Raw genomic sequence first — 121,896 nt, forward strand, 5'->3', positions numbered from 1 at the left:
TTTGTTTGGAGCGGAGGTCGATAGGCAACCACTGGAGTTGTTTAAGAAGGGGAGTGACATGCCCAGATCGTTTCTGCAGGAAGATGAGCCGGGCAGCGGAGTGAAGAATAGACCGGAGCGGGGCGAGAGAGGAGGAAGGGAGGTCAGAGAGAAGGCTGACACAGTAGTCTAGCCGGGATATAACAAGGGCCCGCAATAGTAAGGTAGCCGTTTGGGTGGAGAGGAAAGGGCGGATCTTGGCGATATTGTAGAGGTGAAACCAGCAGGTCTTGGTAACGGATAGGATGTGTGGGGTGAACGAGAGGGACGAGTCAAGGAAGACACCGAGATTGCGGGCCTGCGGGACGGGAAGGATGGTCGTGCCATCCATGGTGATGGAGAAGTCTGGGAGCGGACCGGGCTTGGGAGGGAAGATGAGGAGCTCAGTCTTGCTCATGTTGAGTTTTAGGTGGCGGGCCGACATCCAGGTGGAGACGTCCCGGAGGCAGGAGGAGATGCGAGCCTGAAGGGAGGGGGAGAGGACAGGGGCGGAGATGTAGATCTGCGTGTCATCTGCGTAGAGATGGTAGTCAAAGCCGTGAGAGCGGATGAGTTCACCAAGGGAGTGAGTGTAAAACATTGAACTCCCTCTTCAAGCCCCCTGCCCCACCATCTCCCCCATCTCTTTCTGCTAATGATCTGGCCACCAACTTTATTGAGAAAATTGAAATTAGGCATCATCATCATCATAATAATAATAATGTTGGTTATTGTTAAGCGCTTACTATGTGCAGAGCACTGTTCTAAGCACTGGGGCAGATACAGGATAATCAGGTTGTCCCATGTGAGGCTCACAGTCTTAATCCCCATTTTACAGATGAGGTAACTGAGGCTCAGAGAAGTTAAGTGACTTGCCCAGAGTCACACAGCTACCAAGTAGCAGAGCCGGGATTCAAACCCATAATCTCTGACTCCCAAGCCTGTGCTCTTTCCACTGAGCCAAGCTGCTTCTCAGCATGGCTAATATCATCTCCCTAAAACCTCCCCTGCTTCTCTCCAGTCCTCACCTCCTCCTGCCCCTTATTCAACTCTCTCATTCTTCCAAGCAGTAACTAAATAGATCCCCTGCTTTCTCTCACAATCCACCACCTCCATCTGCAAAACTGACTCCATCCCTTTGCACCTTATCAAAACACTTGTCCCCTTCCTTCTTTCCTCCCTTACACCATCTTCAACTGTTTACTCTCCAGTGACTTCTTCCGCAGTGCTTTCAAAAGTGTTCTCACCCTTCTCCTAAAAAAATCCCTCCCTTGACCCCATGGTTCCATCCAGGAATTGCCCTATTTTCCCCCTTTCATTCTTTTCCAGTCACCTTCAGCAAGTTGTCTACTACAGTTGCCTCCACTTCCTCCCTTCCAATTCTCTCTTTGGCCTCCTCAGTCTGGTTTTCATTCCCTTCACTCCACAGAAACTTGCCTCTCAGCGGTCACAAAAGGCCAGTAAACAGCATGGCTTAGTGGAAAGTGCATGGGCTTGTGAGTCAGAGGTCGTGAGTTCTAATCCCCACTCTGCCACTTGTCTGTTGCGTGAACTTGGACAATTAACTTATTTCCTTGGGCCCCAGTTACCTCATCTGTAAAATGGGGATTAAGACTGTGAGCCCCTCGTGGGACAGCCTGATTATTTTGAATCTACATAATGATAATATTGGTATTTGTAAGTGCTTACTATGTGCCAGGTACTGTTCTAAGCACTGGGGTAGATACAAGGTAATCAGGTGGTCCCACATGAGGCTCACAGTCTTTATCCCCATTTTACAGATGAGGTAACTGAGGCACAGAGAAGTTAAGGGACTTGCCCACAGTCACACAGCTGACAAGTGGTAGAGCCAGCATTCGAACCCATGATCTCTGACTCCCAAGCTCGGGCTCTTTCCACTGAGCCACGCTGCTTCCCAGCCATGCTGAAATCCACACCCTCCACCTATGCTTCAGACCCAATCCCTTCTTATCTTATTAAAACATTTGCCCTTTCCCTTCTTCCCTCCTTGACCAACATCTTCACTCATTGGCGTGTCAATGGCTTCTTCCCCACTGCTTTTAAACATGCTTATGTAACGTACCCTAAAAAAAACCCCTCCCTTGATCCTAAGAAGCTCTTATATATTTGCCCCAACTCCCTTCTACCAATTCCCTTCTAATGCTAACTTTCTCCCTGTACCTTGATCTCATCTATCTCATCACTGACCTCTTGCACACATCCTACTCTGGCCTCAAAAATCCTCACTCCTCATATCAGATAGATAATAGCTCTTCCCCACTTCAAAGCCTTGAGGGCATATCTCCAAGAAGACTTCCCTGACTAAGCCCTCCTCTCCTCTTCTCCCACTCCCTTCTGTGTCATTTGGACTGGCCCCTTTATTAATTCTCCCTCCCATCCCCAGAGGACATATGTATATATTGGCTATTTATTAATTTATTGATTTTAATGTCTGTCTCCCCCTCTAGTCTGTGACCTCAATGTGAGAAGGGACTGTATCTGTTTGTTGTTGTACTGTAGTCTCCCACATACTTAGTACAGTGCTTTGTTCACAGTTAGTACTCAATACATATGATTGAATAATGAATGGATGAATTTCCCTCCAAACTTTTTTAGTTGTCTACACCCATTGTTTCCATTTACTTTTTCAATTTTTTCTTTGAACCCCTCTAATCTGTTTACCACTCACTTTGCTCTGTGAAAACAGCCCCCTCTAACGTAACCACTGACCTTCTTTTCACTAAGTCTGATAGCCTCTGCTCTATCCTAATCCTTTGTGACCACTCAGCTGCTTATAAGAACTTCCTCCTACATCATCCTCATTTCCTTGAAACTTTATCCCACCTTGACTTCAGTGACACTGTCCTTTCTTGGTTTTCTTCATGTCTCTCTGACTGCTCCTTCTCAGCCTTTTATTCAGGCTCTTGCTCTGCCTCCCACCATCTGGAAGTGGGGGTTCCTCAAAGCTCAGGTCTAGGTTCCCTTTAACTCTTCATCTACACCTACTCCCTTGGAGAACTTGTTCACTCCCATGGCTTCAACTATCATCTCTATGTGGATGATTCCCTAATCTATATCTCCAGCTCTTATCTTCTCTACAGCCTCGCATTTTCTTCTGCCTTCAGGTTATTTCTACTTGGATGTCCCACTGTCACCTCAAATTAAACATGCCCAAAACTGTACTCCTTATTTTCTCACCCAAACCCTGTCCTCTCTCTGTTTCCTAGCACTGTAAGCAGTACCACTGTTCATCTGTCTCACAAGAAGCAACATGGCCTAATGAAAAGACTGTGGGCCTGCAAGTCAGAACACCTGGGTTCCAATCCTGGCCCTGTCAAACTGCTTCCTCTGTGATCTTGGGCAGTTTACTTAACATTTGTGTGCTTCACTTCTCCTGTTCTCCCTCCTTTTAAGACCAACGCAAGACAGAGACTATGTCCAATCTAATTAACTTGCATCTACTCCAGCATAGAGAACAGTTTTTGAAACATAATAAGTACTTCCAAGTACCTTTAAAAATAGCCTATAACCTTGGCATTGTCCTTAGCTCATCTCTCATTCAAACCCCATATTCAATGTGTCAGAAAGTCCTGTTGGTCTACCTTCACAAATGGCTAAAATCACCTTTTCTGTCCATTCAAACTGCTACTATACTGATTCCAAATGCTTATCATATCCCACCTTGTCCACTGCATCTACTTTCTCACTGATCTCCCTGCTTCCTGTTTCTCCCCACTGCAGTCCATATTTCACTCTGGTGCCCAACCCTTTTTCTAAAGAACCATTCAATCAATCAATTATATTTGTTGAGTGCTACTGTGTGCAAAGCACTATACTAAGCATTTGGGAGAGTATAATATAACAGAAGTTGATAGGTACCATTCCCTGCCCACAGCAAGGTTACAGTCTCCTTTCCATTCCTCAAGAATCTCCAGTGGTTGTCGATCCAACTCCACATGAAACAGAAACTCCTTATGATGGGCTTTAGAGCATTCAGTTAGCCTGGTCGACCCTAACCTCACCTCACTGATTTCCTACTACAACACAGCTGATGCACTTAGCTTCTGTAGCACCAGTGTGCTTACTGCCCTGATCTTGTCTATCTCTCGATCCATGTCCTCCCTTTGTCTGGGACTTTCATCCCTTGCATATGCTCCAGACCACCACTCTCCTCATTTTCAAAGCCTTTTTAAGATCACATTTTCTCTGAGAGGTCTTCCCTAATTAAGCCTCCTTTACCCAATTCCATCTCTCTTTTGCATTTGGAGCCAAATCTTTTGGACATTTGGTATTCACTCCACCCTCAGCCCCACCACATTTAGGAACATATGCAGAAATGATTTATTTATATTAATTTTTGCCTTCTCCTCCTCTAGACTATAAACTTTCTGTGGGAAATGTGTGTATCTACCAACTCTGTTGTACTGTACTCTTCTAAATATTTACAGTAGTGTTTTGCACACTATAAGTTCTCAATAAATATCATGGTTGATTAAGGGACTCAGGAAGTGTAGGTGGAGGATAATGATAATGATGGTATTTGTTAAGCACTTATTATGTGCCAAATACTGTTCTAAATGCTGGGGTAGATACAAGCTTACCAGTTGTCCATGTGGGGCTCACAGTCTTAATCCTCATTTTACAGATGAGGTAACTGAGGCACAAAGAAGTTAAGTGACTTGCCCAAAGTCATACAGAGCTGAGATAGAACCCATGATCTCTTACTCCCAAGTCTGTGCTCTTTCCACTAAGCCATGCTGCTTCTCAGGATCAGGTGGAGGGTGTAGATTGTAAGATATGGCAGTAGACTTCTTTAGATACTGCAAGAAATGATATGAAAGTCCAAGAAAGGGAAGGAGAGAGGGCCTGGAGAGGAATAGGGGAGATTTTAGAGAGATCCAAGTCCGATGGTTTCAATTTTATCTGTAAATAACATGGCATGGCATTTGGGCAGGAGATAGGGCAAGTTGGGAGTCAGAGGACCTTGAGGAAGGAGTTAAATGTCTGAAACAGCTGGTGTGGACAGTGGATAAGGGAGTCCTTCATTCATTCCTTCATTGATTTGTATTAATTGAATGCTTACTTTGTGTAGGGTGCTATACTACGTGCTTGGGAGAGTCCCTAAAGATGGGGAAGAATTGTTGTCTGGAAGAGGAGAGGACAGAATTAAAGCAAAGGAGGAAAATTTTGCAATGGATGAGGTCAGACAGATGTCTGGATTTCTGCCACCAACTCTCTGCTGCTTGAACACAGGAGCGGAGGAAGTGTACTGAGATGATCCAGACTTGAAGGATAAGAGATAATGGAAAGAGGGATTTAGAGAGTTGAATTCAGTGGAGAGGATGGTATTAAGGATGTATATGTGTTCATTCTTGACACTGTTGAAACCTGGTTCTTCCCCATACTATTCATTCATTCATTCATTCATTCATTCATTCATATTTATTGAGTGCTTACTATGTGCAGAGCACTGTACTAAGTGCTTGGAATGTACAAATTGGTAACAGACAGAGACAGTCCCTGCCCTTTGACGGCTTGCAGTCTAATTGGGGGAGACGGACAGACAAGAACAATAGCAATAAATAGGATCAAGGGGATGAACATCTCATTAAAACAATAGCAAATAAATAGAATCAAGGCAATGTATATTTTATTAACAAAATAAATAGGGTAATGAAAATATATACAGTTGAGCGGCAAGTACAGTGCTGAGGGGATGGGAAGGGAGAGGGGGAGGAGCAGAGGGAAATGGGGGGAAAAGAGGGTTTAGCTATGGAGAGGTGAAGGGGGGCGGTAGAGGGAATAGAGGGAGAAGGGGAACTCAGTCTGGGAAGGCCACTTGGAGGAGGTGAGCTCTAAGTAGGGTTTTGAAGAGGGGAAGAGAATTAGTTTGGTGGAGGTGAGGAGGGAGGGCATTCCAGGACCACGGGAGGACGAGACCCAGGGGTCAATGGCGGGATAGGCGAGAATGGGGGGCGGTGAGGAGGTGGGTGGTAGAGGAGCAGAGTGTGCAGGGTGGGCAGTGGAAAGAGATAAGGGAGGAGAGGTAGGAGGGAGCAAGGTGATGGAGAGCCTCGAAGCCTAAAATGAGAATTTTTTGTTTTGTGTGGAGGTTGATAGGCAACCACTGGAGGTTTTTAAGAAGGGGAGTGACATGCCCAGAGCGTTTCTGCAGGAAGATGAGCCAGGCAGCGGAGTGAAGAATAGACTGGAGTGGGAAGAGAGAGGAGGAAGGGAGATCAGAGAGCAGGCTGACACAGTAATCTAGCCGGATATTACGAGAGCCCGTAACAGTAAGATAGCCGTTTGGGTGGAGAGGAAAGGGCGGATTTTGGCGATATTATAAAGGTGAGACCAGAAGATTTTGGTGACAGATCGGATGTGTGGGGTGAACGAGAGCCCTCCCCTCTCTCCCACAATGGCGGCCTCATCCCCACTCTTCAATATTCCCTGAGAAAAGAGGAAGAGTTGACTTTTTCTTGTGACCCAGTGCTGCTTTTGCATAGAAAGATATCATTTGGGCAAATCCAGCCCGACATGGAGGCCTCATTGCTGGATTATGCAGGATGTGTATTTCTAAAGGGCAAGGTATTGCAGTTTGTGGTCATTGCTGTCTCCATGGGCTGCTGTATGTGGTCAGTCTTTTGGCTTCAGACCACTCCAAATCAGAAACAGGGACTGCTTGAATCCTTCACTTAATACTGCCGGATCACCACCACAGTGACTAATGGATTTTGGTGTGTAGTTGGTCTACAACTGTAGAATCCTTATATCTGCGATACTATGCATTCACAGAGGCATCACAAATGACCAGGGTCACCTTTTGCAATTCATTCAAATTTCTTCAGGACAGAGTCTTTCTCTCTCAGTCACTAACCAATCCAGTCAAAATAAGTGGAAGGAAAGCTCTGAAGATGGCAAGTAAGGAGATTTTTCTATGCTTTATGTTCAGTACAGTGTCATTCTTTCTAAAACCCATTTTAAATAGTTTTTGTATGGTTTTAGGATAATTTTTACTTTAAAAAATGTTTTTCACTGTTTTTCCTTTAGCTTGTGAATTGATTGCTCCAGCTTATGCGTTGAAGCAAGATGATTGCAATTTAATAAAAAGTTGGCAAGATCCTATAGCTTTTCATTTAATAAGAGCGAACTTAATTTGGCAAAAGAGTCATACTTTTTGTCAGGACCATCAGTGTTGCAATAACACAGTGTTTATTTTATTTTATATTTTAAAGGTATTTGTTACAAGTGGCAGAGTCCGGATTAGAACCCAAATCTTTCTGAATCCCAGGCCTATGCTCTTTTCACTTGGTCATGCTGCTTCTCGCAGAGGTTCTTAAAGAATCCCATGTAATAGTACCCGGTCCTTAAGACACATTATGCTCATGTGATAATAATAATAATTAGGTTGGTATTTGTTAAGCGCTTACTACGTGCAGAGCTCTGTTCTAAGTGCTGGGGTAGATACAGGGGAATGAGGTTTTCCCATGTGAGGCTCACAGTCTTCATCCCCATTTTACAGATGAGGGAACTGAGGCACAGAGAAGTTAAGTGACTTGCCCACAGTCACACAACTGACAACGGGCAAAGTCGGCATTCGAACCCATGACCTCTGGCTCCCAAGCCCAGGTTCTTTCCACCGAGCCACGCTGCTTCTCTGAACTAAACTGTACTAAACTGTTTACTCAGAAATTGCATTGCCTTATTCAGTTGTTGGAAGAAAGTCCCTGCATTCTGCTATTTGTTCTATCCATATATTGTTCTGAAAACCCACCTTATGGCAGAACTGACTATATTATTGTACTCTCCCAAGCATGTAGTACAGTGCTGCATATTAAATAAGCCCTCAATTCATTCATTCATTCATTCAATTATATTTATTAAGCATTTATTTTATGCAGAGCACTCTACTAAGCGCTTTGGAAAGAATAATACAACAACAAAGAGTGACAATCCCTGTCCACAGTGAGCTCATAGTCTAGTGCAAGTGAGCCAGACATAAATACTTTGGGACTGGGAAGTGCAGGGGAAGAGCAAAGAGAGAAAATTAGGGTAATGCAAAAGGGAGTGGGCAATGAGGAAAAGTGGGACTTTTCTGGGAAGGCCACTTGGAGGAGCTGTGGCTTCAGTAAGACTTTGAAGTGAGGGAGACTTAATTCCAGAGTCTGCTGCATTTGAGGAGGGGGATGTTCCAGGCAGAACACGGGCCAGAGGTTGGTGAGACAGGCGAGATTGAGGCACAGTGATAAGGTTAGCACTGGAGGAGCAAAGTGTGCAGGCTGGATTGTAGGAGAGAAGTGAGTGAGGTAGGAAGGGGCATGGTGATGGAGTGCTTTAAGTCAGATGTGAGGAGTTTTTGTTTGAAATGGAAGTGGATAGGCAACCACTTGAGATTTTTGAGGACCGGGGAATGTCATGTCCTGATCAGTTTTGTAGAAAGATGATCTAGACAGCTGAATGAAGTATGGACTTGGTCAATTGATTGTTTACACAATCCAACCTCTCCTATCCCTTTTTCTCCTCTTTTTAAGTACAGGTCATTTGCCTCTATCACTCACTCCCATTAGTAGTTACCATCACCTCTATTAACCCTGAGCCATACTTCCAATTTTTAAAACCATTTTGAGGTCTTTTGGATGTCCGGATCTTCAGTCACCACTTCGTACCCAACTTCATACTATTTCTCAGATTTATTCTGGATTTGAATCCAAAGAGGATTTTTCTTTCCATATACAACTAGATCCACCCATAGTTCTTCCATTTCCTTCCATCAGGTGAATACACATGGAACATTCTGCTAGATTTAAGTTGAAAAGACATGAGGCAGAGGAATCAAACTTCCCCAGAATCCCCCTTCTTTCTTGGGCTAAATCAGTACCGGGACATGAAAGTTAAAAGGATAACAGAGAGGGGATTTACAGCATCCTCAACAATGGTATTTATTGAGCACCTACTGTCGGAACACTGTCTCAAGCACTTGTCTGCTCTGAGATTTTGGGCAAGTAAAGTTAACTTCTCTGTGCCTCAGTCTCAACTATGAAATACCAATTAAGACTTTGAACCTCATGTGGGATAGGGACTTTGTCCAACCTGATTACCTTGTATCTACCACAGCACTTAGTTTCTGGACCATGTTCACAAATTCCTTAAATAAAAAAAAAACTTGGGTGAATACAATGCAACAGAATTAGCATTGCCCACAGCAAGCTTAAAGTCCAGAGCAGAAGACAGACATTTATACAAAAAATTGATTTATAATATATAATTTATAGATAGGCATATGAGTGCCATTAGCCTGAGGGTAGGGTCAATACCAAATCCCCAAAGGTCATAGATCCAATTGCATAGACAAGTCAGAAGGAAGAGGGAGTTAAGGAAATGAGGGCTTAATCAGGGAAGGCTTCTTAGAAGGGATGTGTCCTTAATTTTGCTTTGAAGGTGAGGAAGGTGATGGTCTGGAGAGGGAAAGAGTTACAGGCTAGGGAAGGTTGTGGAAAAGGAGTCAGCAACTAGACAGATGAGCTCAGGGCACAGTGAGTAAACTGATCCTACAGGACTGGAGTGAATGGGTTGGGCAATAGTAGATCAGTGAAGTAATGTAGGAGGGGGAGAGCTAATTGAAGATTAAAGCCAATGGTAAGGAGTTTCTGTTTGATCCAGAGGTGGATGGGCAACCACTGGATGTTCTTGAGGAGTGGAGATATAGACTGAATATTTTTGTAAAAAAAATAATCTGGGCAGGAGAATGAACTGGAGTGGGGAGAACAAGGAAGCAGGGAGGTCAGCAAGGAGGCTGATGAGACTAGACAAGGCGGGATAGGATAACTGCTTGGATCAGAATCATAGGAGGTTGGATTGAGAGGAAAAGTTGGATTTTAGCAATGTTGTGAAAGTAGACCCAACAATTGCGTGGTAGATTGAATATGTGGGCTGAATGAGAGAGATAAGGAGAGGAAAACATCAAGGTTGCTGGCTTTTGAGATATGGAGGACAGTAGTATTGTCTGCAGAGATGGGAAAGATTAAGAGGACAGGGTTTTGGGAAAGAAAATAAGGAGTTGCTTTGAAAATGCTAAATTTAAGGTGCTGGTAGAACATCCAGATAGAGATGTCCTGAAGGCTGGAAGATATGTGAGATTACAAAGAAGGAGAGAAATTAGGGCTGGAGATGTAGATTAGGGAATCATTTGCCTAGAGATGGAAGTCGAAGCCAGTGGGATCAAATGAGTTCTCCAAGGGAGTGGGTGTAGATGGAGAACAGACGGGGACCCAGAGTTAGTTCAACCTTCACATGTCTAAAATCAGTCTTTCCCTCTCCCTCTAAACTGTGACCACATTGATCCAAGCACATCGTTTCCTGACTTGTTGACATCCATGCTTGAGTCTCCAGCCTCCCTGATGACCTCCCAAACTAGCTGTCAGTTTAGAGGTGGATTGCTTACTACAATACAGCCTACACAATTTGCTCCTCTAATGCCAACCTCCTCAATGTAACTCAATCTCTATCTCACCACCAACTCCTTTCTCACATTCTGCCTCTGATTCTGCAAGGTCACCCTTCTTCATAGCCAACAGATTACTATTCTCCCCTCAAAGTCTTATTAAAATAATACCTCCTACAAAGGACCTACCCTGACTAAGCCCTCAATTCCCCTACTCTCTCTCCCTTCCCTTCTGAGTTACCCTTAACCTAAGATTTGAATCTTTTATTTACCCCATCCTCAGCTCCACATCACTTTCTTTTAATGGTATTTGTTAAGTGTTTACCATATCCCAGGCATTGCACTAAGTGCTGGGAAAGATACAAGATAATCTGGTTGGAAAAGGTCCCTCCTTCTTGCAGCTCACAGTCCTAACTGAGGTTTCTGAATCACAGAGAAGTGTACTGGCTTCCCCAAGATCACCAAGCAGACGTGGTAGAGCTGGGGTTAGAACTTAGGTCCTCTGACTCCCAGGTCCATGTTCTTTCCAATAGGCCACGTTTCTGTGTGTATATGTACATTTTCTTTTTATAGTTTTTGTTAAGTGCTTACTATGTGCCAGTCATTGTACTAAGTAATAGGATAAAAAAAAGTTAATCAGGTTGGACATGGTCCCTGACTCACATAGGGCTCACAGTCTTAATCCCCATTCTATAGATAAGGTAACTGAGGTCACACAGCAGACATCTGGCAGATGCAGGATTAGCACCCAGGTTCCTTCTGATTCCCAGGCCCATGAACTATCCACTAGGCCATGCTGTTTCTTTCTTGTACAAGTCCACAATTTATTTTAAAGTCATTCTCTAGACTGAAAGTCTGCTGTCTTCTGGGAACCTTTCCACCAACTATGATTTCTTGTCCCAAGAGCTCAGTAAAGTACTGAATAAACAAGATTTACAACATGACAACACTTACAACTTTATTTTTTCATCCATTCATTCATTCAATTATATTTATTGAGCAATTACTGTGTGCAGAACACTGTACTAAGTGCTTAGGAGATTACAGTACAACAATAAACAGACACATTCCTGCCCACAAAGAGCTCACAGTCTGGCTGGGGAGAGGCAGATATTAATATAAATTTAAAAAAAGTATAGACATGTACATAAGTGCTGTGGTGCTGAGAAGGGGGATGAACAAAGGAAGTAAGTCAGGGCATTACAGAAGGGAGTGGGAGGAGAGGAAAGGGGGGCTTATTCTAATGGAAGTCCTCTTGGATGAGATGTGCTTTCAATAACACTTTGAAGGCAGGGAGAGTAACTGTCTTTCGGATTTGAGGCAAGAGGCAGTACTTAGATGAGCAGTCAGTGCTGAGAAAGATGAGATAGAAGCCTGTGATAAGATTAGCATTAGAGGAGCAAAGTGTGCTGGCTCAATTGTAATATGAGAGTAGTGAGGTGAGAGATGAGGGGGCAAGGAGATTGAGTACTTTAAAATTAATGATGAGTTATTGCTTGAAGAGGAGGTGGATGAGCAGTCACGCTTGAGGAGTGTGAAAACATGTCCTGAATATTTATCTATAAAACTGAGGTAGGCAGCAAAGTGAAGTATGGAATGGAGTGAGGACAGAAGATTGGGAGGTCAGCAAAGAGGATGATGCAGTAATCCATGCGGAATAGGATGAGTGACTGTATTAACATGGTAGCAGTTTGGTTGGAGAGGAAATGGGGGATTTTGAGCAATGTTGTGAAGGTGGAACTGAGAGCATTTTGTGATGGAATGAATATATGGCTTGACTGAGAGAGACAAGTCAAGGATAACGCCAAGATTATGGTCTTGTTAGACTTTATTCTTATATAATTATGAAATTAACAATGTGATTATAGAGAAATTGACAAATGAAAATGAGGGATTTCATTTTCCATTACGAGTGATTCAGGATGATAAAGAACTTTAAGAGAATTCAAGGAGCCAAGCTTCCCTGCTCCTTGCCTATTTGTGGATTGAAAAAGGAAATAACTCCAAGTCCCTCCTGTATCCCCTCCAGTCTGGCTTCCATCCCCTTCACTTCACCGAAACTGCTCTCTCAAAGGGCAATTGAACTGCCAAATCCAATGGCTCCTATTCTATCCTAATCCTCCTCGACCTCTCAGCTGCCTTTGACACTGTTGCCCATCCCCTCCTACTCAACACTTTATCTAACCTTGGCATCACAGACTCCATCCTCTCCTGGTTCTCCTCTTATCTCTCTGGCTGTTATTCTCAGTCTCCTTTGCAGACTCCTCTTCCCCCTCCCATCCCCTAACTGTTGGGGTTCCTCAAGCGTCAGTTCTTGGTCCCCTTCTGTTCTCCATCTCTACTCACTCCCTTGGTGAACTCATTCGCTCCCACGGCTTCAACTATCATCTCGACACAGATGACACCCAAATCTTCATCTCCTCCCCTGTTCTTTCTCCTTCCAGGCTCGTATCTCCTCCTGCCTTCAGGACATCTCCATCTGAATGCCCTCTCACCACCTAAAACGCAACATGTCTAAAACTGAGCTCTTATCTTCCCTCCCAAACCCTATCCTCTCCCTGACTTTTCCGTCACTGTGGGCCGCACTACCATCCTTCCCGTCTCACAAGCTCGCAACCTCGGTGTCATCCTTGACTCTATCCTCTCATTCACTCCACACATCCAATCCATCACCAAAACCTGCTGGTCTCACCTTTACAACATCACCATGATCTCTCCTTTCCTCTTCACCCAAACTACTACCTTCCTTACTGGTACAATCTCTCATAATATTCCAACTGGACTACGACATCAGCCTCCTTTCTGATCTCCCATCCTCCTGTCTCTCCCCGCTTCAGTCTATACTTCACCAGATTATCTTTCTGCAGAAAGGCTTTGGGCATGACACTCCCCTCCTCAAAAATCAACCTTTGCATGAAGCAAAAACTCCTATTGGTTTCAAAGCTCTCCATCACCTTGCCTCACCTTACCTCACCTCCCTTCTCTCCTCCTACAGCTCAGCTCAGTCCATACACTTTGCTCCTGTGCCGCTAACCTGTTCACTGTGCCTCATTCCTCCATCCCGCTGTCGACCCCTGGCCCACATCCTACCACTGACCTGGAATGCCCTCCCTCCTCACATCCCCACCACATTAATTCTCTTCCCCTCTTCAAAGCCCTATTGAGAGCTCACCTCTTCCAGGAGGCCTTCCCAGATTGAGCCCTCCCTTTCCCTCTGCTCCTCCTCCTTTCCCCACTGTCCCTACTCTCTCCCTCTGCTCTACTCCCTCTCCCTCCCCACAGCACTTGTATATATTTGTACATATTTACTGCTCTATTTATTAATGATCTGCATTTATCTATAGTTCTATTTATTTTGATGGTAGTGATGCCTGTCTACTTGTTTTGTTTTGTTGTCTGTCTCCCCCTTCTAGACTGTGAGCTCATTGGAGGGTAGGGATTGTCTTTATCTGTTGCTGAATTGTACTTTCCAAGTGTTTAGTACAGCAATCTGCACACAGTTAGCGTTCATTAAATAAGACTGAATGAATGAATGAATGAATAAAATAAAGCTGAAGAATAGAAATGAAATGAATTTTTTTGCAAGGTGAGTCTGATCTGTTTTTTCAAGTCACATATTTTGCAAGTTATTGCTTATTTGGCAAAAGCTTATATTTCAGTTTAAATTCCAATAAAACAGGGAAAAGTTCAAACCATGAAACAATTAGCCTTAAAATGCTTTGAAGAAGGAGGTAGAAGAACTGCATTTTGGCTTCCAAATATAATTAGTATGCAATACTCAGGACTCAAAAGTTTTTTAATATTCTGTAGATGTCTTTTATATATGGTATGTTTTTGTATTTAGACTCAACTCTAAGTTTGTGATGGGTAGGGAACGTGTCTGTAACATTGTTAAATGGCACTCTCCCAAGTGCTTAGTACAATGTTCTGTATACAGAAAGTGCTCAATAAATACATTTGATTAATTGATTGATTTTTGTTTACACCCACCAAACACTAAACGTATGGAGTCATTTTTGCCATTTCTCCTCCAATCTTTGGCAGAATAAATTTGTTCAATCATTCAATAGTATTTATTGAGCGCTTACTATGTGCAGAGCACTGTACTAAGCACTTGGAATAAACAAGTCGGCAACAGATAGAGACAGTCCCTGCCGTTTGACGGGCTTACAGTCTAATCGGGGGAGACAGACAGACAACAACAATGGCAATAGAGTTGTTCTGAGAAAACCATTACTATCCAAAGGCTTTCATGCTAAGCAACAAAATTCATAATCACATATGCCAGTTTCACTACTTTAGCAGTCTGCTTGCCAACCTACCTCTCTCCCTGCAGTTTCCTCCCCTCTCTAATCCATAATTCACTTTGCTACCTGGAACATCTTTCTAACATTAGAAAAACATTAACAAACTGCATGCATTTCCCCTCTCCTCAAAAGTTTTCACTGGTTACCCATCCCTGCCTGTATCAAGCAGAAACTCTTGTCCACTGGATACAATGAATTAAATCATCTCTCTCCCTTCTACTTATCTACTTTATCCATTTTTTCTTTTCTATTTTTTCTTTAGATACAAGTAAATTGGGTTGGACAAAGTCCCATCCAGGGCTCACATTTTAATCCCCACGTTACAGATGAGGGAACTGAGGCAAAGAGAAGTGAAGAGACTTGCCCAAGGCGACCCAGAAGACAAGTGGTGGAATCTGTGCTCTTCACAGAACTGATTGAAAGCGTCTTGAGAGATGAGATCATCTACTAACTACTGTATTTTCTAAAGTGCTTGGTACACATTTCTCCCACAGTAGATAATAGACCCCTATATATTCCAGAGCAACCAACCTAGGATCTTGACGAACCTCAGCCAGAAGGTTGACAAAATCAAATTTGCTGCAAAAATAATTTTCTGGATGGCAGTAAAGTTAGTTTCCAAAGACACACTAATCTCAGGATCAGTTAATAGATTACTTGCAAATTCTACATTTTCTGGAATAACCTTATTACCTGAAAATGTAATTTTTACAATGATTAGTTCTAAAAGTAAGAACAAATATTTAATTTTGTGCACTACGGAGTACATTTTCATTTTGATCAGTATCTATGTCCAAATACCCTTGAATATTCAGTAGGAAGTACAGGCTCAAAATATTGGTATTTGTAACTGGCTGTGTATTTTCAAGTATTGAGATGCCTTTTGTGGCAGTGCTGGGTTCCAGAAAAAGCAAACTTAAAAGGAACTTCTGGAATCTGGTTCAGTATTTTGGGAAATTTTATTTTCAATTTTAGAGACAACCCACTTTTACATTGAAGTGTCATATTGCTACTGTATCCAGATAGCCCTGCAGCTTTCGGATGGTTGTCTCATCCAGAGAAAAAAGATCAAAGTCAAAAGTTGTGTTGGTCACATTAAAATGGCCAGTTTCTTCAATGAGATTAACAATCTGAAAAGACAAAGGAGGAGACATAAATAAAAGGATGAAAATCCATTAAGACAGCAAGTTAATGAGGAAATATTTTCTTTTGGGAATTTCCATAAAACTGGGAGTTTTAGGATATGTGAGAGATTGTTTGTTGGCAAGGGCTGTCTCTCCTTATTTGAAGGACACTGAGGGAATGAGGCTGAAGCTTACCCAAGACTGTTTTTGGAAGTGGTGAGAATTCTGAAATTGATCCTTTGAAAGAGCTTTCCTATTAATTAATTTAAATTTAATTAACTATTGAATTTCTAAATTTCACTTTGTTTCTGGCACTTTATTCCCATTTCCTATATGCATGTCTTCCTTCATTTATATGGTGAACACTTGGTGGGACAGGAATGTATTTTTATTATTAAGCTTCTGTCTATCCTGTGCTTAGAATAGTGGCAGCACCAGGTAAATGCTTAATAGTACAACAAAAATAATATACCCAAACAGTCATGAATTCAGACAAATACTGAATAGAACAAATGAAAAAAGACATAAATTATTGTCAGGTTTAACACTAAATTTGGAACAGTCAAAATGTGAACAGTGTTGGAAGTAAATTGGAATTGAGCTGGCACTTAGCAACAGTAAAAGAAAAAGTCCTGGAATGGCCATTGAGCTGTGATAATTTCTGCAGTCACACTTGATCTTTCAGCCTTTAGAACACCAATCTCAGCACCAATCTTTTTTCTAATGGTATTAAGTGCTCACTTTGTGTCAGACATTGTACTAAGTGCAGGGGTAAATAAAAGATACTTAGGTTGAACAGTCTATTACAGTAGCAGCAAGGCTTAGTGGATTGAGCATGGGCTTGGGAATCAGAAGGACTTGGGTTCTAATACTGGCTCAGCCATGTGTCTCCTGTGTGATCTTGGTCAAATCACTTAACTTCTCTAGGTTTCACTGACTTCATCTGTACAATGGGGACTAAGACCGTGAGTCCCAGGTGGGTCAGGGTTACTGTCCAACCCAATTTTCTTCTATCCACCCAGTGCTTAGAATAGTGTCTGGCACATAGTAAACGCTTAACAAATTCCACAGTTATCACTACTATTACTACATGGGGCTCAAGGCTTTATAGAGAAAAGTAGAATTTTTCTCCTTTAAAGGAAAATAAAAGAATTTCCAACATATCACACTCATCTCTAATCCTCCATTTAATGAGCCTTAAATACATTATTGAATTTAAAAAGATCATTCACCTGCTGAAGTATGTTGCGCTCCCGAAGGGCCATCAATCTCTTATGAAGTTCCACCAGTTCATCAGTGTAAGCCTGAGTAAATGATTAATGATAAGATGGGAAAAAGATCTATTACAGTTTGCCTAATCTTTTTTTATGTGATTAAATATAGTTAGGAACAATTTTCAAACTCTTGCCACATTTGTAGATAAGGCAATTCTCTTTGTAATCTTGGGAGTCTTGGAAGATTGGTAGTATTCCACTCTTATTCATTTACTTCCTTTAACTGCCCGAGGTGCTTACTATTTGGGGAACCATATAGCCCCATCCCATTATTGCCCAAAGTGAGATTTCAGAGACAGACTGAGGATTTCTTTTCTAAATGGTAGGAATAATGAGAAATAATCAGTTGGATAGAACTGAAATAAATTAATCATTCAATCAAGGGTATTTATTGAGTGCTTACTGTGTGCACAGCACTATAATAAGAAGATATTTGGGAGAGATCGATACAAGCGACTTGGTGGCATAAATCCTACCCACAAGAAGTTTACAATCTAGTCAGGGAGACAAGCATTAAAATAAACAACAATAATAATAATAATAATTATTGTTAAGCATTTAGAATGCCAAGCATTGTTCTAAGTGCTGGGGATCATACAAAGATAATCACTTTGGACACAGTCCCTGTCCCACATGGAGTTTACACTCTTAATCCCCATTTTACAGACGAGGTAACTGAGATCCAGAGAAGTTAAATGACTTGCCTAAAGTGAAAAAGCAGAGGTGGGATTAGAACCCAGATCTTTCTGACTCCCAAGTTCTATCCACTGAGCTAGGTGCTTCTCACTAAGCCACGAATTACAGACATCGGAAGCAAGCAGAGTATAGGATATGTACATAACTGCTGTGGGGCTGGAGGTGGGGTGAGTAACTGGTTCTTAAGGTTGCAGACCCAGGATGCAGAGGGGAGGATGAATAAGGTGGGGCAATGTGGGGTCAATCAGAGAAGTCCTCTTGGAGATGTAATTTTATTCTGTCAGATAATAAAGTGTAGGGAGCCCCAGGTGAGGGAAACAAAATGGGGAAGTGATCAGAGGCGAGATTGATGAGACTGACAGTCAAAGGTATCATACAATGTATAAAGGACAACATAATCAGCAATAGTATAAAATGTACTGATAGAATTCTTTTAGAATCAAATTCCAAACATAAACAAAACTATCTTCAGAACAGTGTCTAATCCAAAATGGTCAAGTTGAGGAAAGTTAAGAAAGGACTGAAGTGGGGAGACACAAGAGGCAAGGAGTCAGAAAGGAAAATAATGTAGTTAGTCAATCAGGGACATTACAAGTGCTTGGATTAGGGCAGTGAGTTCTGTTAAGAGGTGAGGGTGGATTTGGAAATGTAGTGGAGGAACATCAGGCAGGGTTACCACCCTCCCTTCTCCCTCAAACAACTCCCTTCACAATTTTTTATATTTTAGTAAGTCTTGTTAAGTGCTTACTATGTGCCAGATACAGTGCAAAGTATTGTGGTAGACACAAGATAATCAGAATGGATCCTATCCCTGTGCCATATTGGGCTCTCAGTTGAAGGAAGAAGAAGAGGAATGTTCACCTCACATTTTAGATTTTAAGGGCTGGAGAGGTAGATTTGGGAATCATCAATATAGTTGTACTTGTATGGTAGTTGAAGTGAATGAGTTCTCCAGGGGACAGGGAAGGGGCCCCAGAACTTGGCCTTAAGGGATCCCCACAGTTAGATGGTGGGAGGTAGGAAAGGAGCCTGAGAAAGAGACTAAGAAGGAACTGTCAGAGAGACAGGAGAACCAGCAGAGAAGAGTGTCCGAAAAGACAAGATTGGATAATGTTTCCAGAAGAAGGAGGTGGTCAAGTGTTGAAGGCAGCTGACAGGTTGAGGAGGATTAAGACCTAGGACAAAAAGGAAGTCATTTGTGACCACTGAGAGAGTGGTTTTAGTGGAATGAAGGGGGCAGAAGCCAGACTAAAGGGGGTCAAGGAGAGAACTGGAGGAGTGAAAGTGGAGACAGCTGTTGTAGACAACTTGCTCAAGATATTTGGAGAGGATGGTAGGAAGGAAAGCATTGAGGAAGGAGCCACTGGATAGTGAACAGGTGAAGATAAATTATTATTATTAATTATTATGATATTTGTTAAGCCTTTACTCTGTGCCAAGCACTGTTCTAAGCACTGGGGTAGATACAGGGTAATCAGGTTGTCCCATGTGGGGCTCACATTTTTAATCCCCATTTTACAGATGAGGTCACTAAGGCACAGAGAAGTTAAGGGACTTGCCAAAGGTCACAGAGCAGACCTTGGGAGCTGGGATTAGAACCAATGACACTGACTCCCAAGCCTGTGCTCTTTCCATTAAGCCATGCTGCTTCTGAAGTTGGCAGTCAGGGAGGAAAGAAGGGAGGGGAAAGCATTTTGATAAGGTGCAAAGGGTTGGGGTTGATGGCAAGGGGGATGAGGTGGATTTTGAGAGAAGGCAGGAAATCTCCTCTTGAGATACTGCTGATAAAGCTGGATGAAGTTCAAGGATGAGTGTGTTGGAAGGCGAGGGAGAAATTGGAGATTAGCAAGGAAGAGAAGCAGCATGGCCATCTGATTAGCTTGTATCTATCCCAGTGTTTAGAACAGTGTCTGGCATATAGTAAGAGTTTAACAAAGACCACCACCTCCCATGCCCCGACCCCACCCCCAACACACACTTCCCCACCACAAAAAAGACTTTAGGAAGATCTCATCTGGTCTTCTGGTGATTTCAATTTCTCAGTAAAATTTGTGCCCAGGTTACTGGGGACAAGAGATGGGTGAGACAGGAGGGCAGAGGGTTTGAGGAAAAAGTTAAACATCTGAAACACCTGGTGAAGGGAATGGGCCTGTGAGTCAATTAAGATGGAGCAATAATGTCGGGATAAGGAGAGGGCAGAGATAAATCAGGCAAGACTGACCTAATATTTGGATTTCTACCATAAGTGCTTTGTGGCTCGTGCACAGTAGTGAAGAAAGCAGACGAGGTGATCCAGGGCTATGGGTTAGTGGTGTGAGAGGGGTAAAGGGATAGGGGAGTGACTGAATTGAGTTCAATAGAGAGGGTGATAGTGAGGGAATCAATTTGATTGTAGAGGGAAGGTTACATTATTTCCCCAAGCAGTCTCTTTTGCGGGTTCCATCTCTGCCTCCCACCCCCTTACTGTCAGAGTCCTTCAAGACTCAGTTCTGGGTCGCCTTCTCTTCCCCAGCCTCACCTACTCCCTTGGAGAACTCATACATTTTAATGTCTTCAACTACCACTTCTATACAAATGATTCCCAAATTTACATCTCCAGCCCTGTTCTCTCTCTCTTTCTTTCTCTCACTCTATCTCATTCATTCACTCATAATTATTAACAGCTTACTATGTGCAGAGCACTGTACCTTGGGAAGTTCAATACAGCAGTAAAGAGAGACAATCCCTGCCCACAACGGACTTAAATCTAGCGGGGCGGAGACAGATATCAAAACAAGTATACATTCATCAATATAAATAAAATATAAATATATATATATATATATATGTGCTGTGGGGTTGGAGAAAGAGCAAAGGGAACGCGAGGTGATGCGGAATGGAGGGAGAGCTGAGAAGGCCTCTTGGAGGGGGTGCACCTTTAGTAGGGTTTTAAAGGGGAGAAGTGAGATTGTTTGGTGGATTTGAGGAGGGAGAACATTCATTCCAGGCCAGAGGTAGGACGAGGGCCATGGGATGGTGGCGAGACAGGCAAGATCGAGGCACAATGAGAAAGGCAGCAGCACAGGAGTGAAGTGTGTGTGCTGGGATGTATAAAGGAAGTGAGGTAAGAAGGGGCAAGGTGACGGAGAGCTCTCTCTCTCCTTTCTGCAGTCTCTCATTTCTTCCTGCCTTCAAGATATCTCTACTTGGATGTTCTCCAGTCACCTCAAACTTAACATGTCAAAAACAGAAATCCTATCTTCCCATACAAACTCTGTCTTCTCCTTGACTTTCCCATCACTGTAAATAGTACCATCATCCTTCCTTTCACACACCTGAAACCTTGGTTGCACCCTTGGCTTCTCTCTCTTATTCAACCCACATATTCAGTCTATCACTAAATCTTGTTGGTTCAACATTCAAAACATTCATAAATGCCCCTCCTCAGTCCTTCCCCCTTCTTGCCCCCCGCTTCAACTTTACCATTCTGCCCAGCAGTATCTCCAGAGGAGATCTCTGCCTTCTCTCAATACCACCCCCTTCGCATGCATGTTGAACCCCATTCCTTCACACCTATACTTAGGCCCCCTCCTTCCCTTCTTCCCTAACAGCCATCTTTAACTCTTCACTCTCCAGTGGCTTTTTCCCCACTGCCTTCAAACATGCCCATGTCTCCCTTATCCTAAAACTCTTTCCTTTGACCTCAGTTATTGCCCTATATCCCTCCTACCATACCTTTCCAAACTCCTTGAGTGAGGTCGTTTATACTCGCTGTTTCAAATTCCGCTCCTCCAATTATCTCCAGGACCTCCTCCAATCTGGCTTGTATTCCCTTCACTCCATAGAAACCGTCCTCTCAGAGGTTACCAGTGATCTCCTTCTTGCCAAATCCAACAGATTCTACTCCATCCTAATCCTCCTCAACTTCTCAGCTGCCTTCAACACTATGATCATCCCCTTCTCCTGGAAAGCCAAGGCTAACCAACCTTGGCTTCACTGATTCTGTCCTCTCCTCGTTCTCCTCCTATCTCTCTGGCTGTTCATTCTCAGTTTCCTTCATGGGCTTCTCCTCTGCCTCCCACCCCATAATTGTGGGGGTTGCTTGACATTCAGTTCTCTGTCTCTTTCTATTCTCCATCTACACTCTTTCCCTTGGAGAACTCAATCGCTCCCATGGCTTCAACTACCATCTCTTTGCAGATGTTACCCAAATCTACATCTCCCCTGATCTCTCTCACTCTTTCCAGGCTTGTATCTCCTCCTTCCTTCAAGACATCTCTACTTGGATGTCCTCCTGTCACCTCAAACTTAACATGTCCAAAATAGAGTTCCTTCTCTTCCCACCCAAATCCTGTCCTTTCCTTGATTTTACTATCACTTTAGACAGCACCACTATCCTTCCTGTATCACAAGCCCGTAACCTTGGTATTACCCTTGACTTCTCTCTCTCATTCAACCCTCACATTCAATCCGTCACCAAATCCTCTAGGTCCCACATTCACAACATTGCTAAAATCTGCCTTTTCCTCTCCATCCAAACTGCAACCATGTTACTATGATTACTCAACCTATGCCCCCTGGATTACTGCATCAGCCTCCTTGCTTTCCTCCCAACTTTCTGCCTCTCCCCACTTCAGTGCACACTTCATTCTGCTGCCTGGATCATCTTTCTACAGAAAGAGTAGGAACATGTCACCCCACTCCTCATAAATATCCAGTGGTTCCCCTTCCACTTCCATATCAAACAAAAACTCCTTATTGTTGGCTATAAAGAACTCATTACTTTACCCCCTCCTACCTCTCCTCCCTTCTACAACCCAGCCTGCATTCTTTGCTCCTTTGATGCTAACCTTCTACAGTGCCTCAATCTCATCTGTCTCACAGCTGACCCCTGGCCTACATCCTGCCTGGAAAGCCTGCCCTTCTCAATCCAATAGACAATTACTTTCCCCAACTTCAAAGCCTTATTGAAGGTACATCTCCAGGAGGCCTCCTCTCACTAAGTCCCATTTCTCATCTCCCACTCCCATCTACATCCTACTGATTTATTCTCTTTGCTCTTCTCCCTAAATTCCAGCCCCACAGCACTTACCTATATATCTTTAATTTTATTTATTTGTATTAATGTCTGTTTATTTGAATTGACATCTGCCTCCCTTGCTCTAATTGTGAACTAGTTGTGGCGGGGACTGTCACTGTTTATTGTTGTATTGTACCTTCCCAAGCACTTAGTACAATGCTCTGCACACAATAAGTACTTAATAAATACAGTAGAGTGAATGAGTGAATGAATTAATAAACATGGCTAAATCTGCCCTTTACTTTCCATCCATACTACTACACATTAATACAAGCACTTATCCCTTGATAATTGTTTCAGTCTCCTTGCTGACCTCCCTTCCTCCCCTCGCTCCACACTTTAGTCCATTCTTCACTCTGCATTTTCCACAAAAATGTTCAATCCAGGTCCTCTGGAGCCTCCAATGTTTGCCGATCCAACTCTGCCTTGAAGGAAAACTCCTTATCATTGGCTTTAAAGCACTCAATTGCCTTGCCCCCTCCTATCTCACCTTGCTGCTCTCCTATTACTACAGCCCAGCCCTCACACTTTACTACTCTAATGCTAATTTACTCCCTATACCTCAATCTCATCTAACTCATTGCCGATCATTTGTCCATGTTCTGCTTCTGGCTGGAACACTTTTCCTCCTCAAATCCAACAAACTAATGACTCTCCCTGCTTTAAAGCCTTATTGAAGGCACATCTCCTCCAAGAGGCCTTTGCTAGTTAAGCCCTCATTTCCTCTTCTCCCGCTCCCTTCCATGTCACCCTGATTTATTCCTTTTATTCACTGCCACTGACAAGTCTCACAGCACTTATGTATTTATCTGTAATTTTCTTATTTATATTAATGTCTGTCTCCTCCTCTAGACTGTAAGCTTGTTAGGAGCATGGACTGTTTCTACCAACTCTGTGATTTTGTACTCTTCCAAGTGCTTAGTACAGTGTTCTGCATAGAGTAAGCACTGAATAAATACGATTAACTGATTGATTGTGCTAAATATTCTTTGCGTTAAGGTTAGACAAAACGGCTGCAAAGATGAGAAGGTAAAAGGTGTATGCGGTGAAGGCAGAATATTTGAAAACAGCACTGTAGCTAACCTCTTTACCCTCTGCTGATGAGAGGGTGGGGGGAAGGTTGGAAAGGTGAGAGAATGGCAGGGGTGACTGTAATCTGGGATCAGCCGGTCTCATAAATTGCCAATGATACAGTAGCTTTCTTTTCAACAGCACAAATCTAAAGCCAACCCTCCTCACCTTGTCATATGTTCCTTTCTTGAGGACTTTTTCAGGTATATTACATGGTTCTGGACTCTTCCTCTTAAATTCCTGGAAGAATTACAGAACGCTTTGTTTAGGACAAGAATAAAAGTGATATAGAGGCTTTTTGGGGAAGACGTCTAAATTTTCTGTTGCCGGGAAGTAGCATAGCTTAATAGAAAGAGTATGGGCCTAGGAATAAGAGGTCCTGGATTCCAATACCCGTTCTGTCACTTGCCTGTTGTGTGATCTTTGGCACTTCTCTGTCCCTAAGTTTCCTCATCTGTAAAACAGGGAATAGCTGCCTATTAAACCTCTCCCTTAAATTATAAGCCATAAAAAGCCAGTTGCTGTGTCACATGGGTGACAGTGGAACTGTGTTTGACCTGATTATGTTGTATCTACAGTCAGTCAGTCAACTGTATTTACTGTTTACTGTTTGCATAGCACTGGACTAAGCACTTGGGAGAGTATAATATAACAGACACATTCCCTACCCACAATGAGCTTACATTCTAGATGGGGATCCAGACATTAAATTAATAAAATTACACATATGTACATAAATGCTGTGGGACTGGGATGAGGGGATGAATAAAAGGAGGAAGTCAAGGCAATGTGGAAGGGAGTAGGAGAAAGAACGTTGGGCTTAATGAGGGAAGGCCTCCTGAAGGAGATATGCCTTCAATAAGACTTAGGAGAAGGGAAGAATAATTGTCTACAAGAAAACTTAGTATAATAATGTTGGTATTTGTTAAGCGCTTACTATGTGCAAGGCACTGTTGTAAGCGCTGGGGTAGATACAGGGTAATCAGATTGTCCCACATGAGGCTCACAGTCTTCATCCCCATTTTACAAATGAGGTAACTGAGGCACAGAGAAGTTAAGTGACTTGCCCACAGTCACACAGCTGACAAGTGGCAGAGTTGGGATTCGAACCCATGACCTCTGACTCCCAAGCTCAGGGTCTTTCCACTGAGCCATGTTGCTTCCCCAAGAATAGGGCTTGACACCTAGGAAGTGCTTAATAAATACCACAAATACCACAAGTGATTAGTACAGTGCTTTGCACACATAAATGCTCAATAAATACCACTGAATGAATGAACCACAATTATTATTATTAGTAATTATTAGTACACTTTTGCACTTTTTTGATGCCTTAAACTACAAAACCATTTATGAAAGTTTTTCTATGCAAAGAAAAAGTGATCTTATTGTTAACCCAGTCAGCAAATACCTGGCTAGCAGGAAGCAGTTTATAAGTGGGAGCGTGTTCTTGATTTGGCAGACAAGAGCCCAAACTGTCACTGTCACTGATACTTAACCTGAAAGGCAAAGATACAGAATTAGTGCTCTGATAAGTACAGTCATGACTTTTTCTGGTATGGGGTGCTTTTTTCATTTCAAATTTGAGGTAGCCAATTGTGGGTAACCACTGAGAAACCATTTTGCAAACTTACAGCTTTTTTATGTAAATACATTACTGCAGATTTTCTACTCCTTGCTATCTTCTGACTACAGAATCAAGAATAAGGAGTGCAAGAGTGTGAAGGGCTCAGTGAAAACTCCATCACTGTTACATAATCAATCAATCAATTAATGGGATTTACTGAGAACAAACTGTGTGTACAGTCCCACACTAACCACTTGGGAGAATACAGCAGAATTGATAAACCAGATCACTAATCTCAAGGAGCTCACTGTCTACAGGGGCGAATATATTTAAATACAAATAGGGTAGTAGAGTACATAGGCCTGTGGGGCTGGGGGAGGGGTGGATATAGAAGTACCTAAGAGGTACAGACCCAAGTAGATAAGTAATGCCAAAGGGAGGGCAAATAGAGTGAGGAAGTAAGTATCATATGGTCCCAAGTGCTTAGTACTGTGCTCTGCATATAGTAGCTCACAATAATGCCACTGATGATGATGATGATGATGTGATGAAGACCTCTTTGAAGAGATACATTTTCAATAGATTTGAAGAAGGGGAGAGTGGTGGACTGTCAGATGTGAAGGAGGTGTGAGCTCCAGGTCCAAAGAGGGATATGGGCAAGGGGCTGGAGGCAGCGTAAACAAAATCAAGGTACAGAGAGTAAGCTGTGTTAGAGGAGTAAAGGGTGCAGGCTGGGAGGTAATGGAACAGAAGAAAGGTAAAATAGAGGGGGCAAGCTGATTGACTGTCTTAAAGCCAATGGTAAGTTTCCACCTGATGGAGAAATAGTTCAGCAACCAATGGAGGTTTTTAGGGAGTGATCCTTTAAGTATTACCACACTGACCCCAGCATTTGTCATATTCTGCTTCTATCTCCCTCTTCACTGACTTCCCTACCTCTAGCCTTTTTCCTCTCTAGTTCTTAATTTAATAATGTTAAATTAATTAATTAATTTAAATATTAATAATATTAATTAGTTAATATTAATTAATATAATTAATTAAAAATTAATAATAAAATATAATTAGTTAATATTAATTAATTTAAAAAATAATAATAGAATATAATTAGTTAATATTAATTAATTAAAATAATAATAATGTTTAATAATGTGCCGAGCACTGTTCTAAGCGCTGGGGTAGATACAGGGTAATCAGGTTGTCCCACGTGAGGCTTACAGTTAATCCCCATTTTACAGATGAGGTAACTGAGGCCCAGAGAAGTTAAGTGACTTGCCCACAGTCACACAGCTGACAAGTGGCAGAGCGGGATTCGAACTCATGACCTCTGACTCCCAAGCCCGTGCTCTTTCCACTGAGCCATGCTGCTTCTCTAATAATAATGTTGGTATGACTTGCCCACAGTCACACAGCTGACAAGTGGCAGAGCGGGATTCGAACTTATGACCTCTGACTCCCAAGCCCGTGCTCTTTCCACTGAGCCATGCTGCTTCTCTAATAATAATGTTGGTATTTGTTAAGCGCTTACTATGTGCAGAGCACTGTTCTCAGCGCTGAGGTAGACACGGGGGAATCAGGTTGTGCCACGTAGGGCTCACAGTCTTAATCCCCATTTTACAGATGAGGTAACTGAGGCACAGAGAAGTGAAGTGACTTGCCCCCAGTCACACAGCTGACAAGAGGCAGAGCCGGGAGTCGAACCCATGACCTCTGACTCCGAAGTCCGGGCTCTTTCCACTAACTGGTACATTAATTTTTTTCCAAAATACTGTTCTACAAATATCTACCCATTCCTCAAAAATCTCCAATAGTTACTCAACTACAGTTGCATCAGCAGAAACTCATTACTACTGATTTCAAGTCACTCAATCAGCTCTGTTCTTCGCAGCAAATAATAATAATGATAATAATAATAATAATAATGTTGGTATTTGTTGAGCACTTACTATGTGCCGAGCACTGTTCTAAGTGCTGGCTAGATACGGGGTAATCAGGTCCCACGTGGGGCTCACAGTCTTAATCACCATTTTCCAGATGAGGTAACTGAGGCACAGAGAAGTTAATTGACTTGCCCAAAGTCACACAGTTGACAAGAAGTGGAGTTGGGATTAGAACCTCTCTTCTGTGCCAATAAAGCCCATTCTTAACTCTAAAACCAACCTACTCTACAGTGCCTTGATCTTGTCTTTTTTGACATTGATTCCTTGCTTTGGCCTTTGGAACCCCCTCCATTCTCATATTCACTAAACCACCTCATTTCCCAATTTCAAGGCCCTCCTGTAAACATATTTATTCCATGAAGCCTTTCCTGACTAACCTCTCACTTTCCTACTCTACTCTCCTTCCCTACTGCATCACCCATGCATTTGGGTCCATGTCAACTAAGCACTTAGATTTTCACTCCTTGATTCAGTCACACTGCCCTTGAGTACATATCCTTACACTCTGCTATTTCTTCTCTCTGGATTTCATTTTAGTGACTGCTTTCCAACTAATTGGAAAACTAATCGGTAAACTCTTTGAAAGCAAGGATCATGTCTAGCAACTCCACTGCACTGCACTGTATTCTCACAAGTGCTTGGTACAATGCTATACACCTTATAAACATTAATAAATTGCACTGATTGGCTGACAGAGTATAGCCAGATATAAGTGAGCATATATTCAAGGTTCATCAAGCATCATCAGTAGAAATTATTGAATACTTAATGTGTGCAGAGTACTGAACTTAGTGCTTGAGAGAGTACAATACAACAGAGTTGGTAGACAACCTAAGAAGAGTTTTTGAGAGTTGGAGTTGCCAGTGGACTAAACTGTTTTTAAAAAAAGATCTGTGAAGCAGGACTGTAGTAGGAGAACAGTGATGTTAGGTAGGATGGGGCAAAGTGATTGAGTGCTTTAAAGCCAATGATAAGAAGTTTCCATTTGATGTGGAAGTGGATGGACAACCACTGGAGGTTCCCGAGGAGTGGGGAAAAATGGACTAAAAACTTTTGTAGAAAAATGATGCTGGCAGCAGACTGAAGTATAGACTGGAATGGGGAGAGACAGAAGGCACAGAAAAGCAAGAAGGATGATTCAGTAATCAAATATCTGCTTGGATTTATGTGATAGCAGTTGGACGGGAAGAAAGTTTGGATTTTAACAGTGTTGTGAGAGTAGAACAGATAGGATTTTTTGATAGATTGAATATATCGGTTGAGATAGAGAGATGAGTTCAGAACAATGCCATGATTACGTTTTGTGAGGGAAGATAGTGATATGGACCTGGAAGTTAGAAGAACTTGGGTTCTAATACTGGCTGTGCCACATATCTGCTGTGTGATCTTGGGCAAATCACTTCATTTCTCTGGGCCTCAGTTACCTCATCTATAAAATGGGTGGATTAAGAATGTGAGCCCCATATAGGATATGGACAGTATCTAACCAGATAAACTTATATCTACCCGGAGCTTAGAAGAATGCTTGGCATAAAGTAAGTGCTTAAAAAGTACATTAGTTAATTAATTTCAGTGATGGGAAAAGACAAAGGGAGAACAAGGGTTTGGAGGGGAAAATAAGAAGTTCAGTTTTGGACATGTTAAGTTTGAGTATCAGCAGGACATTCAAGTATAGATATCCTGAAGGAAGAAGGAAATGTGAGACTGCAGGGAAGGAGAGAGGTTAGGGCTAGAAATGATAATTTGGGAATTATCTACATAGAGATGGTAGTTGAAGCTATAGGAATAGGCCATAGGTAGTTGTAGGAAGGTGCGAGCTGATTTGAGTGCCTTAATAATAATAGCAGTGATGGTATTTGTTAAGCACTCTTTAAGAACCAAGTACTGTTCTAAGCACTGAGGTAGATAAAAGGTAATTAGGTTGTCCCATGTGGGACTCACAATCTTAATCCCCATTTTACAGATGAGGTAACTGAAGCAAAGAGAAGTGAAGTGACTTGCCCAAAGTCACACAGCTGACAAGGAGCAGAGTCGAGATTCGAACTCTTCCTCCCAAGCCTGTGCTCTTTCCACTAAGCCATGCTGCTCTTCAGGAGTCTTAAGACCAGTGGTGAAGAGTTTCTATTTGGTATTCTCTTAACTCCTCTGGTTTCCTTAATAAGCCCCCATGGCCACCCAGGAAACAAGGGTCCTTGCCTTGAGCACTTTCTTGTCTACTAAATTGAATTCCCTTGCCAAGTCTTCCTCTGACATTTTTCACTACCAATTTCCAGCAGTGACTCATTCACTCATACAATACTTTGTACAGTTCTGCATTCAAGTGGTTGAATACTGTTGGGAAAAATCCAGACAACATGCAGTCCTCTGTGAGTTGAATCAACTAATCAGTGATGTTTACTGATTGCTTCAATAAAGTGTTTATGTACTGCATTAAATGTAATGTAATGTAATGTAACGCAGAACACTGAACTAAGCAATTCAAATTTACCACCTCTTGCTATAGTTCTGCCTTTTAAAATCCTCAATGATAATATAGCTCTTAACTGACTCAGTTTCTGATCCTAACGACTATTTCAGGTAAGAGACTTTCTCTTGAAAGCCAACTCAGAAAGAGGAGAATTAGGGGAATAGGAATAGGTAAGTATTGAGCAGGCAAGGGTAACCTTTTTAGGGCGTCCATATCTTTTTGGCCACTAAAATTATGAAATCTTCAGGAATTCAGAGAGAGGAGTGGACGGTCCCTGGGAGAAGTCATTGCTTCCATGGGTTCAACTACCACATCTATACAGCGGATTCCCAAATCTTCATCTTCAGCCCTGATCTCGCTCCCTCTCTGCACTCTCACATTTCCTCCTGCCTTTAAGACATCTCTCCTTGGAAGTCCTGCCGACATGTCACAAACAGAACTCCTTATCTTCCCATTCAAAACTTGTCCTCCCTTGATTTTCCCATCCCTGAAGACAGCACCTCCATCCTTTCCATCTCCCAAGCCCATAACTTTCGTGTTATCTTTGACTCATCTCTTTCATTCAACCCACATATTCAATCTGTTCCTAATCCTGTCGGTTCAACCTTCATATCATGGCTCATATCTGCCCTTTCCTCTCCATCCAAATTACACCCACATTAATCCAAGCACTTATCTATCCTGCCTGGAATTCTCTATAATAATAATAATGTTGGGATTTGTTAAGCGCTTACTATGTGCCGAGCACTGTTCTAAGCACTGGGGTAGACATAGGGGAATCAGGTTGTCCCACGTGGGGCGCACAGTCTTAATCCCCCTTTTACAGATGAGGGAACTGAGGCGCAGAGAAGTGAAGTGACTTGCCCACAGTCACACAGGCGACAAGTGGCAGAGCTGAGATTCGAACTCATGAGCCCTGACTCCAAAGCCCGTGCTCTTTCCACTGAGCCACGCTGCTTCCCTCTATGAACTTCCTTGCTAACCTCCCTCCCTCCTGTCTCTTCTCACTCCAGTCCACACTTCACTCTGCTACCAGATCGTTTTTCTACAAAAAGTGCAGACCACGTTTCTTCATTCCTCGAAAACCTCTGTGTCAAACAGAAACTCTTCACCATTGGCTTTAAACCAGTTAATCACCATACACCCTCCTACTTCACTTTGTTACTCTTCTACTACAATCCAGTCTGCATTTCTTCCTGAACCTTGATCTCATCTATTTTGCTGCCAACTTCTTGCCCATGTCCTGCCTCTGGCCTGGAATGCTCTTCCCTCCTCATAACCGACAGGCAGTAACTCTCCCCATTCCTTCAGAGCCTCACTGAAGACACACCTCTTCCAAAAGGTCCTCCCTGACTAAGCACTCTTTTCTTCTTCTTCAACTCCCTTTGGCATGGCCCTGTCTTGTTCCCTTTATTTATCTTCCCTCCCAGTCCCACAGCACTTATGTACATATCTGTAATTTACTTATTTATATTAATGCCTGTCTCCCTCTCTAGACTGTAAGCTCGTTGTGAGCTGGGGAAGTTTCTGTTATATTGTTATTCTGTACCCTCCCAAGCTTTCAGCACAGTGGTCTGCACATAGTAAGTGCTCAATAAATACTACTGACGGCCTGGATGACAGATTGACTCTCCCAAACTTCAAAGCCTTAGTGAAGGTACATAATAATGTTGGTATTTGTTAAGCACTTACTATGTGCAGAGCACTGTTCTAAGCGCTGGGGTAGATACAGGATAATCAGGTTGTCCCACATGAGGCTCAGAGTCACCATTTTACTGATGAGGGAACTGAGGCACATAGAAGTTAAGTGACTTGCCTACAGTCACACAGCTGACAAGTGGCAGAACCAGGATTTGAACCCATGATCTCTGACTCCCAAGCCCATGCTCTTTCCACTGAGGCACGCTGCTTTTCTCCTTCAGGAGACCTGCTCTGACTAAGCCATCATTTCTTCTTCTTTTCGTTCATTCATTCAATAGTATTTACTGAGTGCTTACTATGTGCAGAGCACTGTACTAAACGCTTGGAATATACAGTTCAGCAACAGATAGAGTCAATCCTTGCCCAATGACAGACTGACTAATTGGGGGAGATAGACAGCAGAGCAAAACAGAACAAAACAAAACAAGACAACATTATCAAGATGAATAGAATCAAGGAGATATACACCGTATTAACAGAATAAATAGGGTAATAAATAATTTATGCAAATTGATGAATAGAATCAAGGAGATATACACCGCATTAACAAAATAAATAAGGTAAGAAATAATATATACAAATGTGCACAGTACTGAGGGGAGGGGAAGGGGAAAGAGAAGAGAGGGAAGGAGAGGGAGATTCAAGACTGGAGGAAGAGAGAACAGGGGAGGAGATATAGATATGGGTGTCATCTGCATAGAGTTGATAGTTGAAGCCACGGGAGTGAATGAGTTCACCAAGCGAGACAGTAAAGATGGAGAACAGAAGAGGGCCAAGAACTGAACCTTGAGGAACCCATACAGTTAGTGGATGGGAGGGGGAGGAGGAGTCTACGAAGGAGTCGGAGAATGAACGGCCAGAGAGATAAGAGGAGAACCAGGAGAGGATGGAGTCCGTGAAGCCAAGGTGAGATAAAGTGTGGAGGAGAAGGGGATGGTCAACAGTGTCAAAGGCAGCTGAGATGTCAAGGAGGATTAGGATAGAGTAGGAGCCATTGGATTTGTCAAGAAGGAGGTCATGGGTGACCTTTGAGAAGGCAGTTTTGGTGGAGTGGAGGGGATGGAAACCACACTGGAGGGGGTCCAGGAGAAACTTGGAGTTGAGGAATTCAAGGTAGCGAGTATAGATGACTCAATCTAGGAGTTTGGAAAGGAAGGAGGGAGAAAGTATGATAACTGGAAGGGGAAGTGGGGTCGAGAGACGGCTTTTTTAGGATGGGGGAGATATGGGCATGTTTGAAGGCTAAGGGGAAGAAGCCATTGGAGAATGAGTGGTTAAAGGTGGAAGTTAAGGAGGGGAGGAGGGAAGGGGTGATAGTTTTTATAAGGTGAGCCAGGAATGGGGTCTGAAGCACAGGTGGAGGGGGTAGCACTTGTGAGGAGGGAGGAGTCTCCTCTGAGGAGACTGCAGGGAACGATGGAAAAGTAGGGAAGAGGGTTGAGAGCGGGGGGATGGAGAAGAGGGAGGGTGACTTTGGGGATCTCAGACCTGACTGTGTTAATTTTTGTAATGAAGTAGGTGGCCAGATCGTTGGGGGTGAGTGATGGGGGATGGGGAGGAACAAGGGGCCTGAGGAGAGAGTTAAAAGTCAGGAACAATTGACAGGGGTGATGGGCATGGCATGAAGCAGCATGGCGCAGTGGAAAGAGCATGGGCTTTGGAGTCAGGGCTCATGAGTTCAAATCCCAGCTCTGCCACGTGTCAGCTGTGTGACTGTGGGCAAGTCACTTAACTTCTCTGTGCCTCAGTGCCCTCATCTGTAAAATGGGGATTAAGACTGTGAGCCCCACATGGGACAACCTGATTCCCCTATGTTTACCCCAGCGCTTAGAACAGTGCTCTGCACATAGTAAGCGCTTAACAAATACCAACATATATATATATATACATGGGCATCAATGAGGGAAGAAAAGTAGTTTCGCCTGGTAGAGGAGAGGGCTGAATTAAGGCAGGAAAAGATAAATTTGAAGTGAGTAAGGTTGGCTTGGTGCTTAGACCTTCGCTAGCAGTGCTCAGCAGCTCGAGCATAAGAGTGAAGGACGCAGATAGAGACAAAGGTCCAGGGCTGTGGGTTAGTGGAGCAAGAGCGGCGGATGGAAAGGGGAGTGAACGAGTTGAGTAGAGAGGGTGGAGTTGAGGGCAGTAAACCGATCATCGAGAGTGGGAAGAGAGGATATGGAGGCAAGGTAGGGTGAGATGCTTTGGGAGAGACGGATAGGGTCAAGAGAGCAGAGGTCTTTGTGAGGGAGTAATACAGATTTGCAGGGGGAGGAATTATGAGAGAGGAGGCAGGTGAGAATGTTATGGTCAGAGAGAGTTGGTGAAGGTGGAGATAGTGCAGTGGTGAGAGATGATGAGATTGGTGGTGTGATGTGACCAAATTGGTGATTGGGCGAGGTGTGGTGGAGCAGGAGTTTGAAAGAATCCAGGAGTGATAGCAGGTAGGCGGCAGAGGGGTCACTGGGTACATCCATGTGGATGTTGAAGTCTCAGTGGATGAGTGGGCAGGGAGGAGAGAAGGAAGGTGAGAAAGGGGTCAAGGTGGTCTTCTCCTACTCCCTTCTGAGTAACCCTGATTTGCTCCCTTTATTCACTTCTCCCTCAGCCTCACAATATTTATCTACTTAACCATGAGTTATTTATTTATATTAATGATGATGGTATTAGTTGAGCGCTTACTATGTGTCAAGCATTGTTCTAAGCACCGAGGTAGATACAAGGTAATCATGTTGATCCATGTGGGGCTCACAGTCTTAACACCCATTTTACAGATGAGGTAACTGACGCACAAAGAAGTTAAGTGACTTGCCCAAAATCACACAGCTGTCAAGCGGCAGAGTCAGCATTTTAACCTCCAACCTCTGACTCCCAAGCCTGTGCTCTTTCCATTACGCCACGCTATGGGAGTATAATAATGTTTGTATCCCTCTCTTATTATAAAAGCTTGCTGAATGAAAGGAATGTGATTACCAATTCTGTTGTATTGTAACTCTCTCAAGTGCTTAGTACAGTGATCCGAACACAGAAAATCCTAGGTAAACTCCATGATTGATTTTCTTGTGCATTAGACCCCTTTCTTTATCATATGATATTTATGTGTTTACTATTTGTTAAGCACAGAGCTAATGCTAATTAGCTAATTAGTACATGCTAATTAGGCCTAATGCAGTCTGTGTCTCACATGGAACTCACTGCAAAGTAGGAAGAGAATGTGCTTTGAACCTCCATTTTGCAATTTAGAAAACTGAAGCACAGATAAATTAAATGACTTGCCCAAGCTCACATAGTAGTGGAGTGGCAGAGTGAGGATTACAACCCAGCCCCTCTGGCTTCCAGGCTCATAGGCTGCATTTCTTCCGACTACTATTTCTACTTGCTACTTCTAAAAAATTCTTATTGCCACATTTGTCTCTTACTTTACAGATATATTCAACTTCTTTTTTTATGATCTCTGCTAAATACTTAAGTGTTCTAAGAGTTAGGGAAGATACAAGTTAATCATGCAAGATACAGTCCTGTCCCAAATGGGGTTCACAGTCTAACTAGAAAGTAGAAGAGGTATTGAATCCCCATTTTGCAGTTGAGAAAACTGAGGCACAAGGAATAATAATAATAATGTTGGTATTTGTTAAGCCCTTACTATGTGCAGAGCACTGTTCTAATCGCTGGGATAGATACAGGGTAATCAGGTTGTCCCATGTGAGGCTCACAGTCTTAATTCCCATTTTACAGATGAGGTAACTGACGCACAGAAAAATTATGTGACTTGCCCACAGACACACAGCTGACAAGTGGCAGAGCAGGGATTTGAACCCATGACCAAGGCAGTGAAGTGACATGGCCAAGGTCATTCAGCAGATAAGTGGTAGAGCTGGGATTAGAACCCACGTCCTCTGGCTCCCAAACTTGGGCTTTACTCACTATACAGCACTGTGTCCCTATCTTTCTTGTATCATCTTCATAGATATAAAGTCTGATTGAAACCAGCCTCCATTAGATGGAAGCTAACACCAAAATTAAGGAAGAGTACTATGTGATTGAAAACAAAAACACAGCAGTTTACACACTGCCCACCAAGGTATTTTGAAGTTCCTAACTGTAGAATTTGATGTTTAATAGTCTCTATCTAAATTTATCACCTGGAATCATTCACAGGATTGGCTTTGACAACAGCATCTTCCCCACAAGAAGAATCATCATCTGATCCCTCTGCCTGCAGATCTCCAACCATGGAACTTAATGCTCCTAAATTTAGACAGAATGGGGAAAGAGAAGAAAAAAAAGGTGCATTATTTAAACTTCTGATGAGAGCCCACTTTCTTCTAATTCTCCCAATTCCCATCCATTTTCTATCCTCATAGAGTATGGGAATCACTCAATCTTGCAATCTTATTATAATAATACTACTAATAATAACAACAGTAATGATTATTATGATCATGACAATGGTATTTTTTAAGTACTCACTATGTGTCAACTGTTCTAATCCTTGGGGTAGATACAAAATAATAAGGTTTAATTCAGTCCCTTGTCCCGCTTGGAGATCACAGTCTAAATAGGATGGAGAACAGGTGTTGAATCCCTATTTTATGTGTGGTGGAACTGAGGCATAGAGAAGTTAAGTGACTTGCTTAAGGTCTCACAGTAGACAAGTAATAATAATAATAATTGTGGTATTTGTTAAGCAATTGCTATGTGCCAAGTACTGTACTAAGCTTTGGGATGGGCATGTCAATCAGGTTGGACACAGTCCCTATTCCACAAAGGGCTCACTGTCTCAATTCCCATTTTACAGATGAGGTAACTGAGGTACATTCATTCATTTAATCAATAGTATTTATATTTATTGAGTGCTTACTATGTGCAGAGCTCTGTACTAAGCGCTTGGAATGTACAAATCGGCAACAGATACAGTCCCTGCCCTCTGACGGGTTTACAGTCTAATCGGGGGAGACAGACAGACAAAAACAAAGGCAGTAGAGTCAAAGAGAAGAACATCTCATTAAAACAATAGCAAATAAATAGAATCAAGGTGAGGTACATCTCATTAAGCAAAATAAATAGGGTGATGAAGATATATCAGTTGAGTGGACGAGTATAGTGCTGAAGGGATACATTTTAAATTTATCCTTTTCTGCCTTACCTCTGCCCTCTCCTCCGCCAGGCAAAACTTCTTCTCCTCCTTCATTGACACCCATGCCCGTCACCCCGGCCAACTGTTCCGGACCTTTAACTCTCTCCTTAGGCCCCCTGTTCCTCCCCCTCCCCCATCTCTCACCCCCAAGGATCTGGCCACCTACTTCATCACACAGAGAAGCAGTGTGGTTCAGTGAAAAGAGCCTGGGCTTGGGAGTGAGAGGTGATGGGTTCGAATCCCGGTTCTGCCACTTGTCAGCTGTGTGACTGTGGGCAAGTCACTTAACTTCTCTGTGCCTAATTTACCTCATCTGTAAAATGGGGAATAAAACTGTGAGCCCCACGTGGGACAACCTGATCACCCTGTATCTACCCCAGCGCTTAGAACAGTGCTGTGCACATAGTAAGCATTTAACAAATACCAACATTACTAAAAATCTACACAATCAGGTCTGAGCTCCCCAAAGTCACCCCTCCTCCTCTCTCCTCCCCCCAACCAGCCCTCTCCCCTACTTTCCCATCCTTCCCTGCAGTGTTCTCAGAGGAGATCTCCTCCATCCTCGCAAGTGCCACCCCCTCCACCTGCGCCTCAGACCCCATTCCCGCTCATCTTATAAAAATCATCGCCCCTGCCCTCCTCTCTTCCTTAACTTCTATCTTTAACCACTCAATCTCCAATGGCTCCTTCCCCTCTGCCTTCAAACATGCCCATGTCTCCCCCATCCTAAAAAAACCCTCTCTCGACCCCACTTCCTCTTCCAGTTATCGCCCTATCTCCCTACTACCCTTCCTTTCCAAAATCCTAGAATGAGTCGTCTACACTCGCTACTTAGAATTCCTTAACTCCCATTCTCTTCTGGACCCCCTCCAATCTGGTATCCGTCCCCTCCACTCTACTGAGACTGCTCTCTCTAAGGTCACCCATGACTTCCTTCTTGCCAAATCCAATGGCTCCTACTCCATTCTAATCCTGCTTGACCTCTCAGCTGCCTCTGACACTGTCGACCATCCCCTCCTGCTCCACACCTTATCTCACCTTGGCTTCACGGACTCCGTCCTCTCCTGGTTCTCCTCTTATCTCTCTGGCCGGTCATTCTTGGTCTCCTTTGCAGGCGCCTCCTCCCCTTCCCATCTTGTACTGTTGGAGTTCCTCGGGGGTCAGTTATTGGCCCTCTCTGTTTTCCATTTACACTCACTCCTTTGGTGAACTCATTCGCACTCACGGCTTTGACTACCATCTCTACGCAGATGACACGCAGATCTACATCTCTGCCCCGTCTCCCCCTCCCTTCAGGCTCGCATCTCCTCCTGCCTCCAGGATGTTTCCACCTGGACGTCTGCCCGCCACCTAAAACTCAACATGAGCAAGACTGAGCTCCTCATCTTCCCTCCCAAGCCCGGTCGTCTCCCAGACTTCCCTATAACCGTGGATGGTACGACCATCCTTCCCGTCTCTGAGGCCCGCAATCTCGGTGTCATCTTTGCCTCGTCTCTCTAATTCACTCCACACATCCAATCCGTTACCAAGACCTGCCGGTCTCACCTTTATAATATCGCCAAGATCTGCCCTTTCCTCTCCACCCAATCAGCTACCTTACCACTACAGTCTCTCCCTATATCCTGGCTAGACTACTGTGTCAGCCTTCTCTCTGATCTCCCTTCCTCCTCTCTCGCCCCGCTCCAGTCTATTTTTCACTCCACTGCCCGGCTCATCTTCCTGCAGAAACGTTCTGGGCATGTCACTCCCCTTCTTAAACCCTATCAACCTCTGCTCAAAACAAAAACTCCTCACTCTAGGCTTCAAGGCTCTCCATCACATTGCCCCTTCCTCCCTCTCCTCCCTTCTCTCTTTCTACCGCCCACCCCGCACGCTCCGCTGCTCTGCCGCCCACCTCTTCACCGTCCTTCGGTCTCGCCTATCCCGCTGTCGACACCTGGGCTACATCCTCCCACGGTCCTGGAATGCCCTCCCTCCTCACCTCCGTCAATCTAATTCTCTTCCCCTCTTCAAATCCCTATTTAAAGCTCACCTCCTCCAAGAGGCCTTCCCAGACTGAGCTCCCCCCTTTTTCCCTCTGCTCCCTCTACCCTCCCCTTCATCTCTCCGCAGCTAAACCCTCTTCTCCCCGCTTCTCTCCTCCTCCCCCCTCCCGTCCCACCCCCTCAGCACTGTACTCGTCTGCTCAACTGTATGTATCTTCACCACCCTATTTATTTTATTTTGTTTAATGAGATGTACTTCACCTTGATTCTATTTATTTGCCATTGTTTTTATGAGATGTTCTTTCTTTTGCCTCTATTTATTGCCACTGTTCTTGTCTGCCTGTCCCCCCCGATTAGACTGTAAACCTGTCAAAGGGCAGGGACTGTATCTGTTGCCAATTTGTACATTCCAAGCGCTTAGTACAGTGCTTTGCATATAGTAAGCGCTCAATAAATACTATTGAATGAATGAATGAAGGGATGGGACGGGAGAGGGGGAGGAGCAGAGGGAAAGGGGGGAGAAGAGGGTTTAGCTGTGGAGAGGTGAAGGGAGGTAGAGGGAGCAGAGGGAAAAAGGGAGCTCAGTCTGGGAAGGCCTCTTGGAAGAGGTGAGCTTTAAATAGGGATTTGAAGAGGGGAAGAGAACTTGTTTGGCAGAGGTGAGGAGGCAGGACATTCCAGGATGGCCCAGGGGTCGACAGCGGGATAGGCGACACCGAGGGACGGTGAGGAAGTGGGCAGCAGAGGAGCAGAGCGTGCGGGGTGGGCGGTAGAAAGAGAGAAGGGAGGAGAGGTAGGAAGGGGCAAGGTGATGGAGAGCCTTGAAGCCTAGAGTGAGAAGTTTTTGTTTTGTGTGGAGGTTGATAGGCAACCACTGGAGGTTTTTAAGAAGGAGATTGACATTAATAAAAATAATTTACAGATATTTACATAAGTACTGTGGGGCTGGGGTGAGAGAATGCCAAGAGCCCAAAGGTTACCTATCCAAATACACAGACATTGCAACACCAAAGGGAGGGGAATTGGGGAAAAGAAAGGGAAAATAAGGGAAGGCTTTTGGAGGAGATGGAACCTCATTTAGGCTTTGAAGGTGGAGAGAGTGGCAGAGTGGCCTATATGGCTTATTAGTCAGTCAGTAAATACTGTTGACTGATTGATATTTACCATACTATTGATTTCTTGATATTTACCCCATGTCCATATTCATAATTTATATTAATGTCAGTGTCCCTCTCTAGATTGTTAGCTAGTCATGGACAGGGAAAGTTTGCATCAACTCTGTTGCATACTCATTTTTTATTACATAAAAGCAGCAGGACAAGTTTTCATGTTCAAAAAATAAAAAATATCCTGCAATTGACAATTGTTTTTGGATATATAATTGAATTTTGAAAGAGTGGATATCAGCTAAAGTACTCAAAATGCTTTGCCAGAAAAGAAACATCACTGAAATAGATTTTAAAGTCAATAGAGGCAGGATAAGTCCAATTAATAATAATAATAATAATAATAATAATGTTGGTATTTGTTAAGCGCTTACTATGTGCAAAGCACTGTTCTAAGCGCTGGGGAAGATACAGGGTAATCAGGTTCTCCTATGTGAGGCTCAGTCTTAATCCCCATTTTACAGATGAGGTAACTGAGGCACAAAGAAGTTGTGACTTGCCCACAGTCACACAGTTGACAAGCGGCGGAACCATTACCTCTGACTCCCAAGCCTGGGCTCTTTCCACTGAGCCACACTGCTTCTGTAAGTGGATTTATGTAGTGAATATATGTAAGTGAAAGTGTAATTGAAGTGTAAGTGAATTTATGTAGTGAATAATCTTAGCCTTCAGAAAGAATATCAGTGGGCCAGAAGAAGTTGACAAGAACATCAATTCCTACTGCTACAAATCAGAACATGATCCCCTATTTTTCAGTGTGCCACAGAATACTACAGTCCAAAGAAAAGGTTCATTTAACAAACTTAATAAAAGAACAGGAGCAGAAAAACTACAGTGCACACCATGCTTATAATTACAAATCGAAAAAACTTTACCCAAATACCTGGTATTCAGTCAGAAGACATTTCGTCCAAATGAATTTCCACTTGGAATTCATGTGAGGGTGCAAGAGAAAAATTGCATGATTAAGCAATTTAATGCAGAATTAGCTAAATTGGCTAAGCACCATGTTGAGGAAGATAACTTGAATGCTATTTATAGAGAAGATCACTCCTAGCATCAGCTGTTTTTGAGGACAGCTTGTTGAAGGGTAACCAAGACATCCCAACTGGATTATTGCATTAGCCTTCTCTCTGATCTCCCTTCCTCCTGTCTCTCCCCACTCCAGTCTATTCTTCATTCCTCTGCCCGGATCATCTTCCTACAGAAACGCTCTGGACATGTTACTCCCCTCCTCAAAAACCTCCAGTGGTTGCCTGTTAACTTTTGCAGGAAACAAAAACTCCTCACTTGACTTCAAAACTCTCCAGCACCTTGCTCCCTCCTACCTCACCTCCCTTCTCTCGTCCTACAGCCCACCCCATACAGTCCGCTTCTCTGCAGCTCACCTCCTCAATGGTGCCTCGTTCTCGCCTGTCCCACTGTCAACCCCTCGCCCATGTCCTACCACTGACCTGGAATGCCCTCCCTCCTCACATCCTCCAAACTAACTCTCTTCCCCTCTTCAAAGTCGTACTGAGAGCAGACCTTCCCAGACTGAGCCCTCCCTTTTCCTCTGCCCCTCCTCCCATCCCCATTCCCCTCAGTGGTATTTATTACTTACTGTGGTGCAAAGGGCAGGGATCATCTCTACCAACTCTACCATTCCCCTGCCCTTTGCACCACAGTAAGTAATAAATAATACTGACTAATTTTTTAATAAATACCACTAAGTGACTGATTGATTGACAAAGAATGTGTCTACCAACTCTGTTATATTGAACTCTCCCAAGATCTTAATACTTGTGTTCTGTATACAACAAGAGATTAGTAAATACCATTAATTGACCGAGTGTTCAATAAGTACAGAATACTATACTAAGCACTTGGGGAGAGTATAGTACAACAGAGTTAGTAAATGCATTTCCTGCCCACCAGGAGGTGACAGTCTAGAGGAGAAAAGACATTAGTATATATACATTAATTAAACTGCAGATAAGTACAAAACAGCAGTGGGGCTGAAGGTGGGGTAAACATCAAGTCCTTTATGGTACAGATTTGAGGGCCTAAGCAATGCAGAAGGGAGAGGAAAGGAGAGGGAATAGGGGCAAAGTGGGCCTAATCAGGAAGGTCTCTTGGAGAAGATGCGATTTTAATAGGGCTTTAAATGGGAAGAGTGGTGGTCTGTCAAAAATGGAGGAAAAGGAAACTCTAGGTCAGAGAAAGGATGCTGACAAGGGCTCAGCCATGCGGGAGATGTGATCTGGGCTCAAGCTGGTGCTAGATGTGTGAAATATCTGTCTCACAAGTCTCCTTTGTTCTTATGTTCGACTAGCTGAACGCTGCTGGTAGAAATCTTGACATCTGGCCGACCTTGTCCACTTCAAGTTTGGCATTTCTTGCATTAACTCTGCCCTCTCCTCTGCCTGGCAAAACTACTATTATTATTATTATTCTTATTATTATCATTCCCTCACTGACACCCATGCCCATCACCCTTGCCAGTTGTTCCAGATATTTAACTCTCTCCTCAGGCACCTTGTCTCTCCTAGCCCCCCATGCCTCACTCCCCAACAATCTGGCCATCTACTTCATTAAGAAAATTAACACCATCAGGTGTGACTCCCCAAAATCCTCCCTCCCCCTCCTCCATCTCCATTCCTCTAGGCCCCCTTTTCAACCTTCCCATCCTTCCCAGCATTATTTCCAGAGGAAATTTCCTGCCTCCCTCAAGTACCCCTGGCCATGTGTACATCAGATCCCACTCCTTCGCAACTTATAAAAACTCTCACCCCTTTTCTCCTACTGTCCTTAACTTCATCTTCAACTCTCACTCTCCAATGGCTTCTTCCCCACTGCCTTCAAACATGTCTCCATCCTAAAAAAACCTCTCCCTTGACCCCACAGCCCCAATCCCAGTCCCATCTCCTTCCTATGAGAAGGAGCATGGCTTAGTGGAAAGAGCCCAGGCTTGGGAGTCAGAGGTAATGGTTCCGCCGCTTGTCAGCTGTGTGACCTTGGGCAAGTCACTTAACTTTTCTGGGCCTCAGCTACCTCATCTGTAAAATGGGATGAAGACTGTGAGCCCTACGTGGGATAACCTGATGACCTTGTATCTACTCCAGGGCTTAGAACAGTGCTTGGTATATAGTAAGAACTTTACAAATACCAACATTATCATTATTATTATTATTAATATTACCCTTCCTCTCCAAACCCCTGGAGCGAGTCATCTACCCTCACTGCCTCAAATTCCTCTCCTTCAACTCTATCCTGGACCTCCTCCAATCTGGTTTCTGTCCCCTTCAATCCAGTGAAATAGCCCTCTCAAAGGTCACCAATAACCTCCTTCTTGCCAAACCCAATGACTCCTACTCCATCCTAATCCTCCTCAACCTCTCAGTTGCATTTGACATTGTGGACCAACCCCTTCTCCTCAACATATCCAACCTTGGCTTCACTGACTCCGTCCACTTCTGGTTCTCCTCTTATCTCTCTGGCCGTTCATTCTCAGTCTCCTCCTCACCCTCCCATCTCCTAACCATAGGTGTCCCTTAAGAATTAGTTCTTGGTCTCCTTCTATCCTCCACCTTGGTGAACACATTTGCTCCCATGGCTTCAACTTCCATCTCTATGGGGATGACACCTAAATCTGCATCTCTTCCCTGTCTCTCTCCCTCCCTCCAGGCTCACATCTCTTCCGGCCTTCAGGACATCTCTACTTGGATGTCCTCTCGTCTCCTCAGACTCTACATCTCCAAGACAGAGCTCCTTATCTTCTCTCCCAGGCCCAGTCTTCTGAACTTTCCTGTCACTGTAGACTGCACAACCGTCATTCCTGTCGTACAAGCCCACAACCTGGGTGTCATCTTTGACTGCTCTCTCATTCAACCCAATATTTAATCCATCACCAAATCCTGGCAGTCTCACCTTCACAACATCGCCAATCTACCCTTTACTTTCTATCCAAACTGCTAGTTTGCTAGTACTATCACTCAATCCCTCTTGGATTACTACATAAGCCTGCTTTCTGATTTCGAACCTCCTGCCTCTCCCCACTTCAGTCCACACTTCATTCCGCTGCCCAGATTATCTTTCTGCAGAAAAGTTCAGGGAATGTCACGTCCCTTCTCAAAAATCTCCAAATGATGTCTATCAACTTCCTTATTCACAAAAATTCCTTAACATTGGCTTTAGAGCTCTCCATCACCTTGTTCTCCCATACCTCACCTCCCCTTCCTCCTTCTACATCCCAGTCCTCACACTATGCTCCTCTAGTACTAAGCTTCTCACTGTGCCTCCATCTTGCCTGTCTCGCTGCCAACCCCTGGCTCACGATCTACTTCCGGTCTGGCACGCCCTCCCTCCTCAAATTTGCCAGACAATCATTCTTCCCCGCTTCAAAGCCCTGCTGCCGGTGTACCTCCTCCAAAAGGCCTTCCCAGACTAAGTCCCACTTTTCCTGAGCTCCTACTCCCTTCCTCCCACCACAACTTTGCTCCCTTTGCTCTTTCCCCATCTTCCCGCCCCACAGCACTTATGTATATATGTATATATCTGTAATTCTATTTATTTATATTGATGCCTGCTTACTTGTACTGATATCTGTCTCTTTCTCTCTAGACTGTGAGCCCTTTGTGGGCAGGTATTTTCTCTCCTAATCCTGAATTGTATTTTCCAAGCACTTAGTACAGTGGCCTGCACACAGTAAGCTCTCAATAAATATAAATGAATGAATTAACAAGCCCATAACCTTGGCATTATCTTGACCCCTCTGTCTTGTTCCACCCACATATTCAAGCTATCACTAAATCCTGACAGTTGTACTTTCACAATATCTCTACCTGGAAGTCTGCCCGACACCTAAAACTCAACATGGCCAAAACTGAGCTCCTCATCTTCCCTCCCAAGCCCTGTCCTCTTCCTGACTTCCCTATCACTGTGGATGGTTAGACCATCCTTCCAGTCTCTCAGACCCGCAACCTCGGTGTCATCTTTGACTCGGCTCTCTCGTTCACCCTACACATTCAATCCGTCACCAAAACCTGCCGGTCTCACCTTTATAATAGCGCCAAGATCTGCCCTTTCCTCTCCACCCAAACGGCTATCTTACCGTTACAGGCTTTCATAATATCCCGCTGGATTATCGTGTCAGCCTTCTCTCTAATCTCCCTTCCTCCTTTTTCTCCCCGCTCCAGTCTATTCTTCACTCCACTGCCCAGCTCATCTTCCTGCAGAAACGCTCTGGGCATGTCACTCCCCTTCTTAAAAACCTCCAGTGTTTGCCTATCAACCTCCGCACCAAACAAAAACTTCTCACTCTAGGCTTCCAGGCTCTCCATCACCTTGCCCCCTACCTCTCCTCCCTTCTCTCTACTGCCCATCCTGCACGCTCCGCTCCTCTGCTGCCCACCTCCTCATCGTCCCCCGTTCTTGCCTATCCCGCCGCTGACCCCTGGGCCACATCCTCCCGCAGTTCTGGAATGCCCTCCCTCCTCACTTCTGCCAAACTCTCTTCCCCTCTTCAAAACCCTACTTAGAGCTCACCTCCTCCAAGATGCCTTCGCAGACTGAGCTCCCCTTTTTCCCTCTGCTCCCCCTCTACCCGCCCCCTTCACCTCTCCACAGCTATACCCTCTTTTCCCGCCATTTCCCTCTGCTCTTCCCCCTCTCCCTTCCCATCCCCTCAGCACTGCAGTCATCTGCTCAACTGTATATATTTTCATTACCCTATTTACTTTGTTAATGAGATGTACATCACCTTGATTCTATTATTTTGCTAATGAAATGTACATAACCTTGATTCTGTTTATTTGCTATTGTTTTAATGAGATGTTCATCCCCTTGATTCTATTTATTGCTATTGTTTTTGTCTGTCTGTCTCCTCCGATTAGACTGTAAGCCCGTCAAAGGGCAGGGACTGTCTCTGTTACCAATTTGTGCATCCCAAGCACTTAGTACAGTGCTCTGCACACAGTAAGCACTCAATAAATACTATTGAATGAATTAATGGTCAACATCTTCAAAATCTGCCCCTTACTCTCCATCCAAACTTCTACCACATTAACTCTCACCCCTTTCCTCATTCCCTCCCTAACAACTATCTTCAACTGTTCATACTCCAATGCTTCTTCCTCACTGCCTTCAGACATGCCCAGTTTCCTTGCTTATCTCTCTGCCTCCTGTCTCTCTGCACTCCAATCCATATTCCATTCTGGTACCTGAATCATTTTTCTTCAGAAACATTCAGATCATGTTTCTCCACTCCTCGGGAAACTCTGGTGGTTGCCCATCCATCTCTGCGTCAAATAAAAACTCCTCATGATTGGCTTTAAAGCACTAAATCACCTTGCTCCCTCCTACTTCACCTTATACAACCTTCTCCTAGTACAACCTGGCCCACACATTTTCTTCCTGTAATGCTAAGCTTCTCACTGTATCTCAGTCTCATATATCTCACCGCCAACCTCTCGCTCACATCCTACCTCTATCCTGGAATGCCCTCCCTCCTCATATCAGACAGATAATTGCTGTTCCCCACATCAAAACTTTATTGAAGGCACAGTTCCTCCTAGAGGCCTTCCCTGACTAAGGCCTCCCTCACCCTTTTTTCCACTCCCTTCTGTGCTGCTCTTACTTGCTCCTCTATTCATCCTCCCTCCCATGCCTTCAGCACTAATGTATTTATCGGTAACTTATCTATCTATCTATCTATCTATCTATCTATCTATCTATCTATCTATCTATCTATCTATCTATCTATCTATCTTAATGCCTGTTTCCCCTTCTAGACTGTGAGCTTGTTGTGGGCAGAAATGTGTCTGTTTGTTGTAATATTGTACTCTCTCCCAAATGCACACAGTAAGCCCTCCATAAATATAACTGAATGAATGAATGAAGTATACTGGTTGAGCTTAGTAGGAAGTGGGTTGAAAACTACTGATGTTCTTAATGAGTGGGGAGCCATGAAACTAAATCATTTTTCAGAAAAACGATCTGGGCAGAGTTAAGTAAGGACTGAAGTGGGGAGAGACAGGAGGCTGGGAGGTCACACAGAAGGCTCCTTGTTGACCTCACAGCTTCCTTTCCCCACTCTAGTCACTACTACACTCTGCTGCCTCAATAATTTTTCTATAAAAACATTCAAGATGTGTCAAGCCACTCATTCATTCATTCATTCATTCATTCATTCATTCATTCATTCATTCATTCATTCATTCGTATTTATTGAGCGCTTACTATGTGCACAGCACTGTACTAAGCACTTGGAATGTACAATTCGGCAACAGATAGAGACAATCCCTGCCCACTAACGGGCTCACAGTCTACAGTCCACTGAGCCACGCTGCTTCCCCAGCTACGCTGCTTCCCCGTCCCCGTGCTTCCATGCTGCTTCCCCGCTGCTTCCACATGAAGGGGACGGTGAGGAGGTGAGCATCAGAGGAGCGGAGTGTGCAAGGTGGGCAGAAGAAAGAGAGAAGGGAGGTGAGGTAGGAGAGGGCAAGGTGATGGAGAGCCTTGAAGCCCAGAGTGAGGAGTTTTTGTTTCGTGCAGAGGTTGACAGGCAACCACTGGAGGTTTTTAAGGAGGGGAGTGACATGTCCGGAGTGTTTCTGCAGGAAGATGATCTGGGCAGCAGAATGAAGAATAGACTGGAGTGGGGAGAGACAGGAGGAAGGGAGATCAGAGAGAAGGCTGACACGATAATCCAGCAGGGATATTATGTGAGCTTGTACCAGTATGATAGCTGATGGATGCAGAGGAAAGGGTGGATCTTGGCGATATTGTAAAGGTGAGATCAGGGTTAAAAAAACTCTGGTAGTTGCCCATCTACCTCTGCATCAAACAAAAACTCCTCACTATTGGCTTTTTTGTACACCACCTTGACCACCCCTACCTCACCTTGCTTCTCTCCTATAAGCCAGCTCACACATTTTGCCCCTTATATGCTAATCTTCTCACTGTGCCTCCTAGACAATTCCTACCCAATCCTTACTATGTGATAAGCACTCTTCTAAGCGCTGGAGTAGATACAAGCTAATCAGGTTGGACATAGTCCTGGCCCCACATAGGGGATCACAGTCTTAATCCCCGTTTAACAGATGAGGGAGTTGAGGCTCAGAGAATTTAAGTTGCTTGCCCAAGGTCACATAGCAGATGTGGCAGATGCGGGATTAGAACCCAGATCCTTCTGACTCCCAGGCCCATGGACTATCTATTAGGTACTGAGCACTAGATACTAAGCACTATTACAATGTAATAGCTGGTAGATATGTTCCCTGCCAAAAATGAGTTTACAATCTAGATTGAGATATGTGTCTAACTAGAGAGATGAGATAATGCTTAGATTAAGAACTTGTAAGTTAGAAAGGATGAATATACTCTCTATAGTGACAAAAAACATAGGGGGAAGATGGGAAGTTGTGGAATTCTGCTTTGGAACTGTTAAATTTGAGGTGCCAAAAGGAGACCCAGGTAGAGCTGTCCTGAAGACAGGAGGAAAAATGTGAGACTGCAGAGAAGGATTGTTCTAAATCTAGCAGTGCAAGTGGGTGTAGTCTCAAGTAAGCTAATTCAAGAAAGAAATCCAGGACAGACTCCTCAAAGAAGCAGCACTGGCCCTTGAAAAATCTCCTGGACGTACTGCCACTGGCAATGAGTAACATGGTTTCATTACTTCAAATCACCTAAGTAATCAGCCTTGCTGTCAGATTTTTATGTATTTTTTAACGTGGAAAAATAAATCAAATTTCTGGGTTAGTACAACTCAACTTGGAATCATCCCTGATTTTAAGCATCACAGCTACTACACTGATCCAAGCACTTATCCTATTCTGGCTTGATTAACCTCCTTACTAATCTTCTGCTCCTCCTCAGCTTTTCACTGCCCTGAACCATTCATTCATTCATTCAATAGTATTTATTGAGCGCTTACTATGTGCAGAGCACTGTACTAAGCGCTTGGAATGAACAAGTCAGCAACAGATAGAGACAGTCCCTGCTGTTTGACGGGCTTACAGTCTAATCGGGGGAGACAGACAGACAAGAACAATGGCAATAAATAGAGTCAAGGCGATGAACATCTCGTAAAAACAATGGCAACTAAATGGAATCAAGGCGATGTACATTTCATTAACAAAATAAATAGGGTAATAAATATATACAGTTGAGCAAACGAGTACAGTGCTGAGGGGATGGGAAGGGAGAGGAGGAGGAGAGGGAAATGGCGGGAAAAGAGGGTTAAGCTGCGGAGAGGTGAAGGGGGGGTGGTAGAGGGAGTAGAGGGAGAAGAGCTCAGTCTGGGAAGGCCTCTTAGAGGAGGTGAGTTTTAAGTAGGGTTTTGAAGAGGGGAAGAGAATCAGTTTGGCGGAGGTAAGGAGGGAGGGCGTTCCGGGACCGCGGGAGGACGTGGCCCAGGGGTCGACAGCGGGATAGGCGAGACCGAGGGACGGTGAGGAGGTGGGCAGCAGAGGAGCGGAGTGTGCGGGGTGGGCGGTAGAAAGAGAGAAGGGAGGAGAGGTAGGAAGGGGCAAGGTGATGGAGAGCCTTGAAGCCTAGAGTGAGGAGTTTTTGTTTTGAGCGGAGGTTGATAGGCAACCACTGGAGTTGTTTAAGAAGGGGAGTGACATGCCCAGATCGTTTTTGCAGGAAGATGAGCCGGGCAGCGGAGTGAAGAATAGACTGGAGCGGGGCGAGAGAGGAGGAAGGGAGATCAGAGAGAAGGCTGACACAGTAGTCTAGCCGGGATATAACGAGAGCCCGTAGCAGTAAGGTAGCCATTTGGGTGGAGAGGAAAGGGCGGATCTTGGCAATATTGTAAAGGTGAAACCGGCAGGTCTTGGTAACGGATAGGATGTGTGGGGTGAACGAGAGAGACGAGTCAAGGATGACACCGAGATTGCGGGCCTGAGAGACGGGAAGGATGGTCGTGCCATCCACGGTGATAGGGAAGTCTTGGAGAGGACCGGGTTTGGGAGGGAAGATGAGGAGCTCAGTCTTGCTCATGTTGAGTTTTAGGTGGCGGGCCGACATCCAGGTGGAGACATCCTGGAGGCAGGAGGAGATGCGAGCCTGAAGGGAAGGGGAGAGGACAGGACAGGACAGAGAAGAACCCTCTCCTTCTCTGTAGTCTCACATTTCCTTCTGCCTTTAAGTCATCTCTACTTGGGTCCCCTCCACTTACCTCAAACTTATCATCTAAAACAGAACTTCTTATCTTCCCACTCAAATCCTGTCCTCCCCATGACTTGCCCATCACTGTAGATGGCACCACCATCCTACCTGTCTCACAGTTCTGTTACCTTGGTGTTCTCTTTGACTCTCCCTATCATTTAACCCACATACTCAGTCAATCACTAAATCCTGTCTGTTCCAACTTCACATCATCACAAAAATCCACATTTCCTCTCCATCCAAATTCCTATCATATTAATCCAATCACTAATCCTATCCTACCTGATGTAACAGCCTCCTTGCTGACCTCCCTACCTCCCATTTGTCTCCAATCCAGTCCATACTTAACTCTGCTGCACAGATCAAAATTCTTCAAAAATGTTTGGGCCATATTTCTCCTCCCTCAAGACACTCCAGTAGTTGCCCTTCCAACTCTGCGTCGAACAGAAAGTTCTCACCATTGACTGTAAAGCACTCAATTTCCTTACACCCTTCTACTTCACCTCACAACTCTTCTACTTCAACCCAGCCCATACACTTTACTCCTCTAATACTACCCTTCTTGCTGTATCTTGATCTTATTTATCTTGCTGCCAAGCTCTTGCCCATGTCCTGTCTCTGGCCTGGAACGCCTTCCCTCCTTATATCCAACAGACAATAACTCTGCCCTGCTTTTAAAGCTTTACTGAAGGCACATCTCCTTCAAGAGGCCTTCTTTGACTAAGCCCTCTTCTACTCATAGTAAGCGCTCAATAAATACTATTGAATGAATGAATGAATACTCTTCTCCCTCACCATCTTGTATCACACTAACTTGCTTCCTTTATTCATTCCCCTTCTCTGCCCCACAGCACTAATGTATATAGCTGAAATTTTTTTGTTTAGAATTATGCCTGCCTCCCTCTCTAGACTAAAAGTTCACTGTGGACAGGGAATACATTTGTTGCATTGTTATACTGTACCCTCTCCAGTGGTGAGTATAGTGCTCTGTATATATATTTTCGTTACCCTATTTATTTTGTTAATGAATTGTACATCGCCTCGATTCTATTTAGTTGCCATTGTTTTTACGAGATGTTCTTCCCCTTGACTCTATTTATTGCCATTGTTCTTGTCTGTCCATCACCCCCGATTAGACTGTAAGCCCGTCAAACGGCAGGGACTGTCTCTATCTGTTGCCGACTTGTTCATCCCAAGCGCTTAGTACAGTGCTCTGCACATAGTAAGCGCTCAATAAATACTATTGAATGAATGAATGCTCTGCACACAGTAAGGGCTCAAATAAATACAATTGATCGACTGACTGACTCACTGATCTCCCTGACTCCTGTCTCTCTCCACTCCAGTTTTTACTTCACTCTGCTGCCTGGATAATTTTTCTAAAAAAACAGATGTTCAATCCATGTTTCCCCACTCCTCAAGAACTTCCAGTGGAAGAAATTCTTTACCATTGGCTTGAAAGCAATAAATCAGCTTTCCCCCTCCTATCTCACCTCAATGATCTATTACAGAACAACCTATGCACTTTGCTCTTATAAAACCAGACCACTCACTGTTCCTCATTCTCATCTTTCTTGCTGCTGACCCACTGCTCATATCCTCTGTCTGGCCTGGAACTCCTTCTGCCTCCATATATGCCAGACCACCACCCTCCCATCTTCAAAATAAGATTAATATCATTTCTCCTTTAATAGGTCTTCCCCGACTACCCTCTCACTCTGCTGCATTGCCTATGCACTTGCCAGTATAACCCTTAAGAATTTTATTACTTACATCAGCTCCTTAGCACAGATCCTTGCACTCCAAGCTTCCAGTATCTGTAAATTATTTTAATATCTTTCTCCTAATAGGCTGCAAATATCTTTCTCCTAGTAGGCTGTAAACTCCATATGGACATTGATCATGTCTACCCACTTTGTTGTATTATACTCTCCCAAGTTGTATTATAGTCTTCCATGGTTCAGATCTGAATCCCCTTCTATTTTCCATCTACATTCACTCCCATGGCTTCAACTATCACCTCTATGCAGATGATACCCAAATTTACATCTCCTCCCCTAAACTTTTCTCCCTCTCTCCGGCCTTGCAGCACCTCCTGCCTTCAAGACATCTCTTCTTGGATGTCTTCCCATCACTTAAGCTTAACATGCCCAAAATTTAACTCCTTATCTTCCCACCCATACCCTCTTCTCTTCCTGACTATCCTATCACTTTAAAAGACACTGCATGGCTCAGTGTAAAGAGCCCGCGGGGGCTTGGGAGTCAGAGGTCATAGGTTCGAATCCCGGCTCAGCCACTTGGCACCTATATGACTGTGGGCAAGTCACTTAACTTCTCTGTGCCTCAGTTACCTCATCTGCAAAATGGGAATTAAGACTGTGAGCCTCATTTGGGACAACCTGGTTACCCTGTATCTACCCCAGCGCTTAGAACAGTGCTCTGCACATAGAAAGTGCATAACAAATACCAACATTATTATTATTACCAATGTCCTTCCTGCCCACAAACCCTTAACCTTGGAGTTATCCTTGACTCATCTCTCTCATTCAACCCACGTATTCAATCTGTCATTAAAACCTGTCTGCCCCACCATCACAATATTGCTAAAATCCACCCTTTCCTCTCGAAACTGCTACCACATTAATATGATTGAATGGATAATACAATCACTTATCTTACCCTACGTAGGTTACTGTATCAGCCTCCTTGCTGACCTCCCAGCCTCCTGCCTCTCCTCTCTCCAGGTCATACTTCACTATGCTGTCCAGATCATTTTTCTATAAACGAAGGCACAGTCTTAATTCCCATTTTACATATGAGGTAACTGAGGCATATGCTGCTTCTCTTCTTTTTGTTATTCACAATTTTTCATGCTGCTTTTTTCCGCATCAAACAGAAACTCCTACCATCGGCTTCAATTGCCTTGACTCCTTCTTCTTTACCACACTGATATAACCCATCTCAAATGATTCGGTCCTCTAATGACACTCTATTCACTGTATCTATATCTAGTCTATCTTGTCGATGTCCTCTCATCCATGTCCCACTCTAGCCAAGAAAGCCTTCCCTCTTCATATCTGACAGATGATCACTCTCCTCACTTCAAAGGCATACTGAAGGCAATCTCCTCCAAAAGGCCTTCTGTGACTAAAACCTCAGTTCCTCTTCTCCCACTCCCTTCTGCATCACTCGTGCTCTTGGATTTCACATTTTTTCAGCCTTCCGTCAGTCCCACAATACCTATATTCATATCCATAATTTATATTTATTTATTTATATTTATATCGTGAATATAAATGAGAATGAGAAGTCAGAATGAGAACAGCACTTGTCTACCCTTCTAGATTCTATGTTCATTGTGGGCAGAGAATGAATCTACCAACTCTGCTCTACTCTTCCTCTTCCAAGTGCTAAATTCAGTTCTCTGCACATAGTAAAGGGTTAATAAATATGATCAATTGATTGATTGATTTTGCTTCATAATGAAGAATGTTCCATTTAGGTGTTTGCACTGGTAGCTATATGTGAAACACTGCTTTAGAAATCTTTAAGTTTACATATAAATTTTTTTGAATACAAAAATATATCAGCAACAGCCAAGCATCTTTGATTTCCACATTCTAAATGAACAAACTGATTAACAAATTTTTCTATAAACTACAGCATTCCAAAAAATTTACAGGGTATTTGTATTTAATGCTTTAATTTTGTTCACTGCCCTATTATAGGCAAAACAAATGAAGACATTAAACTATGTCACAAAAGCCTTCCTTATCAGAACTTAATGGAATAATCACCAAGAGAAGTAGTGTGACCTTGTGGATAAAGCACGGGCTTGGGAGTCAGATTCTAAATTCAGCTCTGTCACTTGTTTGCTGTGTGAAGTTGGGTAAATCACTTACCTTCTCTATGCATCTGTTACTTGTAAAATGGGGATTAAGACTATGAGCCCCATGTGTGACATGGATTGGGTGTTACCTGAATATCTTAAATCTAACCCAGATCTTGGTACAGCAGTTGGCCCACAATAAGTGCTTAAAAATACCATGAAAAAAAGAAATGAAATATACTGGACAAAATAGGGAATAGGGTGCCCACATTTGTAATTTTACAATTCCACTAAAAGAAAATGAAAAATTTGTTCATCAAGTTAACCAAGTAATAAAGCAATTCTGGGTTTCACACACACTTCAGGGCAGGTTATTTTTTGAAGGGAATAACAAAGGTTAGAGGAGTGGTAAGGTTCTGAAATTCATGAATTTTTTCATTAAATTCTATTAGAACACAAACAGGAAAGAAGATTCACTAATCCTCAGATTTCTGCAGATGAACAATTATTGCTCTATGATCCACATGAAAAATGTCATATAACAACAATAACAGGTATTGATAATGATATTGAGCAATAAATAAATATTAAATTTATAACCATACTACTAGAATTAATTGCATTTTGGCCTTATAATGTCAGAATGAGAGAAGAGAAGCAGAGCAGAAAATTAATTCTTCAATTCTAACCAGTAAGGAGAAGGCGAAAATGAAGGCCTATTCCAAAAATCCCAATACTTTGTAGAAACAATACTTCCTTCTTCCAACACACCTTCGCTGTACTTCTGTGATGCCTGAAAATCAAAATCTGAACTGTAGTCCAAAGTGTAGCTGGGGTTGAAAGGACTGGATTTGAGAGACTTTTGTCCACATAAAAGGGAAAGATAAAAGAGAAAAGAAAACCTTAATCTTTCCATTGAAGGAAGAACAAAAAAATATATAAAATATTGTTTAGTAGCTCCTAGAAACAGAATCTCTTCTTAAAAGTACTAAATCAGCTCATCCCTTCCAACTCACTTTACTGATCTCCCACTATAACTAGGCCTGAACTTTCCACTCTGCTAGTACCAGTTGTGCTCTGAACTAGGTATCTCACTGCCAACCCCTTTCCCAAATCCTACCTGTAGCCTTGAACTCCCTCCCCTTCCATATATGCTACACCACCACCCTTCTCACTTTCAAAGCATTATTATGGTTCCATCTATGGGAAACAGCATGACCTAGTGGATAAAGCTCAACCCTAGGAGTCTTAAGGGCAATTGGGATTCTATTCCCGGCTCTGCCACTTGTCTGCTGTATGACCTTAGGCAAGTCACTTAACTTCTGTGAGCCTTAGTTATCTCCTATGAAAAATAGGGATTAGGACTGTGAGCCCCATGTGGGATTACCTTGTATCTACCCCAGTGCTTAGTACAGTGCTTAGTAAGCATTTAACAAATTTTTAAAACAACAAAAATCTCTCAAAGAGACCTTCCCCGACTAACCCTCCTTTTCCCCTTTTCTCTCTCCCTTCTTGTCATCTGTGCACTTGGATTAATGACCTTTGGGCATATGTAAAGGAAGCAGTGTAGCTTAGTAAAAAGAAATGGGGCTGGGAGACAGAGGACTTAGGTTCTAATGCTGGTTCTGCTACTTGTTTGCCGTGTGAGCTTGTGCATGTCATTAACTTCTCTGTGCCTCAGCTCCTCATCCATATAATACGGATGCCCTATGTTGGACAGGGACTATGTCCAACCTGATTAGCTTGTAACTATTCCCGGACTTAGTACAGTGCCTGGCACAATAAACATCAATAATAAATATCATAAAAGACTAAAACAAAACAAAATAAAATTTTGGGGAGGAGTTTGGGAGCTATGTAAAGAAGAATACTGTAAATGAAGATCACCTCCCAAAACCTAACTGTGGAGGTCCCTCAAGGTTCAGTTCCAGATCCCCTTCAAGAGCTCATTTGTCCCTATGGCTTCAAAATAAATTTCTATGGAAATGATTGTCAAATCTATATATCAATCTCAGACCTCTCTTCCTCTTAGCAGACTCACATTTTTTCCTGCCTTTTGGACATTCTTACTTTGATATCATTTTGGACGTTTTGACTTGGATATCCTTTCGGACACTTTTACTTGGATATCCTGCTGGCATCTCAAACTTAACATGTCCAAAACTGAACTTCATCAACTGGCCTCCTCCTACCTCACCTCCTTTCTTTCTTTCTACAGCCCACTCCGTACACTCTGCTTCTCTCCCGCTAACCTCCTCATGGTGCCTTGTTCTTGCCTGTCCCACTGTCGACCCTTGGCCCATGTCCTACCACTGACCTGAAATACCCTTCCTCCCCACAACTGCCCAACTCTCTTCCCCTCTTCAAAGCCCTACTGATAGCTCATCTCCTCCAGGAGGCCTTCCCAGACTGAGCCCTCCCGTTCCCTCTGCCCCTCCTCCCATCCCCATTCCCCCTATTCCCTCCCTCTGCTCTTCCCCTTCCCCTCTCCAGAGCCCTTATGCCTATCTGTATGTATTATTTATTACTCTATTTTATTAATGACATGTGTATACCTATGATTCTATTCATCTTGATGGTATTGATGCCTACTTGTTTTGTTGTGTTGTCTGTCTCCCCCTTTAAAATTGTGAGCCCGTTGTTGGGCAGGGATTGTCTCTATCTGTTGCCGAATTGTACAGTCTAAGCGTTTAGTACAGTGCTCTGCAATTGAATGAATGAACTCCTTATATTCCCAACTTTGTCCTCCCACTGTCTCTCCAGCACAGGCAGCAGAGATGTCCTGAGGCAGGAGTAAATGCTAGGCTGGAGAGCTGAAAAATCAGGGCTGGCAATGAAAATCTGGGAATCTTCTGCAAAGATATAATAATAGAAACTACATGGAAGTGAATGACTTCTCCAAGGGAAAGGGTATGGATGCAGAATAGAAGGAACAAAACTGAGTTTTGAGGGACCCCACTGACTGAGGGTGGGAGGCAGAGAAAGAGCTGACTAAACAGAATGAGAAGGTGCAGACAGAGAGACAGGAAGAGAACTAGGACAGGACCACTGTCAGTGAAGCCATACAACCAGCTTTAAAGCACTCAATCATCTTGCTCCTGACCAAGAGGACTTGGTCTCAGACTGAATATGTGGGCTGAATGAGAGAGAGAGAAGCCAGGGATATACCAGGGTTACAAGATTTGTGAGATTGGAAGGATGGTGGTGCTGTCTACAGTGATAGGAAAGGCAGCAGGAGGACAGGGTTTGGGAGGGAAGACAAGGAGTTCTGTTTTGGACATGTTAAGTTTGAGGTGTCAATGGGACATCTTAGTAGAGATGCCCTGAAGGCAGAAGGAAATGAGAGACTGCAGAGGAGAGAAGTCAGGGCTGGATATGTAGATTTGGGAATATGTGCACAGAGATAATAGTGAAGTCATGGGAATGAATGAGTTCTCCAAGTGACTGGGAGTAGATGGATTTAGAAGGGGACCCAAATCCTAAGCCTTAAGAGACTCCCACAGTTAGGGGATGGGAGGCAGAGGAGAAGCTTGCAAATGAGACAGAGGAGCAGCTAGAGAGATAGGAGAAGAAAGAGAAGTAGTGAAAGTAAGGTTGGACAACATTCCCAGGAGAAGGAGGTGGTCAAGAGTGTTGAAGGCAGCTGAAAGTTGAGGAGAATCAAGATGGAATAGGGTCCACTACATCTGGCAAGAAGGAGATCATTGACGTTCTTTGAGAGCACAGTTTCTGTGAAGTGAAGAGACAGAAGCTAGAATAAAAGGGGGTTAAGGATAGAATTGTAGAAGAGAAAGTGGAGGAAGTGGATGTAGAAGTGGGGGAAGAAAGAGGTTAAATGGAAGGATCTGTGGGGTCAAGGGAGGATTTTTTAAGGATGAGAAACATAGCATGTTTAAAAACAGTGGGGAAAAAGCCACTGGAGAGCGAACAATTGAAGATCGTGGTTAAGGACGGAAGAAGAGATGGGGCAAGCACTTCGATAAGGTGCAATGGAAGGAGATGACATGCTGAAAGTAGGGGTGGATTTTGAGAGGAAACAATAGATTTACTCTTGAGATACTGCAGGAAAAGATGGGACAGTTGGCATAAAACTGTTCCTTTATATTGAAATAGCCATGCTAGGGTGTATGGGAAAACTTTTGTAAAAAATTACACAAGTGATGGGCAGAAATAACACTATTTAATTAGAATAGATTTGACAGAATTATCACTCTCTGACCTTCAAGTCTTATTAAAACCACATCTCCAAGAAGCTTTCCCAAAACTAAGCCTTCATTTCCTCTACTCTCTCTCCCTTCTACAATACCCTTGGACTTGGATTTGCACTCTTTAGTCACCTTACTGTCAGCTCTACAGCACTTATGACATATTTGTAATTTATTTATATCTATGTCCGTCTTCCTGTCTAGGCTCCAAAGCCCACTTGTAGGCAAGGAATGTGTCTACCAATTTTGTTCTATTACAATAATAATAATAATAATAATTTTGGTATTTGTTAAGCACTTACTATGTGCAGAGCACTGTTCTAAGTGCTGGGGTAGATACAGGGTAATCAGGTTGTCCCACGTGAGGCTTAGTTAATCCCCATTTGACATATGAGGTAACTGAATCACAGAGAAGTTAAGTGACTTGCCCAGAGTCACACAGCTGACAAGTGGCAGAGCTGGTCAAGACCTCAACTCAACTCAAGACCTCTGACTCCCAAGCCCGTGCTCTTTCCACTGAACCACACTGCTTCTTCTTCTTCTTATACCCTCCCAAGAGCTTAGTGGAACACTAGGCATATGGCAAGTGTTCAACTAATTGACTAACTGATCGAGAATGTTAAACAGCAAGAAGAAGTACTGTCCGTGGTGGATAAATCACAGGTCTTGGAGTCAGAAGGACTTGGGTTCTATTTCCTGCTCCTCCATATTAAGAAAAAGATTAAGACTGTGGGGATTAAGACTGAGAGGCTTATATGGGACAGGGATTCTGTCCAACCTAATTAGTTTGTGTCTACCCCAACACTTAGTACAGTGGCTGACACACTGTAAGCACTTAACAAATACCACACAGAATTATGATAAAGGACATACTACTGTACTACACACTACTGAAATACAAGAAACATTTTATTAAATTCTGTTAAAAATAACTGCCTCGGCCTAATCTTTTACATATGAAAAATTATACTGCATTTAAGAGAGTATTACTGTACTGATATCAAATTAAGGATGGAAATCTTACCCCCAGAAATGGAAAAGGAACTTGGTATTTTGGGTTTTAACAAGAATGGTTTCCATTTGGCTCCTCTCCTCTTCGCATTTGATTGCATCCTTTTCGATCCTTCCCCAGAATTTCAGGAAGATCTGACAAATCTAGCCATTCAAGTTCTTTGCAAGTGGCTAGAAATGTTAATGATCACATGAACATGGAGAGAAAAAAACTCTTACCTCTGACTTGAAAGATGACTCATCTTCGGAATTGAATTCTGGTTCCATGGGTTTTTTACTCTCTTTAGCTTCATTTTTATATTTTCCTTTCTCCACTTTTGTATTCATCTTTTTATTAACTAACTTATTCTCTGGATATAAACTAGAAGTAATGTGGAGAGAGATCCTTTGGTCATTGTTTTTTTCTTTGGAACTACTTTTTTGCTTTCTGGAACTAGGCTTTGATGATTCCATCTGGAAAGGTCCTTTATTGAAAGACTTGGGCTCTGGTGGTAGACTTGGATACTGGTTCTTGAATAGGATTTCTCTGACAGTCAGTTTTGACTCCAGTTTAGGAGGCATCTTTTTTTCCTTGAGCAGTTTCCTCTCAATATGTTTGCTGGACAAATCAACTGAAGGTTTTTGTTCCTGTTCAAGGTCTCTGGAGACACCTTTACTTTCAGAGTTTTTCTTAGACCTTACCTGATGGTCTTTAGTTATTTTAAGTGGTTTTGGGGCTTTACTATTTTCCTTTTTTGCATCCTAAAATTAGGAAGAGGAAAGCAAAATCAGATTATAGCATGATCCTTCCTCAATCAATAAATCATACTTATAAATTAAAATTCAGTAAATCAAGTTCTCTTAAAACATGAAATGAAAGCAAAGAATGAAAGTTTTTAATGAAATTAGCCAACTGAACCAGTGTTGACTTGAGACTAAGTTTTCCTCACCACTGAATTATCATTACTTAAATATTTTGACTGGACTGGATGAACTGGCATCCATTAAAATTAATTACTGATTTTATTCTTTGGTACCAAAATTTGAAAAAAAATCTCAATTTTCTCACTTTCTTCTTGAGGTTTTTGATGCAGATGACACTATCTTCATTCAGATGATTTCCAAATCATCTCCAGCCCTGACCTGTCTCCTTCCCTGCTCTCTTCAGTTATCACCCCATCTTCCTTCTGCCTTTTCTCTCCAAACTCCTTGAATGAGTTACTACACCTCCTGCCTCTACTTCCTCTCCTGCAGTTCTCTCCTGATCCCCTCCAAAAGTCTTACCTAAATGGGGCATGATAAGTTGCGAAAATTGGATGGGGTCAAAAGATTGGAAGTCTCTGTAGGGGACCAGGACAGATTTACAAAGAGGAAGATGGGGGAGAGAGGGCAAGTGAGGAGACTGGTCAGTTAGAGGAAATTTACAGTTGGTGAGAGTAGAAATTGTGCAGTGGCTAGAGATGATGAGTTGCAGTTTATGTCAAATTTGTTGAGTGGGAAAGGTAGGGTAGAGGCTTTACTACACAGAAATCGCCTTCTAAGGTCACATTGATCTTCTTGCCAAATCCAATGGCCTCTCCTCCATCCTAATCCTCCTTTACTTCTCAGTTGCCTTCAACACTGTCGACCACCCCATATTCTGGAAATATTACCCAGCCTTGGCTTCACTGATACTGTCCTCTCTTGGTTCTCTTCCTCTCTGGCTGCTCATTTTCAGTCTCTTTTGTGGACTGCTCCTCTGTCTCCTACCCTCTAACTGTAGGTGGCCCTCAAGGCTCAATTCTGGGTCCCCTTCTGTTCTCCATCTACACCCACTCCCAGAACTCAATCTCTCACACAGCTTCGACTGCCAGATGATACAAAATCTACACCTCCAGCCCTGATCTCTCTCCCTCTCTGCAGTCTTGCATTTCCCCCTGCCTTCAAGAGGATGACTTGGATGTACTCCTGTTACCTCAAAAATAACATGTCTGAAAAAGAATTCTTTATTTTCCCTTCCAAACCCTTTCCTATCCCTGACTTTCCCATCACTGTATACACCACCATCATCCTGCAGCACCATTCTTCCTTTCTCACAAGGCCATAACCTTGGCATTATCATTGACTTCTCTCTCTCTTTCAACCCACATATTAATCCATCATTAAATCCATCATTATATCCTTCACAACATCATTAAAATCCACCTTTTCCTTTCTATCCAAACTGCTAACACATTAATCTGATCTCCCAACCTCCTGTCTCTCCCTGCTTCAGGCTATACTTCATTCTATTGCCCAGATTATCTTTCTATGGAAATGCTCTGGGCATGTCATCATCCTCCTCAAAAATCTCCGATGGTTGCTTCATGAATCAAAAACTCTTCCCTATTGGCTTCAAAGCTGTCTATCACCTTGCCCTCTCCTATCTCCCTTCTCTCCTTCTACAGTCCAACCCACAAACTACACTCCTCTCCCACCACTAACCTCACTGGGCCTCGTTCTTGCCTGTCTTGCTGTTGAGCCCGGGCCCACGTCCTACCTCTGGATTGGAATGCCTTTCCTCCTCACATCTACCAAACTAGTTCTTTGCCCCCTTTCAAAGTCCCACTGAGAGCTCACCTCCTCCTGAAGGCCTTCCTAGACTTAGCCCCCTTCTCAGCTCCTCCTCCCCTCCCAATTGCCCCTCCTACCTCCTTCTGCTCTACCCTCTAAATGTACATATTTATTGTTCTATTTATTTGATTAATGATGTGTATATATCTATAATTCTATTAATCTTGATGATATTGATGCCAGACTACTTGTTTTGTTATCTGTCTCCCCCTTCTAGATTTGAGCCCACTGTTGGGTAAATTGTCACTACCTGTTGCCAAATTGTACTTTCCAAGTGCTTAGTACAGTGCTCTGCACTCAGTAAGTGCTCAATAAATGCGATTGAATGAATGAATGAGTCCAATTATTTATCCTATCTCTCCTCCTTACTGACCTCCAAACTTCCTGTCTCTCCCCACTCCAGTCCATATTCAACTCTGCTGCCTGGATTATTTCTCCCCAAAAATGATCATGACATGTTTCCCCACTCTTCAATAAATGGGCAACCATCCACTTCTGCATCAAACAGAAACCTTACTCCCTTCTACCTCACCTCACTACTCTCCTACTAAAATCCAGTCTGCACAGTTCATTCCATTAATGCTAACCTTCTCACTTTTCCTCAGTCTTATCTTTCTTGCCACTGACCTCTCATCTACATCCTTTCTCTGGCCTGGAACACTTCCCTCTTCATATCCAACTGACAATTACTCTCCTCTGCTTCCTAGCCTTATTGAAGGCACAACTCCAAGAGGCCTTCTTTCTTAGAAATGAATGAATTAATAGATGCATAGTCAAGGTGAGATAGATTTAGTACTTTGGCTAGAGAGAAAAGGGCTTATTTTAGCAATGAGTAACAGTTCAATTGATGGGATTTGGTGACATTTAATACGTGGATGAAATGAGAGAGATGAGTCAAAGATAACATCAAGTTCAGGTTTTTTTGAGGTAGGGAGGAAAGAGGTGTTGTTTACAGTGGTGGGAAAGACAGGTGGAGGACAGTGTTTGAATGGAAAGATAAGGAGTTCAGTTTTGAACATGTCTAATTTGAGGGAATAGCAGGACATCCAAATAGATATGACCTGAAGGCAGGAGGCATTGCGAGATTGCAGGGAAGAAGAGAATTCAGGACTGGAAATGTAGATTTGGGAATCCCATTTTAAGTTAGGATTCTGCTGGGAAAGATGGAAGGGTCAAAGGATGTCCATTTATCTTTTTCATTCTGGGTTGTGTAGTTTTAAGCTGTTTAGTCCCATCTAGTAACATGGTACTACACATTTTTAAATCCGTTATAATTACTTTCAGCTACCTGGTCTAATGACTTCTTGCAACATTAAGAGTTCTCACACAATTGGGAGAACTTTATTCTACATCAGTTGAGATGAGGAGGTCCGAATCCCATGCAGAAACACTTATTTATCTGACTTCAACAAAAAGGGGACTGAAAAATGGTACTGTAAGATTGCATATCACTTTAGCAAGTGTGATGTCACACATATTTTATGGTCTGGATCTTACTGACCAATATAGTTAACACAAAATTGTTTTTTTACAAAATCCCATAAATGAATATATAGGGGCATTTACTGGACTTTAAAGGGCTCCTTTTTTAAACAAACCTCATACAGCAACCAGTTAGAAAGTGGTATTCATTAACACTGAAAATTATACAATAGACTACCAGTAGGGACTAGCAAATACCAGCAGACAAATACAGATTTAGATAATTAATCAATGACCAAATTTCTATAGAGAAAGTTGGAAAAGTAAAGGAAACTAGAAGGTGCATTCCTAAATGTTAGTCATCGTATTTCTCCAAGTTTTGCATTGGCACTATTTATCAGAATTTCTAACAGAATTGATCATTAACCTAATCAATCAATCGTGTTTTTTGAATACTTACTGTGATTAATTGTATTTATTAAATACTTAATATGTGCAGAGCACTGTACTAAACACCTGGTAGAGCACAATACAGGAATAAACATATGTAAATAATACACAGGCAGGTTGCTGTGATCTTTGGGTAATCACTTGTCAGAGCCCCTCTTGATTACTATATCAGCTTCCTTGCTGACCCCCTTGCCTCCTGTTTGTCCCCACTCCAATCCATATTTTACTCTGCTGCAATGAACTGCAACACTCCCACCTATTCACTCTTTTTTGTGGTATTTGATAAGCACTTACTATGTGGCAAATACTATTCTAAGCACTGGGGTAGTCAGATTGGTTAGATCCCTGCCTCTTATGGGGCTCATAGTCTAAGGAGGAGAGAGAACAGGTACTGAGTCCCCATTTTGCAGTTGAGGAAAATGAGGCACAGAGAAATTATGTGACTTGCCCAAAATCACACAGCACAGTCCTGTATTAAGTTTACTAAGTGGTGCAGGAAGGATTAGAACCCAGGTGCTCTGGCTCCCAGGTGTACGTTTTATCCACTAGGCCACAATGCTTCCCACTCCTGCAGTAAGTCAGTCAATCAGTCATATTTATTGAGTGCTTACTGTGTGAATAGCACTGTGCTAATCACTTGTGAGTGTATTCATTCAACTGCATTTACTGAGTGGTTACTGTGTGCAGAGCACTGTACTATGCACTTACAGTACAACAGAGTAACAGACATATTTCCTTTCCACTGCCCCAATAAGGAACATGACTATAAGTTTAGAGAAGCAGTGTGGCTCAGTGGAAAGAGCGCGGGCTTTGGAGTCAGAGGTCATGGGTTTGAATCCTGGCTCTGCCACTTGTCAGCTTTGTGACTGTGGGCAAGTCACTTCACTTCACTTCACTTCACTGAGTCACTTCAGCGTGGCTCAGTGGAAAGAGCATGGGCTTTGGAGTCAGGGCTCACGAGTTCGAATCCCAGCTCTGCCATTTGTCAGCTGTGTGACTGTGGGCAAGTCACTTAACTTCTCTGTGCCTCAGTTCCCTCATCTGTAAAATGGGGATCAAGACTGTGAGCCCCACATGGGACAACCTGATTCCCCTATGTCTACCCCAGTGCTTAGAACAGTGCTCGGCACATAGTAAGCGCTTAACAAATACCAACATTATTCACTTCTCTGTGCCTCAGTTACCTCATCTGTAAAATGGGGATGAAGACTGTGAGCCCCAATTGGGACAACCTGATTCCCCTGTGTCTAACCCAGTGCTTAGAACAGTGCTCTGCACATAGTAGCGCTTAACAAATACCCACATTATAAGACAAGAGAAGAAAGAAAGAAGAACTATAACCATTCCATTATATGCACATTTTCAATTTTGAAGCAGTAAGACTAAGGTTCTTCAACTGCTCACATTCCTTTATGTATCTTTACATTTTTAACTACCTCTTCGCCTTTCCCCTGTTTCCCAGTTGTTTTGCAAAGGGTGGGCTCCCACTAGGTCTTTACAATTATCTTCTATACTTGAATCTCTGACCCTTTTCTTTCATCTCCTAAAAGTATGTCTCCATCCTTCCTTTTCTACATTTTGGTATCTGCTGGCTCCCTTCCCTATGCTTTCAAATATGTCCACACCTCACCATTCTAAAAAAGTCTCCAACTCCCTGTTCCCATTCTTATTTAAAATCCTGGAATGGGTCTTATAAAACCATTGCCTTCAGTCCAGTCCATCAACTTTCTTCTTGTCCAGGTTGAAACACTGAAACACTATTAAGACTTTTATTTATGCATTATTTTCCTGGATCTCCTCCTGCCCCTCTGACCCTGCCCCTCTGTCCCTGCCCTTCTGACCCTGCCCCTCTGCCCCAGCACTTCACTCTGCTGCCTGGTTCATTCTTCTACAAAAACATTTAGACTATGTTTCTCTATTCAAGAAACTCCAGTGGTGGCCCATCTAACTCCACAACACACAAAAACTCCTCTCCATTGGCTTTAAGGCACTCAATCACTTTGCCCCCACCTACATCACCTCACCACTCTTCTGCAATAATCCAGTCGGGATATACTTCTTTCCTCTAATGCTAACCTTCTCACTGTACCTTATTGAGTGCTTACTGTGTGAACAGCACTGTGCTAATCACTTGCGAGTGTATTCATTCAACTGCATTTACTGAGTGGTTACTGTGTGCAGAGCACTGTACTATGCACTTACAGTATAATAGTGTAACAGACACATTTCCTTTCCACTGCCCCAATAAGGAACATGACTATAAGTTTAGAGAAGCAGTGTGGCTCAGTGGAAAGAGCGCGGGCTTTGGAGTCAGAGGTCATGGGTTTGAATCCTGGCTCTGCCACTTGTCAGCTGTGTGACTGTGGGCAAGTCTCATCTATCTCGCTGTCAACCTCTCACCCACATCCTACCACTGGCCCAGAATGCCCTCCCTCCTCAAATCAGACAGATAATTACTTTTCCCAATTCTAAAGCCTTATTTGAAGGCTCATCTCCTCCAAGAAGCCTTACCTGACTAAGACATCCTCTCTTCTTCCATTACCTTCTGTCTTTCACTAACTTGCTCCCATCATTCATCCTCCCTCCCATTCCCACAGCAATTATAATAATAATAATAATAATGTTGGTATTTGTTCATTCATTCAATAGTACTTATTGAGCGCTTACTATTTGCAGAGCACTATACTAAGCGCTTGGAATGTACAAATCAGTAACACATAGAGACAGTTAAGTGCTTACTATGTGCAGAGCACTGTTCTAAGCACTGGGGTAGATACAGGGTAATCACGTCCCATGGGAGGCTCAAAATCTTAATCCCCATTTTACAGATGAGGTAACTGAGGCACAGAGAGGTTAAGTGACTTGCCCACAGTCACACAGGTGACCAGTGGCAGAGTTGGAATTCGAACTCATGACCTCTGACTCCTAAACCCGAGTTCTTTCCACTGAGCCACACTGCTTCTCAATTATGTATATATCTATTATTTATTTATACAGACAGACAGACATACACTCATTCAATTCAATCATATTTACTGAGTGCTTACTGTGTGCAGAGCTCTGAACTAAGCACTTGCATATACAATTCGGCAACAGATATAGACAATTCCTGCCCAACAAAGGGCTCACAGCAGCATGGCTCAGTGGAAAGACCCTGGGCTTGGGAGTCAGAGCTCACGGGTTCGAATCCCAACTCTGTCACTTGTCAGCTGTGTGACGGTGGGCAAGTCACTTAGATTCTCTGTGCCTCAGTTACATCATCTGTAAAATGGGGATGAAGACTGTCAGCCTACCATGGGACAACATGATTACCCTGTATCTACCCCAGCACTTAGAATAGTGCTCGGCACATAGTCAGCGCTTAACAAATACCAACATTATTATTACTATTATGAAAAGGGGGAGATAGACAACCAAACAGGTAGTCAGGCATCAATACCATTAAGATAAATAGAATCTTAGATATGTACATATCATTAATAAAATAAATAGAGTAATAAATAATATATACAATTATACACAAGTTCTCTGGGGAGGGGAAGAGGGTAGAGCAGAGGGATGGAGTAGGGGGAATGTGGAGGGGACGGGGAAGAGGGAAAGGCCTCCTGGAGGAGGTGAGCTCTCAGTAGGGCTTTGAAGAGAGGAAAAGAGTTAGTTTGGTGGATGTGAGGATGGAAGGCATTCCAGGTCAGTGGTAGGATGTGGGCCGGGGACGACAATAGGACAGACGAGAACAAGGTACTGTGAGGAGGTGAGTGGCAGAGGAGTGGAGGGTACAGGGTGAGCTGTAGAAGGAGAGAAGGGAGGTGAGGTAGAAGGGAGCCAGGTGATGGAGAGCTTTAAAGCCAAGAGTGAGGAGTTTTTCTTTCATGCGAAGGATGATAAGCAACCACTAGAGGTTTTTGAGAAGGGGAGTGACATGTCCAGAAAGATAATCTGGGTAGCAGAATGAAGTATAGACTGGAGCAGTGAGAGACAGAAGGACAGGAGATCAGAGACGAGGCTGATGCAATAATCAAGCTGGGGTATTATGAGAGATTGTATCAGCAATGTAGCAGTTTGGGTGGAGAGGAAAGGGCAGATCTTGCTAATGTTGTGAAAGTGAGACCAGCAGCTTTTGGTGACAGATTGGAAGTGTGGGGTGAATGAGAAAGCACAGTCAAGGATGACACCAAGGTTGCGGGCTTGTGAGATGGGAAGGATGGTAGTGCCGTCCACAGTGATGGAAAAGTCTCCTCTATCTCCCACCCCCTACATGGGGAGGTCTCTCTAGGTCTTAATTCTAGCTTCACCATTTAATCCTGGCTCTGACACTTGTCCACTTGATGGCCTTAAGCAAGTTACTTAACTTCCCTGGGCCAGAGGTACATCATCTGTAAAGTGGAGATTAAGACTGGAAGCCCTTCCGTGTACTTGGTACTTAGTATATAGCCTGACATACAGTTAGGTGCTTAACAAACACCGGTTAAAATAAAAAAGACATAGTTCTGGGCCCCCTTTTCATTCATTCATTCATTCAATAGTATTTATTGAGCGCTTAGTATGTGCAGAGCACTGTACTAAGCGCTTGGGATGAACAGGTCAGCAACAGATAGGGAAAGTCCCTGCCATTTGACGGGCTTACAGTCTAATCGGGGGAGATGGACAGACAAGAACAATGGCAATAAATACAGTCAAGGGGAAGAACATCTCGTAAAAACAATGGCAACTAAATAGAATCAAGGCGATGTACAATTCATTAACAAAATAAATAGGGTAATGGAAATATATACAGTTGAGCGGACAAGTACAGTGCTGTGGGGAGGGGAAGGGAGAGGTGGAGGAGCAGAGGGAAAGGGGGAAAAGAGGGTTTAGCTGCGGAGAGGTGAAGGGGGGGTGGTAGAGGGAGTAGAGGGAGAAGGGAGCTCAGTCTGGGAAGGCCTCTCAGAGAAGGTGAGTTTTAAGTAGGGTTTTGAAGAGGGGAAGAGAATCAGTTTGGAGGAGGTGAGGAGGGAGGGCGTTCCAGGACAGTGGGAGGACGTGGCCCAGGGGTCGACGGCAGGATAGGAGAGACCGAGGGACAGTGAGGAGGTGGGCGGCAGAGGAGCGGAGCGTGCGGGGTGGGTGGTAGAAAGACAGAAGGGAGGAGAGGTAGGAAGAGGCAAGGTGATGTAGAGCCTTGAAACCTAGAGTGAGGAGTTTTTGTTTGGAGCGGAGGTTGATAGGCAACCACTGGAGTTGTTTAAGAAGAGTCAAGGGGCTCTTGACTGTAGAGAAGCAGCGTGGCTCAGTGGAAAGAGCACGGGCTTTGGAGTCAGGGGTCATGGGTTCGAATCCCTGCTCGGCCACTTGTCAGCTGGGTGACTTTGGGCAAGTCACTTAACTTCTCGGTGCCTCAGTTACCTCATCTGTAAAATGGGGATTAAGATTGTGAGCCCCAAGTGGGACAACCTGATTCCCCTGTGTCTACCCCAGCGCTTAGAACAGTGCTTGGCACATAGTAAGCGCTTAACAAATACCAACATTATTATTAAGAAGGGGAGTGACATGCCCAGAACGTTTCTGCAGGAAGATGAGCCGGGCAGCGGAGTGAAGAATAGACTGGAGCGGGGCGAGAGAGGAGGAAGGGAGGTCAGAGAGAAGGCTGACACAGTAGTCTAGCTGGGATATAACGAGAGCCTGTAGCAGTAAGGTAGCCATTTGGGTGGAGAGGAAAGGGAGGATCTTGACGATATTGTATAGGTGAAACCGGCAGGTCTTGGTAACGGATAGGATATGTGGGGTGAACGAGAGAGACGAGTCAAGGATGACACCGAGATTGCGGGCCTGAGAGACGGGAAGGATGGTTGTGCCATCCACGATGATAGAGAAGTCTGGGAGAGGACCGGGTTTGGGAGGGAAGATGAGGAGCTCAGTCTTGCTCATGTTGAGTTTTAGGTGGCGGGCCGACATCCAGGTGGAGACGTCCCGGAGGCAGGAGGAGATGCGAGCCTGAAGGGAGGGGGAGAGGACGGGGCGGAGATGTAGATCTGCGTGTCATCTGCGTAGAGATGGTAGTCAAAGCCATAAGAGCGAATGAGTTCACCGAGGGAGTGAGTGTAAATGGAGAACAGAAGAGGGCCGAGAACTGACCCTTGAGGAACTCCAACAGTTAAAGGATTGGAGGGGGAAGAAGCTCCAGCGAAGGAGACCGAGAATGACCGGCCAGAGAGGTAAGAGGAGAACCAGGAGAGGACGGAGTCCGTGAAGCCAAGGTGAGATAAGGTATGGAAGAGGAGGGGTTGGTCGACAGTGTCAAAGGCAGCAGAGAGGTCAAGGAGGATTAGAATGGAGTAGGAGCCATTGGATTTGGCAAGAAGGAGGTCATGGGTGACCTTAGAGAGAGTAGTCTCGGTAGAGTGCAGTGGATGGAAGCCAGATTGGAGGGGGTCTAGGAGAGAATAGGAGTTAAGGAATTCTAAGCATCGATTGTAGACGACTCGTTCTAGGATTTTGGAAAGGAAGGGTAGTAGGGAGATAGGGCAATAACTGGAGGGGGAAGTGGGGTCAAGAGCGGGTTTTTTTAGGATGGGGGAGACGTGGGCATGTTTGAAGGCAGCGGGGAAGGAGCCATTGGAGATTGAGTGGTTAAAAACAGAAGTTAAGGAAGGGAGGAGGGCAGGGGCGATGGTTTTAATAAGGTGAGAGGGAATGGGGTCCGAGGCGCAGGTGGAGGGGGTGGCACTTGCGAGGAGGGAGGAGATCTCCTCTGAGGATACTGCAGGGAAGGATGGGAAAGTAGGGGAGAGGGTTGGTGGGGGGAGGGGAGAGGCGGAGGGGTGACTTTGGGGAGCTCAGACCTGATTGTGTTGATTTTCGTGAGGAAATAGGTGGCCAGATCATTGGGGGTGAGAGATGGGGGAGGAGAAGGAACAGGGGGCCTAAGGAGAGAGTTAAAGGTCCGGAACAATCGGCGGGGGTGACGGGCATGGGTGTCGATGAGGGAGGAGAAGAAGTTTTGCCTGGCGGAGGAGAGGGCAGAGTTAAGGCAGGAAAGGATAAATTTGAAGTGTGTGAGGTCGGCTTGGTGCTTGGACTTTCGCCAGCAGCGCTCGGCAGCTCGAGCATAGGAGCGTAGGAGGCGGACGGAAGAGGTGATCCAGGGCTGTGGGTTAGTGGAGCAAGAGCGGCGGAGGGAAAGCGGGTTGTAGAAACCATAAACACATTAATAATTTCCATTGCACAAGTGCTCAGGTTAGATTCTCAGGTCATAGGTTCAGCTGTTCCTTCTGACTTGATAATACATTTGCATGTCTGTCTTTCCAAAATATTTTGGGCATGTTGTTGATGATAATCCATTCCTTTTGATTATGAGTTTTAATAATAATAATTATGGTATTTTTTAAGCCCTTACTATGTATCAGGCACATAGTGCTTGGACTTTAGCCAGCAGCGCTCGGCAGCTCGAGCATAGGAGCGTAGGAGGCGGATGGAGGAGGTGATCCAGGGCTGTGGGTTAGTGGAGCGAGAGCGGCGGAGGGAAAGGGGGGCGAGAGAGTCGAGATGAGTAGAGTGGGTGGAGTTGAGAGCGGAGACCTGATCATTGAGAGTGGGAAGAGAGGACAGGGCGGCAAGGTGAGGAGAGATACTTTTGGAAAGACGGATGGGATCGAGAGAGCGGAGGTCTCTGTGGGGCAGTAGCGAAGATTTGCAGGGGGAGGGAGTGTGAGAGATCAGGCAGGTGAGAAGGTTATGGTCAGAGAGAGGGATTTCAGAGTTGGTGAGGGAGGAGATAGTGCAGCGGTAGGAGATGACAAGATCGAGGGTGTGACCGAGTCGGTGAGTGGGCGCGGTATGGTGGAGGAGGAGGTCGGCAGAGTCGAGGAGGGATAGCAGGCGGGCGGCAGAGGAGTTGTCGGGCACATCCATATGGATGTTGAAGTCTCCAAGGATCAGAGTGGGCAGAGAGAAGGAGAGAAGGAAGGTGAGAAAGGGGTCAAGGTGGTTAAGAAGTCGGAGGTGGGACCGGGAGGGCGGTAGATGACAGCGACAAGTATCTGGAGGGGGTGGTAGAGGCGAATGATATGGGCTTCGAAGGAGGGGAAGGAGAGGGGGGGGAGGAGGGATAGTGCGGAAGCGGCAACGGGGCGAGAGGAGGAAGCCGACGCCTCCTCCCTTACTGGTGAGTCTGGGGGAGTGGGAGAAGGAGACGCCTCCGCTGGAGAGAGCGGCGGCGGAGACCGTGTATTCGGGAGAGAGCCATGTTTCCGAAAGGGCGAGGAGGAGGAGAGAGCGGGAGAGGAAAAGGTCATGGGCGAAAGGTAGCTTACCTGTAATAGAGCAGGGGTTCCAGAGGCCACACTTGAAAGTAGCTGTGGGTGCAAGGGGGGAGGGACGGGCTGGGGGAGAGGAGGGTTTGGATGGGAAGGAGGTGGCGGGGCCCCTTCTATTCTCCACCCACATCAACTTACTTGGAGAACTCATTTGCTCCCATGGCATCAACTATCATCTTTATTCAGGGGATTTCCAAATTTTCCTCTCTAATCCTGACCTCTCTCCTTCTGTGCAGATCCACTTTTCCTCCAGCTTTCAAGATATCTCTACTTGGATATCTCACCAAAACCTCATACTAGACATTCAAAACATAACTCCGTAACTTTCTACAACCCTCTCCTTCCAATCTTTCCCATTATTGTAGACAATGACACTATCCTCCCAATCTCTCAAACCTTGACTCATTTCTTTCATACAACTCACAATTCCATCTTTCAATTTTTCACTTTCTACCTTCACATCGCTATCATTTGTCCTTTCCTCCCCATTCAAACTGCTGCTATACTGATCCAAGAACTTAGCATAACCCATCTTGACTACTGCATCTTTTATTATGGTATTTGGTATTTTTATGGTATTTTTAAAAGCTTATTATGTGCCCTGGCACTGTGCTAAGTACAGACGGTAGATATGCAGTAATCAGATGGGAGACAGTCCATGGGCCACATGGGACTCCCTGTCATTCATTCATTCAATAATATTTATTGAGCTCTTATAATGTGCAGAGCACTGTACCAAGCGCTGGGAATATACAGTTCAGCAACAGATAGACACAATCCCTGCCCAATGATGGGCTCACAGCCTAAATGGGGGAGACAGACAGAACAGCAAAACCGAACAAAACAACAACATCAAGATAAATAGAATCAAGGAGATATACACCTCATTAACAAAATAAATAGGATAATAAATGATATATACAAATGAGCACAGTACTGAGGAGAGGGAAAGGGGGAAGAGAAGATGGTGGGGGAGGAGGGAAAGGAGGGAGCATGCGGTGGGCTCAGTCTGGGAAGCCCTCCTGAAGGAGTTGAGCTCTCAGTAGAGTTTTGAAGACAGGAAGAGAGTTTGGCGGATGTGAGGAGGGAGGGCATTCCAGGACAGTGGTAGGACTTAAGCCAGGGGTCTACAGCGGAACAGGCGTGAACAGGGGACCATGAGGAGGTGAGTGGCACAGGAGTGGAGTATATGGGGTGGGCAGAAGAAAGAGAGAAGGAAGGTGAGGTAGGACAAGTCAAGGTGATGGACGCTTTGAAGCCAAGAGTGAGGAGTTTTTATTTCATGCGAAGGTTGATAGGCAACCACTGGAGGTTTTTGAGGAGGGGAGTGACATGCCCAGAGCATTTCTGTAGGAAGATGATCCGGACAGCAGAATGAAGAATAGACTGGAGTGGGGAGAGATAGGAGGAAGGGAGATCAGAGTGGAGACTAACACAATAATCCAGTCGGGATATTAAGAGAGATTACACCAGCACAATAGCCATTTGGATGGAGAGGAAAGGGCAGATCTTAGTGATATTGTGAAGGTGAGACCGGCAGGTGTTGGTGATGGATTGGATGTTGGTGACGGATTGGATGTGTGGGGTGAATGAGAGAGCAAAGTCAAGGATGACACCAAGGTTGCGGGGTTGTGAGATGGGAAGGATGGTCATGCCATCCGCAGTGACAGGGGAGTCAAGGAGAGGACAGGCTTTGGGAGGGAAGATAAGGAGCTCAGTTTTAGACATTTTGAGTTTTAGGTGGCAGACAGACATCCAGGTGGAGACATCCTGGAGGCAGGAGGGGATATGAGCCTGGAGGGAGGGAGAGAGAACAGGGGAGGGGATGCAGATTTGGGTGTCATCTGCATAGAGAAGAGAGTTGAAGCCGTGGAAGCGAATGAGTTCACCAAGGGAGTGCGTATAGATGGAGAATAGAAGAGGGCCAAGAACTGACCCTTGAGGAACCCGTATGGTTAATGGATGGGAGGGGGAGGAGGAGTCTGCGAAGGAGCCTGAGAATAAACGGCCAGAGAGATAAGAGGAGAACCAGGAGAGGACGGAGTTCATGAAGCCAAAGTGAGATAAAGTGTGGAAGAGAAGGGGATGGTTGACAGTGTCAAAGGCAGCTGAGAGGTTGAGGAGGATTAGGATAGAGTAGGAGCCATTGGATTTGGCAAGAAGGAAGTCATGGGTGACCTTTCAGAGGGCAGTTTTGGTGGAATGGAAGGGTCAGAAGATTGGAGGGGGTCCAGGAGAGAGTTGGAGTTGAGGAATTCAAGGCGAGTACAGATGACTTGTTCTAGGAGTTTGGAAAGGAAGGGTAGAAAGGAGATAGGATGATCCTGGAAGGGGAAGGAGGGTTTTTTTAAGGATGGAGGTGACATGGGCATGTTTAAAGGCAGAGGGGAAGAAGCCGTTGGAGACTGAGTGGTTAAAGATAGAAGTTAAGGAGGGGAGGAGGGAAGGGGGTGATAGTTTTTATAAGGTGAGCGGGAATGGAGTCCAAAGCACAGGTGGAGGGGGTGGCACCTGTGAGGAGGGAGGAGATATCCGCTGAGGATACTGCTGGGAAGGAGTGGAAAGTAGGGGAGAGGGTTGGGACCCAGTGGGGAGGGGAATGGAGAAGGGGGAGGGGTGACTTTGGGGAGCTCAGACCTGATGGTGTTAATTTTCTTAATGAAGTAGGTAGCCAGATCGTTGGGGGTGAGTGATGGGGGAGGGGGAGGAACAGGGGGCTTGAGGAAAGAGTTCAAAGCCCGGAACAATTGTTGGGGGTGATGGACACACGTGTCAATGAGGGAAGAAAAACAGTTTTGCCTGGCAAAGGAGAGGGCAGAGTTAAGGCAGGAAAGGATAAATTTGAAATGAGTAAGATTGGCTTGGTGCTTAGACTTTCTCCAGCAGTGTTCAGCAGCTCGAGCATAAGAGCAAAGGAGGAGGACAGAGGCAGAGATCTAGGGCTGCGGGTTAGTGGAGCAACAGCAACAGAGGGAAAGAGGAGAGAGCGAGATGAGTTGAGTAGAGATGATGGAGTTGACAGCAGTAATCTGACCATCGAGAATGGGTAGAGAGGATAGGGAGGCAAGGTGGGGTGTGATGCTTTGGGAGAGATGGATGAGTCAAGACAGCACAGGTCTCTGTGGGGTAGTAATACAGATTTGCAAGGGGAGGGAGTGTGAGAGAGGAGGTTTGGTGGAGCAGGAGGTTGGCAGAGTCGAGGAGCGATAGTAGGCAGGCAGGAGAGGAGTCACTGGGTACATCCATGTGGATGTTGAAGTCTCCGAGGATCAGAGTGGGCAGGGAGGAGAGAAGGAAGATGAGAAAGGGGTCAGGTTGGTTAAAGAAGTTGGAGGTGGGACCAAAGGGGTGGTAGATGACAGCTACGACAATCTGAAGGGGGTGGTAGAGGCAAATGATATCGGCTTCAAAGAAGGGGAAGAAGAGGGAAGGGGGAGGGGGAATAGTGCAGCAGTAGCATTGGGGTGCGAGAAGGAAGCCGATGCCTCCTCTTTTCCTGGTGTATCTTGGACAGTGGGAGAAGTAGAGGCCACCAATGGAGAGAGCAGCATAAAAGACCGTGTCCTCAGGGGTGAGCCATATCTCCATAAGGGCGTGGAGGAGGAGAGAACGGGAAAGGAATAGGTCAAGAATGAAAGGGAGCTTACCTATAATGGAATGGGGGTTCCATAGGCCACACTTGGCAACAGCTGTGGAAGAGGAGGAGAGAGGGGGAGGGGAGCGGGGGGAGGGGAGCATGGGGGAGGGAAGGGCTTAGATGAGAATGAGATGGCAGGGACCTGGATGGGGAGAGGAGAATGAAGGGTGGCGATGGGACAGAAGAACTGGGATGGGACATTGGCGGGCAAGAGAAGCAGCATGGCTCAGTGGAAAGAGCACGGGCTTTGGAGTAAGAGGTCATGAGTTCGAATCCCAGATCTGCCACTTGTCAGCTGTGTGACTGTGGGCAAGTCACTTAACTTCTCTGGGCCTCAGTTACCTCATCTGTAAAATGGGGATTAAGACTGTGAGCCCCACGTGGGACAACCTGATTCCCCTGTGTATACCCCAGCGCTTAGAACAGTGCTCTGCACATAATAAGCGCTTAACAAATACCAACATCATCATCAAGAGGGAAAGGAAGGGGATGGGAAGAAGGGGTTCGGTAGGGAAGAGCCCAAGGGGAGGGGAATAAAGGTTGGTGCTGGTAAAGTGGGATTCTAGGGAGTGGGTGGGGAGGAGGGGAGGAAGCAGTGGAAAATGAGGGAAAGAACTGGGTGGGGGAGGGGAAGAGAAAGATGAGGATTGGGAAGGGCAGATGGGAGGAGGGGGGTTGGAAGGTCATGATGAAGTCAGTGAGGTAAATGAAAGCACTGAGAACAGTTTGCAATTAACATGTGATAGTAATAATATACTAATATATGATATAATATAATATTAGTAATAAGCGAGTGATGCCCAGGGTCGAATGTTGACTTGTCCATGGGTCTATCAAATCAAAATCAAAATGCTAGCGGCAAGGAGAGCCCAGAGGCTCGTGGCCCAAATGTCTCTGAGGCAGTGGAGGGAGCCTTGTGGATGGCCGATGTGGAGAAGGGTGGAGCTGTTATGGGGGACAGAGGACAGGAAACTCCTGGGGGAGTAGATAAACAAGCAACATGGACGGGGTGAGTAGGTGCAGGTGCAGGTAGCATCTTAAAGTAACAGTGAGAACAAGGGCAATGTTGCCCAGGGAAGCAGAGGGGGCAGGGGAAATCATTTACCTCTAGTCAGAGCACAGGGAAGGAGGGAGTGGGGGCTCCCCAAAGGATGGCTGCTTCTAGGCTGGGGGGGTGGAGGGGCAGTTGGGGATGTAATGTCTTAACCCCCATATCATCTCTATGCAGATGAAACCCAGATCTACATCTCTGCCCCTGTCCTCTCCCCCTCCCTTCAGGCTCATATCGCCTCCTGCCTCCAAGACGTCTCTACCTGTACGTCTGCCCGCCACCTAAAACTCAACATGGCCAAAACTGAGCTCCTCATCTTCCCTCCCAAGCCCTGTCCCCTTCCTGACTTCCCTATCACTGTGAATGGTACAACCATTCTTCCTGTCTCACAGGCCCGCAACCTCGTTGTCATCTTTGACTCGGCTCTCTCGTTCACCCCACACATTCGATCCATCACCAAAACCTGCCGGTCTCACTTTTATAATATCGCCAAGATCCACCCTTTCATCTCCACCCAAATGGCTATCTTACTGTTACAGGCTCTCGTAATATCCCGGCTAGATTACTGTGTCAGCCTGCTCTCTGATCTCCCTTCCTCCTCTGTCTCCCCGCTCCAGTCTATTCTTCACTCCGCTGCCCCGCTCATCTTCCTGCAGAAACGCTCTGGGCATGTCACTCCCCTTCTTAAAAACCTCCAGTGGTTGCCTATCAACCTCCGCAAAAAACAAAAACTCCTCACTCTAGGCTTCAAGGCTCTCAATCACCTTGCCTCCTCCTACCTCTCCTCCCTTCTCTCTTTCCACTGCCCACCCTGCACGCTCCACTCCTCTGCCGCCCACCTCCTCATCGTCCCCCGTTCTCGCCTATCCTGCCGTTGACCCTTGGGCCCCGTCCTCCCATGGTCCTGGAATGCCCTCCCTCCTCACCTCTGCCGAACTAATTCTCTTCCCCTCTTTAAAACCCTACTTAAAGCTCACCTCCAAGAGGCCTTCCCAGACTGAGCTCCCCTTTTCCCTCTGCTCCCTCTACCCCCCACCTCTCCTCAGCTAAGCCCTCTTCTCCCCCCTTTCCCTCTGCTCCTCCCCCTCTCCCGTCCCATCCCCTCAGCACTGTACTCATCCACTTAACTGTATATATCTTCATTACCCTATTTACTTTGTTAATGAGAGGTACATCACCTTGATTCTATTTATTTGCTCTTGTTTTAATGAGCTGTTCATTCCCTTGATCCTATTTATTGCTATTGTTCTTGTCTGTATCCCCTGATTAGACTGTAAGCCCGTCAAAGGGCAGGGACTGTCTCTGTTACCGATTTGTACATTCCAAGCGCTTAGTACAGTGTTCTGCACATAGTAAGCACTCAATAAATACTATTGAATGAATGAATGAATGAATGAATGAATTTTACAGATAAGGTAACTGAGAGAAGTTAAGTGGCTTGCCTAAGATAATACAGAAGACAAAGGGTGGAACCAGAAGTAGAACCCAGGTCATTCTAACTCTCAGGGTCGTGCTCTAGCCACTAGGTCACCTTGCATCTACCCCTTTGCTGACTTCCCTATCTCAATCAATTAATCAATCATATTTACTGTGCAATTACTATGGGCAGAGCACTATCTAAGTGCTTGGAAAAGTACAAAAGTACATGGTAGACATGTGCCCTGCACACAACAAATTTAGAGTATCTTGTCTCTCCCCCTTCCAGTCCATACTTCACTCTGCTTCCTGCATCATTTTTCTATAAAAACATTCAGTCCATGGTTCTCCATTCCTCAAGAAACTCTGATGCTTGCCCATTCACTCTACATCAAACAGAAACTCCTTACCGTCACCTCGAAGCTCTCAATCATCTTGCCCCCATCTTACCTGCCTGAATTCCTATTAACCTCCAGCACTCTCCCCCATAATATTCAACAGACAATTACTCTCCTACTCTTCAAAGCCTTATTGAAGGCACATCTCCTCCAAGAAGCCTGCCCTGACTAATCCCTCTTTTCCTTTTCTTCCACTCCCTTCTATATCGTCCTGAATTGTTTCCTTTATCATCCCCCATTTGTCCCACTGCACTTATCTGTAATTTTATTCACATATATTAATGTCTGTGTCCCCCCTGTACATTGTAAAATCACTGTGGGCAGGACAAGTGTCTATTATGTTGTTATATAGTTCTCTCCTAAGTGCTTAGTACAGTGCTGTGCACACCGTAAGTGCTCAATAAATACAAATGACTGACTGATTGCACATTTCATTCCTGTAGCACCAGTTTACTCACTGTGAACCAATCTCATCTATCTCACTGTTAACCTCTTCCCCACATCCTCCCTCTAGCCTGGAACTTCCCTTCCTTTTATATCTGACAGACCACTTCTCTCCCCATGTTTAAAGCATGAGAAGCAGCGAGGCTCAGTGGAAAGAGCCCGGGCTTGGGAGTCAGAGGTTGTGAATCCCGGATCCACTGCTTGTCAATTGTGTGACCTTGGGCAAGTCACTTAACTTTTCAGTGCCTCAGTTTCCTCATCTGTCAAATGGGATGAAGACTGTACACCCTACGGGGGACAATCTGAATACCTGGAATCTACCCCAGCGCTTAGAACATGCTTGGCACATAGTAAGTGCTTAACAAATACCTACATTATTATTATTATTTAAAGGCTTATTAAGATCACATCTTCTCTGGGGCTTTCCCTAATTAAACCGTCTTCTCTTCAATTTCCTTTCCCTTCCGCATCACCCTTGCTGTTTGACCTGTGTCCTTTAAGCACTTGATATTAACACCATCTTCAGCCCCACAGCACTTACATATGTTCAGCCTCATGTGGGACAACCTGATTACCCTGTATCTACCCCAGTACTTAGAACAGTGCTCTGCACATAGTAAGCGTTTAACAAATATCAACATTATTATATGAATCTGTAATTTATTTATTTTTCTTAATGTCTTTCTCCCATTTGACTGCAAACACTTTGTGGGCAAGGGACATGTTTCCCAATTCTGTTGAACAATGATCTACTCAGAATAGCCATTCAAAATACCATTAATTGACTGATTCTAACACATTTACTCATGTAATTCTGCCACTTTTTGGCATAATAATAGTGATAATCAAAATGATGATGGTATTTGTTAAGTGCTCACTATGGGCCAAGCACTGTTCTAAACCCTGGGGTAAAATACAAGTTAATCAGATTGTCCCACATAGGGCTCATAATCTTAATCCCCATTTTACAAATGCAGTAACTGAGGCACAGAGAAGTTAAAAGATTTCCCCAAGGTAACACAGCAGACAAATGGCAGAACTGGGATTAGAACCCATGTCCTCTGACTCCCAAGCCCATGCCCTTGCCACTACGCCATGCCACTTGCAACCTGAAAACAGGTGAAGGGCTAATAATGATAATAATAATAATAATTGTGGTATTTGTTAAGGTCTTACTATGTGCCAGGCACTGTCCTAAGTGCTGGTATGGATACAAGCAAATCGAATTGGATATAGCACCTCTCCCAAATGAGGCAGAAGCAACATCACTGGACTAAAAATTATAGGGAAATTTATTCATTCAATCGTACATATTGAGCATTTTACTGTATACAGACTGAACTAAGCGCTTGAAATGAATTAACTACTCTATTCTCTAAATAGAGAATAAAGCACTGTCCTTGCAGAGGAAAAAGGCAACCCCCACAATTAGAATTGAGAATGTTCTAAAAAACTGTATGAAAGGGGTTTTCAGATGTTTGGAATCAGTCCTTTCTAAACAAACATAATTAATAATATATTTTCACAATATCCCTTTGGCCCATTTGCTCAACCTTAGTTGCACCAAGCCTCGCAAACCTTTGAAATATAGGATGATTTATTCTTCTTGGGATCAGAGAAGGCAGAGAATGGTACTGTGGGCAAAAAAAGGTAGGCAGGACTAGACCTTGATATACTTTCTGCTCCTTCTGGCAATTCCATCACCTAGTAATAAAGGAGAAATAGGTATCAAAAATGAGTGATGAGAACTGAGAGATGAGGGCTTAAATAGATAAATCTGTCTTTTCTAGTGTTTAAAACTTCAGAGACTTTCTGGGTTTTTTTAAAATGTAAAAGTATTTTGATGGTTGCCTTAATATCCTCTGGATTCCTAATACAAACTATACAGAATGAAAAGTTGTGGGATGAAACTGAAGCATGTCCTTGGGATATAAACAAGATAATCAATCTGATTATTATTATCAAGTGCCATCAAGTCATTTCTGGTTCATAATGACTTTATGGATATATTTTCTCCAGAAGCATCCTGTCTTCTAATATAGTCTGTAATTTTTCTAATGGTTCTTCCATTATTTTGTTATGGACTCTATCTACCTAGCTCCTGTTGTACCTCTTTTATGTTTTCCCTGGGCTTTTCCTGGCACTGGTGTCTTCTTCAGATAATTACTCCTCCTGATTATGTGTCCAAAATATGCTAATCTAAATCAAATCATCTGACTTTCCAAAAACCACTTTAAGTTTACTTTGTTCCAAAATATATTTGTTTTTCAGGCAGTCCAAGGTATTTGCAAAAGCCTCTCCAAGACCTCATTTCAAAAGAATCAGTGCTCTTTCTATCTTGTTTTTTCTCTGTCCAGCTTTCAGATCCATACATTACCTCTGGAAACACCACAGATTTGGCAATTTGTATTTTTGTGGCAGTAGTTACATCAGCATAACACGATTTTTTCCAGGGTCTTCACTGCAAGTCTTCCTAATATTAATCCTCAGAGTACTTCTTGACTATTAGTTCCTTTATTATAGATTATCAGCCCAGAGAGAAAAACTGGCAGCTATTTCGATCTTCCCTTCATCCACTACAAATGTGTTTAAACTTGCAGTTGTCAAGATCTTTGTTTTCTTGACATTCAAATGTAGGCTCATCTTTTTGCTCTGTTCCTTAACTTTTAATAATAAGCCCTTCAAATCTTCTTCACTTTCTGCTAGTAGGGTAAAATCACCAGCATAATGAAGGTTGCTTATATTCCTTCTTCCATCTCTACTCCCCATTCGTCTTCATCCAATCCAACTTCTCTAATTATGTATTTGGCATAAAGGAGATAAGATATATCCTTGTCTTACACCATTACTAATGAAAAATCCCTCTCTGGACTGTAAATTCCTTGAGGGCAGAGAACATGTAATTGTTTGGTACTCTTCTAAGCAATTAGTATAGGGAAGCAGCGTGGCTCAGTGGGAGTCAGAGGTCATAGGTTCAAATCCCGGCTCCACCACTTGTCAGCTGCGTGATTTTGGGCAAGTCGCTTAATTTCTCTGGGCCTCAGTTACCTCATCTGTAAAATGGACATTAGGACTGTGAGCACTCTGTGGAACAACTTGATTACTTTGTATCCTCTCCAGCGCTTAAAACAGTGCTTGGCACATAGTAAATGCTTAACAAATGCCATTATTATTATTATTGTTATTATTACTATTACAGTGCTCCATCTACTTTAATCACTCAATAAATTCCATTGATCGACTGACCGATTGATCAGTGGGCTTTTTTCTAATATGAAGGATAGTTAAATTTTTAGAGTGAGCAAAAATTCTTCCATTATGAGACCTATTCCTCAATTCCAATTTTTAAAATTCATACCAGTCTGGTCTCCAATAATTCCTGACCACACCCTAACACCAGCAATCTACTTCTGAAAGTTTCTTCCCACGCATCCCCCTACACGTCCTTTCTCAAAAACAAATTGGCCTTCTGAGCCTCATGAAATGAATCTGAATTAGTGGGCTTTTCATTCATTCAATAGTATTTATTGAGCGCTTACTATGTGCAGAGCACTGTACTAAGCGCTTGGAATGAACAAGTCGGCAACAGATAGAGACAGTCCCTGCCATTTGACGGGCTTACAGTCTAATCGGGGGAGACGGAGAGACAAGAACAATGGCTTTGCAATGTCAGGTGAGCTCTAGGACAAGAGGAGACTCTCAGCTATCTTGAGGTGAAGGGAAGCAAGCTGGGTGCCTGCAGGACACAGGGAGTCCTCAAGCCTTAGACCCTGGAGAGGGCTCAAGGAGGTTCACAGTCCACCAGCTAGGACTCTGGAGGACTGAGACTGTGAATTCTAAGTGGGAGTAGAATGTAAGTCCTGGAATGCCTACAGAGGGTCTTGGAGGCCAAAAAACAAAGTAGTGGTCTACACTGAATTTGTTTCCATTTGTCATTTTAAGAACATACTGTGCTCTCAGAACACACTGCTAGACGGATTGGAGGAGAAGCTTTTCGTGTCTGGGAGATTTGTTCCTTGGGGAGCTGTGGGCACATCCGGGGGCTTCTGCAGCCAGTTCTGGGAGGGGGAGTAAGCCAGTACCCAGTGACATCTACGCTTTCAAGAAACTGCCTAGGATTCAATCATTGAGCAGTGGCAGCAACAGACTGTAAGCTCGTGTGGGCAGAGAATGTCTCTAATTACTGTTATATTTTATCTTTCAAGTGTTTAGTATTGGCTTCAAAGCTCTCCATCACCTTGCCCGCTCCTACCTCACCTCCCTTATCTCCTTCTATAGCCCAGCCCACACACTCCACTCTTCTGCTGCCACTAACCTCCTCAATGGGCCTCGTTCTCGCCTGACCTACCATCGACTCCTGGCCCATGTCCTACCTCTGGCTTGGAATGCCCTCCCTCCTCACATCGCCAAACTAGCTCTCTTTCCTGCTTCAAAGCCCTATTGAGAGCTCACCTCCTCCAGTAGGCCTTCCCAGACTGAGCCCCCCTTTTCCTCTGCTCCTCCTCCCCTTCCCACCCCTTCTATTCCCTCTCTCTGTTCTACCCCATTCCCCGCCTCACAGCACTTGTGTATATTTGTACATATTATTTATTTTATTAATGATATGTATATATCTATAATTCTATTTTGATGCTATTGATGCCTGTCTACTTGTTTTGTTTTGTTGCCTGTCACCCCCTTCTAGACTGTGAGTCCACTGTTGGGTAGGGATTGTCACTCTCTGTTGCTGAACTGTACTTTCCAAGCGCTTAGTACAGTGCTCTGCACACAGTAAGTGCTCAATAAATACGATTGAATGAATGGATACAGTGCTTTGCATATAGTAAGTGCTCAATAAATATGATTGAATGAATGAATGAATAGTGATATAGGGCCTTGGAGACCAGTGAGTAGCATGATCCAAACCCTGCAAGAAAAGAATGGGAAAGCTAGAGGACCCCGGCAAGAAAAGAAGGGGCGAGCTAGAGGACTATAGGACTCAGTGGAGGCTGACCAGATGCAGGTGCTGGTGCAGGTGATTCAGCGGACCATTTCAGCTTGAATTTAGGGCTGAAAGCTCAACACAGCGTCCCATATGGTTCTGTTGGTAGTTACCCAAATGTTTGTTACCACCAATTTACACCCCTCCCTTCCCCTGGTTCTCACACCTGGAGTCAATTAGCATACTAATATAATAATGACGGTATTTGTTAAGCGTTTACTAACTCCTGAGCACTATTCTAAGCATTGGGATAGATACAAGGTTATCAGCTTGTCCCAGGTGGGGCTCAGAGTCTTAAACACCATTTTACAGATGAGGGAACTGAGGCACAGAGAAGTTAAGTGACTCGCCCAAAGTCACACAGCTGACAAGAGGCGGAGCCAGGATTAGAACCCCTGACCTCTGATCCCAAACCCATGTTCTTTCCACTAAGCCATGCTGCTTCTCCTCCTTCCTCTCAAGTGCCACCCTCTCCACCTGTGCTTCAGACCCCGTTCCCATTCATCTTATAAAACCTCTCACCCCTTCACTCCTCTCCTCCTTAACTTCCATCTTTAACTGATCTCTCTCCATTGGTTTCTTCCCCTCTGCCTTCAAACATGCCCACATCTCCCCCATCCCAAAAATACCCTCTCCATCCCACTACCCCTTCCAAGTTATTGCCCTATCTCCCTCCTACCCTTCCTTTCCAAACTCCTAAAGCTAGTCGGATACACTCGCTGCCTTGAATTCCTCAACTCCAACTCTCTCCTGGACCCCCTCCAAACTGGATTCCATGTACTCCAGTCCCCAGGAACTGCCCTCTCAGAGGTCACCCATGACCTCCTTCTTGCCAAATCCAACAGCTCCTATTCCATTAATCCTCTTTGACCTCTCAGCTGTCTTTGACATTGTTCACCATCCCCTTCTCCTCAACACTTTATTTAACCTTGGCTTCACAGACTCTGTCCTCTCCTGGTTCTCCTATTATCTTTCTGAATCATTATCATTCATTCTCGTTCTCCTTCGCAGGCTCCTCCTCCCCCTCCCAAGCCCTAATTGTAGTGGTTCCTCAAGAGTCAGTTCTTCATCCTTTTCTGTTCTCCATCTATTCTCACTCCCTTGGTGAACTCATTCGCTCCCATGGCTTCAACTATCATCTCTACGCATATTAACATTATATAATTATAATTAATTAATTATACCCAAATTAACATCTTTTTCTCCCTGGTCCTCTCTCCCTCCCTCCAGGCTCGTATCTCAGGACATCAGGATATCTCTACTTGGATATCCGCCTGCCACCTAAAACTCAACTTGCCCAAGACTGAGCTCCTTATCTTCCCTCCCAAACCCTGTCCTCTCCGTAACTTTCTCACCACAGGGGACAGCACTATCATTCTTCCCGTCTCACAGCTCGCAACTTCAGTGTCATCCTTGACTCTGCTCTCTCATTCACCCCATACATTCAATCCATCACCAAACCTGCTGGTCTCACCTCCACAACATCGCCAAGGTCTGCCCTTTCCTCTCCATCCAAACTGCTACCATGCTGGTATAATCTCTTATAATATCCAGACTAGGATTACTGCATCAGCCTCCTCTCTGATCTCTCATCCTTCTGTCTCTCTCCACTCCTGGCTTACTTCACTTGTGCTGCCCATATTATCTTTCTACAGAAACACTTTGGGAATGTGACTCCCCTCCTCAAAAACATCCAGTGGTTGCTTATCAACCTTTGCAAGAAGCAAAAACTCCTCACTCTTGGCTTCAAAGCAGTCCATCACCTTGACACCTCCTACCTCACCTCCCTTCTCTTTACTGCCCACCCCACACGCTCTGCTCCTCTGCCACCCACCTCCTCACTGTCCCCGGTTCACGCCTATCCCACCATCGACTCTGGCCCATGACCTACTGTTGTCTTAGAATGCCCTCCCTCCTCAACTCCGCCAAACTAACTCTCTTCCCCTCTTCAAAGCCCTAGTGAGAGCTCACCTCCTACAAGAGGCCTTTCCAGACTGAGCGCCCCTTTTTCCTCTGCTCTCCTTCCCCTCTCCTCCTCCTTCCCCTCCTCTCAGCACTGTGCTCATTTGTATATATTATTTATTTCCCTATTTACTTTGGTAATGAGGTGTACATGCCCTTTATTCTATTTATCTTGATGATGATGTCTTATTTTTGTTTTGTTCTGTTTTTCTTTGCTGCCTGTCTCCCCTGTCTAGATTGTGAGCCCATCATTGGGCTGGGATGGTCTCTCTCTGTTGCCGAATTGTACATTCTAAGTGCTTAGTACAGTGCTCTGCACATAGTAAGCACTCAGTAAATCCTATTGACTATTCACCTTCGTATTTACCACACTTTGAATTCTAAAGTGTGGTAAAAGGGATCTCCTCTTTGACAAATTCAATGGTCTCCATTTGATCCTAAACCTCCTTGACCTATCACCTACCTTCGATACTATCAACCATCCCCTTCTCCTGGAAACGGATTCCAACCACACTTTCACTGCCATTGTCTTTTTCTGGTTCTTCTCCTATCCCTCTGGCCCTCATTGTCAGTGGGCTCCTACTTTACCTTCCACCCTCTAACTAATTCAGTTCAGTTCTGTGAACACTTCTATTCTCCATCTACATCCACTTCCCTGGAGAACTCAATGGCTTCAACTATTACATTTGTGCAGGTGATAACCAAATCTCCTTCTCCAGGCTGATCTCTCTCTGTCTCTCTCTGCAGTTTCATATTTCCTCTGCCTTCAAGACAACTAGACTTGGAAGCCCTCCCATCTCCTCAATATGTCTAAAACAGAACTTCTTTTCTTCTCACTCAAATCCTATCCTTCCCATGACCTCCCCATCACTGTAGTTGGCATTACCATCCTTCCTGTCTCACAAGCCTGAAACCTTGGCATTAAACTTGACTCCTCATTGTCATTTACCCCATATACTCAATCCATCACCAAATCCTGTCCAAGCAGACTGCTACCACCTTAACCTACTCATTTATCCTGTCCCACCTTGAATAAAGTATTAGCCACCTTGTTCCAGTCCATACTTCTCCCTGCTGCTCGGATCATTTTTCCATAAAAACATTCAGTCCATGCTTCCCCATTCCTCAAGAGTCTCCAATAGTTGCCCACCCACCTCTACATCAAACAGAAACTCCTCAACACTAGGTTTAAATCACTCTATCACATTGTCCCACTCTACTTTACCTTGCTACTCTTGGGGAGTATATATCTGACTGATCTACTCTTTGGAGCACTAACTTTCTCAGTGTACCTTGATCTTGTTCTTCTCACCATCAACCTCCTTACTACATCCTACCTCTGGCCTGGAACACCCTCAGTCCTCATATCTGACAGGCAATTACTCTCCCCCTATTACAAAGCCTAAATGAAGGCAATTTTCCTCCCAAGAGGCCTTTTCTAATTAAAACCTCTTTTCCTGTTCTTCAGTTCCCTTCTGTGTCATCCTTTCTCCCTTTATTCATCCTGCCTTTCAGCCCCACAGTACTTATGTACATATCTGTAAATTTTTTTATTTATATTAATGGAGCTGTCTCCCCATCTACACTGTAAACTCATTTTGGACAGGGAATATGTCTGTTTACTGTTATATTGTACCCTCCCAAGCTCTTAGTATAGTGCTCTGCACACAGTAAGTGGTCATCAAATGTGAATGACTGACTGACTGACTGAGAGGAAGCTGGAGAAAAGATAATTTACTTAGGGAAGGGCTCTTGGAAAAGAAGACTCTTGGCGTTATCCTTGACTCCTTTCTCTTGTTTCACCCAAATATTCAAGCCATTACTAAATCCTGACAGTTCTACCTTCACAACATCGCCAAAATCTGCCCTTTCCTCTCCTACCATACTCTACCACATGTAATGCAAGCACTATCTAGCCTTGAATATTGTATCAGCCTTCTTGCTAACTTGCCAGCCTTCTGTTTCTCCACAATCCGGTCCATACTCCATTTTGCTACCTGAATCATTTTCCTTCAAAGACGTTCAGACCATGCATTCCTTTCCTCAAGGAACTACAGTGGTTGCTTATCCAACTGCATCAGACAAAAACTCCTCTCCATTGGCTTTAATCTCCGGCTACTATTCAGCCCACAAGCTTCATTCCTCTAATGCTAACCTCCTCACTGTACCTTGATTTCACCTATCTCACTGCCACTTCTGTCCCACATCTAACAACTGGCCTGGAATGCCTTCCCTCCTCATATCAGATAGATAATTGCTTTCTTCCATTTCAAAACCATATTGAAGGTTCATCTCCTCCAAGAAACCTTCCATGAGTAAACCCTTCTCTCATCTTCTCCCACTCTCTTCTGTGCTGCTTTTACTTGCTCCTTCATTCATCTTCCCTCCCAACCTCAAGCACATATGTATATATCTGTATATAAGCTATTTATTTATTTATATTAATGACTGTCTCCCCCTGCAGACTATGAGCTCGTTGTTTGCACGAATGTGTCTGTTTGTTGTTTTACTGTACTTTTCCAAGCTCTTAGTACAGTGCATTGCACACAATAAGCGATCAATAAATGACTGATTGAATGAATGAATGAAAGATGTGACCAAAATAAGGTTTTGAATATGGGGAAAGTGATGGTCTGCCACATATGGAGTCGGAGGAAATTCCAGAATATGGAAAGGATGTGGGAAAGGGGTTGGTATCATTGGTATTTGTATTTGTTAAGCGCTTACTATGTGCCAACCACTGTTCTAAGCGCTGGGGAAGACACAGGGGAATGAGGCTGTCCCACTTGGGGCTCACAGTCTTAATCCCCATTTTACAGATGAGGGAACTGAGGCACAGAGAAATGAAGTGACTTGCCCACAGTCACACAGCTGACAAGTGGCAAAGCTGGGATTCGAACTCATGAGCCCTGACTCCAAAGCCCGTGCTCTTTCCACTGAGCCATGCTGCTTCTCCATGATAGATGGAGATCATCTATCATGATAGATGAGAACAGGCCAGAGTGAGTAAGTAGGCACCAGAGGAACAAAGTGAGCAGGCTGGGATGCAATAGAAGATCACTGAGGTAAGGTAGGAGCAGGTGAGCTGATTAAGTGCTTTACAGCCAATAGTTTAGGAGTTTGGGTTTGAGGTGCAGATGGGTCTCCCTACTGTGCTCTGCAAACTCTAAGCACTCAATAAATACCCCTGATGATTGACCAAGTGATTGGTCAATTAAATGAATTAAATAACTCTAGACTATAAACTTATTTGGGTAGGGAATATGTCTTAATTCTGTTGTACTCTCCCAAGCATTTAATGCAGTTCTCTGTACATAGTAAGTACTCAATAAATATGATTGATAAAGTATACTAATTACTGAAACTGCTTAAATTAAGCAATAAGGACATCTTAAAACTTTAAGCACTCACCCCCCCAGCTTTAAGAAGCTTGTAGCGGAATTCTTTGGTAGGATTGTTGAATGTTAATTTCTCACAACGAAGATGATTCACAGGTGGGTTTCCCTCCAGATTCAGGAATAAGTCATATGTAAAACAAACTTTCTTTGGCTTCTCCTATAAACAAACATAACTAATTTTAGGTACAAATTATACACATGAAAGAGATAAAATACATGTAGAATTTTCTGTAATAATATCAAAATCTGCTTCCATTATTTTTACAGATATGATCTTTTGTGGTTGTTTTTCTTTTCCTTCTCCCTTCTTAGTTTGTTCTTTCTGCTTGCTCATTCACTCTGATTTTCTCTTCTTTTTGTCTTCTTTCTTTATATAATCTTTCACTCTTTCCTCTTATCCTTCACTACTATTAATTGATGTCTCCATTTTATTATAAAAAATAACATCAATGATTACTATTATTGCTTTATATTATTAATATTTTATTAGTAATATAAAATAGACATAGTGGTCCAATGGAAAGAGTTTAGGACTGGGAATTAGAAGACCTTATTTCTATGCCACATTTGTGACTAACCGCCTGTGTGACTTGAAGCAAGTCACTTAATCCACCTGCTAGGTTTCCTAATACATAAAACAGTGATAACATCTTTTCTTCCTGTTTTTTATATTTTGAACCCCTTGTGGTTCACTAACCATATCTAATCTATTTATCTTGCATTTACCCCAGGATATAGCATGGTGATTTGGTACAGAACAAACATTTAATAATACTATACTAATAATAATCATCAAAATAATAAATGTTATTATTACATTTAAACCTCTAAGGTTTCAACATTTTGGTCACCAACTTAAAAGAGTAATCTAATGCATATATTTTCTGATGAACTTATCATAGCCAAAGACAGATTCATTCATTCACTCATTCATTCATTCATTCAATTGTATTTATTGAGCATTTCATTCGTTCATTTATTCAAGTGCTTACTATACTAAGCGCTTGGGAAAGTACAATTCAGCACAGTAACAAACCCTGCCCACATTGAGCTCAGAGTCCAGATGGGTGGGGAGACAGACATCTTACAAATAAATAAAATTAAATTACAGGTATAAACACATAAGTAATGTTGGGTTGGGAATGTTGGGGGAAGAGCAAAGGCAGCAAGTCAGGGTGATGCAGAAGGGAGTGGAAGATGAGGAAAAGTGGGGCTTAATCTGGGGAAGAGAAGTGCCTCTTGGAAGAGAAGCACCTTCAGTAAGTCTTTGAAGCTAGGGAGAGTAATTGTCCGGCAAATTTGAGGAGGGAGGGCATTCCAGGCCAGAGGCAGGATGTGGGTTGAGGTCAACAGTTAGAAAGGCAATATAGAGACACACTGAGAAGGTTAGCACCAGAGGAGTGAAATAGGTGGGCTGGGTTGTAGAAAGAGAAGTGAGGGGAGGTGGGAGAGGGAGAGGTGACAGACAGCTTTAAAGCCAATGGTGAAGAGTTTTAGATTGATATGCAGGTGGATAGGCAATCACTGGAGATTTTTGAGGAGGCGGGGTGATATGTCCTGGATGTTTTTGTAGAAAGATGATCCTGGCAGCAGATTGAAGTATGGACTGGAGTGGGGAAAGGCAGGAGGCTGGGAGGTCAGCAAGTAGGCTGATAGGGTAATCTAGGTGGGACAGGATGCATGACTGTATTCAGTGTGGTGGCAGTTTGGCTGGAGAGGATACGGTGGAATTTAGTAATGCTGTGAAGGTGAGACTGACAGAATTCGGTGATGGATTGAATATGTGGGTTGAATGAGAATGAGGAGTCAAAGATAACACTAAGGTTACAGGCCTGTGAGTTGGAAAGGATGGTGGTGCCGTTTATAGTGACGGAAAAGTCAGGGAGCGGATAGGATTTGTCCAAAACCTTTTTGGACAAGTTCAGTTTGAGGTGACAGGAGGACATCCCATTCCTGCCCAAAATGAGCTCACAGTCTAGAGGGGGAGACAGACATTAATATAAATAAATAGATGGATAGATAGACTAAATAAATAAATTACAGAAAAATACAGGTATACTCACAGTTGCTGTGGGGTTGGGAAGGAGGATGAATGAAGGAGTAAATAAGCATAGCACAGAAGGGAGTGGGAGAAGAGGAGGGTTTAGTCAGGGAAGGCTTCTTGTTGGAGATGTCCTTCAATAATATTTGAAGTGGGGGAGAGCAATTATGTGTAGGATAGATAGGACAGATAACAGCTGGCAGCCAGAAAAAATTCCCAAAGTTTTGGAATCCAATATTTTAAGTAATTATTGTACAGCTATGAAGTAATCATTTAGTTGAATACAAATTAAATTATTAGGGCAGGAAAAAAACCATAAGCAGCCATTCCACAAGAGGGCTATAGGGCTTATGTAATAGATACATTGTTTTCCTAGGATTCAGAGAACCCTGGGGGCTTTCAATTTAAATTAATAAGCATTTTGGCCCCAGGCTGAATCAGTCAATCAATTAGTCCATCAGTCAATATTACTTATTGAATGCTTACAGTATGCAGAGCACTGTACTAACAATTGCCATTGTTCTCATCTGTCCGTCTCCCCCGATTAGACTGTAAGCCCATCAAACGGCAGGGACTGTCTCTATCTGTTGCCGACTTGTTCATTCCAAGCGCTTAGTACAGTGCTCTGCACATAGTAAGCGCTCAATAAATACTATTGAATGAATGAATACTAAGTATTTAGAAGAGAATAATATAATGGAGTTGGGAGTTAGTAGGCAATGTTCCCTGACCACAATGACCACAAACAAACTATAAAAAACTGATATAAGCAGCATGGAATAGAATACTGTCAATAAATTTTAATCCTGAGTAATGACTATCCAGTGAAAGTAGAGGCAAGGTAGTCAAAATAAAATTTAGAAAGGTAGTGTGCCCTTTTGGAAGCTCAGAGGCAGATATAGTGGCAAAACAGAAGGTACACAGACAATAATAGTATTCAACTTTCTTTTTCTGCTTGAATTTACTGGAGGTGCCAATTTAATCTCCTACTGCAATCTCCTGAATCAATCAGTGGTGTTTACTGGTATTTTCTGTATTTGCTACTTATGCTCAATTCTTAAAAGTGATAAGAAAAGACCACAAACAACAAAGTATTTTAATACTACCAAATCATGAGTATCAAAATAATGCTCATCAGGTCACATTTCCTACTTGGCATGATACAGTAGAGTGTGATTTCCCGGACTGTATGTTCCTTGAAGCCCGTGATTGTGTCTACCAATTCTTTTGTATTGCACTCTCTCAAGTGCTTAGTGCAGTGCTCAGAATTTAATAAACTTCTAAGTTTCTTGTAGGCAGTAACAGTGTTTATTATTATTGCTATCAAGTGACATCAGGTCATTTTAGATTCATATGGTTATATGAATATATATGTATATATATTTATATATTCTATGGATATATTTTCTCCAGAGCATCCTGTCTTCAGCCATAATCCATAATCTTTCTAACAGATCACGTCTACTAATTCTATTGAACTGAACTTTTCCAAATGTTTAGTAAGAGGCTCTGCACCCAATAAGTATTCAATTAATGCTAAAGACTGATTGCTTGCTTGATTGATAGTCAATCTCAGCTTCTCTATTAAGAAATGAAAAAAGTACACAGGAAATGTATAAATCATTTCAGAGAAACAATGATGCAAACTCAGATGATGACAAATCAATGAACAGTTAGGAGAAAATTTCATAGGTAGATCAGGGAACTACAGAAGTATGAAATGAAGTGGCTATCTTAAAGAGTAGAGGCTTCGGGAATATTGTGACATTAAAAAAGAAAACCAAATTAGTCATGTTGAAGTTTTAAAAAGGAACAATTTTAGGGGTGAGGAGTGTGGTGATATGGACTAAGCCTTTTTTTCCCCCAAAAAAAGATCCAGGTAGAAGAGTAATATTTGGATTGGAGTGGGGAGATGGAGAAGGTAGAGGTTAGCAAGGAAGCTGATACAATACAGGAGGGAAAGAATAACAGCTCCTGAAGAAGCAATGATTTTGGTAGAAGTTTGAAGAAGTGGGGAGTGCTAGTCTACTAGATCTATATGGAGGGAATTCCACGAAGGAGGGAGGGTGTGAACACCTGGTCAATGGCAGGTGAAGCAAAAGTGAGGAGCAATGGCAAATTGGTGTTACAGGTGCACACCAGATTGCAGTGGAAGAGAAGCAAAGTCATTCATTCATTCATTCATTCATTCAATTTTACATTCATTCAAGTTTATTGAGCACTTACTTTGTGCAGAGCACTTGCTATGTTAAAGCTGCATGGAATGGAATACTGTCAATAAATTTTAATCCTGAGTAATGACTAGCCAGTGAAAGAAGAGGCAAGGTAGTCAAAATAAAATTGAAAAAACTAGTGTGCCCTTTTGGAAGCTCAGAGGCAGATATAGTGACAAAACAGGAGGTACACAGGCAACTGCAGTATTCAACTTTCTTTTTCTGCTTGAATTTACTGGAGGTGTTTGGGAGTGTACAATATAATACATAGACACATTCCCTGACCACAGTGCACTTACAGTCTAGAGGGGGACATAGACATTAATATAAATAAATAAATTACAGATATGTACATAAGTGCTGTAGGGTTGGGTGGGAGGAAAGAAAAAAGGGAGCAAGTCAGGATAACACAGAAGGGACTGGAAGAATCGGAAAGGAGGATTTAGTGAGGGAAGGTCTCTTGGAGGAGATGTACCTTCAATAAGGCTTTGAAGTGGGGGACAGTAATTGTCTGTCAGATTTGAGGAGTAAGGGTGTTCCAGGCCAGAGGCTGGAATTGGGCAAGAGTTTGGTGGAGAGATACATGAGACTGAGGAACAATGACAAGGTTGCCATTAGACTGTAAAATTGTTGTGGGCAGCGAATTTATGGGGTATTGTATTGTTCTCTTCCAGGCATAAGCATTCAATAAATATGACAGAATGAGTGAATTAGAGGAGTGATTTAGGCTGGGTTATAGCAGCAGAGCAGTGGGCTGAGGTAGAAGGGGGCAAGGTGAACGAGTTGCTTCAAAGCCAATGGTTAGGAGTTTCTGTTTGATGCGGAGGTGGATGGGCAACCACTTGCAGGTTCTTGAGAAAGCTGGAGGGAGAGAGCTGATTGAGTGCCCTGAAACAGAGAGTGAAGAGTTTCTGCTTGGTGTGAAGCTGGATGAGCAAACATTAGACATACTTGAAGAGTGGAGAGATGAGTGCACAACTTTTTTTTAGACAGATGATATGGACAGCAGAATGAAGAATGACTGGAGTGGGGAGAGAATAGAGACAAAGGAAGTCAGCAAAGAGGGTGATACAGTAATGATGGGCTTGAACCAGTGTGGTAGTACTTTGGATGTAGGAAGGAGGAAATTCTTGAGGGATTGTAGAGATAAAACTGACAACTATAAAATGGGAATTTAAGGACTGTTCTCTCTATTTAGACTGTCATTTGCATATGAGACAGGGAGTTGGTATAGCTTAATTAATTAATTCAGTTGTAATTATTGAGTGCTTACTGTTCATTCATTCATTCAATTGTACTTATCGAGCACTCTCAATTTGCAGACCACTGTACTAAGTACATGGGAAGTACAATAAAGAGAGAAAATCCCTGCCTACACCAGGCTTACAGCCTAGAGGAGGGAGGGAGACATCGAAACAAGCAAACAGGCATCAATATAAATAATTTGATTACAGAGATATACATATATACATAAGTGCTGTGGGTGGGAAGATGAGGGGAAGACTGAAGGGAGCAAGTTGAGGTGATGTGAAAGGGCGGGAGAAAAGGCAACTTATTTTGGAAGGCCTCTTGGAGGAGGTGCACCTTCAATACAGCTTTGAAGGGGGGAAATATGATTGGTGGATTTGAGGAAGAAGGGAATTCCACACTAGAGTTAGGATATGGGCCAGAGGTTGGCGGTGAGACAGGCAAGATAGAGGCAAAGTGAGAAGGTTAGCACATGCGGAGCACAGTGTGTGGGCTGGGCTGTAGAGGGAGAAAGAAGGGAAGTGAGGTAAGATGGGGCAAGGTGATGGTCAGCTTTAAAGCCATTTGTAAGGAATTTTTGTTTGATATGGAGGTAAATTAGCAACTACTGCAGATTTGGGAGGAAGGGGGTGACATGACCTGAACGTTTCTGTAGAAAATAAAACAGGCAGCAAAGTGAAGTATGGACTGAAGTGGGGAGAGACAGGAGGTTGGGAGGTCAGAAAGAAGGCTGATGCAGTAGTCCAGTCAGGATAGGAAGAGTGATTATACTACCATGATAGGAGTTTGGATGGAAGGGAAATGGTGGATCTTGGCAATGTTGTGAACATGAAACTGATAGAATTTGATGACGGACTGTATATGTGGGGTGAATGAAAGAGCAGAGTCAAGAATGACACCAAAATTGCCAGCTTGTGAGATTGGAAGTATAGTGGTTCCATCTACAGTGAGAAGCAGCGTGGTTCAGTGGAAAGAGCACGGGCTTTGGAGTCAGAGGTCAATGGGTTTGAATCTCGGATCTGCCACTTGTCAGCTGTGTGACTGTGGGCAAGTCACTTAACTTCTCTGGGCCTCAGTTACCTCATCTGTAAAATGGGGATTAAGACTGTCAGCCCCACGTGGGGCAACCTGATTCCCCTGTGTCTACCCCAGCGCTTAAAACAGTGCTCTGCACATAGTAAGTGCTTAACAAAAACCAATATTATCATTATTATTATTATTAGTGACAAGAAAGTTTGGGAGAGGACAGGGTTAAGTTTTAAATGGCTGGAGGACATCGAAGAAGAGATGTCCTGAAGTCAGGAGGAGATGCAAGCCTGGAGGGAGGAAGAGAGAACTGGGGAGTAGATATAGATTTGGGTGTCACCCACATAGAGATGAGAGTTGAAGCCAGGGAAGCAAATAAGTTCTCCAAGAGGGTGAGTGCAGATGGAGAATAGAAGGGGACCAAGAACTGAGCCTTGAGGGACCTCTACAGTTGGGGATGGGAAGGGAAGAGGAGCCTGTCAAGGAAACTGAGAAAGAACTGAGAGAGATAAGAGGAGAACTAGGAGAGATGGAGTCAGTGAAGCCAAGATTGGATAATGTATTAAGGATAAGAAGATGGTCCACAGTGTCAAAGGCAGCTGAGAAGTTGGGGAGGATTATGATGGAGTAGGAACCATTGGATTTGGCAAGATTGAGGACTTTGGTGAGCAATGAGAGGGAGGTTTCAATGGAGTAACATGGGGGGAAGCCAGAATGGAGGGAGTCCAGGGCAGAATTGGAGGAAAGGAATTCAAGGCAGTGAGTATAGATGACTCATTCTAGGAGTTTGGAAAGGAAGGGTAGGAGGGACATGGGGAATAACTGGAGGGGGCTGTGGAGTCAAGGGAAGGTTTTTTTAGGATGGGAGTGACATGGGAATGTTTGAAGGCAGTGGGGAAGAAGCCATTGGAGAGTGAGCAGCTGAAATAGGAAGGAGAGAAGAAAGGAAAGTGGGAAGGGGCAAGAGTTTTTATAAGGTGCGAAGGAATGGGGCCCAATACACATGTGAAGCAGGTGGCACTTGAGAGCAGGCAGGAGATCTCCTCTGAAGATACTGCTGGGAATGATGAGATAGTTGAAAAGGGGGCCAAGAGGAGGGGGGGATGAAGGATGGGGATGAGTGATTTGGCAGAGCTCACATTTGATGGTGTTAATTTTCTTAATGAAGTAGATCACTGGATCATTGGGGTGAGGGATGCGGGAGATTTGAGGGACAGGGGACCTGAGGAGGAAGTTAAATGTCTGGAAAAACTGGCGAGGGTGATGGCTGTGGGTGTCAATAGGGAAGAGAAATAGCTTTGTCAGCAGAGGAGAGGGCAGAGTTAAGGCAAGAAAGAACAAACTTGCAGTGGACAAGACTGGCCTGATGTGTAGATTTCTGCCAGCAGCATTCAGCGACTCAAGCATAAGGGGGAAGGAGGCGGACATTGCGGGTGATCTGCAGGCATCTACTCTTTGCTGGCCACTGAACTAAGTGCTTGGGAGAGCACAATGCAACAACAGACACATTCCCTAACCACAGCAGCTTACAGTCTAGAGGGATAAACAATCTACTCCAGGGCTTAAAACAGTGTTTGACATACAGAAGTTCCTAACACATACAATAATAAGAATTACAATCATCCTCATCAGCATCATCATAATTATAACAACAACAACTAAGGTACACCTTAACAACAAAGTATACCCAAAATACTGAACTGGCTTGTAGACACTGCACATGTATAAAGTGAAACAAAGAGTAAAACACAGGTCTTTTAACTCCCAAGCCCAGGCTCTTTCCATTAGGCCATGCTACTTCTAGATATTTATGATACGATACATCTGTTTCCTCCCACCCAAATCCTGTTTTTCCTATGACTTTCTCATCACTTTTGGCAGTTCAACATTGTCCCTTTCTCATAAGCCCATAACCTTGGCATTATCCTTGACTCATCTCTCTCATTTGACCCATGTATTTATTGTGTAACCAACTCATATATGTTTAACTTTCAGGAATCACTAAATCACTCAATCAATCATTTTTATTGAGTGCTTCAATGTGACAGAATTGGTAGAATGTTTCCTGCCCACATCCAAAATCCACAGTCCACAATCAGGGAAGCCGTTCAGCAGAATGGATACAACACAGGTATGGGAGTTAAAAAGTTATGAGTTCTAATACCGGGGCCACCACTTGTCTGCTGTGTGACCTGGGGAAAGTCACTTCATTTCTCTGTAAAATGGGGATTGAGACGGTGAGCCCCTCACATGACATGGAGTGTGTCCCACCAATTTTGCTTGTATCCACCCCAGTGTTTAGTACAGTGCCTGGCATATAGTAAGTGCTTAACAAACACCATTATTATTATTATTATTATTAATCCATCCTTTCTTCTCCATCCAAATTTATACTCCATTGATCCAAGCACCTAACCTAACTTTGACTATTGCATCAGTCTCCCCACTGACCTCCTGCCTCCTATCTCTCCTTTCACCAGTCCATACTTCACTTTGCTTCTCCGACGACTTTTCTAAAAAAAGTTCAGTCCTGTTTCCCCAGTGCTTAAGCACCTCCAGTGGTTATCCATCCACCTCCACATCAAACAGAAAATCCTTAAGCAACCACTGAATCTCATTATTTCTAATTTCTAAACAATTTTTAATCCCACCAACTCTGAAACCCCAATATTTGATTACAATTCTACATTTACCTTCTGTCGCATACATCTCCCAGGAAATTGTCCTATTCCTCCATAGAGAGCTCCCAACTCTTGACGTCCTTCACCTATTTCAGATCATCGTATTCCATTTTATCTCTTTCATTCTAGTGATGCACAGGTCCACACCCCCAAAGCTCCTACCTCTTATGATCTCACCAGTCTTACCCCTCTATCCTTTGATTCACTAACCTGAAGTCCCTAGATCATCTACACAATATACTTCCTCCCCTCCTGAGCTCTACCTGCAGAGCATTGCTGGTGGAAATCCAGACACCACACTAACTTCATCCATCACAAATTCACTCTCAGTTCCTCTAATTCTGCCCTCTATTCTTCCTGGAGGTGACATTTCTAGGTGGCTAGGTGGAAAGAGCAAGGGCTTGGGAGTCAGAGGTCATAGGTTCTAATCCCGACTGCCAATTATCAGCTCTGTGACTCTGGGCAAGTCACTTAACTTCTTTGTGCCTCAGTTACTTCATCTGTAAAATGGGGATTGAGACTGTGAGCCCCACGCAGCCTGTTTACCTTGTATCTACCCCAGTGCTTACAACAGGGTTTGGCACATAGTAAGCCCTTAACAAATATCATCATCATCATCAACATTTCTCCACCCTGACTGTCACCCACACCCATTATCCATTCTAGCTGTTTCAGATATGTAATTTACTTCTCAAACTTCCAGTCCTCACATATTCCTCATCTCTTACCCAAATGACTCTGCATATATTTCACTGAAAAAATTGAAAACCAATATTTGTAATCCCCTTAAAATCTCCTATCCAGGAAACTATCCTGGAAACTATCCTATTGATAGAACAATCAAATAAAATTTGGTTCCCTCCATTTCCTTTCTTCTCCTGCCCTTTCACTGTTCTATCTTTCCCAGCAGTAATTCAAGCAGAAATCTACCACTTCTCAAAATGCAGGAACAGAAATGAAGATTGGTTTGCTGCATTTTGGGGGAATCTATAAACTATAATGAGAGACCAAGAATTGAAGCCATTTTGAAGACCCTCCTAAGAGAAGGAAGACCTGAGGCCATAGATGGGAAGAGTTACAAGACGGAAATATGAAGTGTGTTTGCAGACAGGAGACCAGAGTTTGGAGATTAACTGTGGCTGGAGCAGCAGAAGAATAGAACCAGAAGAAGTGGAAAAGCAAAAGACCCCAGCTGACTTAATCTCCAAATTTTGCCTGCCCTCTATTATGCAAGCACACTCACAGACCTAACTCCCCTGGGTGCAATCTAGATGCCTGAAAGTCAATGTATCTTTGACTTTCTCAGTAGAGAAGCAGTGTAGCCTAATGAAAAGAGAAAGATTCTGGGAGCCACAAGACCTGGGTTCTAATTTTGGTGCTTCCACTTGTCTACTGTGTGACTTGGGGAAGTCATTTAATTTCTCGGTGCCTCAGATAACTCAACTGTCAAATGGGGATAAAAGACTGCTTCCTAGATCATTTTTCTACAAAATCATTCACTCTGTGTTTTGGCACTCCTCAAGAACTTCCAGTGATTGACCTTCCACCTCAGCATCAAACAGACTTCTTACCATTGGCTTTAAAGCACAAAATCAGCTTGTCCCCTTCTCTTTACCATCTTGATTTCCTAATACAACCCAGCCTATACACTTTGCTTCTCTAATGCCAACCTACTCACTGTACTCTGATCTCACCTATTTTGCTGCCAAACCCTTAACCACATGGTCCCTCTGGCCTGGAACGCCTTCTCTCTTCATATCTGACCGATGATCATTCCCCGTATTTTCAAAGTCTTACTAAAATTACATCTCCTACAAGAGTCCTTCCCTGAAGAGTCAGTGGCAAGATAGGTGACATCGAGGCACAGTGAGAAGGTTAGTGTTAAAAGAACGAAGTGTGCGAGCTGAGTTGCAGTGAGAAAGTAGCAAGGTGAGGTAGAAGGGGGCAAGATGATTGAATGTTTCAGAGCCAATGGTGAGGAGTTGTTTTTGGTTTTTTTTTTTGATGTGGAAATGGATGGGGAACCATTTGAGTTGCTTAAGGAGTGGAGAAACATGACCTGTCCGTTTTGTAGAAAAATGGTCCTATTCCATTCAATTCAGTTCTATCTTAATTATTGGGCGCTTCCCTCAATTTCCTCTTTTCCATCTCTTCCTGCATTGTCCTTGCCCTTGGATTTGCACCCTTAACTAACCCCTATCTCAGCACTATAACCCATAAGTATATATTTGTCATTTATTTATTTATATTAATGTCTGTTTCCCCCTGTAGACTGTAAAGTCCTTCTGGTCTAGGAATGGGTCTACCTATCATATTGCATCTACCAACTTTGTTATATTGAATTCTCCCAAGCAATTAGTACAGTGCTCTGCACACAGTAAAAACTCAACAAATGTGATTGGTTGATTGAGTGATTGATGTGGACATACACTGTGTCCAACCTGATGATCTTACCCCAACACTTAGTACAATGCCTGATACTAAGGACTTGGACCTGCATAAGGAAAGGTTCACCAATTCCCCACTCTTCCAACTCCACCCCTCTGCAAACCAGGAACCCAGACCCCTGCCAAAGAAGAAGGACAGTGACTCATTATGGGAAACAGTATAGCATTGTGGATAGAGCCTGGGCCTGGAGTCATAAAGTCATGGGTTCTAATCCCAGGTAATAATAATAATGTTGGTATTTGTTAAGCGCTTATTATGTGCCGAGCACTGTTCTAAGCACTGGGGTAGACAGAGGGGAATCGGGATGTCCCACGTGGGGCTCACAGTCTTAATCCCCATTTTACAGATGAGGTAACTGAGGCACAGAGAAGTTAAGTGACTTGCCCACAGTCACACAGCTGACAAGTGGCAGAGCTGGCATTCGAACTCATGACCTCTGACTCCAAAGCCCATGCTCTTTCCACTGAGCCACACTGCTTCTCTGCTGAGAACCTGGTTCTCTGAGAACCTGGTTCTCAGAAACAGGTCTGCCACATGTCTGCTGGGTAACCTTGGGCAAGTCACTTAACTTCTCTGTGCCTCAATTACCTCCTCTGTAGAAAATGGGGATTAAGAGTGTGAGCCAATGTGGGATAGGAACTATGTCCAATCTGATTAATTTGTCCTATCCCAGCATTTAGAAAGGTGCTTGATATATAGTAAGTGCTTAACAAGTAACAATTATTATTATTATCATTACTATATTTACTAAGGAGAGAACAGTGTCAGCCATCAACAATTAAGGACCTGAGATCACTTGCCCATTCAATCCAGACAGACTTTCATTGACTTACTATTCACAGCTCAGAACCTGTGGATTTCCCCAGGCTGCGAGCCTAGAGTTGGCCCTCAATAAAGAAATAAGCCAGCCCACTGGGTCTAAAGATCAAAAACTGCAGCTCCAGACTTTCTCTTACGCCCTAGCTTCACCATGGTCCTTCCGTCCCGTCCCCTCGTCTTCCCTCACCTGTCCCCTGTGCCCAGCACCCCTCTTTACCCTCTCCCCAAAGGCTGGCCCTCATCAGTGCACTCCCATCCAACACCTCCCCACCCAGTGCGTTGTCCCCACTCCTCTCCCCTGCCTCATTCCTGTCACCTAGGCCCAGTACCACCCATCATCCCCCTCTCTCCACCCTGGTCCCCAACAGCTCACGTTCATTCAGCCCCTTCCTACCCTTCGCACTATTCCCAACTCATGCACTTTCCCCAAAGTGCCAGCAAAGTGTGCCCTGTGGAACCCCCATTCCATCATAGGAAAGCTTCTCTTCATTACTGACCCGTTCCTGCCTCAGTCACTCCTCCTCCTCATCATTAATGAAACCTGGCTCTCCCCGGATGACATCTCCCCGTTCCCTCTTGAGAGAGAGAGGGCATCATCTTCCTTTAAAGCCCATATCATCCTCCTCTACCACCCACTTCTGATTTTAGTAGCCTGTCATCTACAGCCCCCCAGGTCCCACTTCCAACTGCTTTAACCATTTTGATCTCATTCTCATATTCCTTCTCTCTCTCTCTCTCCACGTCTACATTGATCCGTGGTGACTTCAATATCCACATAGGGATTCCCAATGACACTCCTCAACTCCACTCCTCAACTCAACCTCACTGACCTCCTGCTCCAGCCCACCTTACCCACTCACCATCTGGAACACACCCTCCATCCTAATATCTCTAGCCACTGCACAATCTCTACCCTCATCAACTCCGAAATCCCTCTAATAATAATAATAATGATGGCATTTGTGGAGTGCTTACTATGTGCTATGTTCTAAGTGCTAGGGGGGGATACAAGGTCTTCAGATTGCCCACATGGGGCTCACAGTCTTAATCCCATTTTACAGATGAGGTAACTGAAGCACAGAGAAGTGAGTGACTTGCCCAAGGTCACATAGCTGACAAATAGCAGAGCGGGGATTAGAACCCATGACCTCTGACTCCCAAGCCCATGCTCTTTCGACTGAGCCACGCTGTTTCTCTGATGACCACAATCTCACCTGCCTTCTCTCCCTCATACCACCTCCTCATAAACTGTACTATTCTCCCAGAGAGACCTCTGATTTTTAACCCTGTCCAATTTTCTCAACTCATCGTGCTCCACTTAGCCTCATATCCAAACTACCTTCCCTTGATAATCAAATTGTCTCTCTCAACACCACCCTGTCTACTGAACTCAGTTCACTCACTCCTCTATCCCTCTGTTGATCTTGTACCACTAACCCACATCACTGAATCAACTCTACAGCTCTCCTTCTTTGCTCTGAGCACATATTGCAGAGTGTTGCTGATGGAAATCTGGATATCAGGCCTACTTGGTTGACTTCAAGTTTATCCCTGTATGCTTTAACTTTGCCCTCTCCCCTGCCCAGCAAAAATTATTCTCCACCCTTATTGACACCCATGCCCATCGCCCTCACTAGTTGTTCCAGATCTTTAACTCCCTCCTAAAATCCCCTGCCTCCCAACCTCCCCCATCCCTTGCCCCCAATGACCTGGTCACTTATTTTATTAAGAAAATTGACACTAACAGGCATGATCTCCCTAAAATCTCCTTCAGTCCTCTTCAGTCCCTCCCTGCCCCTGCCTACTTTTCAAGTCTCATTCAATAGTATTTACTGAGCACTTACTATGTGCGGAGCACTGTACTAAGCGCTTGGAATGAACAAGTTGGCAACAGATAGAGACAGTCCCTGCCGTTTGACGGGCTTACAGTCTAATCGGGGGAGACGGACAGACGAGAACAATGGCAATAAATAGAGTCAAGGGGAAGAACATCTCGTAAAAACAATGGCAACTAAATAGAATCAAGGCGATGTACATTTCATTAACAAAATAAATAGGGTAATAAATATATACAGTTGAGCAGACGAGTACAGTGCTGAGGGGATGGGGAGAGGAGGAGGAGCAGAGGGAAATGGGGGGAAAAGAGGGTTAAGCTGTGGAGAGGTGAAGGGGGGTGGTAGAGGGGGTAGAGGGAGAAGAGGAGCTCAGTCTGGGAAGGCCTCTTGGAGGAGGGGAGTTTTAAGTAGGGTTTTGAAGAGGGGAAGAGAATCGGTTTGGCGGAGGTGAGGAGGGAGGGTGTTCCAGGACCGCGGGAGGACGTAGCCCAGGGGTCGACGGCGGGATAGGCGAGACCGAGGAACGGTGAGGAGGTGGGCGGCAGAGGAGCGGAGCGTGCGGGGTGGGTGGTAGAAAGAGAGAAGGGAGGAGAAGTAAGAAGGGGCAAGGTGATGTAGAGCCTCGAAGCCTAGAGTGAGGAGTTTTTGTTTGGAGCGGAGGTTGATAGGCAACCACTGGAGTTGTTTAAGAAGGGGAGTGACATGCCCAGATCGTTTCTGCAGGAAGATGAGCTGGGCAGCGGAGTGAAGAATAGACTGGAGCGGGGCGAAAGAGGAGGAAGGGAGGTTCATTCAATAGTATTTTCATTCAATAGTATTTATTGAGCGCTTACTATGTGCAGAGCACTGTACTAAGCGCTTGGGATGAACAAGTCGGCAACAGATAGAGACAGTCCCTGCCGTTTGACGGGCTTACAGTCTAATTGGGGGAGACGGACAGACAAGAACAATGGCACTAAACAGCGTCATTTAGCGTCATTTAGAGGTCAGAGAGAAGGCTGACACAGTAGTCTAGCCAGGATATAACGAGAGCCCGCAGCAGTAAGGTAGCCGTTTGGGTGGAGAGGAAAGGGCGGATCTTGGCGATATTGTAAATGTGAAACCGGTAGGTCTTGGTAAGGATAGGATGTGTGGGGTGAACGAGAGAGACGAGTCAAGGATGACACCGAGATTGCGGGCCTGAGAGACGGGAAGGATGGTCGTGCCATCCACGGTGATAGGGAAGTCTGGGAGAGGACCAGGTTTGGGAGGAGCTCAGTCTCGCTCATGTTGAGTTTTAGGTGGCGGGCCGACATCCAGGTGGAGACATCCTGGAGGCAGGAGGAGATGCGAGCCTGAAGGGAGGGGGAGAGGACAGGGGCGGAGATGTAGATCTGCATGTCATCTGCGTAGAGATGGTAGTCAAAGCTGTGAGAGCGAATGAGTTCACCAAGGGAGTGAGTGTAAAATGGAGAACAGAAGAGGGCCAAGAACTGACCCTTGAGGAACTCCAACAGTTAAAGGATGGGAGGGGGAGGAGGCGCCAGCGAAGGAGACCGAGAATGACCAGCCAGAGAGGTAAGAGGAGAACCAGAAGAGGACAGAGTCCGGGAAGCCAAGGTGAGATAAGGTATGGAGGAGGAGGGGATGGTCGACAGTGTCATAGGCAGCAGAGAGGTCAACAAGGATTAGAATGGAGTAGGAGCCACTGGATTTGGCAAGAAGGAGGTCATGGGTGACCTTAGAAGTCTCCCATCCTTCCCAGCAGTACTTCTATAGGGAATCTCCTGCATCCTCTGAAAAGCCACCTGCTCCACCTGTCACATCCAACTCAATTCCTTCGTACCTTATCAAAACACTTGCCCTCTTTCTTCTTCCCTCCTTAACAGCCATCTTCAACTGTTGGTTCTCCAATGGCTTCTTCCCCACTGTTTTCAAACATGCCCATAAACTTCCTATCCTAAAAAAACCCTCCCTTGACCCCCATGGTTCTCTCCAGTTATCACCCCATCACCCTCCTACTATTCTTCTCTAAATCCCTTGAGTGACTTGTCTACACCTACTGTCTCAAGTTCCTCTCCTCCACTTCTCTCCTTGAACTCCTCCAATCTGGCTTCTGTCCCCTTTACCCCATAGAAATTATCCTCTCAAAGGTCACCAGTGATGTCTTTCTTGCCAAATCTAATGGCCTCTACTCCATCCTAATCCTTCTCAACCTCTCAGGTGCCTTTGACGTTGTCGACCACGACTTTCTCCTGGAAATGTTAACCAATCTCGGCTTCACTGAAACTTTCCTCTTCTGGTTCTCCTCCTATCTCGCTGGCTGCTCATTCTCATTCTCTTTCACAGGTTTTTCCACTGCCTTCTATCCCTTAACTATGGGAGTCTCTCAAAATTCAGTTCTGGGTCCACTTCTATTCTTCTTCTACACCCACTCCCTTGGAGAACTCATTTGCATCCATGGCTTCAACTACCATCTTTATGTGAACAATACCCAAATTTACATCTCCAGCCTTGATCTCTCTCTCTTTCCTTGTACTCTCGCATTTCCTCCTGCCTTAAAGACATCTCTACTTGGATGTCCTCACATCACCTAAAGCTTAACATTTTAAAACAGAACTTCTTATCTTCTCACTTAAACCCTGCCCTCCCACAAGCCCATCATCTTGGCTTTATCCTTGACTCCTTTTTCTCATTCAATCCATGTATTCATCACTAAATCTTGTCAACTCCACCTTCACGTCATCATTAAAATTTTCCCTTTCCTCTCCATCCAAACTGCTATCATGTTAATGTAAGGATTTATCCTATCCATCTTGATTATTCTGAGGGTAATTACAGTAATCACTGAAATCACTATAATCACAATTTCAGAGTTGGTGAGGGTAGATTAGAGAAGCAGTGTGGCTTTAGAGGAAAGAGCACAGGCTTGGGAGTCAGAGGTCATGTGTTCTAATCCCAGCTCTACCACTTGTCAGCTGTGTGACTTTTGGCAAGTCATTTAACTTCTCTGTGCCTCAGTTCCCTCATCTATAAAATGGGGATTAAGACATTGAACCCCTCGTGGGACAACCTGAATACCTAGTATCTACCCCAGTGCCTGGAACAGTGCTTGGCATATATTAAGCACTTAACAAATATTATTTCTTTTTTTTTTACTGTATCAGTGTCCTATCTCTCCCCACTCCAGTCCACTCTTCACTCTACTGCCCGGATCATTTTCCTACAAAAATGTTCAGACCATGATTTCCAACTCCTCAAGAAACTCCAGTGGTTGCCTATCCACCTCTGTATCAAGCAAAAACTCATCATTGGCTTTAAAGCACTTAATCACCTTGCCCCCTCCTAAATCACCTCACTGCTCTCCTACTATAACCCAGACTGAATATTCCACTGCCCTAATTCTAATCTTTCTCACTGTACCTTGATCTTACCTCTCTTGCTGCAGACCCCTTGCCCACAGCCTACCTCTGGCTTGGAATACCCTCCTTCTCCCAATTCAATAGACAAGTATTCTCTACACCTTCAAAGTCTTCCTGAAGGCACGTCTCCTCCAAGAGGCCTTCCCTGACTAAGCCATTCTTTCTTCTCCCTCTCCCTTCTTCCATTCTTTCTTATTTATCCACCCATCTCAGCCCCACAGAACTTAGTACATATTTGGTATTTCCTCCCTCCCTCCCTTCCTTCTTTCCTATGTCAGTCTCCCCCTCTAGACTGTAACTTCATTGTGGGCATGGAAAATGTCTGTTTATTGTTACATCCTACTCTCCCAAGGGTTTAGTACAGTGCTTTGCACACTGTAAATGCTCAAGAAATACGAATGAATGAATGAATGAATGAATGAATGAATGAATGACACATGGCATGCACTTAACAAATACCATTAAAAGACAATGTCAACATATCCTGGAGATTCAGTACGTTAACTACAAACCTCCATCCCATTTCCCCATCTGAATTGCCTACATTATCATCCTTGAAATCCCAGAAACCTGCTGCTTTGCTATCATCTTCAATTCTTTGGTAACATTCAACTCTCACATCCACTGAACTACCAGATCCTGCCACTCTTTTTTAGAACTTTTCCTGGATCTTCCCATTCTCCACATAAACTGCTACAATTCTGGAACAAACTCTGGCTATTGTAGTAGCCTCCTGCCTCTCCTCACTCCAATTCTCAGCACCTGTTCTTACACTGCTCATGTTATTTAAAATGGTGCAAATCTCTTCAATCCTCAAACCCTCCACTAGCCTATAAATCCCTATCTATATCTCTAAATCTCTGAAACTCCACAACACACAATAACCCCTCACATCTACACTGGCTCCACCTTATTACTCTTTTCTCTTCGGCAAATCCTACTTATTGGCTTTCTTCCATAACTATTCCATAACTGTTCCATAACTATTCCTCAACCCACTGTCTTTGTTTCTTCCAAGTTAAGCTTCTAGCCGTACCTCAACTCACCGTATTTGCAACTTATAGCTCTACTTCAATCAATTGTTTTTGATCCTTCCAAGTTGAAATTGTAGCTGTAGCTTGCTTTTGACTTTCTTGATTGTTTACTTGCTCACATTTATCTCCTTCCTAAACAATTGCCCTGCTTGCTCTTTATTCATCCCCGACCCAGGCCTACAGCATTTATGTATATATCTGGAATTTATTTATTTCATTCAATCGTATTTATTGAGCACTTACTGTGTCCAGAACACTGTACTGAGCGCTTGGAAAGTACAATCGGCAACAGAGAGAGACAATCCCTACCCAACAATGGGTTCACAGTCTAGAAGGGGGACACAGGCAACAAAACAAAACAAGGAGACAGGAATCTGTAGCATCAAAATAGATAAAAAGAATTATATATACCCATCATTAATAAAATAAATAGAATAATAAATATGTACAAACATTCACAAGTGCTGAGGGGAGGGGGAGTAGAAGGAAGGGAGGGAGTAGGGGCGATGGGGAGGGGAGGAGGAGCAGAAGAAAAGGAGGGTTCAGTCTGGGAAGGCCTCCTGGAGGAGGTGAGCTCTCAGTAGGGCTTTGAAGAAGGGAAGAGAGCTAGTTTGGCAGATGTGAGGAGGGAGGGCATTCCAGGCCAGAGGTAGGACGTGGGCCAGGGCTCAATGATGGGACAGGCGAGAACCCACAAAGAGGAGATTAGCGACACAGAAGTGGAGTGTGTGGGCTGGGCTGTGGGAGGACAGAAGGGAGGAGGAGAGAAAGAAGGTGAGGTAGGAGGGGGCAAGGTGATGGAGAGCTTTGAAGCCAATAGTGAGGAGTTTTAGCTTCTTGCGAAGGTTGATAGGCAACCACTGGAGATTTTTGAGGAGAGGGGTGACATGTCCAGAGCGTTTCTGTAGATAATCCGGGCAGCAGAATGAAGTATATACTGAGGTGGGAGAGACAAGGGGCTGGGAGTTCAGAAATGAGGCTGATGAGGCTCAGCTCTGCCCTGGATCTTTCCTGACCAGGGTCGGGGCAGGGCAGTGCACATGGAAAGGTGAGGTGCTGCATCCTGTTGCACAGAGTCATTATATTAATGACTTGGCAGAGAATGTATTTTTTATTGTTGAATTGTACTCTCCCATGCACTCAGTACAGTGCTCTGTGCACAGTTAAGTGCTCAACAAGTACAACTGACTGAATCACTTGTACTTAAATGAGCCTCTTGCTGGGAATGGAGCATTGTACTAAGATCTTGGGAAAGAATCATAGAGTATGTACTGAACTTTCCACATCAAACAAATGACAGCTCTCCTAGCATACTGATTTCTTCTGAAATCCTACTTCCTCCCACAGTCTTCCTCACTTCATTTCCCAGGACCCTGAGTCTTACCACCCCTTCAGCCAATTCTAGCACTTCAGAAAATTTTCCACTAACACATTTTTACTCCATATACCTCCTATCATTACAGTCTAAACTCCTTGAACAAGTTGTTTACTCCTACTGTCTCCATTTCCTCTCCCCAGCTCCCTCTTTCACCCTTCACAATCTGGCTTCAACCTCCTCAAATTTAGCAAAACTACTCTCTCCAAATCCACCAATTACCTCCTCCTTGTCAAATCAAACAAAGTCTACCCTATCCTAATTCTTCTTGTCCTATTTTTCCATTCTTCTTTTTTGTTAGGAATCTACTAAAAAGTCTTTAGACTTATAGTTAATGCCAAAAATAAAAATATAGATACCAAAGAAACTGTCTCAAACTTTAATAATGTGAGTTAGTATAAAAACAGTTGACAAATTAGAAAAATGAGGCATTGTGTGAGAGTAAAAGCAAGGAACCAAAAACAGCAGTAACATACCTTATTTTTGAAGTAGACTTCAATTGGCATAATGAAGCCAGCATAGCCTGATTCTTCTACTCTGTAAGGGGGTTCCTTGCAGACTAAAAGAGGAATGAAGCAGAAGATATTTTAGAATTTGCCCTCTACGGAACTCAAAAGGTGACTAAAAATTACCTCTGAACCCATAATTCCATTTTGTCATTCATTCTGCCAACCTCTATGAAGGGCAAATCAAATTCACAACCCAAAAGAAATAAACTTAAACTAACTGTGAAAGTTAATCAGCTTCTAGTGGCAAAAAACATCAAGTGAGACAGGCAGGGATAAGGCCACCCATCTTTGGTCACTGCGGGCAGTCTTTAACCACTTGATCTCCAAAATAGCAGGGTTTTTGGTACTACTACTGTCACAGACAACATTTCCAGTAAGTTGTTCGGCATATGCTTCCCCTGGGCCAGAAAGTGTATGTGGATTATAACTGTGTTTGTGTAGGTCATTCCATAATAATGGTAGTATTTGTTCAGCACTTACTATGTGCAAAGCACTGTTCTAAGCGCTAGGGGGGATACAAGGTGATCAGGTTGTCCGAATGGGGCCCATAGTTTTAATCTCCATTTTACAGATGAGAAAACTAAGGCACAGAGAAGTTAAGTCACTTGCCCAAAGTCACAGAGCTGGCAAGCAGCGGGCTGGGATTAGAACCCATGACCTCTGCCTCCCAAGACTGGGCTCTTTCCACTGAGCCACGCTGCTTCTCTAATTCCATCATCAAACATATTTAGTAAGCACTTACTGTGTGCAGAGAACTTAATAAGTGCTTGGGAGAGTACAATACAACAATAAACAGACACATTCCCTGCTCTTGAGGACCTTACACTCTAGAGGCGGGGAAACAGTCATTAATAGAAATAAATTATGGATATGTACAAAAGCGCTGTGGGGCTGGGAGGGGGGATAAATAAAAGGAGCAAGTCAGGGAGATGCAGAAGGGAATGAGGAAGAGGAAAGGAGGGCTTAATCAAGGAAGGCCTCTTGGAGGACATGTGCCTTCCATAAGGCTTTGAAGTGGGGAAGAGTAATTGTCTGTTGAATTTGAGGGAGGGCGTTCCAGGCAAGAGACAGGACCTGGGCCAGGGGTCAGCAACAAAGTAGAAGAGGTAAAAGTACAGTGAGAAGGTAGGCATTAGAGGAGCAAAGTGTGTGGGCTGTGTTGTACTGGAAAATAGTGAGGTGAGGAAGGAGGGGGCAAGGTGACGGAGTGCTTTGATGCCAATGGTGAAGAGTTTTTGTTTGATGCAGAGGTGGATAGGCAACCACTGACAATTTTTGGAGTGGGGAAAAATGTCCTGAACTTTTTTGTAGAAAAATGATCTGGGCAGCAGAGTGAAGTATGGACTGGAATGAGGAGAGACAGGAGGTTGGGAAATCAGCAAGGAGGCTGATGCAGTAATCAAGACAGGATAGGATAATTTTATTAACATAGTAATAATTTGGATGAAGAGGAAAGGAAGGATTTTAGTGATGATGTGAAGGTGATACTGACAAGATTTAGTGATGGATTGAACACGTGAGTAGAATGAGAGAGAGGAGTCAAGGATAAGCCAAGGTTATGGGCTTGTGAGACAGGAGGATGGTGGTGTCATCTACAGTGATGGGAAAGTCAGGGGAGGTCTGGGTTTGGTTGGTAAGATAAGTTCTGTTTGGAATGTATTAAACAAGAGGTGACAGAGGGTAGTTAGAAGGTCATGGGTTCTAATCCCACCTCCACCACTTGTCTACTATATGTCCATTGGCAAATCACTTCAATTCTCTGTGCCTCAGTGACCGCATCTGTAAAATGGGGTGAGATTGTGAGCCCCACATGGACCAGCAACTCTGTTCAACCTTATTTGCTTGTATCATCCAAGCATTTACTACAGTGCCTGGCACATAAGCACTTAACAAATGCTACAATTATTATTATTGTATTCCAGACAGATGTCTTGAAGATAGGAGGAAATGAGAAACTGCAGAGATAGAGAATAAGATCAAGAACTGGAGATGTAAATTCGGATATCATACACATAGAGTTTCTAAGGAGAAGAGGAGTTGGGTCAAGCACAAGTGGAGATTCTTTTCTAGACTAATAACTGAGAAGCATCACAGAACATATACTGAGGTGGAAGTTAGGTAGGCAAAAGAGGATGAGATTTTTGATAGGTCATACCTGAAAAATTATATTTTTTCACAAAAGTATTTGTCAAGATCATCACAGGTGGGAATTGTGATAAGTAGGGCACTGAGTGTTTCATCAGAGAGCTGAAGTTATGGAATAGTTGGTGATGGCATTTGTCCTGAGTCAGTAGAGGAGAGCTAATGTTCTTGAGTGGTGATAGGGCTGCATCACAGCAGGCGAGGATTAATTTCAAGGAGCTGGAATCATGGTCAATAGCACTCCATGGCACAAGCACAAGACTGGAAGATGAGGATTGTGAGGGTAAATAGGGTTTGGATTTAGTGATTCTAGAGTGACAGAGGGTTAGTTGGGTGTAAGAATTGAGTTGGGGGAGAATGCGATGTTGAGGGTGTGGATTTGTGCATCAAGAGAAGGGAGGTTTGGTAGGGAATAGCTACAAGTTAATACCTTGAAGATACTGTGGGAAGGACTTTTATTGGTGTGCGGTAAGATTAGGAGAAAGGAAAAGGAAAGGAAAATGGGAAAGAGGGAGAGGAGGTCAAGTTGAGCATACAATGTAGACACATTTCACCTGAGACAGATTTAGAGAAGAACTACACTCTCACTCACCCACCTCAACACCTATATCCTCATATCCAAATCATATACCTATGTCTCCCCAGTCATAAAAAAGACTCTCCCTTGGTCCCACGGCTCCCTCCAGTTATCACCCCATCTCCCTCCTACCATTCATCTCCAAACTCCTTGGGCAAGTTGTCTACACCTATCTCAAAATCTTCCTCTCCATTTCTCCCCTTGACTCCCTCCAATCTGGCTTCTGCCCCTTCACTTCACAGAATCTGCCCTCTCGGAGGTCACCAGTGATCTCCTTCTTGTCAAGTCCAATGGCCTCTACTCCATCCTAAGCTTCCTCAATCTATTGGCTGCCTTCTCCTGGAAAAATAATGATAGTATTTGTTAAGTGCTTACTATGTGCCAAGCACTTTTACTATCCAACCTTGACTTCACTAACACAGATTCACTTTTATCTCTCTGGCCATTCGTTTTCAGGCTCCTTCACACTCTTCCATTACACCTTAACCTACATACTTTGCTCCAACATTAATGCCAAAATATCAATTACGGCTCACACTAAATTCCTCACCTTGGGCCTCCTCTTGATTGCTGCTGATTGCTTGATCAGGCTTACATTCATTCATTCCTTCAATCATTCATTCATATTTATTGATCACTTACTGTGTGCACAACATTCTGTTAAGTACTTGGGAGAGTAGAATATAACAATAAATCGATATGCCCTGCCCACAGCAAGGCCACAGTCTAGAGGGGGAGACAGACATTAATATAAATTACAGATATGTATGTAAGTCCCAATTGGGCTGGGAGGGGGCGATGAATAAAAGGAGCAAGTCAGGGTGCTGCCAAGGGAGTGGGAAAAAAAGAAAGGAGAGGTTAGCCAAGGAAGGCCTCTTGGGGATATCTTCATTAAGGCTTTGAAATGAGGGAGAGTACTTGACTGTCAGATTTGAGGAGGGAGGGTGCTTCAGACCAGAGGCAGGATGAAGGTGAGGAGTTGGCGACAAGATAGAAGAGGTCAAGGTACAGTGAGGTTAGCAGCAGTAGAGGAGCTAAGTGTGCAGGCTGGGTTGTACTGAGTAGTGAGGTGAGGTAAGAGGGGCAAAGAGATGGAGTGCTTTGAAGTCCAGGGTCACATGGTGAGTTTTTGTTTGATGCAGAGGTAGATGAGCAATCACTGGAGTTTTCTGAGGAGTGGGGAAACATGTCCTGAACCTTTTTGTAGAAAAATGATCTGGGCAGCACAATAAAGTAGGACCAGAGAGGGGAGGGACTGGAGGCTTGATCCAGTAATCAAGGTGGGATAGGTTGAGTGATTGTATAAACCTAGTAACAGTTTGAATGCAGAGGAAAGGGCAGATTTTAGCGATGTTGTGAAGGTGGAACCTACAGAACTTAGAGTTACAATGAATATGTGGGTTGAATGAGAGAGGTCTAGGATAATGCCATGGTTACAGCCTTGTGGGAGAGGAAGGATGGTGGTGCCATTCTACAGTAATGGGAAAGTCAGAGGAAGGATAAGGTTTGGGTGAGAAGATAAGGAGTTCTGTTTTGGATACGTTAAGCTTGAGCTGATGGGAGGACATCCAAAAAACGATGTTGTGAAGGCAGGAGGAAAATGCAAGACTGCAGAGAGGAAGAGAATTCAGGGCTGAAGATGTAGATTTGGGTATCATCTGCATAGATGTGGTAGTTGAAGCCACGTTGATTGAGTTCTTGGATTGAGTTCTCCAAGGGAGTAGGTGTAGATGAGAATAGAAGGGGACCCAGATATGAACCTTGAGAAACCCTCGCCAAAAAGGCTAAGAATGGTGACCAGAGAGATAAGAGGAGAACCAGGAGAAAACAGTGTCAATACAGCTGAGGCTGGATCGTCTTTCCAGGAGAAGGGCCATGGATAACAGGGTTAAAGACATCTGAGAGGTAAAGGAGGACTAAGATGCAGTAGAGGACATTGTATTTAGCAAGAAGTTCACTGGTGACCTCTGAGAGGGCTTCAGGCTCATAAGTCCTCCCTGCTTCAGAGCCAGCAAAACTCTACTGGCCCCATTTTCCTGATTAGTCTCTTACATACCAGTCTTACTTTCTGGTTAGAGGCAACTTCAGCACCTACATATCACCTAAGCAATTGGAAATTCACAACACCTTTAAGCACTTAAAGACATATATTCATCTATTACTTTCTTCTGTTTGTCAATTATTTGAATTTTTATCTGCTTGGCAAGATTGAAACATCCTTTTTTATGGCATTTATTAAGCACTTACTACCTGTCAGGCACTGTTCTAAATGCTGGGGTAGAAGCAAACTAATCAATTGGAACACAGTTCATGTTCCACATAGGGCTCAGTCTTAATCCCCATTTTACAGATGAGGTAACTGAGGAACAGAGATTCTAAGATCCCTTTCTATGGCATTTTATTAAGCATTTCCAATGTGCCAGGGACTGTTCTAAATGCTTGGGTAGATATAAGATAATCAATTTTAACATAGTCCATATGGTGCTCAGTCTTAATCCCCATTTTACAGATGAGGTAATTGAGGGACATAGAAATTAAGTGACTTGCCCAAGGTCACAAAGCAAACAAGTGAGGAATCAGAATTACAACCCAGGTCCTTTTGGCTTCTACTACACTTCTGGAGAGAAGAATTAGTACTATCAGGTCTACAAATTCTATTCTACCCTCCAAAATGATGTGCATTCAGGTGTTCAATAAATGCTACTGGTCAAATGATTACCTATAATAGTTCTAGTCTCAATCTCAGGACCCTTTTTTTCACTTAATAAGTGCATAACTGTGCTTTTAATAATCTTAAAATAATTTATTAACAATTTTTAAGGTTTTATGGTTCCTTAAAGTGAACTTCACTTAAATGAACAACAAAATAAGAGCTAGTTATTCTATAAAAATAGATTAGGACGTGAGTTCATTTTAATAATCTAACATTATCCACAGAGCAATGGAAAACCACATACTGTCTGATAAATGTAGAAATATTTCAGGGTCCTTCTGATCTAATAATCTAGTATTTTCAATTCAGTCTCTCTCCCTAATTAAAGGAAGACATGAATCACAAAGTACCAGATAGCTTCAGAAAAGAAAGTTTTTTGTTTTTTTAATGCCTGCTCCCACGTTTCCAAAACTTTCTTCAAGAGGGCTTCAATATTTTCAGAATAGAAATACGGCACAATTAGCATCCTTATTGACATCCAGATTACTTTCATGAAAGATTAAACAACAAAATTCAGTTCAAAGCAAATATTTTATTTATACTGTTTTACAAAAAAAAAGAAGGGTCCCTATGATTTTCAGAAACTAAAGCTTTATCTCTAGCCTCCAAGCTCTGATGAAAAAACATAGTCTAACCACAAAGAAACACAAAAAATTAACACTGCTAAATTCTGAAGACAGCCTGCTTCAACCAAAATATTCAGCCTACATTCAAATTTCAGAGAAGAATGTGAAATTTGATCACGAATTGAGAATGGAAAAGAAATCCAGAAGTAAATGCTTTCACTTCCATGACAATAATGACAATTTCCTATAAAATGATATATACCATATTCAAAATTTCATGGATTTCGACCCTCCCAAATAATTTAAACTCCAATTTTTTAACAGAGCTTTGAGGCAAATAAGGAACTACTGCCAGAAAACAAAAGTGGAATTGTGTAATTGTCTGGGATCACAGTAAATGAACAAACTTAAGAACAGATTACATTTAAGAACCGGATGAAAAAATTTCTTAAAAAATTATTTAAATGTCACTACTCAATGGATCAGTCATCAAGAAATAGTATCAGTCAGTAATTTTTATTAATTCTTATAGAGGAAGCACAGCATAATCAAAGGCTTAGAGGTTAGGCCTGGGCAAATCACTTAGCTTCTCCATATCTGTTTCCTCTTCTGTAAAATGGGAATTCAATACCTTTTCTCCTTCTATTTAAACTGTGAGTCCCAACTGGGGTCTTATAATCTTGTATATAACCAGTGCTTAGTATAGTGTTTGGCATATAGTAAGCACTTAACAAATACTATTATAAACTAATAATGCTGCAGTGAAGTCATATTAAGGAAGCAGTGTACCCAGGGGATAGAGCACGAACCTAGAAGACAGAAGGACCTGGGCCTTAATCCCAGCTCTGAACCTGTCTGCTGTGTGACGTTAAACAAGTCACTTCACTTCTCTTGGCTTCAGTCACCTCATCTGTAAAATGGAGATTAATAGTAACTATGATACTTAAGACTGTGAGCCCCTCTGTGGGACAGGGACTGTATCCAGGCCAATGTGCTTTCATCCACCCCATCACTTAGTACAGTGCTTGGCAGCACTGTGACTCAGTGGAAAGAGCACAGGCTTTGGAGTCAGAGGTCATGGGTTCAAATCCCGGCTTGGCCATTTGTCAGCTGTGTGACTTTGGGCAAGTCACTTAACTTCTCGGTGCCTCAGTTCCCTCATCTGTAAAATGAGGGTGAAGACTGTGAGCCCCACGTGGGACAACCTAATTCCCTTGTATCTACCCCAGCGCTTAGAACAGTGCTTGGCACATAGTAAGCGCTTAACAAATACCAACATTATTATTATTATTATTATTATTATTATTATTACTTAACAAATAACACAATTATTATTTGGAAAAGACCAGATGAGCTACTTTTATAGTTGTGAATTATCTAGAAATAAGTTGCAAAAAAAGTATTTTGGATATGAGAAAAAAATATTTAATTTGTTAGTCAAAAACCTTAAATCCACTTTAATCTGTTTAATATCTATATATGCCTCCAATTTATTCCTTCATTATTCAGTTCATGTCTAAAAGCTTTTCTGAGGGAAAGAGTTCTTTGAAACGTCTTTAACAATGTATTGAGTGTCACGATCACTAGTATCTTTTTCCAGACATTATTAAACACTGCTGAAGAAAACAAAAGCTTAATTAAATAGGGAGGAAAACATCTCCAATTTTTATTTTAAATAAGAAGTCCCCTTCTATAGACTTCCTCATATAGAGCCACCAAAAAACAAAGTTTAAATAAATAGAACATGCACTTTGTTGCTCCTTAGGAAGATATTTAAAAGCAACTGAATGTAAAAATAATTTATATTATAAGCTCCCAGTTAACAGGGAATATGTCTACCAACCGCAGCGTATTGTACTTTCCCAAGCACTTACTACAGTACTTTGCATATAATGAGGATTCAATAAATGCAACTGTTTGACTGACTGAGAAACACATTGAGCTTTCATCCTAAAGGAAATTGCTTATATCTTGATGTTTATCTTCCAATAAAGGAGCCAACTCACCCCTTTTGGGTTTAGGGAAGCTCTCATGCAACCGAAAAACCACCTTATCTACAAAGTGCTGGACATCACACTGTTCTGGGCCCCGAACAAATACCATCCAGTCATGAGTAAAACCCTCGATAGTAGGTTTTTTCCGTAGTTGGGCTCGATGTCCCAGCTCCAACTTCACCTGTACAATGCACTGAAAGGGAAAAAAGGCATATGGTTAGAATAACAAATTCCAAAATGCAATAAATTTCTAAATTTATATCTAAAAGCCTTCTAAATTTTTGCCGAACTTACCCATAAAGCTAAACTGAGGCTAGGAAAACTCCGTAACTGTGACTGATTACTTTATAGGAGCCTTTATACTTGTTAAATAATATGCCCAGTCCATCAAATTCAGAAGCAAGGTCTGGAAGATAGAGCCTAAGCCTGGAAATTAGAGAACCTGGGTTCTAATCCCAGCTCTGCCACTTATCTGATTTATGACCTTGGGCAAATCCCTTAATTCCTCTATCCCTTATTTCCCTCATCTGAAGAATGAGAATTAAAACTGTGAGTCTTATGTGGGACCCAAACTATTTCCAAACTGATTACACTATATCAACCTAGCACTTACTACAGTGTCTGACATATAGTATCGGTTTAACAAATACCACAAATAAAATTCAACCATAAATAAAATTCAACCAATGGAAAATTTAAGAACTCTTTTTTCTATAATGAACATAATCAACAGATTATTCTGTATTTGAAACAGTGCTTCATTTTTAGCTGGCACTCATTAAACACCACTGATGCTGAGGAAAGACAGTACACTATTCAAAGTAATCAGCAGAAATATTCTGAGAAGTTTAAGACTCGGTCATTTATAAATCTGTAAATTTCCTGAAGCCAGAATATGTTTAAAATTTATATTTAATAAACAATTACTGATAAATTTCTATCTACCCCAAGTTGACAAGGAAGTGCTTAATAAATAGCAAAATAATTATTGCTATTATTTCATACTACATTCTAAATACATACTACATTCCAAGACCTGGGGTAAACATAATATAGTTATGAGGTATCACCCAATACCAACCTCTTTTGCATTCACATTCTCTTTTATAACCATTTCACAAATGAAGAAATTGAAACCCAAGTGCATTTTCCCAAACCTCTGGTATAATGCTTAGCATTCAGTAGGCCATTAGTAAATTACATTGCTTGGTAAAGTTTCATCTTGGCTAACTGTAAAGAGCAGTCAATTAATCAATCAGTAATTCAATGTTGTTTGTTAAATTGTTTAAGTGTTCTGAGAGTTTGGAGAGTAAACCACAACAGAGTTAGCTGAGTTCAGGCGTGGGAGTTGGATATATGCAATCATCTTCTCCCTTAAACTGTGAGCCCCATATAGGTCAGGGATTGAGTCAGATCTGCTTATATATTGTATCTATTTCAGTGCTGAAAACAGTGCTTTGCATGTACAGCTTAAAAAAATCAATTAGAGATTTATTGCTCACTAAATTGTTTCTGAAGGTCATTACAATACCTACTAAATTGGCCATTTTTTTCTTTTAATCATTTTTTCAGCCAAACTAAGTTATATAGACTGTACATTACATACATCCAAAGCTGAGTAATTATAAAAGCTTGCCTAAACAACATAAATGGATAACTGAAAATTGAGAATAATTGGAATTTGAAAGTAAACCATAAGGAGTACTAGTAACACTTTCACTGACGTCACAAACAGCCATGCGCTTTTCAAGCAATCAGTGGTATTTACTGAGAGCTCACTACGCGCAGAGCACTATACTCAGCGCTCGGGAGAGTACAATACAATAGATTTAGCAGACACGTACCCTATCCATAACGAGCTTACAGTCTAGAGGGGCAGATAGACACTAATATGCATAAAAATGATCATCGTTTGAAATACCTAATCAAGGCTAACAATTACGCTGCTTTATCCGACTAAGGACAGATGCATAGTTATACAACAGTGAATTCTTAATACCTTTAGTGTAAATCAATGGGTCCCGCACGTGATCTTTGGACTCATGATAGGAACTTATTCCACATCCCCTAAGGTTTGTCAAAGAGCCAACCAGATTTGAGTTATTTAAACAAAGAAGTCAGTTATGGTGGAGGATAATGAGTCCGGAGAAGCAATGGAGAAATCGTGGAGTAATAGGACAGGTCACACTCAACCTTCGAGAACTGCAGTTTGCTCTCCAACTCAATTAGGAATCGCGCCAGGAGCATTCTTCCACTAAGCGTTTCCAGCTTTAAATGGAATTCTCCGACTATTCCCCTGGGGCACCTCTCCCCGCCTCCTCCCCAAATCCTTTTTCAGCTGCCATATCTCCTCACCTGATTGTCCATGGCTAGCGAGTCTGACCTTGTTTTAACTCCCTCCCCCTACTTCAACTTTTTCCTCAACCCTATATCGTTGCCCACGCCATCCCTTAAGACCGCAACACCGTAAGTAGGATACTCCCCACACCGCAAACAGCCCGCCAGTTCCGCGAAACGGAAATCGATGCGGCTGCGAATTGAAAGATCACGTCACTTCCTCAGCCACCGTAGCCAATAAGAAAGAAAAACGTCTTCGACTTCCCTCTTGAAATATAACTGTCAGGGTATTGTTGTTATCAGGTGCAGTTGAGTCGTTTCCGGTTCATAGAGAGTCTTTGGATCTATTTTTAATTTTCTCCATAAAGTTCTGTTTTTTGCCATGATCCGTAAACTCAGGCTAAGGTTAACGAATTTTGCGTTTAGAGAGTATCGGCAGTGTGGGAAGTTCAGGCAGCATGCAAGGAACATGAAAGCACAAAAATTTTTTGTTCCTTCTGATTCCTCTTATCGCCTCGGTCGGATAGAGAGAACAAGGAACGTACGATGGGGGAGAGGAAGTGTTTCAAGTCAGATGGGCGGAAATTCCTTTCCAGATTTCAGTTTGAACCCACATTTTTGTGAATCCAGCAATCAAGTAGATCTTCGGTCTTCCTAAGCGTCAAACTTGAGTAGTTTTGGTTTCTATCCTCCTCTTGCTCCTTTTCTTAAAAGCGCCTTCCTAGTTTTCCCAGAAACCTCTATTTTCCCCTCTAGTGGAAAGAGCACAAAGCTGGGAACCAGAGGAGGGATTTTAATCCCGGTCTACCAGTCGCTTACTTTGTGGCCTTGGGAAACTCACCACACTTTCCTGTGCCTCAGTTTCTTAAACTTTAAAATGGTTATTCAATATTCGTTCTCCATCCTATGTGGTGATATATTATTTGTATGAAAATACTAGCATATGACTGATCTTTCACAGATTTTCTTTTGTATATGTGCAGAGATACTGAGTTTAAAGTGGACTTTGCTACTCCTAGGCTTAGTACTCATTTCTCCTGTCTCCATCTGTTACCTGGATTGGAGTGGGCTCCAAATGAAACCTGAACGCAGTTTTAGCTGAAATGCACTTTTAAAAGTTCAATTTATTCTTAAAGCATTTCCTCAGTTATGCTTCCAGTGACTTTTCCATTTTCATCATCTTTCCTCAGTTATGCTTCCAGTGGCTTTCCCATTTTCATCATTCTTGAGAGCTGCTGTTTGGCTACTCGACTGCAATGCATTTTTCTTAAATTTTCCACTTCGTGTTGTTGAGTTTAGATGAACTAATGCTAAAATACTGACTTTTCCAGGACTTTGCTGCTTAATAGTGCCTTGTCCTTTGACATTGACTATAGCTTGTATAAGAGATGCTGATGGTACCTATTCAAGGAGCCAAATGTGCTGTCCCTCACAACCATAATCAATCAATGTGTTATTTATTGAACATTACGGGCTAGGGAGTGTAAAGTTGAACGGATTTGATAGAAACCTTCTCTGCTAAAATGAGCTTCGGGCTAGAGAGGGAGACAGGCTTTCATTTAATTACAGAAATTTATATTTTTTAGTTGTATGAGAGTGGAATGAATATCAAGTGCTGAAAGGGTAGAGATCCAAGTAAATATATCAATCAATCAATGGAATTTATTGAGGGCTTACAGTGTGCAAAGCACTATAGTAAACATTTGGGAGAGGACAATATAAGTGCATGAATGTTGCAGAAGGAAGGAGGTGTAGGGGAAATAGCGACT

At 43.5% G+C, this 121,896-nt stretch overlaps 1 protein-coding gene across 3 annotated transcripts; it reads right to left on the bottom strand.

The window, feature by feature from the left end:
• Window positions 1–15,706: 15,706 nt before the first annotated feature.
• LOC114808748 (protein ENL-like) lies at window positions 15,707–120,335 on the bottom strand. Of its 3 annotated transcripts, none has more exons than XM_029056574.2 (12): window positions 120,146–120,334; window positions 117,803–117,983; window positions 109,766–109,848; window positions 89,182–89,325; window positions 80,406–80,531; window positions 59,367–59,888; window positions 54,703–54,790; window positions 35,805–35,910; window positions 25,402–25,489; window positions 24,159–24,230; window positions 17,123–17,194; window positions 15,707–15,896 (listed from the first exon to the last, which is right to left on the bottom strand). In XM_029056574.2, the coding sequence occupies exons 1-12, from the start codon at window positions 120,155–120,157 to the stop codon at window positions 15,768–15,770; spliced, it is 1,623 nt and encodes a 540-aa protein (XP_028912407.1). In that variant the 5' UTR covers window positions 120,158–120,334; the 3' UTR covers window positions 15,707–15,767. The 3 variants fall into 3 exon arrangements, with proteins under 3 accessions (XP_028912407.1, XP_028912408.1, XP_028912410.1); XM_029056575.2 differs by lacking the exon at window positions 120,146–120,334 and adding an exon at window positions 119,790–120,102; XM_029056577.2 differs by lacking the exon at window positions 80,406–80,531 and having other exon boundaries at window positions 120,146–120,335.
• Window positions 120,336–121,896: the final 1,561 nt, after the last annotated feature.

This window comes from Ornithorhynchus anatinus, chromosome Y5 (assembly GCF_004115215.2).
Source record: "Ornithorhynchus anatinus isolate Pmale09 chromosome Y5, mOrnAna1.pri.v4, whole genome shotgun sequence".
In the NCBI taxonomy this organism is placed as follows: domain Eukaryota; kingdom Metazoa; phylum Chordata; class Mammalia; order Monotremata; family Ornithorhynchidae; genus Ornithorhynchus; species Ornithorhynchus anatinus.

What these genes read in the sequence shown, in the direction of transcription:
- LOC114808748 (XM_029056574.2), bottom strand. An exon ending in AATCCTGTGAATGATTCCAG is followed by an intron (nt 25,490 to 35,804) that starts GTGATAAATTTA and finishes TTTGCCTTTCAG; the next exon opens with GTTAAGTATCAGTGACAGTG. An exon ending in AGAAAGGAACATATGACAAG is followed by an intron (nt 17,195 to 24,158) that starts GTGAGGAGGGTT and finishes TCATTTACTCAG; the next exon opens with GCTTACACTGATGAACTGGT.